Source organism: Lissotriton vulgaris, chromosome 9 (assembly GCF_964263255.1).
Source record: "Lissotriton vulgaris chromosome 9, aLisVul1.2, whole genome shotgun sequence".
Taxonomy (NCBI): domain Eukaryota; kingdom Metazoa; phylum Chordata; class Amphibia; order Caudata; family Salamandridae; genus Lissotriton; species Lissotriton vulgaris.
Window position 1 is genome coordinate 747361729 of NC_141697.1, and position 144179 is coordinate 747505907.

Sequence of the window (144179 nt, forward strand, 5' to 3'; positions counted from 1 at the left end):
AATTAGGATTCGCAAAAAAGAGGTTTGATGCATCTGGGCACAAGAGTATGAATCACAAACATGAGTGGCAGCTGTTCTTTAAGCTCAGCCACTCAAACCCAGATCATTTTGTGTTTCATTGTACTACCTTTGGAATCACGATAGTCATTTTGGGTCCAAAAGAACAAATTGTCATTGTAAGACTGTACACAGTAGTAAGAGTCACTTACGATAAGAGTAGTCACACTAGGATCAGCGTACTCCAATGCAAGCATTAGAGCACGTAGCTCTGTCAATTGGGCAGTACTGTCCCCTAATGTCTGTTTATGCACGACATCGGACTTGAACTCTCCATTCACCATAGTAGCAACCACTATTGCGAAGGCCAAAGAATAGGCGTGCTTTGAAACCGTTGCCTGTTGTGCCAAACCGTCAGTGTAAATGATACGTTGGAAATCCTCCAGCGGGCCCTTGGTCAGAGGAGCCAGATGAACGAATTCATACTGCAAAAACTCCTGTGTCTGCAAAGAGGAATCGAAAATGAACGTGACATCCGGAAATGTCAAGGACGTGGCCTATTGTATCCACCGTGGGTGCAAAGCTTTTCAATTTAGCACACTGGCTTTTGTCACTGCCTCCAAGGCAGGATATGGAGGAACAACCAAAATGTGTTTTCCCTGCGACAGCGTACATTCTTTCAGAATCGCCATTTGTATTGCTGTCAAAACTTTTTCCGCAGTGGAAAAACGGAGCTAAGCCGAAGTGTACAAGTGCAACTTGTAAGCGATAGGGACTGTGTCACCCTCATTAAAAGTCAGGTACGTGAAGCCCACCGCGCTAGGTACGTTTCTTATCACCAGGTTGGTGTGGTTATCACGGGTCAATAAGAATTTAGATTCTAGAAGATCAGCCTGCAAATATTGCTAGATGGCTGTATAAGCCGACAATCAATCAAGACATTTGTAAAGCGCGCTACTCACCTGTAAGGGTCTCAAGGCGCTGAGGGTGGGGGGGGGGGTGCCGCAACTGCTCAAAGAGCCAGGTCTTGAGGTGTTTCCTGAGGGTGAGATGGTCCTGGGTCAGTCGTAAGTGTTTGGGGAGGGAGTTCCAAGTCTTCGCTGCCAGGTAGGAGAATGATCTTCCTCCGGTGGTGGTTCTGCGAATCCGTTGGACGGTGGCGAGGGTGAGGCTGGTGGAGCGGTGCTGGCGGGTGGGGGTGTAGAACGAAAGGCGGCTGTTGAGGTATTCTGGGCCCGTGTTGTGGAGTGCCTTGTGTGCGTGGGTGAGGAGCCTGAATGTGATCCTATTGTTGACGGGGAGCCAGTGGAGGTCTCTCAGGTGGGCGGATATGTGGCTGTGGCCTGGGATGTTGAGGATGAGTCATGCGGAGGCTTTCTGTATGCGCTGGAGACGATTCTGACGTTTGGCCGTGGTTCCTGCGTAAAGGGCGTTCCCGTAGTCCAGTCGGCTGGTGACGAGGGCCTGGGTGACTGTTCTTCTGGTTTCGGTGGGGATCCATCAGAAGATCTTTTGGAGCATGCGCAGGGTATTGAAGCATGAGGATGAAACAGCATTGGCTTGCTTGGTCATCGTGAGGGAGGAGTCCAGGATGAATCCCAGGTTGCGAGCGTGGTTCTTGGGTGTCGGTGCGGTGCCCAGCGCCGTGGGCCACCAGGAGTCGTCCCAGGCTGATGGGTATTGTCCGAGGATGAGGACCTCCGTCTTGTCTGAGTTGAGCTTCAGACGGCTGTGCTTCATCCAGTCCGCTACCTCTTTCATACCTTCCTGAAGGTTGGTTTTGGCCATGGCTGGGTCTTTGGTGAGGGAGAGTATCAGTTGGGTGTCATCGGCGTAGGAGATGATGTTGATGTTGTGTTTGCGTACGATGGTGGCGAGGGGGCTCATGTAGATATTGAAGAGTGTTAGGCTGAGTGAGGATCCTTGGGGTACGCCGCAGATGATCCTGGTGGCCTAGGAGCGGAAGGGGGGGAATCAGACTCTCTGGGTTCTGCGGAGAGGAACGAGGTGATCCATTCCAGGGCCTTTCCTTGGATTCCAGTGTTGTCAAGGAGGTCTATTAGGGTGCTGTGGCAGACGGTGTTGAGGCTGCTGAGAGGTCTAGGAGGATGAGAGCGGCTGTTTCTCCGTTGTCCATCAGGGTTCTGATGTCATCTGTGGCTGCGATGAGGGCGGTCTCCGTGCTGTGGTTGGCTCGGAATCCGGACTGGGAAGGGTTGAGCGAGTTGTTTGCTCGAGGAATGCGGTCAGCTGTTTGTTGACGGTCTTCTCGATGTCTTTGGCGGGAAGGGAAGAAGAGAGATGGGGCGAAAGTTTTTGAGGTCTTTGGAGTCCGCTGTGGGTTTCCTCAGAAGGGCATTGATTTCTGCGTGTGTCCAGCTCTCAGGGAAGGTGGTTGACACAAAGGAGCTGTTTATGACGTTCCGAAGGTGGGGTGCAATGATGGTGTCGGCTTTGTTGAAGATGTGATGGGGGCATGGGTCGGAGGGAGAGCCGGAGTTGATGGAGTTCATGATGTGGATGGTGTCTTCACTGCTGATGGGGGTCCATACGCTGAGGGTGGTGGTGGGGGTCACTGGTTTGGTGTCCGGAGGTGGAGATTGGGGTCCGAAGCTGTCGTGTATATCTGCGATCTTGCAGTGGAAGAACGTGGTGAGGGCGTTGCAGAGGTCTTGTGATGGGGTGATGTCGTTGTTGCTGGCTTTGGGGTTGGAGAGCTCTTTGACGATGCTGATAGCAAGATTTGGAAAAAGTAGGTTGTACCAAAGCGTAAAGAGGCTTGATACATTGGGCATATTTGGGAATGCATGTACGCCCGAAAATCAAAAAGCCCAGTAAAGACTGTAGTTTCTTCAGCGTTTCTAGGAGCGCGCAGCTGTGCACATTTCTCCAAGAAGTGAGGTACAAAACATCGACCTTCATTGTTGAGCTCATAGCCCAGGAAAAACACGGTGTACTCTGCAATGTGTGATTTTGCAAAGTTGAATTTATAGCCAAAGTCCACAAATTGGCAAATTATGCGGTCAAAGCGACACAGATGTAGCCATAATTCGTCGTCTGTGAGATAAATGTCATCCACATACGAACATGGATCAGGGTCAAATCCCTCCAAAAGAGAGACTATGCGGGCGGCAAAGACACCTGGACTGTTCTTATAGCCCATACCCAATCTTCTGAATTGGTGTTGATTGCCACCACTGGTAAAAGCTGTCCACTGACTACTAATAGAGGACAGGTTGTAGGCGAAAAAGCCATTGGATATGTCAAGTGTGGTCTTAAACCTTTTGCGCTCGAGACTATCCACAAGGGCAGAACTGTCAGTATTTTGTACCACGCACGTATGATAATGAGAGTTTAAGTGCCGGTTATCCAATACCAAACAGTACGAGCCATCAGGCTTAGTCACAGTGAAAAGAGGGTTATTCTTAGGAGACACACACATTTCAATCACACCTTGATATTCCAATTGTTAAAGGATTTCTGCTACAGGAGCTTTCGCTTCATGCCTCATGGGGTATTGGTGTTGAGGCTGGGGCATAGATCGCAATGGTATCTCATTTCGGGGGAGAATTTGTCCCAACCACAGTGAGTACGGTACAAAGCCGGTGCAAGCACCTAAGCCCAATCTTCTGCAAAATGCAGCACCTGCTCCTTTGGCACAGTGTGCGCAAAATTAGGGTGGATCACCTCCTCCCCTTGCAGAGCGGCTAAAACAAAAGGTGGGGGCCAGTCAACCTCCGCCAACAAAATGTCATAGGTAGTAGTTAGATTCTCCCAAAATACCCCTTTTACAGTACCTTGTATGTCACCTTCAATTAATAGGATGATTTCAAAAAGTCTTTCAGGGGGAGTCACTCTACTGTCAACTGTATCAACAACAGCAAACGTGTCAGTTGCTGTCACCTTCAGAAGTGGATGCAGCACCTCCCGTACTATTGTAATTTCCGCAGCACTGTCTAACAGCGTCAGAACCCACATCAGGTTCCAAAGCTGTGTTCTCACTATCCTTGGCATATCTTGCTGCTAAAGCAGCAACTTTCTTTTTCTGAAACTGGGGTCTTTGACGGGTAGAGTCGTCCTGCTTTCCTTTACCGTCTTTCTTGCGGGGTTGCTCCTGTTTCGCCCCCCGTCCTCTGCTGCAGTAAAACTTTTTTGTAACTGACGGGGTTTCTTGGCATCGGGGACATCGGGCAAAGCATTATACACTTCAAGCTTACCTCATCTCCCTTAACATTTGAAAGGACGAGATCGGAAACTACGTCAAACACTCCAACGTGTCTCATTCCCAATTCATCAGCCGCCTCCAGTCAATCAATCAAACAATCAATCATTTGTAAAGCGCACTACATAGCCGTGAGGATCTCAAGGCGTTGGGGGGGGGGGGCGCTACTGATCAAACAGCCAGGTCTTGAGTATCCTCCTGTAGGTCAGCACGTCTTGAGTCTGTCGTAGACTCAGTCGGAGGGTGTTTCATGTCTTGGCGGCGAGGTGGGAGAAGGATCTCCCACCGGTGGTTGGTGGTGGTGGTGCGTGGGACGGTGGCGAGTGAGAGGTTGGCGGAGCATAGCTGGCGGTTGGGGATGTAGAAGGAAAGCCGTCTGTTGAGGTAGGCTGGACCGGTCTTGTGGAGTGCCTTGTGTGTGTGGGTGAGGAGCTTGAAGGATATCCTCTTGTTGACAGGGAGCCAGTGCAGGTTTCTCAGGTGGGGGTGATGTGGCCGTGGCCTGGTACGTCAAGGATCAGTCGTGCCAAGGCGTTTTGGATGCATTGTAGTTGTTTGATGAGCTTGGTCGGGGCTCCCGCCTAGAGGGTGTTTCCGTAGTCGAGTCTGCTGCTGACGAGGGCCTGGGTGAGTGTCTTTCTTGTATCTGTCGGGATCCATCTGTAGATCTTGCGGAGCATGCGGAGGGTGTTGAAGCAGGAGGAGGAGACCGCGTTGACTTGCTTGGTCATTGAGAGCGTTGAGTGGAGGATGATTCCCAGGTTGCGTGCATGGTCGGTGGGTGTCAGGGCTGCCTCCAGTGCCGTCGGCCACCAGGGGTCATCTCAGGCTGAAGGGTTGAAGCCGAGGATGAGGACCTCCATCTTGTTCGAGTTCAGCTTCAGACGGCTGGTCTTCATCCAGTCGGCGACGGCCTTCATTCCTTCGTGGAGGTTGGTTTTGGCGGTGATGGGGTCCTTGGTGATGGAAAGGATCAGCTGAGTGTCGTCGGCGTGGGTTATTATGTTGAGGTTGTGCTGTTGGGCTAGGTGTGCGAGCGGGGCCATGTAAATGTTGAACAGCGTTGGGCTGAGGGAGGATCCCTGGGGTATGCCGCAGATGATCTCGGAGGCTTTGGAACAGAATGGGGGAGGCGGACCCTCTGGGCTCTGCCAGAGAGGAAGGAGGTGGTCCAATCCAGAGCCTTGTCTTGCATCCCTGCGGCGTGGATGCGTGCGCATAGTGTGCGGTGGCAGACGGTGTTGAAGGTGGCAGAGAGGTCTAGGAGGATGAGTGCTGTGGTCTGGCCATTGTCCAGTAGGGTCCTGATGTTGTCGGTGGCGGTGATGAGGGCATGTTCATCCTGAACACGCTTAATGACAGAGGGTAGGACAGCCATGGACAGAGTGCCGAAGCACTTAGCATAGACTGCCGCAAAAATCATACCCCATGTGGCACAATCAGTCACTTTCTGCAAACTAATAGTAAGAATCCCGTGTTTTTCAAAAGGAGTTGAGTTAGGAAATACTGCCTCCAGTTGGTCAAATTTCTTTGCAAGCCAGAAAGGCATATCATCCTTATCTTGGGGACGCTTGCCCATAACCGCATTAAGCATAACGGGACTAAGCTTCATCCCACCCGGTCCAACTGGATGCGTCGCAACACCAGGTGCCCTGCCCTGGGGGTTGCGAGAAATGTATTGAACTAAGGCCCTTATAACCACTATAGCAGAGGTATAAAGGGGCCGCAACTCACCAATGGGAACCGTTGCGGCACGGGGTGCGGGGTAAATCCGGACAAGACAGGCCAAGAAGTGCCTGGGATGGACAAAGGACCTAATAGAACCGCCGTTAAAGAGTTGGGGAGGGCGCCATTAAAACCAAATGCGGTGCTGCCAAGCTGAAATCAAGATCTCCTGTGTCCTCTAGGGAGTGTACTCCAAAGGCACTGCTGTGGGAGTGTACACATGGAACGTATTGCTATCGGCATTTACTGCGGGGAATGTAACCCATGAGTAGAAAAGTTCAAACGGGTATGCTGCGTCAGAACTCACCACAAAAACAACTGCCATGCCCTCTAAGGGCACGGCATAAGTCTGCAAATGATTGCGGACCGCCATCCGACTATGCTGGGGTATTTCAACATCAACCATAATGACACAGCATAGAAAAAGACAATACAAAGTAATGTAGCACAACTGGGTAGTAATTCAATAGAAACCGTTTAAATTATCAAGTTTGAAAAGATCTATGTAACTATAGGTAGGCTTATCTATCACCACTGTCAACCGGAAACAATAATGAGGGGGTTGTGGACTGATATAAGCACTACTCGAGTGTCTCAAAACTAGACCACTAAGTTGGGTACGCCATGTTGCAGGGATTCTGCTCCTACACATAACTGTGCACAGAGACCAAGGACCTCAATGAATTGTGGTGGACCAAATAAAATCACCTCAGTGCCTAGAAACCCTAACCAGCTAGCATCAGGGTCACATTAGCTCTTCATCCTATAGCAAAGGAACCAATGATTAGGCAACCCATAACATGTGACTTAGGGTATACTCAGGAATGGTGGGAATCAAGAACACTCTTTCATTATACTCTCATACCAGTCCACAATAGGAGTCAAAAAGAGACACGGGAAAGGTTAGAATATTTATTTTAACAAAGTGCTCTAAGATGCAGTATTTTTGCTAACATGAGCAGACATATGATTAGAAATATTATGATCAGCATTGTTACAATTCCATAAAACACAAAAGGAGAAAACATATTACAAGGATGGTGAAAAAGGTCTTATAGTGCCTAGTATATCACCCTCCCTAGCTAGGAACTATGTTTTATAAAATATAGAAGGTCTCTTAGGCTTGTGTGGGGGTCCCCATTCCTGCAAGATCAGCAGGAGTGTATCACATCAGGATCTGCAAAAGCTCTTTGTCTCGCTGGAAACTGAAAATCTTCTAAGTGTCTGAAATCATGCCTACAGTGTATTATTAAAGGCACTAGAATCTCCGTTGGACTGCAGCTTCATGTATATTATGTCTAAAATGTGAGCCGATCAGCCCAAACAACAGCTACCTTGCTATGATAATCGTGGAGGCTTTAGCACTCACTATGCAGACTAGAGTCACAATGTAGGTCTAGGGAAGCTGAAAACAAGCCTTTCTCATGTGAAATAGTTCATGCAGCCTAACTTACAACAGTTATATGCAATGTCGTTTGCGAAAGCAGCAAAAGGTAAAATGGCGTTTAAACTTCTAATAAGCCTATGCTAACATAGAAATTTGTGCAAACAAGGCTCAGCCCTCACTACAAAAGTTTGTCTTTGATTGGTGTTTGTTTTGAACAAGGTGCGTTGTAGCTTTCTAATTTGCTGTTTTATCTCATTTAGCTCTGTATTTCGCTAAGGTGTCTGTTTTCTTATTTTCTTTTGTGTGGTTCTTAGTGGTATTAGGATAGCAAAAGATTACTGTTGCCATTCATATAGTTTTCGAATGCAATCCATTGTGTCTAGATCTATATTGGATGTTAGCTGTGCTAATGTGTGTTCAAAACTGAGTTTGTTCCATGGTCGATATGTGGATGGTGGTTTGACCATGTGACTGGAGAAATCGTTTGAAACATAACTGTTTCTGAATTTGCAAAGATGATTTCTAAGGTGTGTTCCACAATGTGGGTTTTTTGTGGATGATCTGGTGTACGTTTAGTGTGTCTAGGCCAGTGATGATTAATTTTGGATGGGGCATATTTTGTTTGCCAAACCAAATGTTTAGGTCACGAAGAATGAATAGGTTTGAGTGAAGCGTTATCAGGTTTGAAACTGTGCCTAGATGTGTATCTGGAAATGTTGATTTTGTTATTGAATAAGCTTCTAAAGTGCTTGAATGCCAATGGCGGTATGCAACGCTTACAACGCACGCGTTACCACGACCTACCATTACAACGCGGTCGTAACAACGAAAATTGTTACCACGCATTGCGCTGGGGGGTGCTCAAGGATAGGAAATGATTTAATTTACTATCCCAACACCTTCCCTACTATCCACGGAGACTGGTGTTGGAATAGTAAATTAAATTGTTTAATTTTGCGCCCCCCCAGCGCAATCCGTGGTAACAACTTTCGTTGTTACGACCGCGTTGTAATAGTAGGTCGTGGTAACGCGCGCGCTCTAACGTCATACATCCGCCAATGGCATCTTGAGTATCTTTGTACTAAGCAGGTGGTACATTACTGTGGTTAAACCATTACTGAAGAAGCCTAAACTAAACTTGTTGGAAGTCAGTACATATTTTACATCTGTCTCCTTTCAGCTATTACTATATTATGGAAAACAATTTGTGGCAAGAGGGTTAATCAAATTGCTTGAAGACTTTCAATTACTAGTTGGAACACAGTTGAGATTCAGACCTAAGTAGGCAACAGAGATTGCTCTACTGTCAGCAATCCACCTGATAAGATTGGAGCATGATGAAAGTAACCTAGCAAGCCTAATAATATTTATTTATTTATTTATTTTGTATACTTATAAAGCGCAACCTATCACCCAGAGGGCATCCTGGCGCTTTGAACTTCGGCAGACACACAACTCACTGCTCAGACAATTTTCGGGAACAAATGCGTTTTCAGCGCTTTCCTAAATGGTAGGTAATCCTTGTGGCTTCTCAGAGAGAGAGGAAGGGAGTTCCAAAGTCTGGCCGCCGCAACACTAAATGAGCGGCCACCCATCCTGACTCTCTGGAACCTCGGGACCACCAACAAGTTGGCTGAAGATGAGCGAAGGGGCCGCGAGGCAGCATACCAAGCAAACATGTCACGAAGTGGTATTGGGCCCTGTTGGTGTACGGCCTTGAACACCAAACACGCGGCCTTGTACATCACTCGCAGATGCACCGGGAGCCAGTGCAGGTCTCTTAAAGCCAGAGTGGAAGAGCTAGATCTAGCCCGCGAGAGAGCCAGCTTGGCAGCCATGTTCTGCACCCGTTGTAACTTCCCCACCAGATTTTTTGGGGCCTCCAGAAGCAGCGCATTGCAGTAATCTAAACGACTTAGAATAGTGCTGCGAACTACCTCTGGCCTGGCCTGGGCGGGGAGAAGGGGCAGAACTTTGCGCAACATGCGTAGCAGCATCATGCACGTAGAGATGGTTTTGTTTACGTGCAGGTCAAGCTGTAGGTTCGGGACAAAAATAACCCCCAAGTTGCGGGCTGATACCGCCGCCGCTACTGGTTCCGGGAAGGCAGTGGGCCAAAAGTTCTCTGGAAGAGCCCGTGGAATTCGGTCACTGGAGCAGTGGAGCACCTCCGTCTTAGAGCTGTTAAATTGGAGGGAGTTGGCTCGAAGCCAATCCGCTGTAGCTGCCATACAGCGATGAAAAGTCTCCAGTGAGACCGCGTTATTACCTTCCAGAGAGAAGACCAGCTGGGTGTCATCAGCGTAATTAAAAGCCGAGACACCAAAAGATTTAATAAGCTGGACTAGGGGGCGAAGATACAGATCAAAAAGTATCGGGCTGATGGCCGAGCCCTGTGGGACCCCCTGTCCCACTTTCCGTGACTCAGAGCGGAATGGAGGAAGCGAAACCAGCTGTTGCCGGCTACCCAGATAAGAAGCCAACCAATCTCTTGCGCTCCCTGTGACCCCGCACTCCTCCAGTCTTCTGATGAGGGTTTGATGGCAGACCGTATCGAACGCGGCCGACATGTCGTAATACGTAATCTCTCTGCCACTTTTGATATGGTGAATCATGGAATATCAATAAAGCGGCTGAATTGTGTAGGCATTGGTCGCTGTTAGTGGATTTCAATATTTTCTGCACAATCTGAGAATTATGATACAGTTGTTGACATGTAAATCCAGTTTGCAGTCAGTAGACTGTGGTGTGCCTCATGGCTCTGTTCTCTCCACCATGTTATGTGTACATGAAACCACTCAACATGCATAGAGAAAAGATTGGTTTTATATTATACAGATGACTGTCAGATATTCCTGTTCTTTAAGGGCAAAAAATGAGGAGATAACTAGATTTTATACAATTACTTAGTAGTAGTTAAAACAAATTGATAATTAACAGATTCCTCAGGTTTCATCCTTCTATAATTTAGGTGGTTACTTAGGGCCTTTTTCTGATTACTGTGGTCCTAGGACCCCCGTACTCATGGTGGTGGTCGGACCACCTCCACCACTGTGGGTCCATCAGATGTGTGTGCTGATCCAGGATTCTGTGGCGGTGGTGCAGCACAAATGGAGCAGGAATATGCTGCCCGTGCCGTTGCGCTGCCATAGAGCATTTACTGAGATGTATTTCCACCACCCATGGCAGCGATGCCACCGCTTCTGGACCCAAGGGTGCATGCAGGGGGGTACATCTTGTGCTCCTCTGGAATTGCAGTCTGATTCCTTCACAGTGTGACGTGCACAATTTGGTGAAAGCCATACTTTGCAGGAACGTGCTGCAGATGCTGTCACAGTGGCGGTGTGCTGTTATGCTCTCTGATGAGCCTCACACAGCCACCATTGAGAAACTGCAACAGCACCGCCTGCCTGCCCACCCTGGAATCAAGTCAAAATCCGGCGGGCAGGTGCCACACAGGCTTGCAGGTCCTCCTGTGGGTACAGTGGCGGCAATCCAACAGGAGGACCACCAAACTCGTAATAAGGCCCTCAGTCTTTGGTGTTCATCTTTGTGCCCATCAGAGTTTGGTTTCCCACCCATAGCTAAGGACTAAAGTAAAAGTCTGGAATTTCTTATTGAGAAGGATCTTAGATATCTTCCACAAATCAATTTAGTGTGGACTTTCTGCTTTTTACACCTGAAATTATTAAGAAAAATTCTTCCTTTTACACCGAATGGCAGAATAATAGTAGCCAGTGAAGTGGTGAACTCCTAGTTAGTCTACGCCAGTTCTTGCTAACTAGGAATGGCAGCAAGAATTTAAAACAACTTGAGATGATGTAAAAAAGTTAATATTAGAGCAATCTACAAACTGGATAAGTTTGCCTCATGTTCCAATTCTCAAAGAGACTTACACTGGACAACAGCGGGCCATCCTTATGGGCTGAGCGGACACCCCCCGCCTTTTTCTAGGCAAGAAGAGTGTCCGTCAGGCTGAACAAAGTTCAGCCTGTCACACACTCTTCTTGTTCAGGTCAGGCGGGCAGGAGCTGTACAGTGCTAAATGTGCAGGCTCTCTGCTTCCTGAGCTAAACTTTGCCAGGCTGTGGATTTCACAGGCCTTTGGTCATGAGCTGCTCATCCTGGAAAAAGAACCTCAATGTCCGCCCCCCATCACAAGGGGGAGAGTGGCCAATTGACTCAGGCCTCAGCACTTCATTTTTAATCCATGAAGTGCCCGGGGTTAAGTGTCAATTAGCGACACCTCATCACCGAGTGTGGTGGGGTCAGCAGTTTTACTTATCCAATACCCCTCTATGAAGAGGTTGTGGCTGCGGCCTTCCCTCCCTGGCTGGAGGGAAGGAAGAAGTGCCAGCTCTCCATCGGCCCCTGAGACTTCCCCCTCGGAGAGCTGCAGTTAAGGTATGTTTTTTTGTTTGTCCTGCTCATGCATGTATGTATGAATGTATGTGTATTTGTTAGTGAGTATTTTGAATGGGGGTGTGTGCATGTGTGAATTCATGGTTGTGAATGAGGAGTATGTGTGCGTTTGTGGCCCCCCCACCCCCTCCCTGGTAAAATTACCGCCCACCACTGGCACTAGCTTCTGGTTACCAGTCACAGTCAGTTTAAGGCATTGTGCTTCTGCCATCGGGCAGAGAGTAGAAAAGATTCTTCCTTTCTCAATAGACTGCTGCCTAGAAACAGTATGCTACGATCTGTCATTTCCCAGCTGCTTTATCCTCCCGCAGGGAAAAAATCTAGAATTAACATAAGAGCCTTTTCAGCCAAAACTCTTAAACTCTGGAATGCTCCCCCGGCTATCTTTACTGTCAGAGCAATTTCAAGATTTTCACAAAAGCACTGGACACTTGCTCGTTGAACTAGCTGCACCTGCCAGTGGATCTGTTGTCTCGCCAGTGAGGCTTGAGGCCAAGAAACCCTTGCGCCTTTATTTGCACTATCTATCGCTATCATTCTGGAGACTGTTGCATTAAACAACAAGGTGGTTGAAGAAGGAAGGCCTGCAGGTGGAAGCTCAGCAGGGAGGGCGATTTGAGAGGATTGAGCTAGGAAACACTGCACAGCATGCTACAGATGAATTATATGTGGGGACAATGTGATCCCCATTGTAGTAGTACATTTCCAGTGGCCAAATGTGATGGTAGAATTTCCATCCCAAAGTGTCTCTTTAGCAGGGATAGACTCTTAGGTATCTGGATGGTGCGCATATGATTTACCGTAAGGCATGTTTGAATGTGGAGTATTTTCCACCGATATTGTAGTGGAGAATGTAAATCCCCGATATATGTCAGTTATAAATTTCACTAGCAAGCTCTATATATTTAATTTTGAGGCCTGGCTATTTTTAATTAAGCTTGTTTTAACGTCTGATAAATACAGTGCTTCATTTGGGTATCTGCTGACTAGTGGTGGATAATGAAAGAAAGAAGCAGGAAGTGACATCAGGAATAGCCATCATTTTTATCTGGTCCTAGATTCGACCGCGTAGACATCTGGCTCCAGATAAAGGCTGTGAACCCTAGAACTAATGTGTTTTCCAAATTAGGCACTGGATAAAGATGACCATCTTGTTCAGTGAGCACTTTAAACACGCTTCTCTGCGCGGCAGCACGTTCTTGCGCTTTGACTGGGATTGATTTCCTTTGGTAGGAGCAGTTAACCACAATAAATGCAATTATCTCCCATTTCAGTTTCTTAAATTAAGCCAATAATTCGATTCTTTCTTTACATCCACATAACTTGCTTTTGCTGTTAAATTCACATTTGTTTGCTTGGAGAAGAGGAACACAAACTGCTCATTAGCTGAAGGAGAAGAGTCTCTCTCTTAATCCAATATCAGTTCCACTGAAGCATTAAGGAGAAATGTTCCTTTGCTCTATTTTTAGACGGAGTTGTTTAAACTCAGATTTTGGAAGATATTACAGGGTTGTCAGCCACGTTTGACATTTTGTTTCAAGTTTAATTTGCTTCAGTACAATGTGACAGAAAGCAGAATGAAATGCAGAACGGAGAATAATCCCATTCTGTGTTTTGTATCATTTATTCGTAGTGAATTATCGAAAAAATATGTATTTGAGGTTTAGTTATAAAATAACCTTCAAGAGTTTGATACAGTTATAAAAATGTTGCAGTATTTTCTCAAATAGTTTCTACATTATATATATTCGAAAAGTTCGTTCTGAAATGTTGACATGGTTAGTGGGAACAAATAGTCCTGCGTGGAAAACTGACAAAACAATGGAGGGTGGAACTAGATCAGATAACTTCCATTTTTTTGCTTCCATTTTTTTCACATTCACTGGGGTTGATTGAACTGGGGCATAGGGACAATAAACCACACATCAGATATCTTTATTGGTGACACGGTTTTCGAAATTAGATATTGAGGGGCATATGTTGAAGCCCCTATCGGAACAGGAACGTCACTTTTTATGACATTCCTTCGGCGATAGGGGCCTTGCCTTATGTACAAGGCAGCGTTAAGCACTTAACGTGGGTTAAGGCTGCCTTGTACTTAAGTCCCCTTCCACGCGATGGTTAGCTTGAAAGGGGCGTGCAGTCGGTGTTGTGGTGGGCGTTCCACCGCAACACCTATTGTTATTTGACGCTGCCCCCTATGTACAAGGGTGGCGTACATAGAGGCAGCACCAAAATTAAGACCAGGAAAATAATGGTCTTAAGTTGGCGAAATGAGGAGAAATGCATTATTTCCCCTCGTTTTTGCTATTTTCATGTGTGCTGCAGCACACATGAAAGTTACAAAATGGCATTGTAGGATTAATTATGTGCAGGAAGGGACACCTTCCTATACATTACCAATACTCCCCTGCACACAGACACCCTTGCACTCTGGTGCAAGGGTGCCTGTGTTGGCGCTAAGTTGTTAAACTTAGTGCATTGCAGGGGGAAACGCAAGGCTGCACCGCATTCTTGTAAATATTGTGCAGCCTTGCGCTTCCAAAGTGGCGGAGCGTGTCATTAAGCCAAGGAGGCTAACGACATGTTCCGCCACTTCGTTGTACATATCCCCCTGAGTCTTCAAAATATATGGGGTAGCAGAAGGCATATCATGTGTCCTTTTTGTGTCCTAGGACAGCCTGGAAGCACAATCACCTGGCCGATGTCCTCAGAGGAAGTGATGTCACATGAGAGAGATAGTGTGACAGGATGTGCAAGACTGGCATTAACCAGGAATTATTTTGAGTTTGAAAGCACTATGGGCCATATGTATGAAGCTAATTTTCAGTCGCAAACGCTGTGAATCAGTAAAAATAGCGTTTGCGACTGAAAAGTAGCAATTTCCAATGTATGAAGCCAAAATTGTTCGCAATTCAAGGAATCGCAAATATAGGGATTCCTAAAATTTGCGAGAGCCAGAAATTTGCGAAATCCATAGCGATTCCCAAATCTGCGATTATCCCATTTTGCGATATTCGCAAATCGGGAAATCGCAAATAACGATTTGCAATGGTATGTATCAAAAATTCGCAAATTGCGAATACACGAAATTCGCTTTTTTATAAATCGCAATTACCACCAAGAGGGACCAAGTGGTAACCAGGTGCAAAGTATTTAAGGAAGCCAACAATGCAACACACTCTTTTCCACAATGTCTGGGCTCTACGTGATAGCGAGGAGGCGAAGATTGAGAGCTGTGGCGCAGAGGAGGAAACGGCGGGGGAGGATATTCCTTGCGCGCACCACCATCTACCAGCGCACTGAGGAGGACATCTATACCCACTACAGACTGGAGGAAGACAGCATACTAGATTTAATTGAAGAACTCAGACCCTATCTAGAACATCCCACACGCAGGACACAAGCCATACCCACACACATCCAGGTCCTGTGTTCACTACACCTGCTGGCCTCAGGTAGTTTTCAGGGGGTGATAGCCACAGCAGGAGGGGTGTCACAAAGTGCTCTGTCGCGCTTTTTCCATGCGTTCCTCAATGCCATGACACAGAGGATGCAACACCACACACAATTCCCCAACACCCCACAGGAACTAGCACAGACCAAGCAGGACTTTTACAACATCGCCCAATTCCCACACGTCATAGGATGCATGGATGGGACACATGTTGCAATATCCCCCCCCCCTCAAAGAATGAGTACGTATTCAGGAACCGGAAATGCTACCACTCACTAAATATACAGGTGGTGTGTGATGCCAAAAACATCATCACTGACATAGTGGCAAAGTATCCGGGAAGCACACATGACGCGTTTATCTTCCGTCACAGTGGCCTATACCATAGACTCTCAAGAGGTGATTTTGGCGAGGGATACCTACTAGGTAAATGCTCACATACATAGGGCAAATTGCAACTGACTAGCATGTGCATTCCAGTGACTAACCGTTTACATTTCCAACCACAGGTGACAGTGCTTATGCAGTCCGGGATTTCATCATGACACCCTACCTCAATCCTGCTAATGCTGGGGAGCGGCGCTACAACCGGGCACACATTTCAACAAGAGGCAGCATTGAGAGAACCTTTGGCATTTTGAAGAGCAGATTCTGGTGCATCCACAAAAGTGGAGGAGCACTCCAATATAGCCCCGAAACTTGCTGCAAAATTGTTGTAGCATGTGTCATGCTGCACAATATCGCTACCAGGAAAGGCACACCAGTGGAGTTGAGAGAATCTGAATACTCTGACGTGGAGGGGCCTGGACCTGGACACATGGCAGATGGCATAGCTTGTGCTGCAGCTGGGCGCCAGAGGCAGGATGAGATTACGCGCAACTACTTCTAGGTGAGAAATAATGACACAATGACAACTTCTATCTTTGCAACTGTGTTTTAATAGCTACAGCAACAATGCCACACATCCTTTTAGGCAAGTACATACACTCCCAATGTAATGCACATGTTTAATTCACAGTGCAGCTAAGTAAGTGGAGTGTCTGCAAAGTCAACACTGTAGTTGTCCATATGTGGCCCCTGCTAGTCATTGTTATTTGGCTGCACATTCTAATGGTATGTAGCAGACTTGTTGCTCCTGCCACGACAGCGCCTCTCTACGGTGGGTGGTGGGGTGGTGGAGCTCTGCACTGACTGGGAGTCCTCCTAACTTGGAGTCAGTACTCCAGGGCCTGTGGTACGTAGGGCACGCAGTTCATCCAGAGCAGATGTGGACTTTACAACGACAGTTGCGATGTCCTGTATGCCGTGTGAGAACTCACGCTGTGTTGCAATGGTGCGCCGGGACAGAATATTGGTTGATGAGGCCAGGCGGTTGAATGCGCATGTGTACCGGTCCATGCGGCCCAGCTCTCTGCGCCTAGCAGCGCGTTCGGCACACAACTCCTCACGAAGCACTTGCACAGCACCCCTCATTTCTTCCCGTATGCCCCTGAGCCCTGCTCTCATCTCACGCTGTAACGCCTTCATGTGTTTGGCTTGTAGGTGCTGTACCTGGAGCATGTTCAATTCCAGCCCTGCGAAAACCGAGTCTTCCTGCTGATCAACGGAGCTGCTGGCCGTGCGGGGTCTACACCTGCCTGTGCCCTGTGGACCTTGGCTGTGTTGTGGCCTTGACTCCTGCTGCGAACCTATGGCATCAGACTGCATATTGTTATTGTTGTCCTCATCATCGTCCTCCATGACTGCCAATGGCCTCACAATGTTCCTCCTGGGTCTCTTTGGTGGAATGACAGGGCTGTCCTTCCCATCTGTTTCCTGATCCTGCCCTGCATCTCCAGAGTCTGGAGGTTCTGTCTCTCTTCCACTGCCTGTGGGCTTATTAGTTGCAGGTGCTGTGGATAGAACAGCACACATTAATTTAATTTACTAATTTGAAATGTGGAAATAAAATATTTCACAGTTTAGCCTTACTTTACTTTTGTTATTCCCCTTTCCTGACCTGCACATGTGAAAACTGCCTAGCGTGGCTGCTTCTCACAACATTTATTTTTCATGTGACTACATCTCCCACAATACATTGCTGTGACTGCCTGTGTACTTGCTCTAGCGTGACATTTGGTTCCCCTAATCCCTAGGTTGCTGCAGGGGGGGTGGGGGGGTTGGGGTGTGATGGCATGCATCTTATCCTTACCTGGTCTGGAAGCTGGTTGGTCGGAGCTGTCTAGCAAAGACAAGCCCGCCACACTCTCTGGAGCCAGTGTTCCCTCTACAAGTTCCTCCAGCGGTGTAGATTCAGGTACATTGGAGGTCCCTCCTCCGGTGAGCTGTGACTACTCCAGCCTGGCTGCCAACTTTTCTTTTGAGCACTGGCGCAGGACAAACCAGCGCTTGCGCAGTACCTCCACACTCCTGTATGTAACTACCAGGGCACTGACTTTCGCCTGTATGCCTGCCCAGATGTATCTTTTCCTTGCCTCAGGCACCTTGAGTGAGCTCTTTCCAAACAACAAATCGTGGTTTGGCACCATCTCAGTAATGAGTTTTTCCAGTTCAGCTTCTGAGAAATTCATCTTTCTCTTTCTAGAAGTTTCTCCTTCCTGCTGCTCCTGCTAGGTTGCAGGCAATTCCTTGATCCCAATCTCAGCCATGGCTCCTCAGTAGCAATCCTCACTCTCCCACTCTCTGACAAACAATACCGTTGCAGCATGGGTAGTCAGTCACTTCCTGAATGGTGATGTCATCAAACTGCATCAAGATTGCGATTGTCTGATTTCGGAAAAATCGCAATTTTCCGATTTTTCCCGTTAAGGAATCGCAATAATGCAATTTTTCACTTTTAAGGAATCACAATTGTCTTTCTCGCAAATATTTAGCGATTTTTTCCGAATCGCTAAATATTTGCGATTATGTTGATACATTCTGATTTGCGATTCTGAATCTGCGATTCGGTAACAATCGCATATTCCGAATCGCAAATCGGAATCTTCATACATATGGCCCTATGTGCTTACAAACCCACAGAACTCCCATTGGTAGTATGTTTGCGGCAAGCTTGGCAGGATTATATGTATATGATTGTGAAAGAAAGTTAATTCTTGATTCCTCAAATCACTGTAAGAATACTATAAAGACATGGAAATGATGTATAGATGATATCCTGGTTTTACTGTCTGGAAATTAGAATTCCACCACCACCTTTTTTCCTGGTTGAGTAATATGACCCACATTTAAGATTCTCACATACAGTAAGCAAGGACATTCTTACCTTTTTCAGTGTTACAATTTTTGCTGGAGAAGGTTCCTTATATGCTGATACATATCATAAATATGCAAACAAAAATAACTTGTTATGGTTTGATAGTTTTCATCCACGCCCTTGAGGGAAAACCTTCCGTATGGCCAATTATTGTGCCTTAGAGGAAATTGTATCAGAATTCAGAATTAAAGAGCACAGGGTAAAAATCTATCAAATACATTAAGAATACAAAACTTTTCAAACTGTGCCATACAAACTGCAAAATAAATGGCCAGTAATCAGAATAGAGAGGCACTACTTAACACTGTTTTAAAGAATCCAAGGAAGATAAACTGATCTGTGTAACAACTTATAATATAGCATTTACTTTTGTTAAATGGATCATAATCAAAAACTGGTGCATAGAATACAGGACTGAACACATAAGAATTGCTAAACTTTTCTCACAAACTGGCAAGGCGCCTGAGAGATGCTTTAGTTCAGACTAGACCAAGGTATACTAGAGTTGAACAAGACACCATTCATACTCACTTGGGTCTCCCCAGGCTGACAGGACTTTTTCCATATGACCAGTGCACCTTATGACATCTCACAAGTACAACCCACATAACAGCCCTGAGTCCATCGACATCAAAAAGCATACAAACTGTAATTCTAAACAGGTGATCTACATTACCACCTGCCCGTCTGGTCTCCAATACATAGGGATGACTGTGAGAAAAGTTAAGACCAGAATTTTTGAACATTGAAGTAACCACCACTAAAATGGCAGAGCCTTTTATTATGAAAGGACATACCATCAATCATCTAAAGTGGGCAGTGTTAGAACAACTAAATCATGATACAAAGAATCCTTAACAGACACTCATAAAAAAGAGCAACAATAGACTTATAGGTTGTCAACCCACAAGAAAGGATTAAATTACAATATTCGCTGGGGCAGTGTACTGTAATTTGCATTGTTGTTGATCTATGGAGACATATTAGACAGCTGACTTTAGACATCAAGCTGGACTAGTAGGAGAATGGACAGTGTGGTTAAGAGATAGATACTCTATGAACACTCACCCATTGGTCAGGGATGACACTGCATTGATGTGAATAGTAATTACTCATATCATATTAGTGGGAGAATATCAATTAGCTGATACTGACATTGAGGGTAACACTGTGTCTAAGGAGAAATAAAGACATTAACTAGGCACATTGATGAACAACATGGTATGTTCTCTAACCGATACACTTGATATCCAGTCAGCTGCAACAAGACATGTATGCATGGATGAATGTCATGTTAAGGGTGAGGGTGGAGGGGATTGTTCATTTGGAACATTGGATACTGCCACATGTTTAAGGAAATACAATACTTTCTGCCTTGTTCATATACCTGTATCATATGTGTGGACGGGACTAGCCTAGTGGAGACGAATATTACTGTATATGTCCTTATCTGATATAACCATGGTAATATTGAAAACACCAATGCTATGTCTGTTGACAATCAATGCAGTTTGTAGTAAAAAAAAAATAGACTTCACCTTATCAGCTGTTTTTTTTAGAAAAATCTTAATTTGTTGTTTGAGTCTATTGCATACTCCAATAATATTTAACAGGTTTTTTTTGTCTTGCCAAGGTTCTTGTAAGGAATAAAAAGATACAGAGGATTTGGGTTACCTGTTAGCAATTTTAAAGTACATCCCATACAAATTACAATCAAAGAGGTCCACTGATATGAGGCGTTGAAGCCCATCCTGGTACATCAGGTACCACAGATGAGGACCCGAGGATGAACCATGCCACCTATATCAAAGGTGGGTGATGGTCCTTTTAAACAATTACTTCCCCCCCCGCCAGGAATAAAATTGCATTAGGTTGGCAGAATTTTGAAGAATATGAGTTCTCTCGTTTTGGATTACGTACCTTGCCTGAAGTTAAACAAGCATTAAAAAAGTTGATTGTGTTGGTTTTTTATATTCTGAAAAACCTTTCTACAAGGTTTCACTAGCACAGGAAGCAGAGCTGTCGCACGATTCACTAACACACAACACAGGTAGAGCAGAGGCATCCCAGTGAAGCGAAGCAAAACAATTAACAAGAACAAGAATGGTGGCAACAACAATCCGATTATGCTACCTTCTCACACTGAACAGATCCCACAGGTAGCAGTAGTGTATGCTTCACTGTGCATATAGAGAACAGGCCGAATGTGTGAAGCAGGAGTGGAAACCTTCCCCGTATAAAGTGACCAGTAATGAACAAGAAACCACCAGGACATGCCTCTTTGCAGACGCATCAAACGTTCTTGTTACACACAGTAGAGTTAAAGCACACACAACACGTTTACCCTTTTGCTCTGCACACATCAGTGGTCCAGCATTCTCAACAGCAGTACACATTTCCCTAATCTTTACAGGGCAATAACAGCGCAGCCGCATCCCAGCAAGCTTCCCTTGTAGTGTGGGTGCATGTGATGGTATTTATGTGAAGGCGCATGACCATGTAAAAGAGTTTTAATAGAGTGTGTGATGGTGTGTGAAAGGTCTATTTTGATGGTGTGCCTTGATATTCTTTGTGTGTGTAATGGTTTGAGTTGGTCCTCTCTTGGTCTTAATGCTTAGACTTGAAAGTCCAGTGCTGATGTCCTTTGTTCTTGAATCTAAATATAATTGAACTGAAGCATGTTTTTGATTTCAGTTGTAAAAGCATGTTCAATATGTTTAATAGTCCAAAGATGTCCCCATACAAATATTTTACCGAAGATGTCTGCAACTAGAAATCATGAACTAAATAACGTCTGGCAAAAATATTGTGTCCCAATGGTTATATAGAAAAACATCACCGAGTTGAATTTTTTTTTAAAATCTGCAGCTAATGGGATGATCTTTTTTTAAACGATCTGTAAGCACAACATTCATACAAGAATATATGTTTATCAACGATATTCTGAGATACAAACTCTAAAACCAATGTGAAACCTCATTTAATGATGATGTTTTAATGTAATAAATGGGTTCAAACACTTTTCACATAATGGCGTTGTACCTCGGCATAGCTTTGGCGTTGAAGTTTTCCTGTAATGTCCATGCTAGTTCTACACTTAAAAGACATAGCTTTTTGTGTTATTCTCTTTAGACAGCTTGGCATTGATGCATATGGCGGTCCAAGGGCAGGAGTCTCCCTTTGGGTAGCTAGGTGGGCTGAAGAGGACCATGGTAGATGGAGAGGGTGAGTGGAATATGATGGGGAGCAGACAGCAGATGAGGATGTGGGGCTGTTGAATGGGATTCAGGAAAGGGGACTGAGACGACAAGCCAGAAAACATCCATTATCTGAGGCTGCAAGGCCCATACATTCATGCCCTGTACAGGTGCTGATTGGAGCATTGCCTGGTGTCACAGTACTAGAAATAGAATGATATCTGCTCCAGGAGGAGGTGCTGTGCTGCTTCTTTTAAGCAACAGGGCAGATGTTGTTCTAAGTTGGAGAAGTACTAAATTACATAACTAGTATCAAGATGCTACTATTCCATTCAATGAAAGTTTATCTTGCTTTTATTTTTTATTTTAAAGGTTTTATATAGCGCTGGCTAGACCCGGAGGTATCAGAGCGCTTTACATGAGCATCAGATCATAGTTACAGGTTACATCGTTACAGAGGTTACACAGAGCAATGGGAACACGAGTTTTCCAGTTCAAGAATATGTGATGCAACTATTAGCTTCCTACTATACCTGCCCACACTATTACTGTAACCAACATTGTTCACTATTGTGGGTCTGAAGTGTCAACAAAGACGAATCCTAGAGCAGTACGGATACCACAGGATTAATACAATGACAAAACAGCCACTGAGGAAGATCAATTCATGATAATGTTACTACCTTTATTAGTAACCATGAACACTAAATTGTTGCAGTACTGATTCTTGGGTTCTGCCGTGATATGCCAGGGACACGCTCATGGGCTACTTAGGAAGGGCCTTCCCTGTTTCAAAGAAAGCTATATGAAATTACAGGCAAAAATGCCTAACCCAAGACCTGTCTTCCCAGACACCCCATCCCCAGTTACCCAAGTATAGGCAAAATGTCACCTCACAACGTTCAATGACACTACATAATCATTAGGCCAGGGTACACATTAAATTGCGCGGGTATAATTTGCATATATTCGGGAACTCTGCGTTATGTTTCGAGCACTTTATTTATTTTGAAGACCTTAAAAGCAAGATAATCAAATTTCAATTTTCAATCATCCACATCAAAACAACACATTTAGGGGCAGATTTATGAGTTCTGGCGCATCTCTGCAAATCAGCGGGGATGCGCCCGAACTGATGCGTCACGCAATTCCCTCCTTGCGGCACCACAGATGCGCCGCATTTACAATGTGGCGCACCATGGTGCTAGGAAGGGCAGATGCGTGACGCATCTTGTGGTGTACGGGCGGCGCATTGCTGGAGTAGCGTCGCAATTGCGACGCAACTCCTGCAATGTACAGAGGCCACCCATACATAACATGGTGCGTCACTCCTTACGCCTGCTTCAAGCAGGCGTAAGGATTTGACGCAGCAGCCTCGTAAAACTGACTCAGTGAAATCTTGTAGATTTCACTGCGTCAGTTTTACGGGGCTTTCCTACGAGGGAACGCCCACCCTGCGACAGAACGCCCACATGAAACCTGACGCAGGTTTCATGTGGCGCAGGGCTTTACAACGTGACGATCTGCCTAGATGCGTCACGTTGTAAATAGGTCACAGTGATGCACCACGTTTCCGCGCCGTTGCGTCACGCAACGGCGGCGTAAACGTGGCGCAAGTCCATCATAAATCTGCCCCTAGATATTTACAATTCAGATCGAGCGACATACCGAAAATACATTTGTACAATTTTCATGAAAACCCTCGCATCGCAGGTAAAGCAAAGGGTAAAGTGCTTTGTAAAGTGCATTTGTACAAGAACATTTATGATCTTGCCACTGGGAGTTACTTGTTGTTTTTGGGCACTAAGGTGCTTCTGTTTTATGTATTCGGGCTGGCACACCAGTATGATGGATTAAATATTATAGCAACTTTAGCTTTGTCTAAAGAAAGAAGATTCATACCCCTCTAACCCCTAGCAGCAAAGTGCAACGTCATGAATACAAATGCAATTAAGCGCATTAATAAATATATTTATACCAATACATTAATAAAATCTCCCCAATATTGACTCAATTGCTATTCAAATATAAAAAAGTGCTTTCATATTAAAATTCAAGGGAGCACAAAACGAATGTGATTTTACAATAAAAGCTACTGTAACTGGGACTAAAAATAAGGAAATCGATCCCTTCTGAGCCAAAATAACTGGGTACAACATCAGGACTCCACAAACATATGAAATAGAACATTTCCCACTTCTGCTAGTACTCATTCCAATCAAATTATCCTTACATGTGTCCAAAGTGAGGCCTAGCTAACTAGAACCAGATGACACATGTACTTGAGTCAAGAGGAGGAGAAAGAGGTAAAATATTGTACCGAATGGGCCAAATATATTAAAGATATTTTGCAACTGAAAATACAATGTAAGGTGTGGTGTCCGACTTACAGATTCTCATGTGAACTAAAGTTGGCGGGTTTCCAGGGGGCGACAAAGGGGCATAATCCAGACCTTGCGCTGGCTGATGTGCTTTGGGCATCAGTTTCATCCATTTCGCTACACTCTGGGCAAAGTGTATTACCTTCAGTTGGACCTTTCCACTTAGCAGTCACAGTTGCAAGTGGAAGGGCTCTCAGCCTAAGTCTTATATGAAGGTATTTTTGTGAAAGGTGGGTGGATCTCGTTCGTAAAGGGCTCGAACCAGGGAGTTGATTTAACTCTCAAAATCTGTTTGTCAAAGTGCCAGAATTTATTGTGTGATAGTTTTCTTCTCTGGATTTATCGAAAGGTCAGTCGGGGCCGGGGAGACTAATGCCTGTCTCACCTTCTTTAACCAAGTTAAAAAAAAACACTCCCTTTTGCCTGTCTAAAATATCACTAAGGCCTACCCTGTAAGATTCCAGCTCAGTGATCAGCTAAATCTCAACCAGTACAGAATTGGTTTGAGCCTCAGTTTGGGGAGGATAGATTGCATGTCCCAGTCCAGTTTAAAAACTTATGAGGTACTTTAGGGGAGTTTAAATACCGCACTCACAAATGCTACCCCAATGCATTGATGCTACTATGTCCCCAAAGTTCTGTCCCATAGACTGTGGCCACCACTGCTTGGGCTCTTCCTATTTCCAAAAGTGGTGATACAGGATAAAGGGAGGTATTTTTTGAGAATCTTCAATGTAGCTGCGACCCTATTAGTTAACAAAAGCATTCTCTGTGATCAGACTAACCCAGGAAATACAACTGGATAAGGGGATTTCCAGGTAGTCAAAGTCTAGAACTCTCTCGAGATCCACACCCTCTAAACTTAAAACCAGTGCAGATGAGAAGCCACAAACTTGTTTTTTCTTAGTATTAATGGCCAAGCCATGGTTAATGTAAAATAATTTCAACCTAGCCGATAGGGTCTCGATTTCTTTGGGTGTTTTTGACACTAACAAAGTATCGTTCTGCAAACAATAGGGCTGGTGGTTTTGTGCCCCCCAAAACTTGGGAGTCATTTTCACAGCCCAGGAGAAAGTCTACACAGCCCTTTGTGAAAAGAAGGAATTGTGTTGGGGAAAGAACACATACTTTCTGGACCCTCTTGGAGACTTTTATCTGGTCAGTAACTTCCCATCTGATTTGCAGATAGTTGTCAGTGTGAAGAAGCATTATGACGTCCTGTAGGGGAGGTGTTAACCCCATTTCTATTAGGGTCACACCAGAGTCTATCTCTGTGGACTATTTAAAATGCTGTCAACAAATGCAACATAAAGGCTGCCCATATTGATGTCCCCTATTTTCCATCTTAAGAGCTGGAATATGAACAACTGATCTACTGTGCTCGTCTTGGAAAGCAACCGTGGGGGTGTAACTGGGAGAGGATCTTATTATCTTTGAATGTGTTTGCAGAATATTTTTGAGCTGTAGCGATAGGGTTTATTGGTCGATAACTTAATGGGTCGGATTTAAGACACTTCTTCAAAATAGGAATTATCTCTTTTCCAGGTATGTGGTATTTCAGCACCGGCCATGATAACATTATCAATGCGATTTAAATAATGAGCCCAGATAATGGGCTCTGACTTGAAAAGATTTTCTTGGATCTTGTCTGGCCCAGAAGCTTCACCCGCTTTTCGCAAACTAATAGCACAGTTTGTTTCAACCAGGAAGAAAATACCTGCATCCTTGTCTGGTTCCCACACAGTCGAGGTACTTATCCGTAAAGGGTCAATGTCTACCTATTCAGAAGCCAACATAGTAAAAGTAGGTGAGTCAACAGTGCCATCATTGTAAAGTGCTTGAAAATGGCTAACCTAGTCCTTGGGTAAGATGTTATTCCCCAGTATCATTGTACTCGTTATGGTGGTATTGTGACATTCCGAAAATTATGCTATTACGCCATGTTGGGTAAACAACCCAACTGTTTATGACAAAAAAGTGCACAGGACAATGCGAACAACCAGAATGTGGGTGTGTTTTGTTCATTGCATTTATTCTTTTTTTGTGCAAAATGCATCTTTCCATCAACAATTGACATAAGGATGCATTTTACTCTTAAATATATCACTAAATTATGAACTTGCATTTCACATAGTTACGCTATATTTCCCAAACTTTTACATAATTATGAGAAAGCAAATTCGGTGAATTTCACACACCTCTAATAATTATTATATCCATTATACTCATGCACAAATGACACTTGCAGAGGGATTGCAACTACAACAAGTTGATGAATGGAATGCTTTAATGCTTGAATTAATCTCAGCCACTAACAACTGTGAAGTTATATACTTCATTACAACTCCCTAAATGTGATGGGTATGCCCAGACATGGGTTCCCTCCTCACTGTGCAGCCGGTACCCAGCTGCACCATATGATGAACCCGAGTCAGGACAAAACTGGTTTCAGTTATTTGTGTTCCAGTTCCGCCGTGGTCCGTGCAGGTAACAGCGTTGGGTAGGTGGGGTCGTGTTGTGGGGGGATTTCGAGGGACGATGCAGAGGGAAAAGTAATCATTTATTTAATTTTTCCTCTGCATTGTCCCTCGAAACTCCCCTCCAATGCGGCCCCACTGCCCCACAGCTGTTATCTGCACGTTTCGCTGCTGATCCAGTTCAGGAAAGGCTGGTCCTTCCAGTTCAGGCTGGACTGTTACTATTGGAGCAGGGTTAAGACATTATTATGCTCTTGTGTAGTTTCAAATCTGCAGCTCAAATTCCCCTTGCACTGATAAAGCCTCTAATCCCCAATACAATATTTTCAGTTGAAGGCATAAGCTAACATTCCAACTACAGGCTCCACATATTCACTGGTAGTCTCAGAAATCCATGGTAGCCTCATAGTGCACATATGTAGCTTCAGATACCTTGTTCAGCCTCCCAATGCACTGCTCTAATTGTACAAGTATGGTCTCATGCGTCCAGTGAATGCCTTCAAATACCATGTATGCTCTCAAATGACTAGCAAGGTCTCCATATTGGCAAGCTTAGTTTGAGAAAACCACTGCAGTTTTCCTTACCCATGACACAGATCTCAAATACCATGAGAAGCCTCCTTAGCCAATAAGTAAGTGCAATTTTAATGCATCAGTAAAATACATACAGCTTATTTGAAGCACTAGTTTAGCAAGTGGGAGAAGCCAGGTGCTTGAGAAGATGGTGACATTCTTCTACAGCTCTACAATGGTGATATCTGGGTGCCCTAGTGCAGGCTCAACTGTATAGAGTTTGAGGCTCACTCACCTTGATGAAGAGGATGGGAGGTGAGCAGAGACCATTGGTTAACTCCCAGGAGGGACAGATCATAAGGAGATTATCAATGGGGAAGGGCTGAGGACTGGAGGTGAGCAGAGCCACTCACTCTTCAGGGAGCTGTGATGAACGTAGATCCTGAAAGATGCCTAAGATTCCTCGAAGACAGAGTTGTCTATTGGAGGATGAGTAGGGGCCATCATGGGGTCTGGATGCAGTGGAACCTCAGAGGTGTGGAAGGAAATATTTGTTAGGCCAGCAGGTCCCTCAAAACACAGACCGACCAAAAATGAAAGCAACCACAAAAATAGAACTGTGGGTATTCATCTTGGCCAGACCTCCTCCTATTGAATAACATATGCCTACAGATTAGACCAGGTCAATCTTTAATACAAAGAGAAAGCAAATATGGAAGAAACATTTCTTGGCATTACTGTCATAAATACTTTTAGATGCTATTGCTCACAGAGCACCTCTCCTGACTATTTGATGGACATGCAGTAAAGTGTATCTGGAAGAAAGTACTGTACAAAGGCACAGATAATAGGCAGTCAACACTAATTAACTCTTGGAACACTATCCCCATACAGACCACAAGAGACCTAAGGAATGTACCCAATTGGCAATCCTCTTGGACACTCACTCACATCCTGTGAGACCCTCGCCTCCTTATCCCCATGTGACAGAGGTAAATGGATGTCACTAGAAATATAGTCCTAAAGGGCCAAGTCAACCATGTTAGCTGGAATATACCCCCTGCTTTCATCTATCTGTCAACCAACTGCACACCACAGCTGGCAGAGTCTTGAAGCAACTGAATTGGTGTAAATAACATGGAATTTGGAATGACCTATCACAATGTTTAATAAGGCACATACACTTTTTTTAATTGAGGCAGCTACTGGTAAGGCTTCCAAACCTTCCAACCTACCACTGACCAAGCAGTCACATCACAAGACACTTTTCTGAAAACCTTCCCGAGCTAACCAGTGATGCTTTGGATATCAATTGTCACAGAAGAAGACAACACAATGCAAATGCATACGGAAATCCTCCAGTTTGATATGTCATTCTTCTATGTATGCTTTCAGGGGACAGATGATTGACTTAAAGAAGTGTATTGATAGAAAGCAAACTTTATTGCCTGGTAAAATAATCAGTGGTCATGCAAATGAAAATTGTGGAGCTTTATGACAGGAACTGCTGCAACAACCTTTGTTTCTTTGGGATACCAAAAAATTTGGAAGGTGAAGCCATGACCCCCTTCCTAACCCGCTGCATACAATAAATTACCAATTTAACATTCAAACCCCAATTGCAACTGAAAGGGTTGCCTAGAATTAGCTCTAAGCATCTCTCCTGCAGAGAAGGGCCATGTCAGGTGATTATTTGTTAGACACCAACACACACAGCTCATCATTACAGAAGCAAAGTGCTGGGCACTCTTTACAAATAGCAGCCCTGTCTCTTCATCTCAATCAGTGCACTGCCCAACAAAACAAGAGCTGGAGTTGAGGCCCCAACTAAAGAAACTGGAAGTCTGGTGCAACTCACTAGACCCTGCAACCATGCTGATCACCCTTGGCAATTAAATCTCACGATTGGATTATTCAGGCCAGTTGGAGGGTTTCTGTGACTACATCTATAACTCTGACGTGTAGTAGTAATATTATCTTTATTCGATTTTTACATGGAAAAATCATAAAAGCACATCAATATACAGTAAATTAAAAACGATTTTCCTCTCATTGAGTCCTCAGAATAAAATGATACTATAAAGCACGAGATACGTGAAGCATGTTACTTGATCGCAGCTCACAATAACATTGCCTAGTGACTATACATTTTTGGGATACATACAAGATTCATGTATTAACTTTCTTCAGCCATCGTATGTATGTTAATATTCAGTAAAGTCTTGAGTGCTCAATTTAATTATAATATCTACAATAGAGTGGTACTAAGATTACAGTAAGTATGATAAAATCAACAATGTAAATCTTTTGTGCTAATTACAGTATTCTTATGTTTAAAAAAGCAATCTTTTTGATGCTACCATTTAAAATCTTTAAAAAAAGAAAACATGTGTTCATTGCATTAGAGCGAAACTCACAGTGGGCTGTACAGATTTTGTGAACAAGTAAATTAGCTACACTGGTGGGCTTTTCATTGTATAATGAACATGATACCACCGTCATTACATGCCAAAAATTCCCATTGGTTTTAATCTCATAGAAAATACCTATCCTTGCAGCTTGGTTTATCTTCCTATATGCACAATGACCTATTTCTTAACGTCCATGCTTGTAACGGATATCTAGACAATCTAAAGACTAGGTATTCTGTGCAATCACTTTTTAGAATTCTGGTAATCTCTGATAAGTGGTTAGCCGCCAGAATCCGGCAAATCGGAATTAGCCAGGTTCTTCTGATCTTTTTGTACTTAGGACAGAGAATAGAAAGTGTATTTCTGTTTCTAGTGCAACCTCACATGCCGGACTACTGGGGGAGATATCAACACCATTCCAATTGCTGCCGAAACTATTAATTGGAAGAATACCATACCTACATTTTAGGTATAGTGATTTTGCAAGAGGTGGTTCTATTTGATTTAAAAATTCTTCCTGATGCATTTTGTCTCTGTTGCTAAGGAACCTACTTGTCAATATCCCTGCAGTTTTCCTATGTAACCAACTCTCATCGACTTAGCTCCAGTATCTCCTTTTAAGAAGGTTTAGAGAACTTTTTTGGATACTACCAGGGTTTAACCCCCCCTTGCTCCCACATCTAATTTGAGCAAAACTATCTGTATGGAGTCTAATGATTATTTGCAGGAGATTTGTATGAATCCACAATTTGGTGAGGGCTACTAAGAGGCTTACGAGAGGGACTAAATCCAATGCAGCCCGAAGATCTACAAACACTACATAGAATGGGCCTTTCTTAATTGTCACGTATTTCCACAGAATCAGTAGGAACTGGAGCAACTGATCTATAGTACTTGTTTTCCCTCTAAATCCTGCCTGCAGGGGTCATAATAATTTCCCTGCCCTCGTCCAGTCGTGAATTCTCTCTAAAAATTGCCGACAACATATTTTCTGTGCAATATCAGTTAGGCTGACAGGCCTGTAATTTGCTGCTTCCCTTTTGTCTCCCTTTTTAAATAGGAGGACTACTTTGGCACCCAACCATGAATTTAGAATTTCTTGCCCTTTTAGTATGGTGTTTATAGTGCAATTTAAAATCAGGCCCCATATTTGAGGATCAGAGAGGTAGAGATCCCCCAGAATTTTATCTAGGCCTGGTTCTTTCCCCCATTGCAAAGTTGTAATAGCATCTACAGTTTCTTCTATAGTGAAGGTGAGATAGTCTGTGTCTGTCCTCAGATTAAAGAGCTTGCTTGTTGAGCCACCACTTTCCTTCGATCCTGCGTACAGAATTGAAAAGTGAACTTCCCATGTCTGTGTGAGTATGTAAACATTTTCCTCTGTGCCTAAGCTTCCTGTCCCCTTCAATATCAAGTCCCAAAATGATAAGCTTTTTTTAGTTTGCGCCATGGCTAAAAGATCTTGGCAGAACCCTATGTGCCAGTCCCTGTGTGCCTCATAATGTGCTTTTATGTAGGCCTTCCATTTTATGGATACAATTGTTTTCTGACCAGACTTAATTGCTCCCATCAAGGATTGCCGTGCTTCTTTACAGGACTCATCAAACCATTTATTCTTTTTATTCCTTTATATTTTCTTTCCATTATAGTTTTTATGAAAGAATATATTGATGTTGTTTAGAAGATTTTTAAACATGTCCACCAGGGATTGTTTCTCCAATCGTTGAGTGATCAAAGTTACCAAGAAGTTGGCAACTATAGTATACATTTGCGCCAGGGTCTAAGCGCTGCTCTCTATTGATGGCCATTTGACCCTCTTTTTGTTGTTACTAGGGACAACGCCATTGGATGAATTGGGTTTCATACATGGTTGGTGGAGGCCAAGTACTTCTACTAGTTCCAGGGCAAGAGCATTGTGGTGACTTTTGTGTCTCTCTATTACCCACATGTAAGCCAAATTTGACCATAGTAGTACATCAAGGAAAACATAGTCAAATCTAGTTTTACAATTCACCCTCTTATATGTGTGTTTTAATCTTTGGTCAGAGGTGGAGCGACCATTTTCAGGCTTCAGCCCATGTTTATAAGTGAAAAAAGCTACTTGTAGTGCTACTTTCACATTCTTAAATGTCTTCCTGTGGCTCAGGGATGGAATGCCTAATGTGGCGTCCTCTTCATCAGTAACATTTTTAGTTACTTCAAGGGGGTCAAAAGTTATATTAAGATCTTCTGCAATGGCTATGTAATGTGATGCCCTTTCCTTTATGAGAACTTCATCTAAATATGTGATTGTAGGAGAATGATAGTATTGAGAGGGGAATCTGTTATAGATATTCACTAACAGAAATGACCTGTTATTGATGGTATCTTTGATGATCAGGGCCTTTAGGTTGGAACTGTCTAATTCGAGATTTTTTATACAAACCCCCAAATTGATTTTAATAATGATTATTAGTCCATCTGCCGGACGGCCCTTTTTTGATGGTGTGTCTTCTATACTGTGATTGGTAAATCCCACTCTGTGTATTTTGTCAACGACCCATGTCTCCTGGAAAAGACAAATATCGTAAATATATATTAACTTTCCCCAGTCTTCACAGGCGATCTTAGACCTGAGACCTGCTAAATTCCAAGACAACAGTCTCAGTTTCTTATTATGCTCAATGTTTGACTGATGTTCCCTCTCCTCGCTTATAGTCAAATGAGAAGTTGAGGCATATTGTATATTTGTTTTAACATGAACTAGGGGATGTCCCTCCGTAACATGGATCCTGTTAACCTCCGATGACTGAATTAACTCTTTCTGGATGAGATGAAGGTTGCCTTCCTGTGTTATGGTTGATTTAACACTATTAGGAAACAGTCCCTGAGCTTGTCAAATATGCTTATTCATAGGAACTACTTAAGTCTGAGCCTGTGCATTGGTGTTAATGGTTTTGTGTAGCGATCCCTCCTCCTTTAGATTAATAGGAGGGGCTTTACTTGGGAGAGAGAGCTTGAACCGGATCAATGATCTATTGGGGGGCAGTGTGTGTTAGTCTAAAAAGAGTAAACTCTCTACCAAATCCCGGTCAGCCAAGTCAAGTATGATGTAGTCTAGTTCTTTATTTATGGAACAACTTTTGGCTCTTAATATATCAGATCTTCTTATTGAGCGGTATTGTCTCACCTGCCTTATCCTGTGGGTAACTTTGTTAATTTGTGCATTCCTCGATTCTCCGAGATCATTAGTCAATTTGTGAACATTAATCCTGAACAATCTACCCCTAGCCTCTTTAGAATACTCCCAATTCCTGCCCAGAGTTCCTCCCCTCAAGGGACCACCATTTCCATCAATATGCCCTTATTTTTCATGTAGTGGTTTAAGACTATGTTCCCCTGGCAAAGTCTTTGCATATGTAATTGCTCTTACACCATTATGTTTTTCCCGCGGTCCCTCCTCACTCATCACCGTACCATAGCCTCAGGCTGTACCCTTAGACCATCCCCTTCCATATGAGTTACAATATGTTGTGGTTTTATCAGTGGTCTTCTGTAGTAGTTTTGCATTAGCATTTATCTATTCTGTTCATCCACTCTGTAATGCTTATGATGTCCCTGTCATGACAATAGAATGTTATGGTGTGAATCCCAGGAGGTTGTCAGTTCCTGGAAGCTGTGGAGATGATGAACAGTCAATAAAGTATATGCTCTTACACTTACCTGTCTGGTGTGATCACTACAAATTTGGCAACAAGTTTGACTGTTCCTCTCTCAACCCACGTGTGTAGTGACAGTCTCCTGTGTTCCTTATCTTGTGAGCCATCCAGGAAGCCATCCTGCTGTATTCAGTACGGAGGATCATCTTTCCAAGCATATTGAGATGGCAGAGCATCTTCGCGATCACTTTCCTGTTGCCACATTTGACTCCTTTTCCAAAAACTGTGTACTACTCATTTGGTGAGCAATTTTAATTTCTACGGAACCTTGTTGACCTGCTATCCAGAATGGAACTGAAATTTGTGAGTATCTGTGTTGGGTTTTACTCACGTATGCAGGTGTGACTGTGTTTTCTGCTCACAGAAGATTTGGAGTTCCTGTGTCTGGCTGATGCGGCCTGGTGTGGTTCTCCCTCTGTTCTGCTGGCATTGGAATTGAATGGTCAGGAGATCCTGTCTTCACAGTTGCTTCTGGCAAATGATGACGTCATAGAACCTTTCTCAGGAGTTAGATTAAATAGTCTATGTGTCATCCAAAGAGAGCTAAGGCTCAGCGATCTATGTGGCAAGAGGAGCTTGTTGTTGCCTAGTTACGTTGAGAGCTCAGAAGAACACCGTATTAGTACATTCCAGCGTGTTTGTGTCACCGCGTTTCTACTGAGTAGCGTCAGCACAGTGTCAAGCAACCCTTAGATCTTGTCGTTGCCTGGTTACTTTGAGAGCTCAGGAGAACACCAAATTAGCACATTCCAGCGTGTTTGCGTCATTGCGTTTCTACTGAGTAGTGTCAGTGCAGTAACATCTACACATCTCTCTATTCAGGTTTTCGTTGCTTAGTTATGTGATACCAAGCTCTGCGATGTACTACACGGCATGCACATTATCGCGTGGAAGTAAGCTGTTTCCAAGCTATCTGAACACTCATTCTGGATGTATTCATTTTCTCATCCTGATTCACAGTGAGGATGTTTATGTTTCTCCTAGCACAGCATCCAGTGTGCTTTGTTTCTCGTTGTATTCAGACATACCACGCTCAACTTCGGAAGTGTCCAGTATTTGGGGATTCAAACTAACAGAATCATATGCCCCTTCCAAATTAACACTACCTTACGATGCCATCAGCTAGCATATTACAGCTGTGGCAGTGGGTTCTTTTTTAATCTAAATTTCAGGTCTTATCCTGAAATAAGAAGGGAGGTGTTTTTACAATTGAGTAGTTGGGTGAAGTTTCTATTATTTACACAAACTGTAAAGTGTGTTTTGCACTTCACTTTGACCACGTTTGCACACCTAGAGCCATCATTTTGGTAGGCCCTCTAGTTGTTTTGGAAGCTGTCCTCTATAAATTAAGGCTGTGGCACGGATGGGCACAGCAGGCGTGACATTGGCATACCGAAGGCACATCAAATGCAAACCGTCTGCGCTAGTTCACACCTGGGGTGTAAATGTTTTGAGAGGAAATGGAGAAAGCCTCATGATGAATTAAGCAAACAGGAGTACAGGATGACAACTGTAAATAATCACTGCAAAATTAGAACCAACCAAGCCACCTATTACTCTAACAAAATTTACAAATCCTCTTTTTTGCTTAAATACATTTTTCAGATCTTTCATTCTTTTACAAATCTTAGGTCAAATAGTTCTACTCCAGAAGCAATTGTGGAACATAACAACAATCTGGCTGAGTTCTTTCAAAAAAAGTTCATGTATATCTATTTATCTTTTCCCTGACAGCCAGAAGCTGCCAGAGGTTTTGTCAGAGTAGAGACTGGCGTAGGATCTTGAACACGGTCTGTCTGCCTTTCCTGACATCACAATAGGCCCTTTATCTGAGCTTTTTAGAATGGTTAAGTCTGGCTCATACCTTGACCCAGCTCCCCTTGTCACTTTAGAACAATGAATGGAGGTTATCTTCTCCGTCTTGTTGTAGGTGTTAAATCTATCTCTAAATAGTGTGTTGGTTCCTCTGCAATCAAAACAAGCTGTGGTAAGACCAATCTTAAAAAAAGACAGTCTGGACCCACTGTGTCTGGGAAAGTTTACACATATCTCCTGTTTGCCAGGAGTGGGTAATCTTCTGGAGTGTTGAAGGTAGAACTCAGGAAGCAGTAAGTTAATCAGCAAATAAGTTTATTCAGAATACAGCCCCACACCAGGTCAGTGCGTGGTCAGGAAGATTAAGATAATGTGACGGTTGGCAGTTCCTAGGGATGGAGGTAGAGGTGGAACGTTGGGGAACCAATTGGAAGGGGAGAGGTGACAATGGGTGCTCTCGTGTCAGAGAGATAACCAGGGCACAGGGATGAACAGGGTTAAGATACAACACATCTTCCTCTCTTGAGAGTTTTAAAGGATTAAACCCTCGGCGGTGAAACATACATTCATGCGGGAAGAACAGTGAACATTAATCATATACAAAGTCTTCATAACGTTTTGACTTACGAATGGTTTGACCAAACCTCCCCATGACACGGTGAGGATCAGAAACACAATCGGTGTCAGAGTGAGGATCATTACTGGTTCTGCCAGACCTACCACTGAAGCTGTGACTGTCAGACATGACTTCAGAGTCAGAGTGTGAGTCGCCATGACAACCCCGCGTTGGTATCGGAGTGTGAGGACTGACATCAACAGACCGGTCTGATGAGTGACAATCTGCAAAGTCAGAGACAGGTGGGAGAACATGTGAAGTCTCATTGCTGGGCATGCAACCATGTTCAGAACTAGACATATCATAATCAACCCGCAAATCTTTGCTATGCACATTAGGTTGCATTTGACTTGGAGCTTTGCTTTCAAGATGGCATTTCGCCAATCTACTCATGTGCCACACTTTCCCATCGCTGAGTCTAGCGGCGTTGTTATGAAGTTCATTGATACAAAGAGGAGAGGTGAATCTGATTTCTCCTTTCCTTACTTTTTTTTCCAAACAAACTTTCACCAGATCTCCAACTTCGAATAAGTGTTCTTTTGCACTATGTTTTGAGTCATACCATTCTTTGTAGTATTTTTGCGCCTTGATTATGTTGTTCCTGATGACATCTGGTGACGATTCAAGTTGCTTTGAAACAGGCATCCATCCTAGGTGAATGCTCAGGGACTGTCTGCTTCTCATGTGCACGAAAGGTGCATTACGGGTGCTGGCACAAGGAGAGATCCTGAAAGCCCAGATGAGTTTGAACACTTCTTCTTCCCAGTTAAGGTTGGCATTCCTTGACAACTGTATGTGTCCCTTCAGGATACGGTTGAAGCGTTCTGAAAGATCATCACCTTCTGGATGGTACAATGAAGTAGTGTGGTGGGTCATACAGTTCCTTTCAAGTAATGATTTGAACATCATTGAGCAAAATTGTGGACCATTGTCTGTGAGAATAAATTTGGGTAGACCTTCACTTAGGAACAATTTATCCAGGAAGGATATGATTGTTGAACTGTCTATTTCAGAAACAATTTTAATTTCCGGCCATTTGGAGAAGTGGTCAATGACCACTATGATGTACTTGATCCCTCCATCATGTCCTTCAATTGGTCCAGCAATGTCCAGGCCTAATTTTTCCCAGGCCATTTGGGGAGGGTGAAGTGGAGAAAGGGACACTTTGGATGTCTTGAGAGCTTTATCAGAATCGCTGCATTCGACACAGTTCCTTATGAGGATTTAAATTTGTTTGTCAATACCGGGCCACCAATAATAGGTTCTGACTCTTTGCTTTGTTTTAGTGATGCCAAGGTGACCCATGTGGCAATGTTTTAGGATTTTGTCTCTGAGAGTGATGGGGGCAATGGCCTTTCCGACTCTGTATAACACACCATTTTCAAAGCTGATTTCATTCCTTATTTCCCAATACACCTTAATGTTGTCCTGAAGATTGCGTTTCTCTGGCCAAGAGGTGTTGACGTATTTACATACGTCTTTTAGCGTTGAATCCTGAGACATGTGATTCTCCCATTCTCCTGTAGAGATTCCCTCAAAATTTGTGTTGAAGAGTAGAGCCACTCTTTCATCATCCTCAGGAGCATTCAAATTCTCATTATGTGGCAGGGGTAATCTGCTGAGAAAATCAGCGACTTTGTTCTTGATACCTGGCCAATATTCTGCTATGTAGTTGTAGTCCAATAATTTTATTGACATTTTACTCAGTCGTGGTGAGGCATTTTGCAAACCAGAAGCAGATAAGATTTTGATCAATGGCTTGTGGTCCGTGCGAAGATGTATATTGTATCCCCATATGTAAGCTCTGAAGTGGTTGAGTGCCCATGAACATGCAAGCATCTCACGTTCTATTACAGAGTACTTCTCCTCGGCAGGGGTGAGTGACCTGGAGGCGAAAGCCACAACCCATTCTTGGTTTGATTTATCCTTCTGTGCTAACACTGCACCCAATCCTTTGTTGCTTGCGTCAAATGTGACAAATGTGACATAGATTTCGGCTTTGGGATCAAATCCCTTGAGGAAAGGTGCTTCACCTATTTCTTTTTTGATCGTTTCAAAGGTGTTCTGACATTCTGGGGACCATTAAAATTTTGTTTTATTTTTCAGTAACTGTCTTAGACTGTACATTTTTTCTGAAAAAATCCTTATGAATTTGGAGTAATACTCCGTTAATCCGAGAAAGGCTCTGATGTCCTCTTTACTGGATGGGCAGGGAGCATTAAGAATGGCATCAACTAAGCCTTGTTTTGGTTTGATGCCCTCGTGGCTGATAGTGTGCCCCAAATAAACCACTTTGTCCTGAGAAATTTTACATTTATCTAGTTCAACAGTAAGACCATGCATTTTAAGTTTTTTGAAAACTTGCTTTAAGCGTGTGTCATGTTCCAGTTGATTGCCACCCATGACTAAAATATCGTCCTGGAAGAACCTGATGCCTGCAACGCCTTCCAAGATGGAAGTCATGACCCTTTGGAAAAGCGCTGCGGCAGAGGCTACCCCAAACGGTACCCTAGTGAAACGGTAACAACCAAATGGGTTGATGAATGTGGTGTATTTCTTGCTGTCCACGTGTAGGGGTATCTGGTGATACAGGGATTTCAAATCTATTATGGAGAAAATACACATATCATTAGTGGCATTAAACATTTCACAAATACGTGGTAGGGGATACTGGTCAACAATAATGTTTTTGTTAAGATCCCTAAGGTCAATGCACAGTCTAATTTTCCCATTGGGACGTTTGACCACAACTAAGGGAGAAACCCACTCCGCGGACTCACCCTCCTCAATTATTCCATCTTTGACCAGTCTATTCAACTCTGTTTGAACATCACTCCTTACCGACACAGGTAAGTGTCTTACCTTGTGAATACATGGAACAGCTGGGTCTTTAAGTTCAATTTTATGTTCAAAACTGTTAAGAAGACCTACTTTTCCAGAGAGCACTTCAGGAAAATCTTTATGAATTGTATTCTTGCATGACTCATCAACGGACAAAACAGGGTCAGCGCTGTTTGGGTTGAGGATTATTCCCAGATCGGCTTGATCACTCCAGCCAAGTACTGAAAGCCACTTACCTGCCACCACCGCCGAGAGTCAGATTTGGCCAAGAAAAGCACTCGCCGAGACGACGCCCAAGCCGCCACCGCCAAGAGTCATCAAGGGCATTGAAAACCGCGCCGCCGCTCCGGGAGGACTTCAACTCCCGGCAGGCCTCGCGGCGGCGCGTGAAAGTGACGCGGGACGCGCCGGAAGAGCGCTGAGACACACATAAAGGAGGAGGAGACCCGCGTCGCGGGACGCAAGAGGGACGCCCGGGGCGAAGCCCGGGCAAAGGGCGGGCCCTCTACGGCCCTCATCGGCACAAAACGGCCAGGCTAGGCCACCCCTCTAATATTACATCCTTGTGCATCAGGAAATCATCGTGTGAGTGATCATATCAGCAGTGGTGTTCCAGACGTTGGTTGTCCGCCTTCTTTGTGCCCAGGCTATCCAGACGGGGGTCGGTAAGCAGGCCATACAGCTTCGATCGAATCGCCCAGGAGCCTGGGTTGGGAAGGGGGTCCACGTGAAACGCCACCACACTGACGAATGCGGAAAGGAGTCAGCTGGATATCTGCACAAGTTTGAAGTAAGACATTTTGTTTTAATCTTGGGAGCGACATTTGTCAAACTCTCTGAACAGTGGGTATAAGACTTTCACACACCTTGCAAAATTATGCGCAAAAAAAACCCACACACGGTACCCGAAATACCAAAGAACACCATGGAAAACTACCTTGTCCAAGTGGTTAGCAAAATAAACAGCGAACGCAGACAATCGTTAGGTCTGTCCCAGTCCCCTATTCTTCCTCCTATGAGCCCACCCACTTCCTCGCAAATCAATGAGTCACTGTTGCTAGACTCTACCAACGACTTACATGCACCAGCCTCCCCAGTAACTGTCAACACTGATGTCAGTACAGTGAATGTGGGGGACACTGAACAACAGGCGGTAAATGACTCAGATGCACAGCTAGTCATTGAGGATGAAGAAAATAATGACAAAGAAGATGCGGAGGATGATCCACCGGCCAAGCAGTCCTCAAGGGCAGTTAGAGCCAGTCGTAGATTGCAAAGTAAACGTGGGGGGGCACGTTCTGGAAAAAACAAGACTATATCACCACTAAAGGACAAAAACATTTGCCAGATCAAGGAGGTTAATAATTCGAGGGACTTTTTGGACGAGGACTTAATGTCAAAAATAGCGGAGCTGTTAGAAATAAAAATACAGACAATTGTCAAGCCACTTATTAGCAAGATTGACAAACTTTCTGCAGAGATAAAGAAACTTGGAAGCACTCAAAATGTTTTAGTAGATGCAATAGGTAATGCCTTAAGTAATGTCAACAAAGGCAGTGATCCCCCAGGGAATGATAGTGAATCCAGGGTAACATCAGATGTTATTCCTCCTGGAGTAATTCCTGCAGAAGACCCACAAACTTCTAGCCAAAATGTTAACAACTTACCACTAGAAGCCCCAACTGCCCGACAAATTGATTCAACACATGCTACAGCGCCCACTAGTTTTGATGAAAACCAGACACAATTTGTAGTTGAAGCTGCACCGTTAGTGCTTGTGTTAGCCAATACACCAACCCTATTACCGGACCAAACTGAGTCAGTCTCATCACTTAAAAGTAAGGCATTATATTGGCTCTCAAATAATATGAGGCTAGCACAGGGGGGTGAACAGAGGTTAGCTGATGAAATCAAAACAGCAAGGAGGGTAGGTTGGATAGGAAATAAGCAAAAGAAATGGAAAGGTGACTGTGTGATATTAAATTTCTCGACCGCAGCTGCTCTTCCAGATATCTTGCAAAATATCCTTCCACCACAAAATTGAAGTAGCTCTATAATCCCTCTCACATTACAATTTTTCTATACTGATTCACAAAAAGCCAACAACCAAAAACCCCGGAAGCCTGTTTGGTCAATGCGAGATCATGGTTGGGGAGGGGGTTCATCAGCCCCTGACATGAATTACGCTCCCCAAAGTAGGGCAGGCCCATGGCTACCAAATCACCACAATATTTTTCAAAACATTACCCAAGGGCAAAATTGGAATCAAATGGGCAGACGAGGGCCTGGTATTATAACCAATAACTGTGGGCCTACAGGAAATGTTAAATATAATGGAGGATGGCCAGGCATGCAGCAGAATGTACTGTATCCTAATACCCCAGCACCCATAGGTAATGCTGACTTTAACGGAGGATGGTTGGGCTCTTTTCAGAACCCACCCCCTCCCATTACCCCGGCACCTAGATGGAATGCCCCTGCAAATGGTTGGGGCTTTGGGGCCCCACCCTACAACTGGGGAGTTAGCACGTCAAATAGATTTGCAGCTCTAGCTGGTTTAGCTGACTGCGACTGACTTGAGGGAAGGGCCCTGACAACGCCAAGTAGCATTTACCACACATACCCTAGCTCATGTCCTGAAACCAATTCAAAGCATACTGTACTTAATACAATCTTGCAACAGCCATTACATCTTGTTGAAACAACAACACAACAACTGCTCCCAGAGATACCTAGGGCAACTCCACCTTGTCAGGTAGCAGAAACAGAAGAGGCTTTAGGAAGCATAAAAATCATCTGCTGGAATATAGCAGGTCTGAAAAAAAACGTTTTAGACCCATCCTGGCACGACTACATTTCAAGTGGGGATCTCATTATGTTCCAGGAGACATGGGGGCTCGAAAACTACTATAAGGTGAACTACAGATCTTTTTTTATACCCGCAGTAAACACAAACGGGGGGAGACCCTCTGGCGGGTTAACAATTTGGGTGAAAATCACAGGTGGCCTATCCATTAAGCAAATTGATATTAATAATCCCGACATTTTATTGCTCGAGTTAAAAGATACAAAGGGCCGCTGCACTTACGTGATCAATGTTTACAATAGACCACATCGGTCATGTAAAGAATCAACTATTGTAACCCAGCTGAGCAACCTTGTGTCGGGATTTGATCAAAATGCACAAGTGAATATAGGCGGTGATTTTAACAGAGGTTTTGAACCCATAATTGGTCTAGAAGATATCCACAGGGATGAGGATATGGCAAACAACATTCCCTTAGTAGATACAAATTACAAAGCACCCTGCTCAGTGAGCGCCTTACAAATACTGAACTTGACATTAGAATCAGGCTTACGTGCATGTAATGGGCGGTTGCCCTCAGACTGTCCCAGTAGACCAACGTTTACTAGAGGGGAACACTCCAGCCACTTAGATTATCTACTAGTCTCCCTGAACTTGTGGCCTATGACTATCGATCTATTAGTAGACGACCACACGGAAAGCGACCATTATCCTCTGATTTTATCTATCAAAACCCAGACTTTTAAAACCCCTGATAACAATGCTAATAGTACAATGTCCTTGCCACAAGATCCTCTAGTGGCAAACAACCGCAGATCCCTGAAATGGCCAATAGTACTAGACAATTCCAAAATCATTAGCCAAATTTATAATGTTTTTGTGAGCCACATGTCCTCTCTCTTAGGTAATAGCACGGTCACTAAAAATCTCAGTTTGATAGAATCCCATGAACATTTAACTAACCAACTTGGCGGGATCCTGACCAGGGCAATAAAAAGACCACACAATGCCCAAAAGAACAAACAAACCGGGGCTACCTGGTACAACCAGGACTGCCGGAAAGCCAAGACAGATTTAATTATAGCGGTCAGGGGGGGTTCAACGGACATCGTGAGAACTAAGAGAGCACAGTACAAAAGAATTTTATCAAAGGCCAAGAAAGAATGGGACAAAAGGGTTTGGTCCGATTTACTGGATGCATGTAAATGCAAAGATCAGACCATCTTCTGGAGCCTCATTGCTAGAGGCACCAGGGGAGCGACAGAATGTAAAGATAAATTTTTAGAGGAAAAGATATGGGTCGAGCACTTTACTATGCTATATTCTTGCACAAGCTCAGGTGAAAGTGGAGGATGGGATAGTTTGCAGGCCCCCTTGGTAGCGCATGATGCACCTCTTGTGTTTTTTTTAACAGAAACTATCTCCGCAATTAAGGCAGTTAAGTCAGGGAAAGCACCAGGCCCTGACAGAATACCAGGTGATCTTTGGAAACACGAAAATTACATCTGGGCCCCTTACATCAATTTATTATCTAACGAAATCGCTCAAGGAGCTGCTATTCCGGAAACCTGGAAGGGGGCAGAGATTGTGGCTCTGTTCAAGAAGGGTGATAGGTCAAATCCCTCGCATTACCGACCTATCAGCCTTATTGACATGTTACAAAAAATCTTTGCACGACAGGTTCTTGGTCGGCTTACCTCCTGGATTGAAGAGCACTCTATTTTTACAAAATATCAGGCAGGATTTAGATGTAAGATAAGTACTGTTGACCAGGTTTTTAGATTTTTATGTTTAGTCTGGAAATAAACCATCATAAGGAGTTCCCATATATACGTGGCTTTTGTTGATTTGAAGGCAGCTTTTGATATGGTTCCTAGGGCAGCCGTATGGAAGACATTAAATAAAATGGGTGTCCCTGGAAATATCCTTCAAATTTTAATTAAACTCCATGAGAACAATTATGCACGTGTAAGATGGGGACCGAATGGAGAAGTCACTGAGAAAATAAAAATAGCAAAAGGGGTAAGGCAAGGGTGCGTAATGGCACCTACCTTATTTTCTCTATATGTCAATGACATCCCTGATACTCTTTTGGGCTGCGAGCATGACTCTCCCAAATTGAGTGGGCAAGCCGTTCCGGCACTATTATTCGCAGACGACACAATTTTAATCTCTCAGACACCTAGGGGGCTCCAAAACCTTTTAAACACATTCAGTTTGTATTGTCATGATAAGGAATTAGAAATTAACTCCTCAAAAACAAAATCATGACAATCAACCCCCATAAAGGTTTTAATAAGGTTTTTAAAATAAATAACGAACCTATTGAAGAAGTCCCTAATTTTAAATACCTGGGCATTATTTTAGACAGTGACGTTACATGGAAAACGCAATTGGAGAATTCAAAACTAAGGCTAACCCAAAATCAGGCACCAATCCTAAGGAAACACAAGAACAGCCATTACAAAGCGGTCTCACCAGCTATTGAATTATTCAAATATAAAGTGCAATCTTCTTCACTTTATGGTGCGGACCTTTGGGCTTATGCTTTAAAGGATACCTTCTGAGTGAGGGAAAATTCCTTCATTAGGCAACTCTTAGGGATACCCGGGTCAACCCCAATGACACCCATATTATGGGACCTTAATTTTAGGCGTACTGATGACTATGCTTCTCTTCGCCCGCTACTCTATTGGGTCCGTCTATGGTCCACTGAGGAGCTGGCTGTTTATAGAGAAGCTTTGCAAGAGATATTGGCAATAAAGAATACCACGCCTTTGCCATGGCTAGAGTACGTCAAAAAATGGTTCGGAAAATTAGGGTTAAGCGATTTCTGGCTTGACCCCGATTCCCTTACAAGTAGTTCAAAACACATCTTGAAGCAAAGGTACTGGGACTATATTAGAGACTCAGTCCTTGCAAATCCCAGAACAGGGACTCTAACTTCAAAAAATTTTGAAATTAAAATGAACATGCAACTAGAGCCCTTTATGGACGAAATCCACCCTCCATTGGCTAAAAGCCTATATTTAAAATTCCGCTATGGCATTTTGCTATTAAAAGATAGAACAACAAGCTGGAATTGCAATAAGGGGTTGACTGGGGTTGCGGGCTCTAACATATGTGAGTTATGTGAAATGGGGGTGAAAGAAGATGAGTCCCATGTTTTATTTATATGCCCAGCATACCTTAAAGCAAGGAAAAAATGGCTCAAGCCGATTTGTAATAGGCTAGGCCTTAGACAAACAAAGGTTGGTCTAAGAATATTTAAAGGCGATACTGCACAACCGATTGTGTTTAGCCTAAGTCGTTTTTTCCTATGTGTTGCCTTGATTAGGAAAAAGAAAAATCAGAGAACTTAAATATAAAGGGGCTATTTTACCATGTTATTGACTGTCTGTCAGTATAATGCTGCCTGTCTCATTGTTATGGTGTATATCAATTTTTAAACATAACAGATATTTAACTTATTATTTTATCTTCGTGTATATCTAGTTGGTGCTCCTTATAGAAAGGGGACCGACCAGGAACTAGTCAATCCCGGTGTGGATGACTTTTGCGTATTTTGCACAAATAAGATGTGATGATAAATTTTTTACCCACTGTTGCTATTTACTATGTATTATAATGATGTACCATGATTTTAATGTATTGTATCTTACAAGGTTTTTTAAACCGAATAAAGATTGAAATGAAGGTCCTTTTTTTGCAATGAAGAGTTTACAACAAGCTTTCCTGTTTTTGAACTCGAATTCTAATTCACGTGTTCCTAGAAATTCGATGTTGTTGCCAGTGTAACTTCTAGCAATGATGTTAGACTTCTCAAGCGATGTTCCAATTTTATCAGTGAGCAATTGTTTCCATACATTCTCATTGATGATTGTGAAAGGGGAGCCAGAATCAGCCATTAAGTTTACAGTTACCCCTCCCAATTTCACATTGCACATAGGTTTCTTTTTTTTTAGTGGGTGTAAGCTCCAATACATCATATTCAAAGGAGAACACGTAGTTGATACTATCTGAATCCGAGTACTCCGAATTTTCTTCTGAAGAGTCACTCTCATCCTGAATGTGTCTGACATGTCTGCTTTGCTTAAAGGATACCCTATTGCAGGCCTTGGCAATGTGACCTGTCAAACCACATGACAAGCATTTCTGATGTCTAGCAGGGCACTTTGTGGAATCTGCTAAATGGTTAGGAGAACCACATCGATAGCATTTGAGTTCAGGTGGATGTTTGTATTTACTGCTGTGAATTTTCTCACTTTTGTGCCTAGATATGTAAGGTTCCTTTTTTTTATGATACTCATGTGCAACTTCTTTATTGCTGGCCTTTTGTCTTAGTTTGTTTGCGTTAGAAGAATGAATTGCTTTAACGACAATTGGCTCATCTAAAACTGCTTTGGCACATCTGCCTGTAATTTCAGCTTTTTTAACTAGAGCAACAACTTCTTTTAAGGAAGATTCTCCATTAACCCATAGTTTGTCTTGGATGTTGGGGTTACTCGCATGCATGATGATTTGATCGCGAACAAATTCTTCTTGCAATTGACCAAATCTACAGGTTAAAGCCAGGTTGTTCAAGGCCGCAAAATAATCATCAATGCTCTCATCTTTGCCCTGTTTTCTTCTTGCAAATGTATACCGGTCAACAGCAACACAAACGATAGGTGAAAAATCGCCATCCAAGTCATCTATTGCATGTTGATAAACATCATTTCCTTCTCTTACTTTCTTTTCAATGTTATTATAAGTCTTGACACCCCCGGGATCTAAGCAGTACAATAACACTTTCTTTTTCTTTTCTGGAGTGAAATCCTCATCTTAAACTGTTTCTATATAATTAGTGAAATACTCTCTCCACTCCTTCCATGGCAGGAGCACCTTTGAGAGGTAGGAAAGCTTGGGGTTGCGCAAGATTCAACAAACTAAAGGCACACATTGCTAATAAGCTTAAGGCAGGAGACAAACAAGTCTCTGGTTTTAAAGCGCACGCGAAATTCCAAGTAGCATTTGTTCCTGGTGTAAATTAACACTTGCCTTCAAAGGGTTAATTAGTGAACTTGAGATGCATTGAACCAAGAATGATTGTCTAACTGCACAAATATAAGCTATAATTATAACAAGGATATTTCACAGGCCGGGGGGCATCAGCTTAGTCATCACTGAATGAATTGTGTTGTTGAAAGTACAGACTTTTGTTTTTAGCAATGTAGTTTTGTTGTAACTGTCCTTTCAGAACATGTTTGCGTGAGAAACATACAATTTTGTTTGAATTATATGGGTGTGCACATCAACGTGTATGTGCCTGGTTTTAGAAACGAAGTCATTCAAATTCCGAAGAATATCTCCACAAGATGGGGCCAGATGCTGCGTTCCAGTGACGGGGAACGTGCAGGAGCATGCACAGGAGAACGAGGCTGAGGGGAGTATGTGGCGCGAAAACAGCTGACAGGAAATGTCACTGCACGCTTGAGAGGAAGAAGACGCCTCTCTCCAAATCTAAATAAACAAGAAGAGGAATGTCACTGCGCGCATTGGAAATCACCAGACGCCTCTCCCGGAAACTAAACACAGGCGTAACACGGCGTGCTCAGGCTCTCACCTTCGCCGTAACACGGCCATACCCCGCGGAGCAGCAGCGTGAAGTCACACACACTCGGTACCTCTTCACATGATGCCAGGGCAATGTTCATTGACGGGTCTTTATCCAAAGTTGATTCCGGGTGGAGGTTGTGAAACTCACGCCGGAGGACAGCCGACCCTCAGGGAAATGCAGCAGACGGACGCTTTGAACTCAGGTGTCGCCGCAGAAAGGCTTCAAGGACACTTACACCTCGAACAGGGTGTTACGTCGAGCATTCCACGGAATTCAGGTAGGAAGGCAGTTTCCAGTATTTAATGCTAAATTTCTTTAAATGAAGTAAATCAAATCCGTGGTGAGGGGCTGTGGTTTACCTCGTCGCCACTTGTTGAAGGTAGAACTCAGGAAGCAGTAAGTTAATCAGCAAATAAGTTTATTCAGAATACAGCCCCACACCAGGTCACTGTGTGGTCAGGAAGATTAAGATAATGTGACGGTTGGCAGTTCCTAGGGATGGAGGGAGAGGTGGAACGTTGGGAAACCAATGGGAAGGGGAGAGGTGACAATGTGTGCTCTCGCGTCAGAGAGACAACCAGGGCACACGGGTGAACAGGGTTAAGATACAACATGGAGAATCATGTAAATGGGCCCTATTTTATTTAATATTGATATGTGTCCACTTGCAGAGATAGTATGTTCTTTTGGATTGTCAATTCTTTTGTACACGGATGACAACCAAAATGTTTTATGACCATCCCCTGAGATCACAGTTCAAACCTCCACCAACTGGCCCCCTGTCTAAAGGAGGTGGGTAATTGGATGGCAGACTATTTCCTTAAACCTAATAGTGACAAGACAGAGGTTATGTTCCTGGGTAACAATATCAAGAACCAAACATTGACATCCTGGGCGAATGTCTGAGGAACCTGCCCAGCCCAAAAAGCCCTATAAAGAATCTGACTGTTTGGCTTGACAACACCCTGTCTATCGAGTGAAAAACCAAAAATTTTGCAGCAAGCTGTTTTAGCATTCTCAGAATGCTGAGGAAAGTGAATCTTCTACCCTTTCCTTCAAAGAGAATTGTTATTCAGGCATTGGTGATCTCACACCTGGACTATGGGAGCTCTGGATATCTTGGGTCTCCTTGTTATGTAATGGAAATATGGCAGGTCATTCAAAATGCAGCTTCTCGTTTACTTATGATTATTCAAAGGCACCCATCAGCTAGAAATGCCTTGGTGGATCTTCCCTGACTTCCGGTGGATAAAGGGCTGCAAATTTAAGCTCTATGTGTTGCACATAAAGCCTTTCATAAAAAGGGCTCCTAGCTAGTATATTCATTGGTCACACCCTACACCCTTGCCAGGGCTTTGAGATTAGCAAGCACCCATCACATGTCAGCGCCCATAATTTTCACAACAAGATGGGAAGACGGTCATTTGCTTATTTGCCCTCTAAGTTGTGGAATTCCCGGTCAAGCAGGCTGTGTCAAATGAACCTAGAATCGACCTTCAGAAAGGCCCTGAAAACCTGGCTGTTTGCAGGCTAACTTTTTCATTGTTTTGAACTGCAAGAATATGTTTTCAAATTTTTTTCTGTAATTTTTTATTGGATAAAATGTAAAATGCATAATAACATGAATATATACAAAATACCGTATACCATTATGAACTCACTAAAATTATCATTAATGAGGCTATCATTTAGTTTGAAAGGGAAGAAGGATTACATAAATAATGTTATCAAAAATATAAGGTAAATAACAAAAGAGAAGGATATACTATATGATATATTTCTAAGCTCATATATCTCATTATATATATAACCGTAGGAAAGATTTGTACAGAAAGGAACATGGATATAATTTTAAATATAAAAATGAAAATAAAAAATAAAAAGGGGAACGAAAATTAATCCATGGAGCAAAAAGTACGTAATATGGGTGGAGTATTGGAAAAGATGGAGATTGTTATTGAAGAATCATAAATAGATAAATAAGTAAATACAGAAATAAATGTTTAAATAGGAATAAGTGTAGACTCATTACCCGGAGAGAAAAAAAACAAAGGTGAGAGAAGAAACGATAAAGAAGGACAAAAAATTGAAGAATATATGAGGAAAAAAGAAAGAAGAATAAAAGTGTAAAATATATGTACAACACAAAAAACGAAGGAAGGAAGGGTGGGATAGAAAAAGAGGAAGAAGACACCGAGAAGGAGAGAGAAGAAAGGAGAGAAAAAAGATGAATGAAATATGCAAAGGAAATATTCAGGTATCTCTGATAAAAGGAGCCCAAACTTGTTGGAAATCACCCTCTTGGTCCTGTAATTGATATATTATACATTCATGGGATGCCGTTTGAATCATTATTACCATCCATTCCTGCTGCGAGGGAGGACTGGGTGTTTGTCAGTGTCTTAGGATACAAATTCTGGCAGTAGAAAGTACAGTGTGCAAAAGGCGACATTGCGGACATGTAACGGCAGGAAGACTTTTAAAATCATGCAATAAGATGATGGAAGTGGTGAGGGGAAGATGAAGGGAAAGGATTATACCCTGCAGAGTGTCCCCTATATAAGTCCAACAATACTGCATGGAAGGACATTCATGGAGTATATGCGGAAGGTCACAATTGACTCCAGAGCACCTCCAACATTTAGAGTGTGACAATAAGTTTGCTTTTTGTAATTTTAAAGGTGTCCAGTACCAAACATGCAAAATTTTATAAAGGTAAAATTTCAAACAAACTTCTTGAGTACCTTTGTCAAGGGCATCCAGTATATCCGACCAGACATCTCCTTCAATGGTAATGTGTAGGCGCTCCTGCCATTTCTCTTGAAGAGCTTTAAGAAGTGGTTGTGAATATAAGTGATGAGTTAAAACACCATTCAGACCTGACATCACTCCTTTATGTCGACCCCAAATGAGGAGATAATCTAATTTGGTGAAGAGTTTAATGCCCAAGGTGGAGAGCTTAGACATTGTCTCAGACAGTTCTGTAGCTGCAAGTGTCGTGAAGTCTGGTGTAATGGGAGATCAAACTCTTCACAAGTAAATCAAAGGATTTTAGCTCTCCATTTAATATAACCTGATCGAGTGTCTGAATACCTCTCGATTTCCAACTGGACCAATGAAGCACTTGACCATTTATGCTAGTACCCCAAGGTGGAGCTTTATAGTATAAACAGTGAGCAACTCGTACAAGATGAATAGTTCATTGCCATGCTTGATATGTGGCTTGCATCACAAGGGTGCGGAGGGGAAGATCATGGATTTTGAGTTCCATAAAGAAGATCAAGCCCATCATCTCGATTAAGTAGAGAATGTTCTGTTGTGACCCACTGTGGAGGATCTTTTGTACCTGGAAGTAAATAAACTAATTGCGAGAGGTGCAAGGATATAGAGTAATGTTCTGAAGATGGTAGTCCCAGACCACAATAGGAGCGGCGTGCCATTAATTTGGCAGCAGCTAAACGAGGTCATGTAGACCTCCCAAACAAAAGACCGAATAAGGGCATCCACCCGACATAGGGGTCGATTGTCCGTCCGCCATCCTGTCTGGGGCTGGTACCGTCCACCACAAGGGCGGAGGAACCGTGCCCCCAATTAGGAGGCACCCGCAACAGTGGCGGGTGCATCCCATATTTTTAACATTGCGGCGGGCGGTGCTTAAAGCACCAGCCGCCGCAATGCTAAAAAGGCATGCTGTACGTTTCAAAGCACAACATGACAGACATCGCGGGGTGCCTGCCATGTTGTACTTGGAAACGCAGGGGGTACCATAGGTACCCCCCATGTACACCTTCTACCCCCCACCCCCCTTCACCCTGGGGGCCTGCAACGGGCTCCCAAAGCAAAGACTGTATGCCTTTCCGTGGCGGCATTGCCGCCACGGAAAGGCATACCCCACAGCCCATCCTAATATGGCTGGTGGTGTCTGATAGACACGCCACCATATTAGAGCTTTTCCATCACGGTCTCAAGCCGGTAATATTGCGGAGGGAAATTGAGTGCGGACGGGCACGGATGGATCGCCACCTCCTGCACGGCGGTGGCGATCCATCTGCCATCCTAATCGGCCCCACAGTTTAGATAAGGGAATTACAATCGGAAGCCTTCAAAGTACATAAGTAAAGTGAGGTACATTCATACTCACAGTCTGTACCGTGCCGCAACTAAGGGAGACCATTTAGCAGAATCAGTTTCTATTTGTGTTACCAGGGGTGACAGGTTGTCTGAGATCCTATTTGCCAAACCTCTATTGACCAAAATTCCCAGGTATTTTAATTGTGGTGATTTCTAGCAGAAGGATACCCCTCAATTGATGCTTTTGTGGTATGAAAAGAGAGTAGAAGAGCCTTGCTTTTATCCCAGTTCACTTTGTAACCAGAATGGACTGTAAAGCTGGTAAAGAGTGAAATAGAACATGAGGAGAATCTCATCAGCATATAAGTATAACTTAGAATCCCCTCCTGCTATGGGTATGCCCTGAATTTGTGCTGAGTGGCAATAAGTGCGGTAAGAGGTTCTATTGCTAGTAAGAATAAAAGAGGGGAAAGGGGACAACCTTGGCGGGTACCCCTTCGGATTGGAAAAGGGTCTGAAAGAAATCCACCACAATTGACCTGAGCTACTGGATTGTCATAGAGAAGACAAACTTTAGAAATAAACTGATCGCCTAGGCCAAAACGTTTCATGGATGCAAAAAGATATCTCAAGTCAATATGGTTGAATGCTTTCTCTGCATCCAATCAGAGGGCAATAACATCTTCCGTCACCTCTTTTGCAGTCCATAAAGTGTGAGCCAATGTTCAAAGGTAATTCCTAAAAGAGCGACCTGGGACAAAACAAACTTGTGAATGGGTGTATAAGAGAAGGGATAACTTTGCGGAGTCGTGCTGCTGGAATACTTACAAGAATTTTAACATCTCCATTTATTCATGAAATGGGTTGATAGCTACTACAGGCAAGCAGATCTTTGCCTGGTTTGGGGATAACCACAATCAATGCTCTGTTAGAAATAAGACCAAGTGCATCTGTTTGAACTGCTTCATGAAGGCAGAAAATAAAGTATCCACTGTTTTCATTCCAGTCCATTTATAAAACTCCGCTGGAAAGACATCCTCTCCTGGAGATTTATGATAAGGTAATTTGGCGATGGCTGGAGCGATTTCTTCGTTGGTAATGTCACCACCAAGGAAGACCCTATCCTCATCTGTGAGGCAAGGGAGGTCAATGTCTGCAAGATATTTAACTAATTGGTACTCAGTTAATGATGTTTCAGGGGTGTAAAGTTGCTTTTAAAAGAATGCAAAAGTGTCTACAATTTCTTGCAGTTCAGTGAGAATCTCACCCGTTTCTGTATGTAGTGCAGGAATAGCCATGGCTGCCTCATGTTGTTTTAGCTGTGCTGCAAGTAATTAGCCTGTTTTCTCCCCTTGTTCATAATTTCTACCCTTCAGGTGTTAAAGAGCGTTCTCAGTTTTGGAAGTGTATACGTTTTTAAGCGTCATCTTAGCAAGTTCTAGTTTGCGGTAGTTGGCTATTGAGAGCTGAGATGAGTATAGATGTGTATAAGAGGTAATTTGGGTCTCTTGTTTGGTACAAAGAAGGGATGCTGACTTATTGGGCTTGGCTGCATCTCTCATTAATTGACCACAAATAGTTGCCTTGGCAGCTGTCTAGACGGTTCTGCAGGAGGTAACTGATGATTTATTAATAGCCAAATAATCAGAGAGATGAGAACGTAAGAGGGTTTTACCTTTGGGGGGACAATATCTTTGGATATTCATGCTCCATGGCTTAAGCCCTGGAGAGGTTAGACCTATTTCTAGAGTAAGAAGAACAGGAGCATGGTCTGATATTGCAGCTTCTAAGATGTGGGATTCAGTAGTGTTTGTAACCGCTGATTGCGAAATAAGACAATAATCTATCCTGGAATGGGTGCTGTGGGTAGAAGAGAGTAAGGTGTACCCCCTGATCAGAGGGACGAAAAAGGCGCCAATGATCCACTAATCTGTGTTTAAAGTTATGTCTCCCATTAAAGGCCTATATCCCTCATTAAATCTATCCGGGGGCCTGTTCTATCAATTACAGCATCATAGGCAAAATTCCAGTCACTGCCAATGACATATCTAGATGCACCAATTTTTACCAATAAACGATTCAAACTGAGAAAAAAAGAATGTTTGGCTTATGTTGGAGCATATCCTGAACACACACAAAGGATCCTATCTCCTATTTTAAACTTTGCAAAAATATATCTGCCTTCTAGATCAATCCAAGTTTTGACAATCATAACGGGTAAGGCTTTTGAAGTAGAATAGCCACTCTACATTTCCATGGATGACTCTCATTAGAAAGAGGTTGTGTCATCAATCCACAATGAATTACTTTTCCTACCCTATCTCATCACAATTTAGAAGATTGTAAAGCATCTAAACAAGTTTCTTGCAGAAGAGCAATATCGGCTCTTTTCATTTGCAGATAGGAGAGTACTTTCTTGCGCTTAATGCAATTTCGGAACATTCCACGAAATAATACATAATGGATGAGAAGCAGAGGAAATGTTCACTGCCTTGTTTGTGTTAGAAGATGGGGATGCTAAATTCTGGGGAAGATGGAAGAATAAAGAGAAAAATATATTATATAAACAAAAAACTGTTCTGAAAAGACAGAGGTATAGTGAGAAAAGTAGATAGAAATAAGAAATGCGAGAAGAGTCAGTATTGGAAAAAAGAGTGGATGAAAATAGTAAAGCGCAAGTCCCAGGCAGGAAGGGAGAATAAATATGAGTCACTTGTTATTATACAGCAAAAAAACAGAAAGCAAAAAGAAGAAGCTATAGGACACTAGAGGGACTGAAAAAAAAATAGAGAGAGAAAGAAATAAAAAGAGAAAAAGGTAGGAACCCCACACACAGACAAATTGAATAGAAAGAACATAGGTATGCCACACTGTTAACAATAATAAGTGAGCTTGAAAATTACAAAAGTGAGAAAATATTAAAATATAGCCATTGCAAAAAGTAAGAGAAATATATAAGTAACATAAGAGTTTGATATGAGAGAAAAGGAAGAAATAAGAAGAGAGGGATAGTAGAAAGAATGGAGTCAATTTCATATAGGAGTGTAAGAATGTCAAATGTAGAATACAAACAGATAATCTTTGCATAACATGGTAATAGTAATTAAATATTACATAGTTCCATTATTAAATATAATGACAATTAAATGATGCAATAATTGAATACCAACACTATTATATACTATCATAGTTAATTAGTTAAATTCTAAAATATCAAAATAATATATTAGGTAAATAATTGTATGAATATTTATTAAATAGAAAAAGGAAAGGGGGAGAAAAGGTGTAAGGGGGAATCAAATGAGAAAATAACATTATATCTAAGCTTTCAGGTAATGTGCACTGAAGGAATCTCAAGGAATAAAGAAGAACATTTATATTGTGTAAAATGTAGCCTATATGGAGAACAATTAAGGTGATTTTATACAACATTAATAACAAGTAAATGTTAATCTATGTAAATATTATTATAAAGGAATACTATGATAGTTAAATGTTATAATAATCAAATATCATAAATACTTGTTAGAAGGAAAGAGGAAAGAAAGTATGTAAAACGGAAAATAAATGGAAACATTATGAAGAGTATAATATATAACATTTAGGCAGTAATTCAAGTATACAGTCAAATTCTTAATTTATACCATTTAAAATTTAGAAACTTGAAAAATGCAATCAAATGAAAGATTCCAAAACACTATAAGAACAATTAAACCTTAAGATGTATATATGTTAGAAGATGGGGGAAGGAAGGGAGGGTTCAAAAATGGAAATAGAATGTAAGAGGGACATTATACATCAAGTAATGCATAACAGAATAGGTAGATATTCAGGTACTCATCGAGTCGTGCCTCTGTAGGCAGTACGGTAGATCGCTTCCATTTTTCTTCTATTTACTCTCCATTAATAATAAGTTAGATAATGAGTCAAAGTTCAGGAGACATCCTCTTCAGGTGATGGAGGGGACTTAAGAGGAGGGTGTGACTTGTCGCTGTCTCTTCCTGTATAAGAGAAGCAACTGCATGAAGCACCTGAGCTCGATCTCCAAGAGAACGCGCATGTCTATCTGCATCTCTTGACCTACTTTGGGAACGACCTGGGTTACGTCGAATTTCATCAGAAGATTTCTTGGAGATCAGTGAGGAAATTGGATAATTGAGTTAAGGTATAGACACAGCACATTCCATACTTTGAGGAGTAATGTTGTCTAAGAAATGTCAGAGATCCTCTGAATTAAAGAAGTCTATGGATGTGCATCCTTATGCAAAAACAACTTAGTAATCCGTAGATGTGCTGGTTCAAAAAGCCCATATTTGATGTCTAGTTGACTCAAGCGAGGTTGAAAAGAAAGAAAGACTTTGCAACATTTTATTGTTTCTCATGAACATCCGCTGTCACTCGAATCCCATGACCCTCAAATATATATGGACCATGTGTATGAACAGCAGTGAATAATTGGCGAGCCTGCCCGTGTCTCAGAAAGCAAATAATAAGTATATGTGGTTGTATGTTTTTCCTTCCTTTGAAAGGACCAATGTGATGTGCTCTCTGCATCTCTAATGGCAGGTCGAAGGTAAGACCTGTAATCTTTAAGAGAGCTATTCTGAGTAAGGATTTAGTATCTGATCATTCTACTCCTTCCGAAAAACCAAAGAAATGCACATTATCTCAATGATTTCTATCCTTCAAATCTATCATTTTGCTCCTAAGGAAAATAAGTTATTGGTCTCGGTCTGGTATAATATTAAGGTGATTCTCAACGCCAACAACCAGTTCAGAGAGACCATCAAACCGTCTTTTGAATCCAGCAATGTCTGCGTGTATGAATTTAGACTCAGCCGCATGAGCAGAATTAGACGTTTCTGTTCCTTCCAAGGGTCTTCCAACAGCAGTTATTTCTTGGAGTATCCGCTCCATAATAGAGTCTGATGCAGATGTCATTATAAGGTTAGATGATTTTTGAGTCGAGGGGGTAGCATTCCAAACTTCTGAGGCAGAGCGGCCCTGACTTAAGATTTCAGAATAAGAGGGTTGTTTTGCAGATTTACCAGTCACTTTTCCAGAAGGCATTCCAAGCTGTTGCTGTGTAAGGTCTTTTAGCAGGTAATTAATTTCTTAGCAGGTAAAAGTCACAAAAAGAGGCCTCCTTCAATAGAAATCAGAGCAGCTTATATTATCCTCAGAAATACGTATGACTTCAGCCATATCTAGGCTAGAGAATTAAATGATAGAGGGTGACTCTTCAGTAGTATTGGCCGTTGAAAGGTAGTGGGGAATAGCCTCTGGAGAAAGTCAGGCTATATTTTGAATTCTTCTTACTCAGTATGGCTGACTTTGTAGTTGGGTATATATGGCATTGATGGATGGGTCATCAGTAAGAGTAAGTATCTCTTGTTGTAGCTGCTAGGGTAACACTTTATGGCCATGGGTCTAATCTGTTCTGACTAAAACAGAAGAAATAGAAAGACCAAGGAAGCTGTGTTTTGTTTACTATCACCAATAGGGTTATTATAAAGACTGAAGAAATGGCGCACAACTCTTTTGCCTCAGATCAGTGCTGTCTTCTCTTCCTGTCTTAGGGTATTGGTAAATTCAAAACCACAATGAGCAGTGTTAAACTATAGAGGACGTCTTCAGGTAAATATCACAGCAGGCCACTTATGGAAGGGACAGTAAAAGACGGTTGAGGACCAACCCACTTGTTGGGAAAAGAGGTTAGTAGTGTAACAGTATTGTTTGAGAAAAGTCTCACAAGGACAGTTAAAAGCAGCAGACGGAAACTCATTTCAACTGTGGAATGATCCAATTACTGAAAAGTCTCACAAGGCACACAAGCCAGTCAGGTTTGTAAGTATAGACTACTAACAAAGAATTTAAACCAGGAGGATGAAACAGAGTGACCAGCATTCAATAGTCAGTACTTCATCTAGGCATCTGGAAATATTCTATAGTAGTAATAATAATAGTAGGTTGCCGAGTATCACCACATGTAAGCCAGGAGACATCATAGGTAGGCGTATAGATAAGATGAGGCTCTGGTTAGAAAAGGTATAAGTAGCAATTCGATGGACCTCAGAAGCTCCCATTGTGAAAAGTGCAGACTCCGAAATCATTAGTTGTCATGTATTAGCAGGCCAAACAGTTCTCTGACTATATAATTCATGCAGGAGCACAAATAATGGACTCAGGTACCGTTGTGGGTCTGTATAAACACTGACAAATATATCTCAAACCGCCAATGGGAGTAATAAAGAATGCCCTGATCATCAATAAGGCTCATCAATATTTGGTCTCACCTGAGGGTTGCAGCATGTATTGTAGTGCACGTTTTTCTCTGACCTACAGTTAGAGAGCCAAAATGTTGAAAATAGTGAGCAATGCCAGGCCTCAAAGGTTGGATAATTCGCCACATCCGCTATGTCATTCAAGAGGTTGCATAACTAGTCTCCAGAGAAGCCGGAGCCAGTAGGTGGTTCATCTATGGGCCAGAGCAGTCAAGTATGTGAGAGGAGACACCTCCTCTCTTCAGTGAACACTCTCACAAGGCAAATCACAGCTATGCTGGCGTGTCATGAAATGCCATTTTACGCTCCCAGGGACGCTCGCAGCTCAACACCAGAGAAGCTCATCCGAGGGCATTCGCCATTGACGGGTACAACAGCTAGTAGGTCCCAGTTGCCTCCTAATCCAATATCAGGGCTCAAGTCAGAAAAAAGTTGCAAAAAAGCCCTCACACCACTGTCCGGGACTCCCCACAGCATGGAGCTCCGGAATCAAGCTGCCATCGTGATTCGTGGCCAAACCATGCGCCCCCGTTTTCAAATTTGGAGAAAAAGAGGGGAATGTTTCTCATAAGATGTAATAGCTTGGGAAAGTACAGCATTTTCATTAGATTACATCTGCCCACCAATGTTAAATGTAGATTATCCAGCTTCTTCAACATATGTTTAGTTTTTTCTGCTACTGGTGTTAAATTATCACTTACAATAGCGTCTAGATCAGCCCTAATTGTAACCCCCAGATAGACTGCACTCTCCGCTATTCTGCTATTAGACAATATGATATGCTAATTGATAACAATTTGCATTTTTGCTTTTCTCAAGGAATACTCTGAGAATGCCACAATGATTGCTGTTTCTTCTGTAGCTTTTATAGCTAGCTCAGGGTTAGATGTGACTACTGCCATGTCATTGTCATACGCCAAGACTTTAGTACTATATCCTTGTGCTATCACCGGGGGTATACTTGAGTTTAATTCCAGTTATTTTAGAAAGGGGTCTATATATATTGGAAAAAGCAATGGGGAGCATGGACACTCTTGCAGCACCCCCCTTGTAATGCTCAATTGTCTGGATAATTCCCCATTGATGCTCAATCTGACTACTGGGTTTACTTATAGTGCTTTGACTGGTCTGATGAAGTTTGGGCCTATCCCCTTTCCCTGCATTTTGGTCCACAGAAAGTGCAGAGAGACCCTATGAAAAACATTTTCTGCATCAAGCAAAATTACCTCATAGGGTCTCCTGACACCTGTCTTACGTCGCGTATTGTTATAATGCTTCTGATGTGATCAATAGTACCCCTCCTGGGGATGGATCTGTGCTGCCTTTCAATAACCATTTTATCAAAAACTCTGGATAATCGGGAATCCAGATTCTTTGAGCAGAAATCTTATAAAATTCAGAGGGCATTAAATCTGGTCCGGCAGCTTTCCCTTCAGACAAACTCAATAGTGCCACAAGCATCTCCTTCCAAGTCAAAAGCGCTTTAAGATATTCTTTCTCCTCTTCTGTCAATAGAGCCGCAAGCTTCAGATTTACATAACAATTGATTAGTTCTTGCCTTCGGAAATCTAAACTCTCAGAGTCCTCAGAGTACAAAGATTGATAATATATCTGAAAGGCCTCTTGAATCTCTTTGGGATCAGAGACTGCACCCAATTCGGGATCTCTAATATTCGTGATCTCATTGTGTATATATTCCTGCTGTGTTCGTGTTGCCAGTTGATGCCCTATTTTCTCACAATTCTCATATATCTTTTTCGGTGGGCTGCGATTCTATCCGTAAATTTCTTCACAAGAATTTCACTAACTGCAACTTTTGCTATTGCTACCTCGATTTGACACTACGAGCTTTCTTCTGCTTGTGCTAGCCTCAAATAGCTGTCTTGCATCATGCGTTTTCCAGTTTCCCCTTTATTTATGGAAAATTTACGGCTTTCCCCCAAATACTGGCTTTCATAGAGTCCCAGATATTGACTAAGGAAGCTGTTCCTACATTTACCTTCAAGAACCCTGGTATCCACTCTCTCATGTGCTTCCTATATTTATCATCAAGGAAAACAGCTCTCTGAAAAGTCCATACCAGGGTATTTTTGCGTCATTTCCATCAGTTCCAGTACCAACAGGTTATGGTCAGATAAACATCTGGTGTATCTGTCTATTTTGCACTTTTGCTGCAATGCTGATGACACACAAAAATAATCTAATCAGGCGTGTTTAAAGTGAGGAAAGGAAAACAATGTAAAACCATGTTCTAATGGCCCCACCTTGGCCCATACATCTATCAACCCATGTCTTCCACATATGTTTGATATTGCTTGAAATGTTCTAGGTTACCTCTCTTCATGCTTTAATTTAGACTTCCACTTGATTGGTAGGTTAACATTAAAATCCCCACATAGAATAATGGGTAGTAGCCAGTGTGCTAACTCATTGGCCAGCCAAATAATGACCCCTGGGTTGTCCACTATCGACCCATATACTGAGCAGAGTGTGAACGTGCCAGACCCCAAGATACTACACTTAGTGATTACCCACCTCCCCACAGAATCCGAGCGTGTTTGAAGAGGCTGTAAGCTATTATATCGGGCTGATATAGCGACACTGCATGTACGTGATCCTTGGGTTGTCCCCCTGCAAGACTATAGCCCAAGTTCTTTAACAGGCCAATCCTTGACTCTTCTACGTGGGTTTCTTGCAAGCAGACTATGTCTGCCTTTAAAACTTGCAGCCCTTGATGAACCCTTTTCCATTTTTTGGCATCATTTAGCCCACAAATATTTAAAGTGGCATTTCGAAGTTTCCCAACAACTGTCATCAGAACAGCCATAGTATATTTTGCCCATGTTGAGCCCTGTACCACATGTAACAGACATACTCCTTGAGCTGCCAAGAATACCCAGTACCCCAAAACCAAATGTCATCCAATTGTGTAAACCCTCTGTCAACACTCCCACACCTCCCCCTCAAACTGAGCAATCGAGGGTAGCCAAAAAGATGAGTGCTTACCCCACTACCCCAGCCGCCCCCTCTCCAAAACCGTTGAATAAAAGCCTCTTTTTCCTTTTAGCCTTAACCAGCACTTATTTCAGGTAATACATTGAAAATCACCCCCTAAAGGTCATTTAGCTTTGCTATTGCTGATCCCCTGTTCTAACTCTGACAAACACTCTTGAGCTTGTATCTCTGGGGTAAAGCTCTGAATTTGTTCTCTAAAAATAATCTTTAACCTGTCCGGGTTTAAGAGATAGGCATCCGCCCTAATTTTATGAAAAGCGTTAATTAACTGCTAGAGACGCCATTTTTGCTCTACTGTAGCATGTGCAAAATACCAACCCTTCAAATGACTTTTTGGCATTTGGGCGGGCCTTATCATAAATACATTGCTTTAACAAGAAATTGCCAAAATAAACTAGCAGTGTCCTAGGCCTTCGAGTCTCACTTTGTGGTTGCTTTATTGCCATTGATGGTAATTTGTGGCTGCCCTGGATTTCTGAGTCCCAATCCCAATTAATTTGATCCAGGAAGGCTCTTTTCAATAAATTGACCATATAGTCCCTGGGGTTGCCGTCATCTACCCCTTCTGTAATCCCCAGAAAATGTAAGTTATTCTGCCGTTGGTGGTTCTCCTGGTCATCCATTGTATGGCATCAGCCAAGGCTTCACCCTGTGACATGTTTTGTGCTTTCAGGGCTTCCACCTCTACTTCCAAGGACTCTGTTCAGCCTTCTACTGTAGTTAGACAATTCGCATCCCCCTTGCAGTTTCTTGGAGGCAACTCTTGCACATCGGCTTTCATTCTGATTCTCCTCTTGCATTTGTTTGAGAGTTAAAAAAAATGGTTATGAATGACGGTTCTTGCCTTGCCACAACCATTCTATGTCGCTATTACCAGTGTCACTTAGTACCGGCTCTAGAAATGATGAATGAGCATTAGAGTAATCCCATTGCAATTGCTGCTTACTGCTCTCAGAAGCGCTCTAATTTTTTTCCCCTTTGCTTTCTTCTTTGAGGTCCTCTTCCTTTGCATCATCTGAAAATCATCCAAAGATGTGCTACTGGTCGAGTCCAAAACACTCTCACCATGTGAAGATGAACTCTCTTGCTTTGAGGAATCCGATCCATCCGTCAATGAAAAGAACTCCCTCCCCGGCCATTCATGGGATAGAGCTCCCAGCTGCCTATAACTTAATTTCCCTTACCCCACCAGCATAGCTTCTTCAGGTTGAGCTATTTTTGTAGTGTTCTTCTCTTCCTCTGCTTGAGCTACACCTGGTTCTTCAGGGATTATGGCAGCATCCAGTTTCTCCCTGGTTATTTCCTGCATCAGCTCTTAGAGGGTCAATTCCATTGTCATCAGTATTCTGGTTACCTTGCCCCTTACATGTTCCTTCAGGGGATTCTTTTGATTTCTCCTCCCCCAGTTTAGGGTCATTTTTGCCTGACTGCAGTGGGAGCTCATCATTCTTTCTATCCACTATCCACTCCTGCCATGGGGGTAAGGGGGGGCGCAAACAAAGAAACAATTGTAGGTTAAGAGGACCCACCTTCCTGCAGTCCTATGCTCTAGAGTGTCTTCCCACTGCTTCAGATCCTTCCCTGCTTCCGGAGACACTCCGGAGTTTACTCCCCCTCTTGAGACTATGATATGCCCTGATCCAGCAGTCCGCGGTTTTGAAGATTTTCCTCCATGCCCCGCCATGGCTGTTTCCCAGCCTGCTCTTCCACTTCAGCTCGGCTGTCCTCCAATATTAACGCTGGCCGTTAACAAAACTGCATAAATGCAATGCAGAAACTGGTTTCCCCTGCAATCGAACAACTCTGTGTCTCCACACCGCAGGAGCCCCGACCTCTAGCTGACACAGATTGCAAATCCAAGGACCAATAGTAAAGTGAGGCAGCATGGACATGGCAGGTAAGCTAAGCGAACGTCATGTTTGCCCCTCGGCTCATCCTAATTTGTGATTCTTGTTCCAGAAAGTATTCCAACACAATGTTTCTAAAGCCTCAGGTATGAGGAGGCTACCTTGTGATGAACAAACATAATGAGTTCCTCTCGATACTGACTGGACAGTTCTGCTTCCAAAGATTCTAGCCTCAATAAGTGCATCATTTATGCCCCATAAACTGAGATAACTTCCTGCACATCATGCACAGCTTTTGTTCATGTAGAAACTCCCATCATTGGATAAGGATGATCAAAATTCTGGCAAGATAGGCTGGTCTTCAATCTGACCATGCACATTTAGGACATTTTTTGAGCTGTGTATACAGTTGCACTGTCTGTGTCTGGAGATTGTATTATTGGTAAAAGCCCAACCTTCCTCAGTGAGAGACGGTATTCTGGGAGATCAGAGCTTGAATTCCAGCCCAAAGAAGAAGTGGCATTTCTTCATTCTTCAATCTGCACTGAATAGGCGATATGACAAAATGCAGTTAAATCAGCTTTGAGGAGCACAGCATTAGGTAAAGGAAGATCCATGTCCTCAGCCACTTTGAAACTTTCTGGTAGGCTGGGACGTGTTGATGGGTAGTAGTGATTTTACACACATTGGTAGGGCAGTTGGGTTATAAGTTTGCAGCTTTGTTTGTTTATGCCTACAGCTGACACAGCTTGTTTTCCAGCAGCTACTTCATTGGTACAGTCTTGAAAAAGCACCATGACAGTGTCATGTGTGCTGGATGTTCCAGACAAAGAAGAGCTGTCTTCAAAATTAAAATTATCAAGACCAGCAATTGTAAATCCGTTCTTTAAAAAGTGACTCGGAAGTGGTGTGCTGTCAGATTCACAAGATTTTAAAGAATGAGTTGCTAACAAGTTCCTGCTCCATACTATGTCATTATAACTTATTGATACACCATTTCTGTTCATTGAAGTGATTAGCTCTCTTCGTTTGCTCTTGTTATAGATTGCATCGTCAGTCCTCATGTGTAGCAGAGTTTTATTTTTCCTTAAAATAATTCGTAAAACATGATTTGGAAAAGACAACACATTTGCACAACATAAGCCTGTCGGTTCAAGGTATTGTCTTCGACTTTTTCGCTTATGTTTTGAAAGTCATTATAAATGTTGTTGGCTTCTGTTTCGAGCTCAAGAACTTTAGTTTGCAACAGTTTTGCTTTCCTGCTATTAAACAATGATATAAAAAATGTTAAGACAAAATCAGGCTTCTTATTGTATCGCAAGATTTGCAGAGCTCTGGGGTATCACAAAATTTGTCATTAAGTCTAAAATCTAAATCTTTAAGGATGTTTCTTAAAATGGTTCATGCTGATGCTACTGCATCCTGTGATCATTCCTTTTATTAGCCAGACAAAAATGAATTATGTCACTGTACATTCTCACTAGACAAAATCTAAATGTAATTATTATGGATCAATAATGTTTCATCAAGTTTGACCAATATTTCTCTAATCTCATGGAATGTGAACCTGCAGAAAGCACTCAAAAGTGGCTTTAAAACTGCATTTGGTTTTTCAAAGACTGCAAACTTAGCTGAAGGCTGGCAGTTACGTTGCTGCTGGGAGCTCATTGTAGATTCATATTTTCAAATGTATGCACGCCTGCAGTTCGGATGGGCATACAGATCCATGGCAAATACATTCACCTGGCTGTTTAGAACAGAAAACGTAGCTAAAAACTTCTTCTTGGAAGAAACTTGTTGCAGATAAAAACATGTTTGCCCTTTGAGACTCACATACTCTGTACTTTGTTTTGCAAACAAACCATTTGGCCCTTGTTATAGCCAAATCACAGATAACACATTTAAGAGTCTCTGCTTTCTGATCTGTTCTTGGAGGTGCATGACGGGTAGCCATCAATCTACTCACTAGTTAGGCATTGGGTTTTCAAAATGTTTGTTGCTGCCATTTTAATCTTGCATGTAATCATCTTTACACATTGTGCATTCAGCGTATAATAGATATTTTGCAAACAATGTTTTTAAACACTACACCATTCTCTATTGTCCAAATGATGCTTTGTTCTCAAGGTTCTTTTTTATGCGGTTTTAGCATAGGAAACTCTTTCCCAAGGTTTAACCTTTTGGGACCACAATGCAAATTTCATGAGAACTGAACCTTGATTAAAGTGGCACTATCCAAACATTACATGTCACATGACCATCCGAGATGAGAAGTGCATCTTATGAATCTTTGTAATAGAGCAGAAAAATTTGATTGTAAATTGTACTATTCATTTTTTAATCTGATTGGATGGGATTTCTAGGACTTTGTACATTCACATCAACTGTATGAACCTTATTTTATTTCACCATATACAATGAACCTTACCCAAAGGGTGACAGTCTCACTCTCCACTAATCTTGATAATATGTCACACTGTCAATCCAATCCCAGATTTATGACTTATTAACTTAGCTGGACTACACTCTCTTCTGCAATTTCATGGTTTGCTGTTTTTTCTTACCTTCATGCTTACATTTGTCAAATCACTAACTGACTGCCACTGCTCCTATTCCTGAATCATGGTCAATATCGGTCATAGTCCCTATTTTTTGAAAAGGGGACCCTTCTCTACCCAGTTGTTACAGACCTATCTCTCTAATAGACACTACTCTAAAAATATTGGACAGAGTTTTATACAAACGCATAAATGACTGGGCACAAGAAAAAGCAATCCCAGCCACTATGGCTTTAAACCAAAAGTGGGCAGTATAGAGCAGTGCCTAAATGTCAAATTAATCAAAGGACTGTATACACTAGTAAAAGGCTCCCCTTTGTACCTAGCTTTTATGGACCTATCATCAGCATTTGATTGTGTTATCCAGTCCAAGCTATGGTCTACTTTAATTTCCCTTGGCCTAGATGAAGCACAAGTACACTTGTTAGCGTATTTGCACAGAGGAATGAAAGCTAGACTAAGGATTAACATCAATGGTGAGGACTCAAACGACGTCAGTATTGTGAGAGGTGTGAGACAAGGTTGTGTTTTAGCCCCGCTTTTATTTATTTTATATATAAATGATCTCCACTGCATTTTAACTACTGTTACCACTGATGTTCCCTTGATTCGAAGGTCACAATTGCCTGCTTTGATGTACGAATATGACACTGTGTTGATGGCCCATACACCAAAGGCCCATGCTCTTTTAGTGAGCTATTTTGTTAAATTTATGACATCATTATACTTACAGATGATTTTTACTAAATGTTTCATAGTGTCCTGTGGCCCTAACAAATATAACACACCTTCCTGAAGGCAGGCAAACACACATTATTAAGCACAAGCACTTTTACCTTCGTAGACATGACTTTTAATGGTAGTGGCTCTTGGAAAACACATATAGTTAATAGTGGGAACAAATTGTCTAGAGCTGTAGGTTCACTATTCAGCCTGCCACGCGCTAAGAAAGGGAATGTTTGAATTCCCTTACTGCAGATCTATAGATCACAGTGTCTGCCATCTGTGACCTATTGGGGCTGTGGTATGCGATACTGAATGGTGCCTCTCAGTATAACTAGAGGAAAATAGATTCTGCAGAAAGATGCTGACAGCCCGATCTCTAGCTCTAGTTTTACTTGCTACAATGAGCTAGGTCCCCCCTTTGTTGAAGAATATATCAGCGCATGTCCGCTGCTTTTCTGGTATGCCATTTGGCAAAATACAGAGGGAGCACTCACAAAACATAGCACAAAAGATTGCCTCGCATGCGATAATGGTAGGAAAATCCCCTGGGTAAAGTGCATTGAATCCTGTTAGCGCATGATTGGTCTCAAACAACTATTTGAAAACCCTAAGGGCCCTTGTTTCATCACTACGAAACAGCTGCAGGTGTGTTGGTACCAACATGTGCAGGAGGAGAGAATAAAGAGGGAGTCTGCAAAACCAAGAGTATCGGGCTATCTAAGTAGGAATCATGGTCGGGTTAGCTCATCTCAAAGTTACTTTTCTGGCCATACGAATGATTGGGAGCACAGTTTACTCTTCTACTTTAGAGAAGGCACCATAATATACTCCCTGAACTTCCCATTAGGCTTTCAAGCTAACTTAGACACCCGTCCCTGCCTCTGTCATGGGAAACCCGGCCAACTGATGCTGCACTTTCCATTTTTTGTAGTTTCTATTTTATATAAACCAAAACTATCCTGCTCCCTCTGATCATGAAGCGACAAGCTAGTAATTTCAGAGAATCTAATGATGTACTACTCCGATTGGATGATGAGGCCATTAATTGTGTCACCTTGTTTGCACGTAAGTCAATGTCTGCATTAGAATTTTAGCTTGTCTATGAGTCTATAGCTGTATTTTAAAATCTGTTGCCCTATGTTTGATACAAACTTTTATTATATTTATTTTCTTTTTATAACAACGACGAATCAGTTTCTAAAGTGTATAATGCATATTGTGCTATTTTTATCTTACATTTTATTTTATTTTTACCATGTACTTTTATGGTTTAATACAATTAAACCTAATAAAGAATTTATTGATTGATTGACTAACTGACTCTTTGCTATTTGTTTGCTTTCTGTAATGCCTTTAATTTTCCAATAAACCTTTCCATTATAATACTTGCTAGTCTTTAATGTGAAGCCTAATGGGCTTTACATTTAATCCTCAAATTGTATTTGATATTTGATTCACATGATGCCCAAGACCAGCCGTGAAGCAACAAAAACGTATGGGAATACCACTGCTCCCTGTTCATCAGTAGCGCTATAGGTTGAAAACTTGGAAAAATCTATACATCCGTAACTCTTTCAAATCTTGATGCCCGATATCTACCTAAACTCAACCCACCTGTTACATTTCTTATCTAGCGTAAGTACATTATTTACATGTATATTAGTGTATTTCTTTAAGGCATGAGACTTGTCATGTTTCTGTATTAGTTCAAAGGGGGACAGGGTGTCACTTTGACACCCTGTTGCACTCCTGTTTCTGGCTTGTGTGCCATGTGACACACATACATGCACTGCATGTATGTGTGCCACATGGCACATGTGTACATGCACAGATGTGCATGTACACAGAAATTCGTAATTTACCACCCAATAGTATTGGGTGGTAAATAACAAATGTTTAAGGGCTTGTGGCACTGTAAACTGTGCCACCTACATATTGAATTACAGAATAAGTATATTTACTGATTCGGTATTTTACCGAATCTGTAAATTTATCGGATCGGTAAATATACCGATTCTGTAATTTTTTACCCCCCTACATTTCAATACCCAAATACCGGTCGGTAACGGCCGATTTCAGCCGTATAGACCGGTATTTGGGCTCCTACATCTGGCCCCTAGTCTCCTTATGCAGTGAAAAAGATATGGTGAGTATTACTAGTCACGATTGTGTTGTAAAATAAGATGTAAACGAAGACGTGGAGTTTTGGAGTCATAAGTATCACAAAGTTTTCTGTGATGATTTGGGCAAGCTAAAGAATTTTGCGCATAAAATTTTTTTACTAAACAATGCAGTTCCTGTTAAACAAAAATTGAGAGGTGTACCTCTTAATGTTAGAGATGAGTTGAAGGAGATGTTGAATGATCTTCTTAAGGACAACATAATAGAACCTATTGAGTCCTCGGAATGGGTTTCTCCCATTGTACTCGTACAAAAACCTGATCAAAAATTACGCGTGTGTATTGATTTAAGAGCGTTAAATGCTAATATCATAATTGACTGCCACCCTCTTCCTAACATTAATGAGCTTGTTTCCTTGTTTGAAGGTGCGCAGATCTTTTCCACCCTTGATCTCAGATCAACATACCATCAAATTGAGCTGGCTGAGGAGTCAAAGAAATATACCGCATTTATCACACCTATGGGGCTCTTCCAGTATAAAAGAATGCCATTTGGGCTGGCCTCAGTTGCCTCTGTTTTTCAATGAGTGATGTTCCAAATTTTTAACCTCATAGATGCTAATAAACATTCCTCCCCAGTGCTGCGCTGTCCATTGGAACTAGTGCTGAATGGACGTCCAATGGTCGTGCGCAGCACTGGGGAGGTAGTACTGCCGTCGGCCAATGCACCGAGGCAGCACTTAAGGGGTTAAAGACTTGGATTCAAAGGCTTCCAAGATGATATTTTAATTTTTTCAAAAAATGTACGAGAACATGTGTCCACTTAGATCAGGTATGCAAAATATTGGAGAATAGTGGACTCACTTTAAAGGCACATAAGTGTAGGTTGTTTTGTAAATCAGTTGAATATTTGGGACATACGTTGTCAGGTGAGGGTTTAGTTCCAAAGAAATCTAATGTAGATGCATTCTTAAAGCTCCAGCTCCAGTCAACGGGGAACAGTTACTTCAGGAATGTGCGAGTTTTACTTTAAATTTGTAGAAAATTTCGCAACCAGAATGGAACCATTAAGAAAATTATTAAGGCAAAAAGCTATGTTTGATTGGAAGGATGAACAGGATAAGGCTTTTGTGGATATCAAACATGATATTGTAAAAGCTCCTACCTTGAAACTGTTTAGAATGGGGTACAAGTGTATTATTACTACTGATGCCAGCTTATATGGTCTCGGTTGTGTTCTGTCCCAACGAGATGGTAATGCTGAGTGGAATGTTGCTTTTTCATCTAGAACACTTAATGAAACTGAGCCAGGTATGCGGTTATTGAGAGTTGCTTGCATGTGTGTGGGCGGTAGAACATTTTAGAATTTATGTTTGGGGCAGCAATTTTGTCCTTAGAACGGATCATAAGGGAAGGAGACAGTGGCAGTGTCTCCAACCCGCTTGGCGTTTTGACCTGACCTGGGCAGTAAATACTTGATAGCGCTTTTTTAAAATTCTGTGATACTGTGTTTATAAATTGTGCTTTTTAAAATTCATTTCCCCCTGCATCACACGCCATTACTGATTACCGGAGGCGCCTCCCTGACACTCCTTGTGGGGATCTGCAGGCACTTCCGGTTGGCCGGCACGAAGAGCGGTTAGCACTCTAGTGATTGACTTCCTCTGGGCTATTTAGGCGGAGCAGGATCGCATTTCGCTGTGGGGAGGAGACAGTGGCAGTGTCTCCAACCCGCTTGGCGTTTTGACCTGACCTGGGCAGTAAATACTTGATAGCGCTTTTTTAAAATTCTGTGACACTGTGTTTATAAATTGTGCTTTTTAAAATTCATTTCCCCCTGCACCACACGCCATTACTGATTACCAGAACCGCCTCCCTGACACTCCTTGTGGGGATCTGCAGGCACTTCCGGTTGGCCGGCACGAAGAGCGGTTAGCGCTCTGGCGCTCTAGTGATTGACTTCCTCTGGGCTATTTAGGCGGAGCAGGATCGCATTTCGCGGTGGGAAGGAGACAGTGGCAGTGTCTCCAACCCGCTTGGCGTTTTGACCTGACCTGGGCAGTAAATACTTGATAGCGCTTTTTTAAAATTCTGTGATACTGTGTTTATAAATTGTGCTTTTTAAAATTCATTTCCCCCTGCACCACACGCCATTACTGATTACCGGAGCCGCCTCCCTGACACTCCTTGTGGGGATCTGCAGGCACTTCCGGTTGGCCGGCACGAAGAGCGGTTAGCGCTCTAGTGATTGACTTCCTCTGGGCTATTTAGCCCTCGCAGTTCCTTGAGCGCACAGCGATCGCGCGCAGCCCCGCCGAAGACCCGCCAAAGAGCTGCCCGTCTGCGCCCATCCGCGACAGGACGCGGCGTAGGGGCTAGGGCCCATGTGTTATGGACCCTACTATTGCAGGTACTCGTTCTATTTCCTATTCCGCTAGTTCCTTGCACCAGCTACAACCCACGAGCATCTGTGCTACACGACTATCCTGCAAGCCACTTGAGGGTTGCTTTTCATGTCGACAATGTCGCTATCAATCAATTGTATCAAAAGACAGCTCCTATGACAATGCAACCACATTAGCATCCCCCTTAGAACTTAAGTGTCTTCTCCTCAATGTAGGGTCCCTTCCAAAACACCAACATCAGATCTGGGATCTGATTTTTTCCAAGCAACCTGATATATGTTTCCTTACCAAAACGTGGATGAAACCCCATACTACAACTGCAATAACACTAGGGGTCCCAGCAGGTTATAAAATCCTACATGTGGATAGGCCAATTAAAACCGGAGGTGGATTAGCTATCATATTCAAAGACACCTTTAAGATAGCAATGTTAGAACAAAGTTCCACCCCTCTTCTAGAAATCATGATATTCAAAATTAACCTAGCAAGTAATATCTCATGGAAGGGCGCATTAATATATCGCCCACCGGGACAGAAACCAGATTTTGCTCTGTCTCTTCTGGAATTACTGGCCCCCCATGTAAGAGCTAAGGAGGACTTCTTTCTCCTTGGGGATTTCAATATACATATGGACAACCCTGAAGACCCCGAATCAATACAATTAACAGCAGATCTGTCCAATCTCGGTTTAGAGATAAAGAATAGTGGGGCAACTCACATAGCGGGTCATACTCTTGACTCTATATTTTCCAACTGCACTAAAATCAGGTGCTTCCCTGCCACAGAAATCTACTGGACAGACCACTTTTTGATTGAATTCTATCTGGCAGGACCTACCAAACGACAATCCAGAACTCCACCTCCTCCTATTTTTCGTCGCCAATGGCACAAAATATCAGTTGAAAATCTGCGTGAACACTGGCGTGAACACTGGCATCAACCTCAGTTTGCCGAAGCAGACTCAGCTGAAGCGGCACTGGAAAAGTACAATAACTCTCTTAAGTTAGCCATTGATACCCTTGCCCCGCTAAAACTCCATAAACAGTACCCTCCTACTAAACAAGAAAAGTGGTATACCCTCGACCTTAGGAAAGAAAAACAAAAATGCAGGAGGCTAGAAAGAGCGTGGAGGAAATCTAAAGGTGAGCTGGAAAGGAAAATGTTTTTAGAAGCTCAGTCAAAGTACTATAAAAATATAAAACTTGCAAGGAAAAACAATCTATCCCTACAACTAGATGAGGCGGGAAACTGTCCGAGGGAAATATTCAAAATCCTGCTTAGTTTTGTAAAGCCGTCAGCTAGTGAGAGTCCTGACGATGCCTCACAAACACTGTGCGATGAGATCTCCATGTTTTTTGAGGACAAAATAAATTTGATTTACAATAAAATCATTGCTTCACAAGGCACAGTAACCGGGCCCTCCCCCTCATGTGTACTCCCCGCACATACTAAGAACACCTTTCTTACTATTCCACCAGTCAGTGATCTAGATCTTCCACTCCTCATTAACCACATGAAAACTGACTCCCCAAATGATTACCTTACTGCTAAAATGGTGGCCCCTTTGATTTTCATCCTGGGTCCCTCCATCCAGTCAGTTATGAACACCTCACTGACGAAAGGACAAGTCCCGAGGGAATGGAAGATAGCGGTGGTAAACCCTATAAGGAAGAAGGCGGCTGCCCCCTGGACAGATCTTTCCAACCTCCGGCCCATCTCCCTCCTACCCTACATCGGTAAAATGACAGAGAAGCACGTAAACACCCACCTATCGAATCACCTTGAAGCAGCAGAAGGCCTGGACCCTTCTCAATCTGGGTTCAGGCCAAACCACAGCACCGAATCGGCCCTACTAGAAGTGACCAATAACATCAGGTTGACACTGGATAGTGGAGGGTCTATGATTTTGGTGCTGTTGGATTTGTCTGCTGCTTTCGATACGGTGTCTCACAAACTGCTTCTCGACCATTTGAGGGATGTAGGGCTGGGAGGGACGGCCCTGTCTTGGGTGGAAAGCTTCCTTTCCGGCCGCTCTCAAGAAGTCAGGCTGGGCTCCCACAAATCCATCTCCAGGGAGCTCACCAGGGGTGTGCCACAGGGCTCATGCCTTAGCCCCACATTATTTAATGTGTATGTGGCCCCCCTGGCCGACTTAGTAAGGCCATATGGGTTTACCCCGATATCCTACACTGACGACACCCAGCTGCTGTTCCCCTTCAAAAAATGTACACCTACCCTGCAAAAATCTTTTGCAGATGGCATGAGGGCCGTGTCAAGATGGATGGCTGAGAATTGCCTTCAATGCAATGTGGGCAAAACGGAAGTTTTATTGTATGGGGAGGCGGCCACACTATGGTCCGGGGAGTGGTGGCCCACAGAACTAGGACCAGTTCCTGTCCCAAAGCAGACTGTCAAAAACTTGGGGGTGTTATTCGATCAAGCCTTGACTTTTAAACATCATGTCAACCAAGTTGCTGGCACTTGCTTTAGAGCCATCGGACTATTGAAAAGTGTGTTTCCCTATATACCTGATAGTCACAGGAAAACCCTAGTCCAGGCACTAGTGATCAGTAGATTGGACTACTGCAATGGCCTTCTATTGTCAACTAATGAAGGCCAATTAAACAAACTACAAGTAGTCCAAAATACGGCGGCAAGGTTAGTCCTCAATGTTCCACCTAGAACTCCCTCCCGTCCTCTACTGGCCAAACTTCACTGGTTGCCAGTGCGGCAACGCACAAAGTTTAAAATTTTGTGCACCATTCATAGATGCCTGACAGGAAAGGGCCCCAAATATCTGACAAAAGCTTTTCAACTCTATGTCCCAGGCCGATCACTGCGATCGAGCAATCTCCATTTACTAAAGGTCCCTAAAATAAATAAGTCTCGTCAGGGAGGTCGTGCTCTGGCACATACAGGGCCCGTTCTCTGGAATTCCCTTCCCCTTAAACTCAAGACCATCACCAACCATTTATCCTTTCGTAAAACCCTCAAGACCCACCCTTTTACTATTAATTAATCAGCGCATGACTCACTATCTTTGTAAATGACCAGGCATAGGACAAATCTCCTTATCCATCACAAGCGCAGAGATATCCCTTTGGGGATTTAGTCAGGCGCTATAAAAGCACATAAAATAAATAAAATAAATAAAATACACATATTGTCAGTTGGTGGAGGCTGGAACTCTACAGCGAGAATTGCACATCTGGCATCTGAATTACAAGAGTACAATTTTATTGTGGAGTATATTCCTGGAAAGAAGAATGTGACTGCAGATTTCTTGTCACGTCTTCCTTGCGAAGAATGTAGGGACAAAGTAAATATAGTTAAAGATGTTGATTTTGTGTTGAGAATTGCTGATGTAATTCCGATCCAATATCAGGATATCACTGAACTGAAGTGGAAAGAGTCTCAAGATGCAGATGATATGTATGTTCATCTCAAGAAATATGTGCTGGAAGGCTGGCCTAGCAAAAATAGTGTTAGATCAGATTTATACCATTTTTTCATGTTGCTGATGAATTATTGTGTGAAGGTGATTTTCTGTTTTAATCTGGAAAATGCATTCCACCCTATGGTGTGCGAGAATTGATTTTAAAATTGGCACACAAAACACATCCTGGAATTTCTGCAATGAAGCGTTTGATAAGATCGTGTTTTTGGTGGCCAGGGATGGACAGATTCATAGATCGTACTGTCAGGGAATGTAATGAATGTTGTGATGGTGATAAAATGTTAGGAGTTCATATTCCTCCGCTCAAACCTTTTAAATGGCCTCAAGTTCCATGGAATAGGATTGCTTTTGATATCTCTGGTCCTTTTTCTATTTTACACGAAACCTCACATTTTGCCCTTGTCATCATTGACTATCACTCGAAATGGCCTGAGGTCAAATTTGTTGCTAAGGCTGCTACGAATGCAGTTATTAGTTTTTTTAGAGAGGTTTTTGCACAGGAGGGATGTCCTGCTACTTTGATTTCGGATAATGGAGTACAATTAGTTTCTGCAGAGATGGAGAATTTCTTGAAGGATTGTCAGATTAAACATATTCGCACATCACTTTATGAACCCCAAGAGAACGGCCAGGTTGAGCACTTTAACCGGGTGCAGAAAAGTTTCGTAGCTGATGAAGTTAAGGAAAAAGGTGATTGGTTGAATGTCATTAGAGACAAATTATGGACTTATCGCATTACTCCACATACTACTACAGAGATTAGTCCTTTTAAATTACTTAGGGGAAGAGACCCAGCTTCAGTTATTTGCCCTTGGTGGTTTAAGGAAAAGTGTAAGAACGTAGTAGAGAACAAAGTTGATATTCAGGAAATTGCCAATAAAGTTGTTTGTAAGCAGGACAAAGCCACTTCATGGTACAATAACAGGTGGAAGACAAGAGAACATAATTTTGAAGTTGGTGAATGGGTCACGATTCTGAAACCTTTTCTTGTTGGTAAGGGAGTGAGTAAATATGGTAGACCTATTCAAATTAAAAAGGAGTTCAGGAATACTGTTGTTACCCAAGATGGTAAGGTTTGGAATTAAAGGAAAGTAGCTTACTGTCCTATACAAAATATCAACCAATCCCAGGAAACCCCTACGCATGAACCAAAATGTGATTCTGTGGCATCAAGAATCAAAAATAATGTACGGGTCAGAAATAGGCCCATTTATTTGCAAGATTTTGTGTAACTTATTGTGTTTATGTAATTCTTCTTTGTTTTATTTTAATGGGGGAGATGTGTTACATTTCTTATCTAGTGTAAGTACATTATTTACATGTGTATTAGTGTATTTCTTTAAGGCATGAGAATTGTTATGTTTCTGTATTAGTTCTTGATTCTAAACAGAGCTTTGCTAATGTAGCATTCTGTACTTGGAAGGCAGTTGTATCCTGATGCTATCCTGTCAGGAGCTATGCTGTGCTGATCTTCAATACACCTTCTAAAACCTTTTGGATTGAATTCTTACACCATCCTAAAAGCAGTTCCTGCTATTTTCAGCAGAAACAAACATTGTCAAATACAGCCCAGGCTTTCTGAAATGGAGCCAGACAGCCTTTTTTCGGCCACCTGACACTCAAATTAATATTCATATTTTATGACTGACAGCTGCCACTCCGTGACTCACAGCTGGATGCATTGGTGGAGCAAACAACACTCAAGAAGCTACATTTAAACATGACAGCTTCTGTCTCTTTAGGGGAGTGGGGTTGCCAGGTTGGCGCTCTACAATTGTAAATGCAAATATTGAGGTCTGCTGTCACTCAGAGAATCCATTACTGCATTCACAGGTGTTTAGAGGGATTTACAAATAGAATCTCATTGACATTATTTAAAAGTGAGTATGTGAATCCCACTGACTGGCCTTTTTGCACAATAATGGATACGTACATCAATTATATGGCACAATTGATATTCTGATATCCGGCCCTGCATATTTTGCAATACTTTAACGTTTTAAACGCAGCTTCAGCAACAATAGGGCCATCTTTATTTTCATGTAGACTGTGAACTTCAAGGGGTTGCCTTTGGGGTGGATAGAATAATAATATTTGAACAAGGAGTTTAGAAGCAGAAAGGAGAGGAGAACTAGAAAATATTAGCACTAATGTATTATTATTTTACAACAATAATCAAACTGAAAGCAGTGGCACCTTTTAGTTTATTATAGGCAACAGAAAATTCTAGAAGTCTCTCAAAAAAGCAACAAACAGAAATACATTCTAAAGGACACAGTGCCATACCCGAGAATAAGAGATATTCGTCAATTTTTGAAGGTCCATATTATTAATATTTTAATGTTAATTCCCCACTACCCTCTATGTGGACATCCGCTGTCCTCTCAAATCTGATAAAACATACCCATGCCTAGAATGTTTGTTTATTGTTATAAGTTAATAAAAACCGTCACAATATATTACAATTAATACAAAATGAATGTGTTTGTTTTAAAATACATTGCCTTTGTACATGATCCCTGCATATTTTATTATAATTAATGTAAGTTAATGACAGGTTTAAATTTAAATACTTTTTAAAAGAATCAATTTTCTAAGAAGCGTTACTTGAAGAATACGGGATAGTATAGTGTTCTTCTTCGCGGCATGTTGTTATGTTGTTATGACATTTCCTTTCATTGTAACTGATCATAATAATCTCGATTGTTGTAAAGTGGCATATGCATAGGTATAAAATTAAATACTAATTTTATGTGTAAAATGGCAGAGCATCAATAGCAATAATAATGTATTTTGCTGACAGACAGCTGTTAGTTTAGACATTTTCTTATCCTGATGTAAGGTCCTTGGAATTCTGTTTGATTGCTTTATCGTGTGATTGTAAAAACTTCAAAAGTTTACAATTTAGCTAAGGTTCTGTGGAGTTGAGGCTCCTAATAATAGCTGTTCTGAATGGACGAATCCCCCTCTCGTTAAATAGGTGCTTTAGAAGAATAAGGTATACATTATTTAGTAAGGGACATATGCAACCCAAATGCAATGGATGGCAATTCCCCTAAGTGTATAGCCAATACTATTTCTTGAGATATGTCGGATAGGTTAGATGTAGATAAGCTGCTGGTTGCATTGTGACATATGTTTGAATTGTCATCCAGGCATGGGATCGCCGTGAGAATATGTTTTTATTTTCGACTAGCGAATGAGTTTTAACTGCTTTATTGATAGCATGACAAATAGTCAAATGTGATCCCATAAGTGCTAAAACATATTGTATTATTACCCACATCCACTACAGGGAAGGCAGGCTAAGATCTCAATAAAAGACTCATCCAATATGATTCTGGATCACATTCATATCCATGGTCCTCTCTGCCTCAGGCTTACCTCAATATATGCAGCGCTCTTTCTAAATTCATTGGATAACCAGAGGAAAAACATATTTTTTTTGTCTAACTATCTTGATTCCCCGGAAGATTTGGAAGTAGTGTTTTGTATGTGACTATCAGGCCTGATCAACAAACCTTTTTCAGTGATGCAATCTACCTTATTCTTAGAAATTCAGGAGAAAAGCGCAATTACTGGCGCAAAAAGGAAAAAAGTTGAAGTCGTGATGTAGTCTCCTATATTTACTTTTCACATTTATGCAAATTCATGACATGTTTTTTTCATTCTTTCTTACTAGGGTGCGCTCACGTAAGCACAAACTTGTTTACTGTGTGTGCATTGAATGCAAAGTGCTGCTTATTCTTGTGGCTTGATTTCGATGTTGCATTTGTTTTGATCTGTGGAACTTGAACTGATCTGGGTTCTAATGAAACTGGTAGCCCCTTATTTTATTTTCTGCATGTGTATTTATTTATCTCTAAATAGATAACTTTATTTGACACATGTCCATTTTACTACATATTAGTTGCATACATAGGGCCTTATTACGATGTGAGGCGAACATAACACCGTAGCGGTCTGGAACTGCCAGACAATGGGTCTGTGGTTCAGACATCACAATTTAGATGCAGACAACGCATACTGTTACCACGCATACCTTTACAACACGGTATTTACAACGAATACCGTTACAACGCATAGCGCTTAGAGGTGCTGGATAGTGGTAAGTATAATTTTATATTCCAACTCCAGTCCCCGTGGACACTAGGGAAGGTGTTGGATATAAAATTATACTTATTCCCTATCCTAGAGCGCCCCCCAGCGCAATGCGTTGTAATGGTATGGGTGGTAATGCCTGCGTTCTAATGGTAGAGCGTTGTAAAACTTCCGTTGTAAACGTTGTATACCGGTCTTTCCACACTGGTTACCCCACAAACACCACTGATACGCAACACGGACATTCCACTGGCTGCCACGAGTTCAGCTTTTAAGGCATGGCAGGAAGCTAATTGAAAATGAGTTGGGGATCTGTTTGACACCAATGACCTTATGGACTTTCTTACACGTGCCTTACTGACACAGCGCAATGGCAATATCCGATGGTAGCACACTGGGTGACTCAACCTTGGATTCGCCCACATGCTAGTAGAGTACAGCATTGACAGCATTTGAGAAGTGGATTCTCACTCACTGCGCAGATAAAACATTACTCTCAGATCTTTATGCCTTTTTGGTTACACCTCTTAGTCCCCTCATTTCACCTGTACAAGCAAGATGCGAGGGAGAATGGGCGGCCCCTTTACAGAGAGTGGAGTGATATTTTACAAAAAACACAAACTTCCGCCCTTAACACCACTAGTAAAGAAATGCTCCTGAAGATCTCCCATTATTGGTACCTCACCCCAGCCAGGATCGCCATCTGGGACCCTATGGGAGGCAGGCAATCAGGGCGTCATTGAGGACATCAGGGCATACTCACACACCTCTTATGGCAATGCCAGGAGTCTTTTTGGGTGCTGGTCTTGGATGTGGCAAAAGTTATATTTGTGCCAGATATAACTAGATTCCCGAGCTATATACTCCTGGGTCTCCCAAACACCCACACCTACCCGCTGCAGTCTACTTGAGGCAGCATGATCACCCTAGCACTTGGGGTGACAAAACAGATACACTTCGCAAGATGGGATACAGAAGCAGTGCCTTCACACTTAGATTGGCTACACAATTTATGGGATATACTGGGGATGGAAATCTGACACCAGTTGCTACACATCAACTTCCCTGCTTTGACAAGATGTGGCAAACCTGCCTACAGTACCTGTCTGGTGAGTTCCATGAGCTGCCTTGCCTCCGATATCTAAGGATACTGTGCTTAACCACCAAAGTGATATCTACAGAGCACTAGAGCATCTACGCCCTTGTTGGAAGTCATAGACCCAGGCGCAAAGCCTCATGCCTCCCCCTCCCAGTCTTGATTCCCTCTATTGTCTATTTTTCTGTTCTTTCCTATTGTTACACAATGCATGCCTGCTGTCCATTAGTGAAACAATACCAGTCGATGGATGTAGGTGGGTTTTTGTGTATCATTTCTAGGGATGGGCGGAATTTGCGTAAGCGCATTACGTAAATCTCCGCAAAGCGGTAAAAAATCTCTGCGAACATGCAGAAATTCCGCGAACACCCGGAATTGCTGGTTCGCAATGCTTTTTTACTGTTCGCGATCACTGTTTGCGTGCTCGGGGGCATATATCCTGCAAACACACATTATGAGAACACGTACAAGCAAAAAATTTCGGGAATTCGCACAACACGGAATTCTGGGCAATTTGGTGTTCTCCGTGGAACGCAAAATTACACAAATTCCGCGAGTGGAACGGAATTTACCGCCCAGGCCTAATCATTTCTTTCTATATAAAATCAAAAAAATAGATCTAAATCCAAAATAGGTGCCATTCTCTTTAACTAGTTTCATGTCAGTCAGTCAGTTAATCCACTTTATTAGATTACTTAAAATCATAAAAGTTCAAAAACAGAACACAGACATAAGCAATATTACAAGTCTTTAGACATAACAATTAATATACATAGACAATATGTCAATTCATTATAAAACACTATCAATTAATCAGACCCCTTAACCTAAAAATAGCAGTAGACCTCAAGCGATGACTTAAAATGAGCTCATCCTTAGATTTTTCTTATTCTGAATCCTCACTGCTGCTATTGAAAACAATGCAATTTTAAAAATATCACCAGGGTTACATAGAGATTGTAGAAAAACTAGCGCTGGTCTAACCTGGAAAAAATCCCTTCCACTCAGGATAGGTAATAAAAATCTCATGTGAATATTGGAGTAAAAGTCACAGAACATCATAGAATGTAATGTGTCCTGCGGCGAGAAATTATCACATTGGCAAGGTTCAGCATCATCAGGATTACACCATCCCTGATAATCCCCAATGTTAGATGGATCAGATTAAAACGGAGCCTAGTTATGAGCCAGCGATGATATGGCTTGTTGACAATTAACAGGTAGGGTTCAATGTTAATAGATGTTTTAACAAGTAATGGGCCCTAACTAAGGGTTTGCATAGCTCCTGTTCTTCTCGCCCCATCTACAAGAAGTTCTTAAAATTCAGTTTTACCCACAAAAAGTCCTCCTTTCGAATCTAATCCAGTTCCTCATAAAGCTCTGGCCGACCTAGTTTTGATAACATACTTTTAACGTACGCCAACCATTTCATTTTTACGGACTTATCCAGCGCAATACAGTCTTGTAAAACCATGTGATGTGACAGTGCTCTTCGCAGAGGCATGGGGACCTCTGTGATTCGCTTTTTTCGTCTACTGATGTTGTGTTTCCGCTGATAGCGCTTAGATACCCCTGGGTGATATAGCGCTTTACAAGCTCATAATAACATAACATAACATTTATTTTATTTGAATTTCTTCTATAGCGCAGGAATCAATCCCGTAAGGGTATCTCCGCGCTTTGCCAGCTATAGGGTTTTCAGGTAGTGCATCCTAAGAAGTTAAATGGACAGAAATGCTTCTTGATAGAGAAGGGTTTTTAATGACTTTCTGAAGGACAAGCGGTTGGTGGTCATTCTTATATCGGTGGGAAGTTTGTTCCACAGAGCAGGTCCAACTGAGGAGAAAGCTCGGTCTCCTTGTCTAGATTTCTTTGTGGCAGGGGGTTTTAGAAGGGCTTGGTTGCTTGAGCGGAGAGACCTACTGGGCTGATACAGCTCCAGGGATTGAGACAGATATTTAGGACTTGCTCCATAAAGGCATTTGTGAACCGTGCAGCAGATTTTGAAGTTGATGCGCTGTCGTATGGGAAGCCAATGCAGTTCTTTTAGCAAGGGCTTAGAGGGAGTCCTGGCTGGTGCACTCATGACCAGTCTTGCTGCTGTATTCTGGACTACCTGCAAACGACCTACTGCATCTGCGTTTGCTAATGTCAGCAGGCCGTTACAGTAGTCCAGGCGACTGGCCACCAAGGCCTGTACAAGTGTCTTCCTATAGGTGGCAGGAGGATACGGGAAGACACGTCTAAGTAGGCCAATGGTGTGGAAACACAACCCTGCGATGTAGTTGGTGTGTTCCTTCAGGGTCAGCTTTTGGTCCAACTTCACCCCAAGGTTCTTTACATGAGGTTTGGGTGTAGGTACTGGGCCAAGATCTATTGGCCACCAGTCAGGGGACCAAAGGATGCTTGCCTTGCCAAAGAGCATGACCTCTGTTTTTGTCACGTTACATTGGAGGCAGTTCACTGCCATCCAATGTGACACCGCCCTCATACCCTCAGCAAAGTTCTCCTTGACTTTGGGGCCAAGGGAGCTGAAAGGGTAGAGGAGCTGGGTGTCGTCAGCGTAGGAAACCGGCATGAACCCATATTTACGCACAATCTCAGCAAGGGGGGCCACATATACATTGAACAATGTAGGGCTAAGGCATGAGCCCTGTGGCACCCCCTTCGTGAGCACCCTTGAGATGGAACGAAAGGGGCCCAGGCTGATAGATTGCGATCTCCCGGAGAGGAAACTCTCCAACCATGATAGTGCTAGGCTTCCAATTCCTACTCCCTGCAACCGGCTGAGAAGGATGTTAAGGGACACGGTATCAAAGGCTGCGGACAGGTCCAACAGCACTAGAATCATGGAACCACCTCTATCCTGTGACATTTTGATCTGATCTGTCACAGAGAGAAGGGCCGATTCAGTGCTGTGGTTGGGCCTGAACCCAGATTGAGATTGGTCCAGGCCCCCTGTCGCCTCGATGAAGCTGGAGAGGGTGGTATTGACGTGTTTCTCTGCCAATTTGCTGATGAAAGGAAGGAGAGAAATCGGGCGGAGGTTGGAGAGTTCTGACCAGGGCAAGGTGGAATTTTTACGTATAGGGTTCACTACCGCTTCCTTCCAGGCTAGTGGAAGTTGACCCTTGGCAAAGGAGAGATTAAGCAATGTCTGAATAGGGGGTCCTAATATCTCGTTTAGAGGGGAGATTAATTTGGCGGGTATCAGGTCAGTAGGAGAGCCAGTCTTTATTTGATTGATAAGAGTAGTCAGGTCCTTGATGGTTATTTCTGGTATTACATGAAGAGTTTTTCCAGAGGTCAGCATTGGGGAAATTTCAGGGGCCTCGGTTTCCAAGGGATCTGAAACTCCAGTGATTTTTTTGTATATCCCTTCTATTTTGTCCTCAAAGAACTGAGATATTTCATCAAATAGAGCTTGGGTGAAGGTATCTGGGCTCTCACACACTTCAGGGTTGGTGAAGGTCTGAATGATTTTAAATAGCTCTCTTGTGGAGTTGCCCGCCTCAGCAATTTGGGTGGTGAGGCTTATTTTTCTTGCTTTTTTTATATTTTTATAATAGGAGGTCATAGCCTCCAAGTATCGGTTCTTATCTTCCCCATTGCCTTTCCGTCTCCAAAGTTTCTCCAATTTCCTACATCCCTGCTTTTCTGTTTTAAGGGCCTCAGTATACCATGCTTCCCTTTTAGCTATGGTAGGTTTTTTCACATTTTTCTGAGGGGCCAGAGTGTCAATGGCTGTCATCAGTGTGGAGTTAAACTTGGAGAGAGCAGTATCGATGTTGTCAGAATTGGAGAGTATAGGCTGTTCCCATGTTTGTGTAAGTTTAGCAGGAGTGATTTTATGCCATGGTCTACGTTTAGTGGGCTGAGTGGCCGGGCGATTTATGGGATTTGATAAGTGTGGTATAGAAAAATCTATCATTTTATGGTCAGACCAAGAAATGTGCTTAGGGGGATGGCAGTGGACGTTGGGATGGGTAGTAAGGATCAAGTCCAGAGTGTGACCACCCGAGTGAGTAGGTCCACTATTTCTCGGATGTAGACCTAGGAGAGCAAGGTCTGCCAAAAATACATTAGTATCCGGATGATCATCAGTATCAATGTGAAAATTAAAATCTCCAAGTAAAATGAAGTTCCCGTTAGCTTTCATGTGGGGGGCTAACAATTCAGTAAGGGCAAGGGAGAACCCATCATTGGGTCCAGGCGGGCGATAGACTAGTGCTCCCTTCCAATGTACCTTGGGACTGATTTTTAGATGAAAAATTAGTACTTCCATGGTAGGTAGCATCACTTGTTCTAAGAATCTGATATTCAGAGTGTCTTTATATATGATAGCAATCCCGCCTCCTACCTTCACAGGGCGCTCTTGACGAAGAATTTTATATCCCATGGGTATCCCTAAGGTGATAGCGGGGATAGTGTGGGGTTTCAGCCATGTCTCAGTTAGGAAACATATCTCAGGCTGAATGCTGTGAATGGTGTCCCATAGTTGTATATATTCAGGGTTAATTCGGGATTCAACCAAGTTTTGAGCCAGCAAAGCAACAGGGCTGTACTCAAAATGTCGGTAACCTAGCCCTAACTCCTGATGTATAGCATACAATGGAGTTGATTGTGGGACAGACAAAAGGCTCCTTAAAAATTTGTTTTCAGCTATCTGTATGCCAGCCTGATCTTTATAGCCCCATATAGAGGATCCATAGGCCTCAATAGCCTAACACTTGGCCTTGTAAACCTTTAGGATAGCCTCTCTCGGGCTGGTCCCCAGACGCCGTGCAAATCCTAAAAGGGATGAGGAAGCTCATATAACTGCATTCTTTTTGACTTTTTGTTGTTGAACCGAGGATGACCTGTCATCAAAAAGGGTTCCCAAAGAAGAGAAGGAAGACACAGAGGAAATCTCCACACCATTAGAGTAAAATGTCTTTCTGGGTTTGTGTCCTACTGTCATATTGTGTGACTTTCCATTATTCACAATCAAATTCAGTGAGCGCATGAACACCCAAAAGCATCTACGGCAGTATGGGCTAAAAGAACTGCGTCGTCTGTATAGAGGAGAACAGGGATGGGACACTCTCCCAATCACAGAATATCCAATGCAGCCTCTACAAGCGATTTGTCTAGATCATTTACATAAATAGTAAAAAGTAGGGGTGCCGAAATGCATCCCTGCCATACCCCCCTGCCCGAATTAAAAGATCTAGTACAATCGCCAGCTTGGGATATCCTAACAGACGCTGTGATGTCTTGGTGGAGGTTAGCTAAAAAATAACTAAACAGGGGTCAAGTCCCTTTTCCAATAAAATATTCCAGAGATTTGACCTATTAACCACGTCAAAAGCACTGGATAAAACCATAAAAGCCATTGTAAAAACAACCCTCCTTGTCCATAGTGTATTTGCCTAATAAAAGATGCAAATTGAAACACTGGTCCATAGTACTCCTCCCACTTCTAAATCCATATTGCATATTAGACAAAATCCCCCTCTCATTTACCCAATCTATGATTTTAGATAAAATGACCTTTCCTAAAATTTTCACAGAGGGGTCGATAAGTGATATCGGCCTGTAACACCGGGGTTCCCTCGCTGCCCCCTTTTAAAAATAGGAATGATAATAGATTTTGACCAGGAGGCCGGGAAGCCTGCTGTGCCCATGGCACTGAAGACATTAGCAAGGATTTTTGCCCAGAATTGAGGGTCACTTTTATAGAGACCTGTGGGAACATCACCTGGGCCCGGTGCTTTGTTACTAGCAGTATTCCTTATGGCTTTCTCAATTTCGCCCTCGCTAAACTCAATCGGGGTGCTGGCCTGATGTAAGTAGGACCACGGGGTGCAATCCACAGCCCTCCCTGACTCATAGATCACCTCAAAATAAGGGAGCCACTGGGCTTCTGTGATGTTACAATTGTGAGCTTCATTATCCTCCCCTGAAAAAAATGGGGTGCTGATGATGGCCCAGAACTTAGAACTATCCCTTAACACCTCCACAGACAATAAGGAGTTCCATGCCTCTTCCTTAATCTAATATTTTCGTCTGTGAAGGATTAGATTGTACTCCTTCCTCCATCTGACTATCAGATCCCGGGGTTGTTTTTTCAGGGCAAGGGATAATGAGCAATGAGCATGTGAGCATTTCTCATCAAACCACTTCGAGCCACATTTAGGTCTCAATTTGGTTTGTATGGTTAAGTCAGAGCCTATCTGACTACAGATGCCTTTGAAAGCTCTAAGAACCGTGTCCTTAGAGCTTAACCATACCCATGCTCATGACGAGCTCAGCTCGTAATGAGCCACGGTGCTCCAATGCTCTCATGGCCCGTGGAACGCTCGCACGCTGGGTTAATTCCCCTGCATTGCTGAGCGTTCCATTAAACGGGTGTGGTCGTGACGAGCTCAGCTCGTCATGAGCACCGGAGCACCGTGGCTCATGAAGAGCTGAGCTCGTCATGAGCACCGGGGTGCTGTGCGCACCCCCGCCCCCCAGCAAAGCAGGAGAATAGCCTCAGCAGCCAAGGGGTTAAGAGGTCAGACCAGACAATAATGCCATCTGAGCATTTCTCCCACAGTCATATAAGAATTTGTCTGGGGTTATATTGGCCCATCTAAGCCTCTTCCCCTGATCACAGGGTAGTACCTTGTTCGGCGCCCAATTCTTGCCTCCCTTACCCAGAATGCCACAGGTAGTGTCCAGGTTTAAAATAACCGGGTTATGATCGCTCCAAGGGGATTCCTAAGCGTTGTAATACTTGATCTCATTCAATAACATAGGGGACATGAAAATGAAATCTATAATGGAATTTCTAGCCTTTTTCTAGTTTCATGTCAGTTGATCATTGTGTTGCACATTTTCCCAAACTACATATTTCCGCTATCAGTCTCAATATATCCATAAGAAAGAAATGGGGTTAGTTGCAAAATATCAGCTGCAACCAATAAACATGCATAGGTCCTAATGCACAAGTCTAAAATGTGACTGAAATTGCTATTCTCCAAGGGTGCATTAGGAAAATGTAATCTAGATTCTCTCACTAACACCCGGCGAAAGTGGCTCTCTTCATATCCCTAATCTCAAATACATTTATTTTGTTTTAAAGCACTTGTAAAGGCTGAATCTACTACCCCACTGATTTATCCACCTAACATAAAGGGATCCATGCTACTGGAATCAAGCTAGTCTGGCTGAGGAGGGTTGAAACCCCAAAACCAGTCCTAGGATTCTTGTTTCTGGTCCAGAGAGGACCTGGCCTGGCAGATCGGGCTGGACTGTTATAACGAGCAGGGTCAAAACTGATTTGTATATAGCTGGGTTTAACCTGGAATGACATGGGGAACAAAAGATGATATTGGGGTGCATGTTTGACATTGTTCAGCATTCTGTCGATCAATGGTTCTTTTTGCATTTCTCACCCCAAGTGGGATGGGTATGCCAGACATGGGTCCCGTGCTCTCCATGCCACTGGAGTCAAGCTAGCCTGGCTGATAAGGGGTGAAACTCCAAAACTGGTCCCAGGATGCTTGTTTCCGGTCCAGGGAGGACCTGGCCTGGCAGTTTGAGTGGCCAGAACTACAAGTCCCACAATGCAAAGGAAAAAACCTAGACTGCAGCAGCACATCATGCAAGGATACCTGAACCCTAGCAAACCTAACTGTGAGAATGCAGGCCCCTTTGCACCATGAGGTTAGTGTGTGTAACCTGGGCCATGCAGCCAAATATGGACAGTAAAGCAATGGAATGGAATGAAGTTGCCAGAGGATTAACTCCTCATCTCTGAGCAAGTTCAGGATTGGAGTATGTGAAGGATCACCAAGTAGGATCTTGTGAACAGCCTTGTATATAGTCAGTAGTATGAAACTACTTTGCACACAGCTGTCCCAATTTGCATGGTGAGAGCACACAAGTGTCGCCCGCCATGTGAGAGACCACCCCTCCTCCTGTCATTGACATATGTATACTTGGGGTGGGGGTGAATGCAAGTGATGCATACCAGAGGGCCATGAGTTGGCAGAATAGATGTTGTGTGAGCTCAGTGGGCCCCTGGGTTGTTTAGACAAAATATATAGTTGCAAATATCAGCAGACAAGAATATCGGGTTTAAAATATTGTGACATGGAAATATCAATTTCAAGAATATTGATGTTAAAAATATTGATATGAAGGTACGTAATATATATTTTTTAAATATAGAAGTCATTAATATTGTTTGCAAAAACATAGGGTCCGATTACGATGAAGTCGGAAAAGGTTTCGAATGGCATTCAGTTTTAACGAACCTGTGTCGTAAGCCATGTTTCTGACTGACTCAGAAACATTTCTGATTGACTGATTGTGGTATAAGGTAACCGGTCTGTCATTCAGAATAGGTTCCGACCAGCATTCGGAGAGTCCAAGTCGGTCGGAGCGGAAACATACAACTCAATGGACCGTGTTTTCGACCGACCATTTACGATGTTGGATTCCAAAAGCCTTTCCGAATTGGTTTGTTTGACATGGATCGGATGTTGGAAAATGACTATGGGGGCCCGTAGCAGGCCAATAGGGGGTACCCATGGTTCCCTTCTTTCCAGCCATGCACAGTGTCGCAGGCACCATGGGGTGCCCCCCACAAGGTGCAAGGTTTTCCTCAACAACTCCATTTTTCAACGCAGCCTGTGTTGTATGTCGTAACACAGGCTCCCATTGAAGTCAATGGGAGTCCAACCGCCTTACTGTTGTAGTGATTGGTGTGGGAATAGTAAATGTATCCCTTCACACTCCAACAGTTTTACTACTGTCATAACGGCTGGAATGCATACAGCAAATATTACTGTTCCGCAATCTAACACTTTTACTACTGTTACATTTATTGGAGGGAGATTTTAAAATTTTAGCCAGTTTATTATTTTTGTGTTTTGTGATGGGAAGTTGTATTTTTTATATATTAATTTGAATAGTTTGCTTACTTTGTATAAATTGTATTGGAATAAGTATTTGTATTACATTTTATAGATTCCTATTTATTTTATGCTGTTAAATTTATATTATGTGTCTGTTTATTTAAAATTAAAATATTTTTAATTATTAATATTTTGAATGTGCAAAGTAATTTTCGCTACATTTAAAGAATTTTCAGTTGTTTAATTTTGTATTTAATTATAACTTTTTGTTTTTTTAAAGATTTATGATAATTGTATATGTACATATATATATATTTATTTGTTTTTACATTATTTTCAAATTATAATATAAATTATAATTATTAGTTTAATAACTTTTTTGTAAGTAGATATATGTAAATATATTTAATTTTTCCATATGTGTGTTTAACTTTTTTTTAATAAGTGTATTTGTTAAATTTTTTAAGATATATAATAAATATTTTTGAATTTTTTAAGATAAATGTCACTATATAATAATTTTAATATTACTATTATATTTTATATTTCTTTGAAAATCGATATTTTATACAACTGCAGTAATGACATAGATATATTTTTCCTATATTTTAGTTCCTGCCATTAGTGTAGTATGTCGATATTTTTGACATCTATATTTAGGTCAACATATTTTTGTATGGGGATATTTTGAGTTTCAATATTTTGCTAGTGTACTGGGCCCCTGGCAGTGTAGTGCAATGCAGGTGTGGCTGAGCACATTGAACTAGCACTGGGTCTGAAAGGGAAGCCATTGCACAGCATGTGAATTGTGTACTGCAAGGTAGGATGAGTGATAGTAATGCACTGCTGTGTCTGATAGTGTCACACTTGTTTCGCAGCTGTGAAGGGATGCCGTAGCAGAGGGTATTGCTATACTACAGCCTACATGTAATGTGGACGAGGCTGAAGATGTAGCAGGTGTTAGGAGGGAGCCGCAAAAGCAAATGTCTGCCTATGCCGCAAATGTAAAAGCAGGAGGATGCGAAAAAAGGAATTGTGAAACGACACAATGAGATCGGTTTTCACAATGATGGGCAGGTTTTTTGGATAGTTGCATGGTGAGGTGTGAGGATCTGGTTGGTTGGCCAACTAGGGCAGGTGCATGTCAGAGAATATCATTACTACAAGCATGTGGGGTACAGCTTGACCCATAGCTCTCAAATACAGGCAGCCACATTGGTCAATTGCATATGGTAACTTAGAGCCTCATTAGGAAGGTGACCTATTCTGAAATGGGACAGACTACTGGAAGTCGTTTATCCTGCTAGCCCAATTAGGATACGACCGCCACCACGAGGGATGCAACGTCTTTTTTTTGTATTGCTGTGGGTGCTGCGGGCTGAAGCACAGGCCGCAATACAAAACATGGGCATCCTCCATATCCCGACACTACGTGGCAGGTATTATGCGGTAGCTGGCACTTAGTGCAGGGACATGTGGTGCCCCACAAAACACAAAACTGAGGGCCAGGGGTGAAGGGGGGCTCACTGCACACCCCAATGTCCCTTTCTGCTGGCCTTCTCATGGTGGGTAAACCACTATGAAACAGCCAGCGGAGAGGGACATCATAATCCAATGGAGGCGCCTGGCAGGCACCGCCACCTCTGTAGGGATTGCGGCTCCCTCTGATGCACAGGTGGGCTCGAGGAACTCGTCAGATGCTACGGTCATCTTTCAGACAGCCAACCATCTGACCGCGATTGTAATATGGTGGGCAGTAAACATGATTATTATGGTGGTGGGACAGCCACCGACAAGCTGCCAGTGGTGGTCCTACCATAATCATAATCACGCCCTTATGTTAGTGGTGTTGGTATCACATGAGAGTCAATGTATGTGCTCTGGGTGCCATCAGTGTGTGACAGAAAGTTTAGTTCCTGGGTCTAAATGAGGCTTGCAAGATGAGATATGTACAGGTACAAGTGAGCTGGGCTGAGTTAAGCAATGTGTGATACTCTGCCGAAAACCAACTCTGCCAAAGACAAAATGGAGTGAGCATCACTGGTAGCAATTTTCCAACTTTGCCTGGTCCTATCCCCCTAACGGGTTGGTATACACTGCCTACTGTTCCAAACTACGGAGACCACAATGTATATTATGAAATTATATGAATATTCACAAATAATTAAACCATTGTAAGTATATGTCCTTAAACATTACCACAGTATAGTAAGGTAGTTTGCTGTTTAGAGTTGTGTGGATGTGTGTTAAATATGAGCCCTTGGCCACATCAATACACAATGTGCAGCACAACCAGGGAGATTGGCATGGTATACTGTGTGAAAGGCAAACTGCAGGATCAAAGTAAATACATGACCAAACCTACATCACATTCCCCAGAGCAGTGGCATGAGTAGTGACAATAGAGGGAATGCAGGCACCCTGGTGACTTGCTGCAATATACACAGCAGCAGTTTCAATAAGTAAAATTCTTATTAGTATCTCCATCATAAAAAGAAGGCTAATCATCAAGGCAGATGTGGCCCATACCTCAGCCCAGCTTCCCAGGCAGGGCAGCCCAGCAAGCTGTGTAACTGTATTGCAATATGTGGTATGACACAAAAAGGTACCTTTATCACAGTGTGTCGTGTGAACAATGTAAAGATATTGCCATCTGAAAGGCAACTAAAGTGCAACTTGTCCTCATTTATTACGAGTAACATATGCGCTACACATCAATCGTTAACTTAAAATGAATGAGAATAAATTATGTATGTCAGCAACCTTACTCATTTAAATATCTAGGATAGATCACCATTAACATATTTTCATTTCATTGTAGATGAAGAAATAACACTTCCTGACGAGAACCCTATCCTGGATGACAAACCTGTTGGTGATGACATCCTGCCTTCCATGTACAATGAAAGCTTCCAGCAACTCCTTGACTCCATTGGAACACCTTCTCCGGTCACAACAAGGGATGACACCATCGCTGGGTCTTTGTAAGAACCGCCTACCACAGGACACAATGCATCTGCCGGCCCTTGCCCAGCTCTAGACTCCGAGGAGCCCCAAGTTATCTTTCAGTGGTGAGCTGTAGGAGTCCAGCAGCAGCTGGGAAATGAGGTGCAGGTGGGGATGAAAATCATCATGGGCACCCTAGAGGGAGTAAGGAGATGACTCAGTCTCAATAAGGACACCTCTAAGGCCGACAAAGACACCTACCATTTGCTCCATAAAATGGAATAGTCCCTGTTTGACATTGTTGGTGTCAAGAATCAGATGCAACAACAAGAGCTCTGCCAATGCAACACTAGTCGCCTTGCTGAGGGCCATTCGCATCATCCTCCAATCTATGGGGTGCAAACAGGACTCCCATATTGCAACTATGGGTGCCTTCCACAGTGATGTTGTTGCATGTTTGACAATACATCAGGCCCTTGTCAGCACTGTGCTGCCTTACTTGCCTGCACAGAGAAATTCTGCCGGGGGCTGGAGTGCCACATCTTCTGCCTCAGATGTGTGTTTGTGTGTGTCTCTGATGTGTCCAGCATAAACACCACCACCCTCAGGGGATGCACAACACTCATCACAGGAGGAATATGGGTACTTCACCAATTTCTGGCAGCCAAGTGCCCAGTAACATTTGTTTGTGCCTCTTGGCCAGTTTCTTATTGGACCTGTGTTTATCATTATGCTACCTCCTTTGTCACTTGGTACTGTCCCCTTTTGAGTGCCCACCCGTTTATCTGATCCATTTATGGACTGCTGATGAGGACATCACTTGATCTAGAACAATATTGGTGTTGTTACCTCAAGAACTTCAAATTTGTAAATGCCTATGCACACATCTGTAAATAAATGCACTCCTATGAACCAGCGTGTTGTATGGCTGTTGCATATAGGACTAAATATGCCATGGTGGATGTGTACATAAAAAAGCCACTTCTTAGCATCGCAAGAAAATAATGCCACAGTCACTATCAACTGATATGGTTGTACATGCCAAAGAATCTTGTTTATCCATTGCCATGGCATTATGCAGAAAAGTCTCATTTAACTATTGGACATCATGGTGTGACAATAAGCACCAGTTACTTGACTGGCACACGGTTAAAAGTCTTAATAATCACACAAATTCCTACCTGCACAAAATGGGTCCTGTGAGGCATGTGAGCCACTATCAGTTTCACATATCCACATATATCTTGCTCAGTGATCATGAGCACAGGATCAAGCACATATGATATCCTCACTGCTTACTTTGATGATATCCTATACCTACTATAAATATGCATGCACTGACATTATGCAGATACTCATGACCAGACTCCTTCTGGTTTAGTATCATACCTATGCCACTCAAGGATGTAGAAGCTCGGTGCAGCACATTGGCGCCAGGATGCATGAAAAGCATGTAATAAGTAGTTGTGGTCTTATGGTAATTGATAAATGGTGTTGAAAGGCACACTGGAATATGTAGGGTATTTTTGTTTCTCTGCCCCTGAGAGATCTCACAAGCATTGAGCATGAGTGTAATGAGGTTCCGTGACAATTGTAAGTGGTGTTTTCGACTCGCTCGAATATGGTCGAGCTTGGTATCTATGAACCGCAAATCACGAGTTTAGTGGGAGTACGCGTTTTCGCTATGCTAACCTAAACCGTTCGTCTGTTTCGTGGGTTTCTTCATCTGAACCCACGGGTTCCATTTTAGATACGGCATCCATTTTGTTTCTTGCCCTCAAGTAGCCAGCGAAAGGACACTGTCCGTTTCGTGACCCTGGGATTCCCAAACTCTTGCGGAAGACACGTGTTCCTTTGAGGGTGTCTTTATGACGAGGGGGATGACACTGCAAGGCAGATGGCCCCGCTCGAGGCTCATCTTGCCGGGCCGGTCTATTGTCTCAGTTGTGCATTCATTAGGCACGTCTCCTTTGATCCCTGCAATCGTGTTTCCGATATCACCCCCTTACACTCTTTTCAATCTGTTGACTATCTTTGTCTTCCTTTGCACCTGTTTCTGACTCTTCCTTAACTCGTTTACAGCCGGAATAGAATGCACTCATGGTGGGAAGATGTACTTTTACAGTTGGGAACCGGTGATGCTACTGTAATTATGTTCCGGACCCTGAAGACATGAAAGCGACCCCCTATGAAATTTACTGTGGGAACTGGGTTGTAACCTTTTGTTTGTTGTTCTATGACGAAAAACTGTATAAAAGGAGCGATCCACAGATACAATTTGAAGCAGTCTCCTAGAACCTACATGCTATGTACTTCTTGTGACTTCTGTGTTCCCTGCAGTAAATAAACCTCGAATCTTTGATGCCGAAGGAAGTGTCCCGTGTCTCTGTCATTTGTACGCCGGAACAGGTAACCCACGAAGGTTTCAGGTGTTGTCCCCTGGCACCGCTGGGTCTTAGAAAAACCCAGTCCTTCAGTTGGCGCCCCACGTGGGGCGGCATCAGCGGTACCGGTCCAAAGCCCGACGATCGTGAGGAACTTCGTGTGAAATCTCCGAGGGAAGGTGCACCCCGCTTCATCAATCCTGTTGTCGAAACAAGTGGCCCGAAGACTTTTCCCGCGAAGATCCCCGCCTCCTGACGGCTGCGACGGACTGATGCCCTGACTGTCGAACTGTTTTGGCGCCTGGCGTAGACCTTGGTACAGCGAGACGATTGACGGGCCTTCCTGGTGACGCCATTGTTCTTTGAGTTAAGTATTTGTGGGTCGCTCCCAGAATCCTTAGTTGTTGTGGGTGCTTAGTTGTTGCATGGTTCCATTGCATTTGTGGTTCTTCGTATTTTGTTCTTAGTTGTTCTATTTGACGACTGCAGTCGCCAAAAACCGAGGGTTTTTGCATTTTGCGGGGACATTGTAATCCAATAACCCTTGAAGTTTGTTAAACTCGGTTAGTGTGCACGATGCCTGGCCGTAGTACTTTGTTTAGCTGCTGTAGAGGTTGTGGTGCGGATTCCCGATTGGAGGACTCATGTCCGATACCTCCAGTTGGAACTCCAATCTATGAATTATATAGTCGCCATGGTGTGGGTCCTATCACATTTAATGATTGTTGGGTCCGCTACACTAAAGATGACGGTGTCCTTAGTTGGCCACCTCACTGTAGTTTTGAGACCCCTATTTTGGATAATCTTGAAGCTAAATTGTTTCAAAAGAAAGCAAGGCCGGCCATGTTTGATTCCTTTCGGTTATGGCGTAAAGAAGCCAAGCAGAAAGAAATCAAACAGCTTAAACGTAATAAGAGAGAAGGTATCGTTACAACGATGAGAAATGCAGAGCAGTTTCAGCGGGACAAAGAAGAGAAGGAAAAGGAAATTTTTGATAGATTACAACGTATGACAGTGGATAAATGTTATCCCGCTTTACCGACGGGTACTGAGAAGAAGGGAGAGGAACAGTAGAGGACCCTTTGTTGTCCTATCTACTGAAGTCGCCACCTCCATATGCACAGGATACTACAGCTCCTGTGGTTCCCCCTGTTCCTCAACCTGTTGTTCCGGCAGCTGTTAATCAGCCTGTCGCTGGTCCTGTCTTTGCGAATTCTTCTTTCCCTATTCCTCTACTGTCTACTGTCCCTACTGCTCCACAGTCTATACCTTCTCAAACTGTTGTTCCCGCTACTTCTGCTCTTGTGGCTACTCCTACTGCTCCTGCTGCTCCTGTGTTTAGCTCTCATGTTGTTGCTCCTGTACTTTACTCCTCTTCTCCATCTGTTCGAAGACGCATTCCTAATACTGTTGCTAGTCTTTACTCTCCTTTTGGACCGCTTCTTGGGTCTGATGATTGTGATGTTCCCCAACGACGAAGTCAGCTTCCTGGCGGTAGGGAACGTGATACGCTAATTAAAACGGCGCAAAACTGGATTAGGTATCCCATTAAAAATCCTCCGCGCATAGTTGTTGAGACTTTCTCTCAATTTAATGAGCCAACACAGAGATTTGTGTTTGATGAAATGTGCAAATTCTTACGTGAAGCGATATCAAATGATGAGGTAAACGAGGTACCGGTTACCGTAACTGACCTTCAGCTTCAGTTTTCGAGTGGTATGATTGTGGGTAGCAATGTTCGACGTGCTATAGAACATCTTTTATCTTTTCGTCCCACTGTGATACCTCGTGCATTGTTTAAAGATGAATCTGAGGAATGGATGGCAACGCCTGGTCAGTATCCCATGCGTGAAGTTCCACCAGTGTGGATGCCAGGTGATGCTGCTCAAGTTCCTCCCATTTTGCCAAACTTCCAGAGAGTGTGGATACACCTCCCATGGAAGCGATCTGAAGTTTTGCAGGTGAAGCAAACTTTGCCTGACCCCCGCAAAAAATCCTGCAGGATATTATAAGGAGTTGTCCCAACTTGTGGATGCTACTATTATGAACCTTGCCGACATTGATATGTTGTTTGGTAACATGGTTTCGCCACCGGTTTGGGCAAAAATTCGTCAAGAAAATCACGCAGCCGAGTTAGGCGGTGATTGGGCTGCTCTTGTGGCGGCTGATGTGCGACAAGTTGGTGGGGCTAAGCCTGAACAGCTCATTACTGATCTTCCCCAAAGAATAATTACCCTTATGAAGATACTTATGCCAGCAATGAAAGTTAATTGGGATAAACTGTCTGCGTGTAAGCAAAAGAAGGACGAGAGTGTCTCCGATTTCTTTACGAGATTTGAGGAGGCATTCATCGATCACAGTGGTCAAGATATGAGCACTGAGGGAGGTCAGAGGTTGTTTGTGGATAAATTCGTATCGAATTTGTTGCCTGAACTTAGCAACAAATTAAAAAATTCAGAGAGTTCGTGGGCCGTTTCTACCTCTGCTCAGATATTGGCTACGGCTCAATATTATGAAAATAGAGAGAAGGAGGAAAATGATCGTGCAGATAAAAAGACGAAAGACCTCAAAACAAAAGTTCTGTTACAACAAGCGTATCCTCCGCGCTCAAATCAAAATGATTCTCAACAGCGGAATAGATCGCAATCGCAGTCCGCTAGGTCGCAGTCGCGAAATGACTCTTCTTCGCAGAGATCTATGCTTGGGTACAATCAATGTGCCTATTGTAGAGGTGAGGGTCATTTGAAATTAGATTGTCTGGTGCTGCGCGATCGAAATAATGGTAATTCATCTAGAGGAGGTCGTAGTGGTCCTCAACAGGCTTCGCGAGGTAGAGGTCGTGGTGTTACTCAGAATCAAAATGAGCGTTCTAATAACTCCTCTGATTCCAATAATTGTTTTGATCAGCGTGGTTCATCATCAGGTAGATCCGCCCAGTACCATGTGGACGATTTTTATGTCGAGCAGGGTACCGAAGACGGTAATTACTAGGACAGCCATAGACAAAGAGAGGGAGTAGTATCAGTTCCGGTTGATCAGAAAGGGCCTTACGTCGCAGTTGCCACATCGGGCGTAGTTGAGCCTTTTCTGTTGGACACTGGTGCAGCGAAAAGTTCTATCATGCATTCGAAACTCCCTGGCGCACCTTTGTCTGGCTTAACGAATGTTTCCGTTGGATTCTCTGGCGCCCCTGTTAGCAATCCGGTTTCTCGCCCTTTGCCCCTTACAATTGGGCCTCGTGAGCTGAAAGCTCCTTTGATTTTGACTACTGGTTGTGGTGAAAATCTTTTGGGTTTGGATTTGCTGAAACGGTTATATGCGACCCTGTACTGTTCTCCTGCGGGAGTGGAGCTTACATTGGGTCAGAGAGTGATCTCTCCTATGTACTTGTCAACTGATAAGCTCCCACCGGAATTGAGTTCTCTTCCTGCATCTTTGTGGGCAACAGGTCCCAATGACGTGGGCCTGCTTGACATCTCCCCTTATGTTGTCCAATTGAAATTGAACGTGCGATTACCACGTATTCCCCAGTATCGTATCTCCCTTCATGGTGAGCGAGCGTTGTTAGCGATCATCTATGATTTGATCGAGAAAGATGTTATCGAGGAGACTTGGGGAAACGTGTGTAATAGTCCTGTGTTACCTATTCTGAAACGCACTGATCCATCTAAACCTCCTGTTTATCGTTTTGTCATTGATTTACGGGAGGTGAACAAAATTGTGATTCCTCAGTTCCCTGTGGTGCCTGACATTACGGCTTTACTGACACTGATTCCAGCATCTGCTTCTTGGTTCTCAGTGATCGATCTGAAGAATGCTTTCTTTAGCATTCCGATTGCTGGGGAAAGCAGGGACCTATTCGGTTTCTCGTTAGGTGGTCGCAGCTTTAGGTTTAAACGCGCTCCTCAGGGCTACTGTGAGAGTCCATCGATATACAGCCAAGCCCTGAAGAGTCAACTTGATGCGTTTGTGTTACCGGCTGGTGCAGCCTTGATCCAATATGTTGATGACTTATTGGTGGCTGCGGACACACGAGAGATTTGCAAGACTGCTACGGTGTCTCTGTTACAGCATCTTTGTGACTTACATCACAAGGTGTCACCTTTTAAGCTGCAATATTGTTGCCAAGAAGTAACCTATCTAGGTCACTTATTGTCAAAGGAGGGAAGAAGGTTGACCCCAGAGAGAATTGCAGCGATCGCTCGAATGACTGTGCCAACAACTCAGAGAGATGTGCGTGCCTTTCTAGGTATCACGTCGTACTGCAGGCAATGGATTCCAAATTTTTCATAGCTAGCGAAACCATTGGTAGCCCTCACGTGCAAGGATGTTCCAACTCCTTTGCCATGGACGGAAGAATGCCAGAAGAGTTTTTGTGAATTGCGGGATGCGTTGTGTTTGGCCCCTGTGTTAGGTACTCCTGACTACAGCAAGCCGTTACACTATACGTTCAAGAGAGAGAAGGTTGTGCGTTGAGTGTTTTGACGCAACAATTTGGCGGTAAGCAGCGTCCATGTGCATATTTTTCCTCGACCTTGGACCCAGTAGCTAGAGCATTGCCGAGTTGTCTAAGAGCGACTGCGGCAGCTGCGGTGTCCATCCGACAATCTGCAGGATTGGTCATGGATAATATGCTAACGGTGATGGTTCCGCATGCAGTGGACACTCTCTTGAATCGTACGAAAACCCAACACTTGACGAGCGCAAGGTTGTCCGGTTATGAGTTGACGCTTTTGGCAAGTCACATCCAAATAAAGTGCTGTAATGTCCTAAACCCGGCGACGTTGTTGCCAACCAATATGGAATCAAACGAGGTACCACCACATGATTGTTATTTGCGAACTGAGGAAGACACGAAGGGTCGTGTTGACCTAAAAAACACTCCATTGGAAGATCCCGATGGTACTTTGTATGTGGACGGTTCATGTTTTAAGTTGCCGAATGGTGATGTGACGACTGCGTATGCTGTGGTAGCATTGAGTACGGTTGTAGAAACTGCGAGATTGAATCAGAATTCTGCGCAGGCGGCAGAGTTGATTGCGTTGACGAGAGCGTGTGTTTTGTCGAAGGGAAAGCGAGTGAATGTATTTACTGATAGTCAGTATGCGTTTGGTGTCGCGCATAGTTTTGGTCGATTGTGGCGAGAGAGAGGCTTTATGACATCGCATGGCACAAAGATCCAACACGGACAGCTCGTGAACGATCTTTTAGACGCACTTACATTGCCCAAACAGGTGGCGATTATTAAATGTAGTGCGCACCGTAAGGTGACGGACGATGTTGGTCGTGGCAATGCGTTTGCTGATGAGATTGCTAAAGAGACTGCTAGAAACCTTGCAACCAGAATGTATGTGACGAGTTCGGTAAGGTGGCCTGCAGAAACTGGTATGTGTGAGGATACTGTTGAAAGTGTGAAAGCGATTCAGAATGAGGCCACCGAAACTGAAAAGACCAAGTGGAAGGAGAGCAAAGGAAAGTTGGATGCGAATGGATGTTGGATTGATTTGTCGGAGAATCAAAGATGGATGTTGCCGGATGCATATGTGCTAGCTGTTGTGACTATGGCGCATGGCTTGTCACATATTAGCGCGAAAGGTATCTGTAAGTTGTTGTCCCCTGTATGGAAGAATGATGGTATTGCTAAGTGTGCTGAGAGATTGGTCAAGAATTGCATGGTATGTATGATGTACAATCCTGGCAAGGGCACTCCTACACCCCCTGGCCATTTTACTCCTCCTACATGTCCCTTTGAGGTAATCCAGCTGGACTTCATCCATATGGAGCGATGTAATAACCTGAAGTACGTTTTAGTTGTGGTTTGCGCATTCTCCCGATGGATCGAAGCCTATCCTCTCAAAGACAATATGGGGAGACACTCACCATATTGCCGCCACCGCCGAGAGTTATAAGGGTGCAGAGAAGGCTCCAGGAGTTACCGCCGCCACCCCCAAGAGTCCAAGGGCACCGGACTCCGTGCCGCCGCTCCGGGAGACTACAAATCCCGGCAGGCCTCGCGGCGGCGCGTGGAGAGTGACGCGGGTCGCGCCCTGAGAGCGCCAAACCGAATAAAAGAAGGAGAACCCCGGCAGAGCGGGGGAGACACTCACCATATTGCCGCCACCGTCGAGAGTCATAAGGGTGCAGAGAAGGCTCCAGGAGTTACCGCCGCCACCGCCAAGAGTCCAAGGGCACCGGCCTCCGCGCCGCCGCTCCGGGAGACTACAAATCCCGGCAGGCCTCGCGGCGGCGCGTGGAGAGTGACGCGGGTCGCGCCCTGAGAGCGCCAAACCGAATAAAGGAAGGAGAACCCCCGCGTCGCGGGACGCCCGGGGCTAGGCCCGGGCAAAGGGCGGGCCCTCTACGGCCCTCATCAGCAGGAGGAGGCAGGGGCAGGGCCAGAAACGCTGCAGGAGTCTCCTTTGAGATTAACCTCCAAGTAAGTCTTGCTCGTACAAGACCCTATTTACATTCTCATTTGTGTGTCACCTAATATTATTAACAGTCTAAACTATGTCTAAAAAACTTGTTGGAGTTCAGCAAAACAAGATCAATAATTACCTTGTTCAGACTGTTCAGAAGATCAATATGCAAAGGAGGGAGTCACTGGGGCTGAGTCTATCTCCTGATTTACTTTGCCCGTCCCCATCTACATCTATTTCTACTTTGTCTGATGAAATCATTATGCAGGATGCTCACAGTGCAGCCTCTATTGTTGATATTATATCCCAAGTTATACCTGGAACTCCGGAGGATGCAACCCCGGCTTCTGAGGGCTTGCCCGTCGAGGGCAATACAGACAACAACATTGATAATGACCTTGAGCAAGATACACAGTCACAGGTCTCCGTCCTAGACCAATCTCCCATAGGACATGCTGGCAGACCTAAACGACAATGCACAAAGAATCCTCCAAAGCGGGGTGGGTTACGCTCCGGGACAAAACGGAAGAGGGCAACCACCCCAAAACGTAAACAAGTGATTCATGTTGAGGATCATCCTATCTGCTCCTCTGAGGAAGCTTTATTTGATAAAATTGCTGATCTTATTGAGATTAAAATCAACACTATTGTCAAACCTCTCATATCCAAGATTGACAAACTGCAAGCAGAGGTTAAGAAGCTGGGTGCCCTCCAAAACACAGTTGCAAGTGGCATTGAAAAAATTACCACAATAGTTACTCATCCGGGTAATAATTCAAGAGGAGCTGAAGCAGGAAGTGATATGGGTGTTGGAGATGGAATAGAACTGCTTGGGGAGAACCCACTGCCACCAACCTTAACTGTTATAAATGAGGGTCCCATACCAGCATGTTCTTCAACAGACCCAATTCCCTTGGTTAACATTCCTCCTGCACAAATACAAGCACAAGCTCAAACTTTTTCTACGGACCCCTTGCAATTCATTGTTGAGGCCACACCCGTGGTCTTGGTCCTCGCAAATGTCCCCCCGTTGGAAGGGGGCATAGCGGAAAGTTCTAATTCACTCTGCAGCAAAGCCCTACATTGGTTAACTAGCAATATGCGGCTAGCACCAGGGGGAAAGCATCATCTTGCAAGTGTGATAAAATCAGCAACCAGGGTTCCTTGGCTGGGAAATCGGCCAAAAAAACTAAAAGGGGACTGTGTGGCGGTGATCTTTTCAAATCCGGACGTTCTTCCTAATATCCTTGCAAATATCTTTGCTCCCCAACGAAGAAGAGGCACTGTGGTCCCCCTTACCTTGAAATTCTTTTACGGGGAACAGCAGAACGTATCCTTCCCAAGGACCCCTGCTCCAGGGTGGGATACCAACTGGGATTCTCACTTCAGATGGGGTCAAGATTTAAGGAACAATGCATCAGTTCACCGTCATCAACCTCTAATGTTTAACCCTGCTACACAGCCATTAGAACTATTTAACCGCTTTGCGCCACTATCTTTTATGGACCAAAACGACTGACTTTTGCCAGGCCGAGACAATGATGTGGAGGGACCTCAGCCTGCTCCTGGTCCGTCAGCTCACTTTCCTGCAGGCGCTAGGGTCTGCAGAATTATGAGCTGGAATATCGCCGGGCTTAGAGCTAAACTTAAAGACAAGAACTGGTTGGACATAATTAGGAACTACGATATTCTTGCTTTTCAGGAAACTTGGGAAACATCAGATTGTTTGGCCTTAGATGGCTATTCTCATTTTTATGTACCTGCAGATCCCAGCAAAGCAGGAAGAGCAAGGGGAGGGTTGGCTGTATATATTTCACTTGATGTCCAAGGGAAACCCAGGTACATTAAGTCTAAATCTAAAAACTGTTTAATGGTTGAATTGACCTCATCAAACTCCCATCCTATTTTACTTGTAAATTTTTATAATTCCCCAGCCAGTCCATTTCCTGCCGAGCATTTGGTATCCCTAGAGGATCTCTTATCCATTTACACTGTAAACAGTTCCCATGGGTATGAGGTGATCCTCATGGGAGATTTTAACATTCATCCTTGCCAGGCGGGTTGTCAAAGGGAACCAGAGGAATCTTTTTTATGCTCCCCCACGCCGCATTTTGAACACACACCTAGCGGTGAGGCTCTGGAATTGCTCTTGGCTACCTTTAACCTTCATGAATCATGTACCTGTTCTAATGATCTGAGGTTGCCGACATACGAGGGCAAGGATCGAGGCACAATTATAGATTATATTTTCATATCTTTCAGAGTTCTGCTTGAAGTACTTGTCTATAAAGTAGAAACTTCTGTTTTTAGCGATCACAATCCTGTGATTTTAGAGGTTTTAGCTCAGGGAGTCTTGGGAAACAGGAAGTCTGACACTTTGTGTGCAACAGACCTTGTGTTGAGAGATCAAAATCGGAGGCTCAAATGGGACCAAGTTACTCCAATAACTTTTTCACAAGAAACACTGGCCAAGGTCGAAGGAGAAGTTGCCCTTTGTTTAGATAATAAAAACCCTAGTGCTACTATGGTTGAAGCCTTCAGTGTTATCTGTCATCAAGTCAAAACAGATCTGACTGTAAAGGCAAAGTCCAAAAATCCAAAGGGCCCCAAATGGTTTGATACAAACTGTTCCAAGGCTCATTCAACTCTACTTAAAGCCTTAAAGAACAAACCTAGAGACAGAGTGTTGATAGCGTCATTAAGGAAACAATACAACCTAGCTATCAGAAAGAGGAAATCTGAGATAAAAGACGAAGCCTGGAATAATTTGTTACTGCCTGAGACACAGAAAGACAGTGCTAAATTTTGGGCAGTAATAAATCACCCATATTTTGTAGGATTAGATAATCAAAGAGCTGACTGCATTATCCCAGATGAACAGTGGGTGACACATTTTAGTAATATTTATAGTCACATTTATACAACTATGGATTGTGTATTACCTCTTTTTCAATCGTCAAATCACATCTCTCCTTTCACCCAGGAGGAGGTGAAAAAAGCAATTAACGATACACTCTGCAAAAAGGCACCATGACCAGATGGGGTCCCCGCAGACTTCTTTAAGAGCGCTCCTGAATTTAGCTCAAAGATTCTAACTAATATTTTTAATGCTACAAGGGAATTTACCTTTCCCTCTAGCTGGGCAAACTCGACCATAGTGCCAATTTTTAAAAAAGGACAGAGGACAGATCCGGCCTGTTACAGGCCAATTTCCCCTATTGACTCGAGTGTAAACATTTTGGGGAGAGTCCTCTTAGGTAGACTGACCCTGATTTTAGAAAGCAAGGGCATTTTATCCAATGCACAATATGGCTTTAGAGCCAAAAGAGGATGTCTAGATCAGTGCCTTAACTTAGAATTGATTTTAAATAAATACGTGATCGCCAAGGAGGGGTCATTATACATGGCCTTCATGGACCTCTCATCAGCTTTTGACCTGGTCAACAGGGCAAAGCTGTGGAGGATCCTCCTGGCCATGGGTCTTGACCCCCCTTTGGTTGAATACCTGGCTGAGCTACACAAGGACCTAATGACCTCAGTCAGAGTAACTAGGGAAGGAAGATGCACTTGTCACTTTAAGTCAGAGAGGGGGGTTAGGCAAGGGTGTATACTTGCCCCCCTCCTCTTTACTTTATATATCAATGACCTTGAGGCAGTAATGATAACGTCCCATAGTGACATTCCACGTGCAGGTGAGACAAAGATACCTGTCCTCCTGTACGCGGATGATGCCGTCCTTTTGGCACGCTCCGGAGTTGCGCTAAACAAACTTCTCGCATCTTTTGGAGCTTTTATGTCATCACTGGACATGAAAATTAATACAGATAAATCACATGTAATGATTGCTGGAGCCGCAGGCAGGAAAAGAAAGTCGCTAACATTTTTCTGTGCGGGGAAGGAGGTCAAGAGAGTCCCTTCTTTCCCATATTTAGGAGTGACTTTTGACGAAAGGGGCACTTGGGGCCCCCAGCTTTTGGCCAAAAGCAGCGCTGTCGCTAGAGCGGCCGCAGGGCTGCTAGGTTTTGCTAAAAAACTGGGCGCCCGCCCCATGGAAAGTATCATCAAAGTTTATCAAGCAAAATGTCTGTCAGTTGCCCAGTATGGTTCTGTTATCTGGGGATATACTAGTTCCGCTAAAATACAGAATGTAGAAAACAAATTCTTGAGATCTTTGCTTTCTGTTCCCCAATCAACCTCGACCTTTGCATTGCATACAGAGTTAGGCCTGGGCTATATTTCTGATATTTTAAAATTAGCCCCAGTGATTGGTTGGATAAAAACATGGCTTAACCAGGAGCTTACTCTAAACCACACCATTTTAAAAGATTGTTTAGCCCTGGATAGAGCCCTCAACATTCCATGGGTAAGATATGTGAAAACGCAGCTTACTCTAGCAGGTCCCCCGGAGCTCTTCTCTTCTCCAGATGGAATAACTTATGAAGACCTAAAATCAGTTAAAAACACTTTGACAAATTTATATGTCATGGAGAGGGAAGATGTAGAGCTAAAAAAAACCTATGGTAAGGAAACACTGTATGCTCTCCTCTGCTCCAGGAATGGAACCTTATCTCCTTTTGGTAACAAACTCTTATCATTGTTTTCTCTTAACGAGATTCCGTTTTGATCTAATTCATTTCGTACTGGGTAACTTTATAATTTGGTCTAGACCTGATGATGCTGAACCATGCAACTGTGACCATTTTTCAACACAGGATACGATGCATTTTATCATGTTCTGCGGACATTACACTGAGATCAGGAAAAGATATCTGCTCCCTATTTTACGTATCCAGGGCTTTATCCAGGTTAAACCAGCCCTGCTGTTCTTGCAACTTCTCCCTAATGTTAAAGTAGCCTTTTCTGTCGCTAGTTTTCTAGTTGCAGGTGCACGTTTAAACAAGCATCGCATAAGGCACAGGCACTTTATCTCTGAAAAATGAATTTCCTCTTTTCTCATTTATCTGAATGAGTTGTGTTTTAATAAGTCCTTCTTCTTATCACTTTTTAAATATTTATGTATGTCTCATTGTAGATTTAGTGTTTTTAATATAATGATTGTATGTTTTAAATTTGTTAAACTTTGTGCTTTGATGAAATTATGATATGTAATTCTGCTCGTTCTTTTATGATTTTCAAGAATCGAATAAAGATAATTGACTGACTGACTGACAATACTGCCCTGTCCACAGCGAAAGTCCTACTGAAGGAATACTTTCCTCGGTATGGAATGCCATGGATTGTATGGTCTGATAACGGAAGTGAGTTTGTGGGGAGTGTGATGAAGAGTGTGTGTAAGGGCCTTGGAATTACACAAAAATTCCACAGCGCCAATCATCCCCAGTCAGCAGGTTTGGTTGAGGGGTACAATGGTACTCTAAAAATTAAAACTCGCAAAGATTCAGGCTACGACTGGTCTGTCGTGGCCCGACGCTTTGCCTCTGGCTCTTTTGTCGACTAGGGTGACTGTGCACTCTGGAGTAGGGCTCAGCCCATATGAGATTGTGTTCGGCCGTCCTGCAAATATTTGGGGGGTTCCTAGACCCAGGTCATTCGCAAATCTTGAATATCCAATGCTAATTGACTATCTTCATGATCTGACTGCTAAACTGAGGTTAATTCATCAACAGGTCTTTGAAGCACTGCCGGCACAGACGGAGGGTCCTGGCCACCGGCTCCAACCGGGAGACTGGGTGGTGACAAGAAATTTTGGCCGGAAGCGAAACCTCAAACCGAGGTTTGTGGGACCCTTCCAGGTGCTACTCGCCACGAGAACTGCAGTTGGTCTCGAGGGCCGCAAAAATTGGGTGCACGCCACCCATACAAAGAAGGTACCAATACCTTTACCAGCGGACTCGTGGGTGAGGACTGGCATCGCCGCATCAGAGACAGAAGCTCTGCCGAACTTTGTGCCGTTCAGTGACGCTCAGCCTGTGGGAGATACTTCAGTGCAGCCAGATAACTTTGTTGAACCTTTGCCATTGGAGAATTCAAGACCTGAACTATCGTCTGACCGACAGGACTCTGTTCCACAATCTGATCAATTATTTGAAGAGCAGACTTGTCCTGGAAGAAGCAGATATTTTCTTCGTTCCAATACCAGAGACTAATAAATTATTTTTGCTTTTCCTTTTTTTAAATTCACGTTACCCCCATTATCATCCTGAACATTTTTTGAACAATTGTGGTATCTATTCATTTCTGAGTTCTTTTCCACGTGTGTGTTTTTCCACAGCTAGGAGATTTTGTATATATTGTTTGATTAAAAGAACCTTACATCCGGGTTGACCGTAGGGCCGTGCGGGTACTTCCTTCTGTTTAGTAAGTTCCTGACACTAGGTCGGAGGCCGTCAATTCCTAGGAACTCCTGGGGATTGGCAATTGCTACACAGAACGAAGTGCGTCAAGAACATTGCGGACGGTTTTTAGAGGATGGCATTCTCAAAGTTGTCGGAAGTGGAGAAGACTCTTGCGCAAAGATCCATATCGCATAGGGTTGTACGTACCAAATGCTTTCTGTTTCAGGTGTTCCTACTGTTCCTAACTGTTTCCATGTTACTGGTGGGTGGGGTATATTATGGAATACAATCGTTATTGCCTTCTGCCTCACCTACCCTTTCCTCTGAACCGAAACCTACTTCCACTGTTTCTCCTCATTCTTTTCACCTCTTACCCCAACACGAGCAGGTTAGACGTGCGGAATTCATGAACACCTCCTTCGTCCAGCTTCTTCATCAACATCAGTTGGTAATGAATACTACCAACTGTTGGGTGTGTGGTTTAATGCCACATACCACGGATAGGGGGATTCCGTACTTGGTCCTTCCTTACAGTTCCCAGGGTTCAGCTCGAGCATTCCAAACAATGTTTCGTAGCGCACTAGATTCCTACCCCCATCGAGAGCCACGCACTGCAGATCATGGTCCTGGCCCGTACCACAAGCCTTTGGCAAGAGCGATTGCCGACTTAGATAGAGATATTTTTGATGCATCACTTATTCCAGAGGAGGAGGTGCGAGCATACAAGGATCTGAGTGAGGCTGAATATAGCATGTCAGTGGGTGATAGACAGCTTAAAAGCTCGTCTCCGATCTGGATCGTACCCCATCTCGGTAATTTCTGTCTGAAAGGTCTTGGCCGAAGCCCGCAAGCTAAGCTTGGGAGGAGTGCCTAAACTGAAACGTATGTTTTACCGACGGCCTCTTCCCCTGTTCTTTTGACTGCCAAGGGTACATACTTTGTCTGTTACGACTGCGCATATACATGGTTGCCTCGTGATTTCTCAGGCACATGTTAAATTAGCGAATCTGTTGCCGCCGACCTTTACTGTTGGGTCGGATTATCACAAGACCAGAGTTGTGAGAGGCGTGATTAGCGAAGAGGACACTGCCGGTCAAGAAGCAGGAGACTTCTTTAAGGGTTTCTTGCTGTTTTGGGGACCTATGATCAATAGTAGGAACCTGAGACAGTTGACTCGAGTGGTGGAATCGACTGCTAATATCACTGCGAGTGCCCTTGGTAACATTACAGCAGAGCTTCAGGCTGACAGGCTTATGACGTTACAAAACCGTATGGTTTTAGACGTTGTCCTTGCAGATAGAGGTGGAGTATGTAAGGTGATCCATTCGAGTTGCTGCATTTTCATTCCTGATAACGCTCCAACTGTCTATCAAGCCATCTCGAAGTTGTTTAAGATCTCCGAGTCCATACACGTGGACATAGGTGATTGGACGCTACTAGGGTGGTTTTGGGGCCTGATGTCGACGTGGGGTTGGAAAATTCTGATGATCATTGGGGTTATTGTAGCATTTCTGTTCACGTGTTGTCTTTGTGTACAGTGTGGTCCTGCCTTATGTGGCCTCTGTGCTACGACGTGTATAAGACGGCCACCTGTTACCAAGGAAGCACTGATGGATAGAATAATGTTGCAGCAACATCTGGATGATCTGATGAATATCGAGATTGATTCCGATATCGACTAGTGCTTGCCTACATGAGGGCAAAAGGAGCGTCTGAGGTTCCGTGACAATTGTAAGTGGTGTTTTGCGACTCGCTCGAATATGGTCGAGCTTGGTATCTATGAACCGCAAATGACGAGTTTAGTGGGTGTACGCGTTTTCGCTATGCTAACCTAAACCGTTCGTCTGTTTCGTGGGTTTCTTCATCTGAACCCACGGGTTCAATTTTAGATACGGCATCCATTTTGTTTCTTTCCCTCAAGTAGCCAGCGAAAGGACACTGTCTGTTTCGTGACCCTGGGATTCCCAAACTCTTGCGGAAGACACGTGTTCCTTTGAGGGTGTCTTTATGACGAGGGGGATGACACTGCAAGGCAGATGGCCCCGCTCGAGGCTTATCTTGCCGGGCCTGTCTATTGTCTCAGTTGTGCATTCATTAGGCACGTCTCCTTTGATCCCTGCAATTGTGTTTCCAATATCACCCCCTTACACTCTTTTCAATCTGTTGACTATCTTTGTCTTCCTTTGCACCTGTTTCTGACTCTTCCTTAACTCGTTTACAGCCGGAATGGAATACACTCATGGTGGGAAGATGTACTTTTACCGTTGGGAACCGGTGATGCTACTGTAATTATGTTCCGGACCCTGAAGACATGAAAGCGACCCCCTATGAAATTTACTGTGCGAACTGGGTTGTAACCTTTTGTTTGTTGTTCTATGACGAAAAACTGTATAAAAGGAGCGATCCACAGATACAATTTGAAGCAGTCTCCTAGAACCTACATGCTATGTACTTCTTGTGACTTCTGTGATCCCTGCAGTAAATAAACCTCGAATCTTTGACGCCGAAGGAAGTGTCCCGTGTCTCTGTCATTTGTACGCCGGAACAGGTAACCCACGAAGGTTTCAGGTGTTGTCCCCTGGCACCGCTGGGTCTTAGAAAAACCCAGTCCTTCAGTAACCACACATTACAGCAATTGTACAATATGAACACATCACTAATTAGGAGCCAGAGCACAGACCCAGGAACAAAGCTACACATCCCCAGGATAAGAGGAAATGTGAAAACTATGGTTTTCTAACTTATCAGGTAGTTGTACAAAGTCACATTCATGAAGTGCCACACTTAGCAAGTATTCAATTCCAACAATGAATGAGGATATCCAGGCAGGTGTGGGTCACATAAATGAGAACTAACCAGCTAACATCAATTACCTACTAGTCCAATGGTGTACGGGTGAGTGCGTAAGTAGCAGGCACCAGTGTGTGTACCAGCACAGCCGTGATTGGGTAAGCTAAGTGACATAGCCATCCCTACAATACATGCAGCATCTCTAACATACACAATGGAACAATAGGTGACTATCTGTATTGGGCTGTGCAACAAGTCGCATGAAGAGGACCACTCACAGTGCCTAAAGAATGGTGAAGAGTATTGAAGTGTTGAAGGGGAATCGTGAGGCACACTGACTCTCCACTGACTGCCAAGCCATGTCTTCCCTGGACCGGAATCAAGCATCTCCGTGCTCCCCATTTCACTGGAATCAAGCTATTCTGGCTGATGAAGGCTGATAGACAGAAACCGGTCCTAGGATGCTTGATTCCAGTCCAGGGAAGACATGGCTTGGCAGTTCGGGCTGGAATGTTTCCATGAGGCTCAGGGTCAAGACTGATTTGCATATGGCCATGTCTGAACTGGGGTGGTGTGGTGAGCAAAATAACGATGGTTTAAACCCAGGTCTATGACTGCGGGTGAATATTTTGCCATTGTTCAACATTCCTTCCATTATTTGTTGTTTTTGCATTTGTCACCCCGAGTGGGATGGGTATGCTTAGACGTGAGTCCTGTGCTCTCCATGCCACTGCAATCAAGCTATCCTGGCTGATGAAGGCTGATAGCCAGAAACTGGTCCTAGGATGCTTGATACTGGTCCAGGGAAGACATGGCTTGGCAGTTTGGGCTGGACTGTTGCCACGAGGCACAGGATCAAGACTGATTTGCATAGGGCCATGTCTTGGGTGGTGTACTGAGCAAAATAACAATTGATTAAACCCAGATCTGTTTTCGACAAAAAACAACCTAGGCAACTGGTGTTTTAAGACATACCACAATATAATGTATATAAGGACAATTGGCTACAGATTATTACAAAAATACTTGTTTTATTATAAGTTTTTAAACATTTAAGAAAACCAATGACACAAATGTAATTAAAAATGACAAATGAGCAAAATTTGAATCATATATCATACAATATCAATAGAATTCATACATTCAAAACATTTTATATAAACAAAGGTTTAAAAAGATTAAAAATCTAAGTGGCAGAATGGGTCTCTACGCGCGTTTCGGCGAACCAGCGCCTTCTTCTGGAGTAGCCACATAAACTAAGCAATAGTGATAATACAGCTAAAGTTGATAGCGTTTCAATTTGTTGCCCGAATATTTTCTTTGTTGATTGAGTGTTACAGGCGCTGATTAGATGCAGCCTATCAAAGTAATTCCCGCCAACCGGAGACTTGTCGCAAGCTGGTTATATGGACTTTGATAGTTTGGTCTGGTCTTCTTTTTTATATTCAAAAATCCATATATCAGATTATTTTTAGGTTATATATTGTTACTGCAGGATTAAGGAAGGTACTCCAAGGATCATGGGTACTGAATATGAGGCGATTGTTTAAAAGATCTCCCTGCCCGAAATATTCGGCAGAGCTCCGTATGTCGGTTGTTTTAAAAGGTCTCCCTGCCAGAAGATATTCGGCAGAGCTCCATATGTCCGGCGGCGGGACATCAAGGAAAGCGACTCGGACGTAGGCTGGATTCATCAAGCCTACGATCGAGTCGCTTTCCTTGACGTCCCGCCGCCGGACATATGGAGCTCTGCCGAATATCTTCTGGCAGGGAGACCTTTTAAAACAACCGACATACGGAGCTCTGCCGAATATTTTGGGCAGGGAGATCTTTTAAACAATCGCCTCATATTCAGTACCCATGATCCTTGGAGTACCTTCCTTAATCCTGCAGTAACAATATATGACCTAAGATAATCTGATATATGGATTTTTGAATATAAAAAAGAAGACCAGACCAAACTATCAAAGTCCATATAACCAGCTTGCGACAAGTCTCCGGTTGGCGGGAATTACTTTGATAGGCTGCATCTAATCAGCACCTGTAACACTCAATCAACAAAGAAAATATCCGGGCAACAAATTGAAACGCTATCAACTTTAGCTGTATTATCACTATTTCTTATTTTATGTGGCTACTCCAGAAGAAGGCGCTGGTTCGCCGAAACGCGCGTAGAGACCCATTCTGCCACTTAGATTTTTAATCTTTTTAAACCTTTGTTTATATAAAATGTTTTAAATGTATGAATTCTATTGATATTGTATGATATATGATTCAAATTTTGTTCATTTGTCATTTTTAATTACATTTGTGTCATTGGTTTTCTTAAATGTTTAAAAACTTATAATAAAACAAGTATTTTTGTAATAATCTGTAGCCAATTGTCCTTATATACATTATATTGTTGTATGTCTTAAAACACCAGTTGCCTAGGTTGTTTTTTGTCGAAAGCTTTGTTTTCCCTGACCTAGGAACCATTGTATCAACACTTTCAGGGGGTCCTTGTTAAATACACGTCATAAACCCAGATCTGTGACTGGGGTGAATGCTTTGCCATTGTGCAACATTCTGTCCATCATTTGTTGTTTTTGCACATGTAAATGTGGTGATCATGGCTCATCAAACTAAGTGTAAGTGGATAAGGTGATACAGTCCAGGCACTGTGGCTCTGCTATGCATACCCCATCTGGAGAAACACAGTGATGCATACATTGCTGGCTTAACTTACTCTCTGTCATTTAGTCAATAAATGGATAAGGGGTTGTCATGATTGATCTGTAGACCACGACTGGGCATTGTTAGAAATATTTACCCTTAGGCAATTGTACAGAAATGTAATATGTATCTTCTGCTTGACACTTACAGGGAAAATCAAGGTGAGTAATGCTAATTGATGGGAGCTGAGTGTTACTTCCCACCACACATCACAATGTAACATTTCACATAGCTCACACCGAGACATCAAAATAATCCATACACATACTTATAACACATACTGGTGGAGTTGGTGTCCCGGAAGGAGCCCACATCTACCCTTGTAAATGGTAGATGTCTTCCTCGGACACATGAATGAGGACATTCATTTTCAGATATTGCTTTCACATGTGTTTACATTTGTAGCTTGCAAACTATGCTACCACAAGATGTTTGATTTTCACAACAGCCTAAGCACACATGTCAATATGACCAGATTATTGCATGCAGCTAGTTCGATTGTAGGCCTGAGCTGGCCCGATGGCGATGTACCCATCATGACACGCCTGAAGCATGCCTCAGGGATGTGATGCATTTAGGAAGGCTCGACAGCATCATGTCAGACTCCAGTCTCAGTGCTGACTAGTATTAACCTATACATCCAACTTGGTGTGAGACTGCATGCCTTGTCAGCATGAATAATGTTCTTTTTTAATGTGAAAAACACAGTCCTGCACGTGTAGATGTTTAGAAGGCATAGTAATCTGTGTGCATGTGCAGCACAAAGCAATAGACATTGATGATTACACATAAAAGCTGTTGGAAAATAGATCTCCAGCTCAGCCTTTAACAGTGGGTGTCCTCAGAATTTGCAAGCATCCCCATGTCATTTCTGTATGTGACCTAAGGGAAAGCTCATAAATCTTGGTATGTTCAGTTATAAGTAAAACCCACAACCATTGAGTAGCTTCTACTGGCAGGTTATGGAATTGACCCATTGAACCTATGCAACCCCCAAAACACTAAGGGCTAGATGTACGACTTGCAAAATAGCGCCCCACAAATTGCGACTCATTTGCGACTCACAATTTGTGAGGTGCTATTTGGCCTATACAACAGTGTGTTTAACACTATTTGCAATTCCTAATGGGGTCACAAATTGCCAGGCTCATGAATATTAATGAGCCTTGCACAATTTGTGAGCCATTTGGGAATGACAGGCCCTCCCAGGGATGGGTGCCTCCTCGGAAAACAGGATGCATTTTTATTTTTTTAAATGAAACGTTTTCGTTTAATTATTTAGGGGCAGTTAGGGGTCCTTGGGACCACTGCCTGCCCTTAAAAATATTTTTTGTTACAGTCACAAAGTGGAACTGCATTACCACCCAATGAAGAGGGTGGTAATTTGCGAGTGTTTTGCAACTGTAATTGCAGTCGCAAAACATTCGTACATGGTGTTGTAGTTGCTATTAGGAAGGGAACGCCCTATCCTAATAGCGACTCACAATTCCTAAATAGCAATAGCAAGTCGCAAATTGCGACTCGCTATTTAGAAATTGTACATAGACCTTTCACATTTTGTATGTGCAAATGGGTCGCAAACCCGTTTGCGCATGCAAAATAGTGTTGTACATCTGGCCTTAACTCCCAACAATAGGGGAGAAGATGTGGCCTAACAGCTAGGGCGGCTGACCTCAAATCGAGGGTACTGGGTCTCGAGTCTTGACAATGATGCTCGACATCCTGTGATTCTGGGCAAATCTCCCCGTGCCTAACAAAAATGAATGTTTCCTTGTTTAATGCAACTGGTGCTCATGTAAAGCGCTCTGATACCTGATGGCTTTGGGTCACATTTATGCTGTATAAAACTCCAGAAAAAGAAATACAATGACAAATATTAATACAATGTAAAGAAGAAGAGAGGGGCTCTTAATCACCCAGAGGGAAATGGAGCGCCAATGTACTGTAAAGTAAAACAAAAGAGTTTTCCCACTGGGGAATATTGTAACCTGTTCCTAGATCAGGATTCAAACTTACAAACATAAATCACACCATTCATTTTGTGGAACTGAAAAACACTTACCAAGAAGGAACATATACAAACAAGTTATAAAAAGGGTACAATTTATTAAAAATATTTTGGTTACAAAACTTATCAACAAATCATCAATTAAAAACATATGTTGCACTAAGATACACAAAAATATAAAAACACAATTGGGGCCACCTAACGTGGACGTGGAGAAATTATACTAGAGAGACACTACTATCTGTCTTTGTCATTTCATTTCGGACATCTAGTTTGTCAACAATGGAAGGAGTGTTATTCCATTGAACCAGAATTGTTGTTGACAACGCCGAATATGAATTAAGATTTAGCGTTGACGCGTTTCGGAAGCTTCAACTTGATAAAGGCTTCCTTCCTCAGGACAATTTATATTTCTATTCTCCACAACGTGAATGAGTTAAACCTAATGCACAAAAAATACAATACAATGCAACTGTTATACCAACATGTAGTGTTTTATGAATCACATACAGAACTTTTTGCTTTGGTTTTTTTCGCCGCTAATTTTGCCCCCTACATTTTTCTATTCCCCTTACTCAGGTTTACTCAAGGATGTTCATACTAATGCAAACCACTCTGGGGGGTATTGGTCCTATCATTTATAAATATTTCTTAGTTAGTGTTATAAGGCAACACCCCCAACCTTTTATTTATCATATAACACTCATTTGTTCTTTTTGGGTGACCATAGGTGTTTCAACATTTTTTACCACTAACTCCTTAGGAGAAGTTTCTAGTAAACTAATAAACACTAGCATAACCATGTTTTGTCAAAATGTCTCTCTCCTTTTTTTAAAAAAAACTAACAGTGCACATTTTTCAACACAAAATTAACAATATCTAAAAACCCTATATATTGCAAATATGTCTTAAATTACCTTTAACATTGCTAAAATACATTGTACTCAAATGTAACCTTCTGGTTAGTGTTGTCCACATACTCTTGTCCCATACACAACCACACACGAATATCTTTCATACCGATAAGTTTATGAGCACTAACCCAAGTGATTATTTTGCTCGTGGGATACTACCAAAAGTGTAGCTCTTTGTCGCCTGTGAAGTCATCAAGCTTTTATCCTCCAATCTGTAATTTGGAGGAGTATAATGTTAGGTAAGGCATGCCAAAATGGTGATGTTTTTATAATTAGGCATCTGGTGCGCGCTTTTTTATTTCCTTACATTTATTTACTGGTGCTCGTATTTTGCAGCTTGTCTGTTCGGAAAATAAGCCAAAAACAGAACTGGCACAAACCTGCATAAATTACAGGGATAAAATTGATACGTTTTCCCATTATAATATTGCTGCGTTGGTAATAAATTGCAGCGAAAGTCTACTAAAGGTATTGTCAAATTTACTTCATAACAATGTACCTTTTTGTCTGCGCCAATCGGCGTGCTTGAATTTAATGGTTCCCCTCCGGTATCAGTCGTTTTTGTACTGCAAGAGATATGTTTTTCTGTATTATTTTCTGAAATGGAATGGGCTTCTAACTGAATAGTGGCTCCTAAGCCTTGGTTTTATTTATCCATTCTTACCTAAAAAACGGGCCTCGTCTCCGTTAGGGGGGTTCTGTTTTGCACCCGGGTAGTTTTACACGTGGCTATACAAAAATACAAAAAGTACATGTGCTTTAGGTTTTATATACTTTTGTAATATTTTTTCATATTTTTAACCGATCATCAATCTGCTTACTATGTTGACTGCATGAAGAAGACCGGTTTAAAAAGCACCCAATTTTAAATTGTCACTCTCGCTAAATTACCCTACGGTGGTTCCTAAACCTTAGTTTTACTAAGTCATTCTTACCTAAAAAATGGGCATCGTCTCCATGAAGGGGGTTCTGTTTTGCAGCCGGGTAATTTTACGTGTGGTTGCATAAAGATACAAAAAAGTGCATGTGCTTAGATTTTGTATATTTAAGCCATCGTCGATTTGCTTATTCTATTAGTTACACGAAGGGGACCGGTTTAAAAGGCACCCCTTTTGAAATGTTACTTTCGCTATATTACCTAAAGTTCATCTCTTACCTGTTCTTCGCACACGACCTGTTTCCCCGGGACTGCTGTTCTGTGGCGTCTAAACGATCACCGCGTATGTTGTGAGAGTATCGACTGCTCTCAATGCGGTGGTCGCTTTTAAAACTCGTCATCGGGTCACGTGGTTGTGGTAAAAACCCATGTGACTCGTGAGAGTGTTATACAGAAAACGCGAGCTCCTCTGTTTTTTTACTTTATTTAGGTTGACAACGATCAGAATTTAACCTATATTGCTATGCCGACGGGACTGATATAATTTCACAGCGATTCCTAACTTGCAAAAATAAGGGTGTCCCCGCAATTACTGGTTGCTAAGTTTTTATATTGTATAAACACGGGGTCTTCAGTATCTTTATTTCAGTTGGCATCGACTAAGCTTTATTTGTTATTATTTAATTTAATTATAACGCACGGTCTTCAGTTCTTTTACTTTTTTTAGTTCTTATTTCGGTTGACATAGACAAAACTTTATGTTGTTGTTACTGCGTCGCAGAGACCAGTTACTCGGTTTTTATTATATTTGTTTAACAACAAGGCTAGGATATTTATTTTAACTGACGGTGCTGGTTTAGATCTGTTTATGGGTCAGAGGTTATCATCTAGAGGGGATTGATATATCAGTTTATGGTACTATTCTCATCCAGTCTTCTTTCGTGTTGAGTCCATGGTTGACCGTATCTAGAGTGGAAATGTACCACTGCTCCCTATTCTTGCGTTTTGTCTCCAGATTCCCTCCTCTTTTTGAGGCAGTTATTTTTTCGATGACAAACCATGAAAACTCTGTATGTTTGTGCTGCAGTTGTTTAAAATGATCCACCATGGGCGCGTTCTCTTTGTTAGTTTTCAAGGCGGATCTGTGTTCCAATAAGCGCAGTCTTATCTCCCTGCCAGTCTCTCCTACATAAGCTAGCTTGCAGGGGCACAGAATTATATAGACAAGGTTGCTGCTTCTGCAATTGTTTAAGGTTTTTGAATTAATAGTGTAATTGTTGTAAGTCAAGGATTTCCCTATGATACAATTTTCACATATAGAGCAATTGCTGCACTTATAGTTTCCCACAGCTTTGTTGCCATTCAATGTCAATTGGTTGTTTGGGTTCTGTTCCCTGTAGGTGTGGACCAAGTTTTGACGGATATTTTCATTCCGTCTAAAAGCAAATATTGATTTGGCCAGTTTCACTTCCTTACCATCATTTAAAATGTGCCAACTCGAGTGAATCACATTTTTCAGCTTGTTGCTGATGTTTGAAAATTGACTGACAAAGACTAATTTTGAGTCATTCAGCGTTTTTTTTGCTCGAGTGGGGTCTGGATGTATCATTGTATCACGATCATAAAATCGTGCCCTTTTGCACGAGTTTCTAATTAATTTTTTGGGGTAACCCCTCTCATGTAATTTTTCACTTAGTTTATTGGCATGTTTAGCATAATCTTCTAGAGTGGAACAATTTCTTCTAAGGCGAAGAAATTGTCCGAATGGGACATTATCTCTTTGTGAGCGGGGATGGTAACTACTATAATGTAATAGGGTTTTTTTGTCTGTGGGTTTAGAGTAAAGTTCTACTTCTAATTTGTCCTCCTTGTGTTTTATAGTGATGTCTAAAAAGTTTACGGCCTCTCGATCATACACTGCTGAGAAGCGGAGGTTTTTATCTCCCAAGTTTAACCACTCGAGAAATTGTTCCAGGATGTCGATCTCTCCTTCCCAAATGAAGAAGATGTCGTCAATGAAGCGTCGCCATAATAAGATGTTTTCAAAAAAAGGCGACGCTTCATTGAACACATGTCTTTCCTCGAACTTGGCAACATATAAACATGCCAAGCTCGGCGCGCAGGTGGCTCCCATGCTGGTGCCCTTGCGTTGCAAAAACAACTCATCCTGAAATAAAAAGATATTACTTTTCAGGACCAGAGTTATGCATTGCATTATGAATTCCAAGTTGGCACCCCTTAGGTCTGCACTTTTTAGTATTTCCTCCACCACATTGATGGTATCGTTTTGCGGTATATTTGTGTACAATGCCTCTATGTCGAGGGTCACCATGATCTGAGTTTTGGGATTGTACACTTGGCCTTCCACTATTGAAATCATGTGTGCTGAGTCTCGCACATAAGAATCCTGACTTAGTACAAGTGGCTTTAAAAAAACATCGGCATATTGACTCAGGGGTTCAAGGCGTGAGCCTATGCAGCTCACGATAGGTCTCATGGGGGGATTTTTTTTGCTTTTATGAATTTTAGGGAGGCCATATATCGCTGGTATTCTGGCCTCCTTGCTGTATAGGAATTCAAACTCTGATTTACAATTCCAATTATTGTCATCAGCATTTTTTACTGTCTCATAAACTTTTTTGTTCAAAGATTCTAAGGTGGCAAATGGAACTCTTTGATAATGGTCTGTGACTTCCAAGAGGGCTAACATTTTTTTATTATAGTCCTCCGTATTAAATACAACTACACCACCACCTTTATCGGCGGGTTTAATGGTTAGCTGTAAGTTATTTTTTAAACCTATCATTGCCATTCTGTGATCCTTGGACATGTTGTTCTTGTCTGGAAATGTGTGTTCTAAGATCTTTTTTATTTTAGATTCCACTACTCTTTCGAACACTTCCACATTTTTACCCACCTGTGAAATGGCGGGTGTAAAGGTTGATTTCTGTTTGAGTCCTGACACATTGTTAGGGGGGTTGTAATCTCTCTCCTCAAAGAATTCTCTTAATCTAATTTTACGAAAAAATGCTCTAAGGTCTTTTTCTAGGTTAAATTTGTTTACATTTGCTGTTGGGGCAAAGGTAAAGCCCTTTTCTAAAACTTCTACTTCAACCTTATTCAGAGAATAATCTGAGAGGTTGATTATTGGAAATTTGTTAGAGTTGTTTATCCCTATTGGCGATATCGCTGACTTCTTGTGTTGGGATATTGCTGAGGGGCCTGGTTGTGCTGATAATTCGTTCTGTAGCCACCTCTCGTGGTTTGGTACGGTTTCTTTTGAAACTGTCCCCTGTATGGGTATGTTTTCCCACCTCTCCTCTGGCGGTTCTCTAAAAAACGGTTACCTCCGTTTTGTTCATTATTGTAGCCCCCGTTTTCCTGCATTAATCCTTCATCTTCGCTGCCAGAACCAGAGGATTCGGAAAATGTAACTCCTTTTTTTGCTCCTCTATTGTATATTGGTCGATTATCAACATTCCTCTCCTCTCTTGGTTGTTGGAAATAATCTTTGTTAATGTATGGGTATACCAGTTCTATACTATACTTGTTGACATCTTTCTTAAGTTTGATGTTCTTCTTGTTTAACAAATAATCTTTGTATCCATCCATTTCTGCGTTTATTTCTTCCAACCTTTTTTTTGCATCATCTACTGCCGACATTTCTTGCAGGGCCTGTTCTAATTTTTCTATCTCCTTCCGTTCCAATATTACCCTCTCTTGTGCGGTTTCAATAATTAAAAGGATCCAATCCCTACTGCATCTGTTCGCAATGTGGGTCCATGTCTCTAAGAACTTTATGTTGTCTGTGAAGAGACCTGGTTCATTGCGGACTTGCAGTCCCATAGGTATCACTCCTGTTCTGGCATATTGTATTAAGAACTCAGCATGGAGTTCAGTTCTTACTGCCTTTTTTTTGAGGTTCAGTATGTTACCCCATTTATCATTATTGCCAGTAACAACCACGATTTTATTAGTGTTGTTAGTTGAAGAACCAACTATTTTTGTGAATTGGTCCTCCGTAAATGCAAAAGTCTTGAACGGATCCATTCTAAGATTTCACAAGATAAATATAAGTTTAGTCGCTAAAAAGCGATCAGAGATATCTCTCCAGCACTAGGCTGTACTGAAACAGTGTAAAGAAGAAGAGAGGGGCTCTTAATCACCCAGAGGGAAATGGAGCGCCAATGTACTGTAAAGTAAAACAAAAGAGTTTTCCCACTGGGGAATATTGTAACCTGTTCCTAGATCAGGATTCAAACTTACAAACATAAATCACACCATTCATTTTGTGGAACTGAAAAACACTTACCAAGAAGGAACATATACAAACAAGTTATAAAAAGGGTACAATTTATTAAAAATATTTTGGTTACAAAACTTATCAACAAATCATCAATTAAAAACATATGTTGCACTAAGATACACAAAAATATAAAAACACAATTGGGGCCACCTAACGTGGACGTGGAGAAATTATACTAGAGAGACACTACTATCTGTCTTTGTCATTTCATTTCGGACATCTAGTTTGTCAACAATGGAAGGAGTGTTATTCCATTGAACCAGAATTGTTGTTGACAACGCCGAATATGAATTAAGATTTAGCGTCGACGCGTTTCGGAAGCTTCAACTTGATAAAGGCTTCCTTCCTCAGGACAATTTATATTTCTATTCTCCACAACGTGAATGAGTTAAACCTAATGCACAAAAAATACAATACAATGCAACTGTTATACCGACATGTAGTGTTTTATGAATCACATACAGAACTTTTTGCTTTGGTTTTTTTCGCCGCTAATTTTGCCCCCTACATTTTTCTATTCCCCTTACTCAGGTTTACTCAAGGATGTTCATACTAATGCAAACCACTCTGGGGGGTATTGGTCCTATCATTTATAAATATTTCTTAGTTAGTGTTATAAGGCAACACCCCCAACCTTTTATTTATCATAAAACACTCATTTGTTCTTTTTGGGTGACCATAGGTGTTTCAACATTTTTTACCACTAACTCCTTAGGAGAAGTTTCTAGTAAACTAATAAACACTAGCATAACCATGTTTTGTCAAAATGTCTCTCTCCTTTTTTTTAAAAAAACTAACAGTGCACATTTTTCAACACAAAATTAACAATATCTAAAAACCCTATATATTGCAAAGATGTCTTAAATTACCTTTAACATTGCTAAAATACATTGTACTCAAATGTAACCTTCTGGTTAGTGTTGTCCACATGCTCTTGTCCCATACACAACCACACACGAATATCTTTCATACCGATAAGTTTATGAGCACTAACCCAAGTGATTATTTTGCTCGTGGGATACTACCAAAAGTGTAGCTCTTTGTCGCCTGTGAAGTCATCAAGCTTTTATCCTCCAATCTGTAATTTGGAGGAGTATAATGTTAGGTAAGGCATGCCAAAATGGTGATGTTTTTATAATTAGGCATCTGGTGCGCGCTTTTTTATTTCCTTACATTTATTTACTGGTGCTCGTATTTTGCAGCTTGTCTGTTCGGAAAATAAGCCAAAAACAGAACTGGCACAAACCTGCGTAAATTACAGGGATAAAATTGATACGTTTTCCCATTATAATATTGCTGCGTTGGTAATAAATTGGAGCGAAAGTCTACTAAAGGTATTGTCAAATTTACTTCATAACAATGTACCTTTTTGTCTGCGCCAATCGGCGTGCTTGAATTTAATGGTTCCCCTCCGGTATCAGTCGTTTTTGTACTGCAAGAGATATGTTTTTCTGTATTATTTTCTGAAATGGAATGGGCTTCTAACTGAATAGTGGCTCCTAAGCCTTGGTTTTATTTATCCATTCTTACCTAAAAAACGGGCCTCGTCTCCGTTAGGGGGGTTCTGTTTTGCACCCGGACTCAACACGAAAGAAGACTGGATGAGAATAGTACCATAAACTGATATATCAATCCCCTCTAGATGATAACCTCTGACCCATAAACAGATCTAAACCAGCACCGTCAGTTAAAATAAATATCCTAGCCTTGTTGTTAAACAAATATAATAAAAACCGAGTAACTGGTCTCTGCGACGCAGTAACAACAACATAAAGTTTTGTCTATGTCAACCGAAATAAGAACTAAAAAAAGTAAAAGAACAGAAGACCGTGCATTATAATTAAATTAAATAATAACAAATAAAGCTTAGTCGATGCCAACTGAAATAAAGATACTGAAGACCCCGTGTTTATACAATATAAAAACTTAGCAACCAGTAATTGCGGGGACACCCTTATTTTTGCAAGTTAGGAATCGCTGTGAAATTATATCAGTCCCGTCGGCATAGCAATATAGGTTAAATTCTGAGAGTTGTCAACCTAAATAAAGTAAAAAAACAGAGGAGCTCGCGTTTTCTGTATAACACTCTCACGAGTCACATGGGTTTTTACCACAACCACGTGACCCGATGACGAGTTTTAAAAGCGACCACCGCATTGAGAGCAGTCGATACTCTCACAACATACGCGGTGATCGTTTAGACGCCACAGAACAGCAGTCCCGGGGAAACAGGTCGTGTGCGAAGAACAGGTAACAGATGAACTTTAGGTAATATAGCGAAAGTAACATTTCAAACGGGGTGCCTTTTAAACCGGTCCCCTTCGTGTAACTAATAGAATAAGCAAATCGACGATGGCTTAAATATACAAAATCTAAGCACATGCACTTTTTTGTATCTTTATGCAACCACGCGTAAAATTACCCGGCTGCAAAACAGAACCCCCTTCATGGAGACGATGCCCGTTTTTTAGGTAAGAATGACTTAGTAAAACTAAGGTTTAGGAACCACCGTAGGGTAATTTAGCGAGAGTGACAATTTAAAATTGGGTGCTTTTTAAACCGGTCTTCTTCATGCAGTCAACATAGTAAGCAGATTGACGATCGGTTAAAAATATCAAAAAATATTACAAAAGTATATAAAACCTAAAGCACATGTACTTTTTGTATTTTTGTATAGCCACGTGTAAAACTACCCGGGTGCAAAACAGAACCCCCCTAACGGAGACGAGGCCCGTTTTTTAGGTAAGAATGGATAAATAAAACCAAGGCTTAGGAGCCACTATTCAGTTAGAAGCCCATTCCATTTCAGAAAATAATACAGAAAAACATATCTCTTGCAGTACAAAAACGACTGATACCGGAGGGGAACCATTAAATTCAAGCACGCCGATTGGCGCAGACAAAAAGGTACATTGTTATGAAGTAAATTTGACAATACCTTTAGTAGACTTTCGCTGCAATTTATTACCAACGCAGCAATATTATAATGGGAAAACGTATCAATTTTATCCCTGTAATTTACGCAGGTTTGTGCCAGTTCTGTTTTTGGTTTATTTTCCGAACAGACAAGCTGCAAAATACGAGCACCAGTAAATAAATGTAAGGAAATAAAAAAGCGCGCACCAGATGCCTAATTATAAAAACATCACCATTTTGGCATGCCTTACCTAACATTATACTCCTCCAAATTACAGATTGGAGGATAAAAGCTTGATGACTTCACAGGCGACAAAGAGCTACACTTTTGATAGTATCCCACGAGCAAAATAATCACTTGGGTTAGTGCTCATAAACTTATCGGTATGAAAGATATTCGTGTGTGGTTGTGTATGGGACAAGAGCATGTGGACAACACTAACCAGAAGGTTACATTTGAGTACAATGTATTTTAGCAATGTTAAAGGTAATTTAAGACATCTTTGCAATATATAGGGTTTTTAGATATTGTTAATTTTGTGTTGAAAAATGTGCACTGTTAGTTTTTTTAAAAAAAAGGAGAGAGACATTTTGACAAAACATGGTTATGCTAGTGTTTATTAGTTTACTAGAAACTTCTCCTAAGGAGTTAGTGGTAAAAAATGTTGAAACACCTATGGTCACCCAAAAAGAACAAATGAGTGTTTTATGATAAATAAAAGGTTGGGGGTGTTGCCTTATAACACTAACTAAGAAATATTTATAAATGATAGGACCAATACCCCCCAGAGTGGTTTGCATTAGTATGAACATCCTTGAGTAAACCTGAGTAAGGGGAATAGAAAAATGTAGGGGGCAAAATTAGCGGCGAAAAAAACCAAAGCAAAAAGTTCTGTATGTGATTCATAAAACACTACATGTCGGTATAACAGTTGCATTGTATTGTATTTTTTGTGCATTAGGTTTAACTCATTCACGTTGTGGAGAATAGAAATATAAATTGTCCTGAGGAAGGAAGCCTTTATCAAGTTGAAGCTTCCGAAACGCGTCGACGCTAAATCTTAATTCATATTCGGCGTTGTCAACAACAATTCTGGTTCAATGGAATAACACTCCTTCCATTGTTGACAAACTAGATGTCCGAAATGAAATGACAAAGACAGATAGTAGTGTCTCTCTAGTATAATTTCTCCACGTCCACGTTAGGTGGCCCCAATTGTGTTTTTATATTTTTGTGTATCTTAGTGCAACATATGTTTTTAATTGATGATTTGTTGATAAGTTTTGTAACCAAAATATTTTTAATAAATTGTACCCTTTTTATAACTTGTTTGTATATGTTCCTTCTTGGTAAGTGTTTTTCAGTTCCACAAAATGAATGGTGTGATTTATGTTTGTAAGTTTGAATCCTGATCTAGGAACAGGTTACAATATTCCCCAGTGGGAAAACTCTTTTGTTTTACTTTACAGTACATTGGCGCTCCATTTCCCTCTGGGTGATTAAGAGCCCCTCTCTTCTTCTTTACACTGTTTCAGTACAGCCTAGTGCTGGAGAGATATCTCTGATCGCTTTTTAGCGACTAAACTTATATTTATCTTGTGAAATCTTAGAATGGATCCGTTCAAGACTTTTGCATTTACGGAGGACCAATTCACAAAAATAGTTGGTTCTTCAACTAACAACACTAATAAAATCGTGGTTGTTACTGGCAATAATGATAAATGGGGTAACATACTGAACCTCAAAAAAAAGGCAGTAAGAACTGAACTCCATGCTGAGTTCTTAATACAATATGCCAGAACAGGAGTGATACCTATGGGACTGCAAGTCCGCAATGAACCAGGTCTCTTCACAGACAACATAAAGTTCTTAGAGACATGGACCCACATTGCGAACAGATGCAGTAGGGATTGGATCCTTTTAATTATTGAAACCGCACAAGAGAGGGTAATATTGGAACGGAAGGAGATAGAAAAATTAGAACAGGCCCTGCAAGAAATGTCGGCAGTAGATGATGCAAAAAAAAGGTTGGAAGAAATAAACGCAGAAATGGATGGATACAAAGATTATTTGTTAAACAAGAAGAACATCAAACTTAAGAAAGATGTCAACAAGTATAGTATAGAACTGGTATACCCATACATTAACAAAGATTATTTCCAACAAGCAAGAGAGGAGAGGAATGTTGATAATCGACCAATATACAATAGAGGAGCAAAAAAAGGAGTTACATTTTCCGAATCCTCTGGTTCTGGCAGCGAAGATGAAGGATTAATGCAGGAAAACGGGGGCTACAATAATGACCAAAACGGAGGTAACCGTTTTTTAGAGAACCGCCAGAGGAGAGGTGGGAAAACATACCCATACAGGGGACAGTTTCAAAAGAAACCGTACCAAACCACGAGAGGTGGCTACAGAACGAATTATCAGCACAACCAGGCCCCTCAGGAATATCCCAACACAAGAAGTCAGCGATATCGCCAATAGGGATAAACAACTCTAACAAATTTCCAATAATCAACCTCTCAGATTATTCTCTGAATAAGGTTGAAGTAGAAGTTTTAGAAAAGGGCTTTACCTTTGCCCCAACAGCAAATGTAAACAAATTTAACCTAGAAAAAGACCTTAGAGCATTTTTTCGTAAAATTAGATTAAGAGAATTCTTTGAGGAGAGAGATTACAACCCCCCTAACAATGTGTCAGGACTCAAACAGAAATCAACCTTTACACCCGCCATTTCACAGGTGGGTAAAAATGTGGAAGTGTTCGAAAGAGTAGTGGAATCTAAAATAAAAAAGATCTTAGAACACACATTTCCAGACAAGAACAACATGTCCAAGGATCACAGAATGGCAATGATAGGTTTAAAAAATAACTTACAGCTAACCATTAAACCCGCCGATAAAGGCGGTGGTGTAGTTGTATTTAATACGGAGGACTATAATAAAAAAATGTTAGCCCTCTTGGAAGTCACAGACCATTATCAAAGAGTTCCATTTGCCACCTTAGAATCTTTGAACAAAAAAGTTTATGAGACAGTAAAAAATGCTTATGACAATAATTGGATTTGTAAATCAGAGTTTGAATTCCTATACAGCAAGGAGGCCAGAATACCAGCGATATATGGCCTCCCTAAAATTCATAAAAGCGAAGAAAATCCCCCCATGAGACCTATCGTGAGCTGCATAGGCTCACGCCTTGAACCCCTGAGTCAATATGCCGATGTTTTTTTAAAGCCACTTGTACTAAGTCAGGATTCTTATGTGCGAGACTCAGCACACATGATTTCAATAGTGGAAGGCCAAGTGTACAATCCCAAAACTCAGATCATGGTGACCCTCGACATAGAGGCATTGTACACAAATATACCGCAAAACGATACCATCAATGTGGTGGAGGAAATACTAAAAAGTGCAGACCTAAGGGGAGCCAACTTGGAATTCATAATGCAATGCATAACTCTGGTCCTGAAAAGTAATATCTTTTTATTTCAGGATGAGTTGTTTTTGCAACGCAAGGGCACCAGCATGGGAGCCACCTGCGCGCCGAGCTTGGCATGTTTATATGTTGCCAAGTTCGAGGAAAGACATGTGTTCAATGAAGCGTCGCCTTTTTTTGAAAACATCTTATTATGGCGACGCTTCATTGATGACATCTTCTTCATTTGGGAAGGAGAGATCGACATCCTGGAACAATTTCTCGAGTGGTTAAACTTGGGAGATAAAAACCTCCGCTTCTCAGCAGTGTATGATCGAGAGGCCGTAAACTTTTTAGACATCACTATAAAACACAAGGAGGACAAATTAGAAGTAGAACTTTACTCTAAACCCACAGACAAAAAAACCCTATTACATTATAGTAGTTACCATCCCCGCTCACAAAGAGATAATGTCCCATTCGGACAATTTCTTCGCCTTAGAAGAAATTGTTCCACTCTAGAAGATTATGCTAAACATGCCAATAAACTAAGTGAAAAATTACATGAGAGGGGTTACCCAAAAAAAATAATTAGAAACTCGTGCAAAAGGGCACGATTTTATGATCGTGATACAATGATACATCCAGACCCCACTCGAGCAAAAAAACCGCTGAATGACTCAAAATTAGTCTTTGTCAGTCAATTTTCAAACATCAGCAACAAGCTGAAAAATGTGATTCACTCGAGTTGGCACATTTTAAATGATGGTAAGGAAGTGAAACTGGCCAAACCAATATTTGCTTTTAGACAGAATGAAAATATCCGTCAAAACTTGGTCCACACCTACAGGGAACAGAACCCAAACAACCAATTGACATTGAATGGCAACAAAGCTGAGGGAAACTATAAGTGCAGCAATTGCTCTATATGTGAAAATTGTATCATAGGGAAATCCTTGACTTACAACAATTACACTATTAATTCAAAAACCTTAAACAATTGCAGAAGCAGCAACCTTGTCTATATAATTCTGTGCCCCTGCAAGCTAGCTTATGTAGGAGAGACTGGCAGGGAGATAAGACTGCGCTTATTGGAACACAGATCCGCCTTGAAAACTAACAAAGAGAACGCGCCCATGGTGGATCATTTTAAACAACTGCAGCACAAACATACAGAGTTTTCATGGTTTGTCATCGAAAAAATAACTGCCTCAAAAAGAGGAGGGAATCTGGAGACAAAACGCAAGAATAGGGAGCAGTGGTACATTTCCACTCTAGATACGGTCAACCATGGACTCAACACGAAAGAAGACTGGATGAGAATAGTACCATAAACTGATATATCAATCCCCTCTAGATGATAACCTCTGACCCATAAACAGATCTAAACCAGCACTGTCAGTTAAAATAAATATCCTAGCCTTGTTGTTAAACAAATATAATAAAAACCGAGTAACTGGTCTCTGCGACGCAGTAACAACAACATAAAGTTTTGTCTATGTCAACCGAAATAAGAACTAAAAAAAGTAAAAGAACTGAAGACCGTGCGTTATAATTAAATTAAATAATAACAAATAAAGCTTAGTCGATGCCAACTGAAATAAAGATACTGAAGACCCCGTGTTTATACAATATAAAAACTTAGCAACCAGTAATTGCGGGGACACCCTTATTTTTGCAAGTTAGGAATCGCTGTGAAATTATATCAGTCCCGTCGGCATAGCAATATAGGTTAAATTCTGATCGTTGTCAACCTAAATAAAGTAAAAAAACAGAGGAGCTCGCGTTTTCTGTATAACACTCTCACGAGTCACATGGGTTTTTACCACAACCACGTGACCCGATGACGAGTTTTAAAAGCGACCACCGCATTGAGAGCAGTCGATACTCTCACAACATACGCGGTGATCGTTTAGACGCCACAGAACAGCAGTCCCGGGGAAACAGGTTGTGTGCGAAGAACAGGTAAGAGATTAACTTTAGGTAATATAGCGAAAGTGACATTTCAAACGGGGTGCCTTTTAAACCGGTCCCCTTCGTGTAACTAATAGAATAAGCAAATCGACGATGGCTTAAATATACAAAATCTAAGCACATGCACTTTTTTGTATCTTTATGCAACCACGCGTAAAATTACCCGGCTGCAAAACAGAACCCCCTTCATGGAGACGATGCCCGTTTTTTAGGTAAGAATGACTTAGTAAAACTAAGGTTTAGGAACCACCGTAGGGTAATTTAGCGAGAGTGACAATTTAAAATTGGGTGCTTTTTAAACCGGTCTTCTTCATGCAGTCAACATAGTAAGCAGATTGACGATCGGTTAAAAATATCAAAAAATATTACAAAAGTATATAAAACCTAAAGCACATGTACTTTTTGTATTTTTGTATAGCCACGTGTAAAACTACCCGGGTGCAAAACAGAACCCCCCTAACGGAGACGAGGCCCGTTTTTTAAGTAAGAATGGATAAATAAAACCAAGGCTTAGGAGCCACTATTCAGTTAGAAGCCCATTCCATTTCAGAAAATAATACAGAAAAACATATCTCTTGCAGTACAAAAACGACTGATACCGGAGGGGAACCATTAAATTCAAGCACGCCGATTGGCGCAGACAAAAAGGTACATTGTTATGAAGTAAATTTGACAATACCTTTAGTAGACTTTCGCTGCAATTTATTACCAACGCAGCAATATTATAATGGGAAAACGTATCAATTTTATCCCTGTAATTTACGCAGGTTTGTGCCAGTTCTGTTTTTGGCTTATTTTCCGAACAGACAAGCTGCAAAATACGAGCACCAGTAAATAAATGTAAGGAAATAAAAAAGCGCGCACCAGATGCCTAATTATAAAAACATCACCATTTTGGCATGCCTTACCTAACATTATACTCCTCCAAATTACAGATTGGAGGATAAAAGCTTGATGACTTCACAGGCGACAAAGAGCTACACTTTTGGTAGTATCCCACGAGCAAAATAATCACTTGGGTTAGTGCTCATAAACTTATCGGTATGAAAGATATTCGTGTGTGGTTGTGTATGGGACAAGAGCATGTGGACAACACTAACCAGAAGGTTACATTTGAGTACAATGTATTTTAGCAATGTTAAAGGTAATTTAAGACATCTTTGCAATACATAGGGTTTTTAGATATTGTTAATTTTGTGTTGAAAAATGTGCACTGTTAGTTTTTTTTTAAAAAAGGAGAGAGACATTTTGACAAAACATGGTTATGCTAGTGTTTATTAGTTTACTAGAAACTTCTCCTAAGGAGTTAGTGGTAAAAAATGTTGAAACACCTATGGTCACCCAAAAAGAACAAATGAGTGTTTTATGATAAATAAAAGGTTGGGGGTGTTGCCTTATAACACTAACTAAGAAATATTTATAAATGATAGGACCAATACCCCCCAGAGTGGTTTGCATTAGTATGAACATCCTTGAGTAAACCTGAGTAAGGGGAATAGAAAAATGTAGGGGGCAAAATTAGCGGCGAAAAAAACCAAAGCAAAAAGTTCTGTATGTGATTCATAAAACACTACATGTCGGTATAACAGTTGCATTGTATTGTATTTTTTGTGCATTAGGTTTAACTCATTCACGTTGTGGAGAATAGAAATATAAATTGTCCTGAGGAAGGAAGCCTTTATCAAGTTGAAGCTTCCGAAACGCGTCGACGCTAAATCTTAATTCATATTCGGCGTTGTCAACAACAATTCTGGTTCAATGGAATAACACTCCTTCCATTGTTGACAAACTAGATGTCCGAAATGAAATGACAAAGACTGATAGTAGTGTCTCTCTAGTATAATTTCTCCACGTCCACGTTAGGTGGCCCCAATTGTGTTTTTATATTTTTGTGTATCTTAGTGCAACATATGTTTTTAATTGATGATTTGTTGATAAGTTTTGTAACCAAAATATTTTTAATAAATTGTACCCTTTTTATAACTTGTTTGTATATGTTCCTTCTTGGTAAGTGTTTTTCAGTTCCACAAAATGAATGGTGTGATTTATGTTTGTAAGTTTGAATCCTGATCTAGGAACAGGTTACAATATTCCCCAGTGGGAAAATATTAACCCCTTCCATGCTGGGCCGATTTTTCTCGTGTGCTAGGCTTATTGAAGAATCAATGGCTTTATGACGGCCCCCAGCCGTCATGAGCACACGAGCACTGTAATGCATGACGGATGGGGGCCGTCATCAGCATGGAAGGGGTTAATACAAGACAAAATATGTATGACAGAGAGACAAAACAGGGACAAAGCACACATTGACAAGACAAAAACACTAGAAACTTGCCAGACACCTTCAAGCACTTCAACACCAAGCTAAGCACAGACTAACAGAGAGTAAGATTAAGTGAACATAACTTCACAATTTCTAGTTTGCAGACTGCTACACCCAGTATATTACTTCCTGGGTGTATCCCACCCGTTATCGAAAAATACATAGCTTTTTGTGACACATCGGTACTGAAATTGCCATTACATGATTAACCACAGCACATAAGCTCCAATGTATTTTTTTCAATGCATTGGCCTCGATGCATGGTTTACGACCAGCACAGTAGGTGCATTGGACTGCACAAATGTGTTGATGCTTCTGTTCTCACCCACACAACTGGCCTATTGTCTGGGGTACACTGTGGGGAATTGTGCAATGTTGGAAACACACCTTGGGCTCACTTTCCTTGCGCCTCTTTTCTTACAGACAGGTTAAATATGTCCTGATATGTTTTTTCAGTGGTCATAGTGTGCCTATGTGAAAGATTTTACCTCATTAGTGGTAACATATTGAGTGACATAATATTTTAATGTAAAACAAGTATTTATTGTAATTCATAGAGTCATTTAGATGTTTGTCTTCCTTTTGAGGTTTGCAGAAGGCGTGGGTGAATGTAGGTAGCTGCGGTGTATGCACAATTATCTCAAATATATTTCTTTATAATGCCTATATGCAACACTGTTGAATTCCCTATTGTTAGAAATGGGGGTCTCCAGCTGGCAGAGGTAGGTATCTTTGTCCAAATAGGGACCCTTGCTTCTAGTCCGGTTAAGGGGGATGCACTCCCAAAATAACCCCTCCTCACCCACTTGGTTGCTTGGCACGAGCAGACAGGCTTATCTCAGAGACAGTAAGTAAAGCATTTGTGAACACATACAGTAATACAGTGAAAACACTACACATAAACACCAAATGCGATGCAGTGTGCGCAACAAAATTCATTTTATTTATTTATATGTTTACTTATGTGTACTCTGAAGTAATCCATAGTTTACTAACCCCACATCACCGCCCGGCAGCACTCCCACCACCGACCGCTACTGCATCTGAAACACACTTTGCTGCAGCAGAGTAGAGTAAGACTGCAATCCATGCAACACTGTACTGTTCAAGTACATGTGGACAGGAATGATCACTTGTGTGGTGGGTAGGTGGCATGCCTGGCCTGTCTCTTTAATGCAGTCCACTGCATCACATTGCTTCTCTGTATCGTTGGTTTGAATAGTGGGACCTATCGCTCCATGTTTCCCAATTGGTCTGAAAACGTTATTGTTACGTGTTGAGGCCTAATTCAAGTTGATGAGATGTGAGTGAGTTGATGTTTACAGTGACTGTGACATAAAATGGCCAAAACATAGGAAGAGTACACACATTTAATTTCATTTTTAAACAGTTCTGATCATATCTAAGATGTTGTCCTTCCAGTAAGCAGAAATTCCCACAAAGAAATTCAGCACGGTGTGTTTTCGTCAACTGTAGCCAGCCTTTGTGTGTTAAATCTCTCCTCCATCCTCATACTCATCCTCCTACTCCATTGGTTCCTGATCCTAATGATCCAAAATCCTTGGGACATTTGCCTGTACTCATATGCTGTGTAGGATGGCACATACAAGGATGACCTTGCACACCACAGGGGGTGACTACAGCATTCTCCGCCCTGATATGTCCAAGCATTGGAAGTGGGACCTCAGCACACCAAGCATATGTTCTACAAAGTTCCTGGTCGTGGCCAATGCGTGATTATAGTGCCATCCGGATCAGTCTGAAGATGTGCAGTTGGGGTCATGACCCATGGCTGCAGACCATATCCTAAATCAGCTGAAATTAGAAAATAATAGTAATGTCAATGACTATGCTGGTTGTTACAGCCAAATTCCTGTATATGTCTGTTATGTGTTCTGTGTGACTGATACACATTTATTCCAGTATTTGACAATATGTTACATATATACTTGCCTATTCTATTACACATGTCGATTGCCAGTTGCATGTTCATAGCAATTGATATGAATGCCCAATACTTTGGACACTTCTACATGCAGACATTCATGTTTGGACAGTAGCTTGCAGTAAGAGCTATTTTGATTAGGCACATTAACAACTCTATGTTAGGTGCACTCATTGCATGTGCAAAGTGACAAAATATTGCATATTCAAAAGATCCTGTACAATTATTACCTATAAGCCTTGAAGAGGTAATTGTTGCCCTGGGAAAATCCGTTAATGCAAAGGCACCAGGCCCGATGGGGTACCTATAGATATTTTCGAGTCATATGTCATATTATGTGCCTTAATCCTGATGCAAGTCTGCAATGCCGCTGTAAAATACAACATCATTTAATACATCATCATTCTTTAGCTCATTCCAACACCATGTTGCATATGGCCATGTCTGCACTGGGGTGGTGGAGTGAGCTAATGAATGGTGATGGATTAAACCCAGATCAGTTGACTGGAGGTGAGTGTTTGATTTGCTCAAACGCTCCGTCCATCATCCCCTTTGGTATCTCTTTGTTTGCCCTAAGTTGGCAGGTTATGCCCAGACATGGGTCTCCTGCTCACTTTGCCACTGGATTCAAGATAGCCTGGCGTTTGAGGGTTATGAACCCGAACCGGTCCCAGGATGCTTGTTTCCGGTCCAGGGAAGACATGGCTTGGGAGTTCGGGCTGGACTGTTCCCATGAGGCACAGGGTCAGACTGATTTGCATATGGCCATGTCTGAACTGGGGTGGTGGAGTGAGCTAAATAATGGTGATGGATTAAACCCAGATCAGTTGACTGGGGTGAGTGTTTGATTTGCTCAAACGCTCCATCCATCATCCCCTTTGGTATCACTTTGTTCGCCCTAAGTTGGCAGGGTATGCCCAGACGTGGGTCCCTTGCTCACTATGCCACTGGATTCAAGATAGCCTAGCTGATGAGGGTTATGAACCCGAAACCGGTCCCAGGATGCTTGTTTCCGGTCCAGGGAAGACATGGCTTGGCAGTTCGGGCTGGACTGTTCCCATGAGGCACAGGGTCAAACTGATTTGCATATGGCCATGTCTGAACTGAGGTGGTGGAGTGAGCTAAAGGATGATGATGGATTAAACCCAGATCAGTTGACTGGGGGTGAGTGTTTGATTTGCTCAGAAACCGGTCCCCGGAAGCTTGATTCCTTCCCAGTATAAGAATTGGCTTGGTAGTTTGGTTTGCCCTGTTCCCATCATGCACTGGGACAGGAACAGACTAATTTGCATGTAGCCAGGTTCTGAGCTGGGATGGTGCAGTGAGCTAAAAAACGGTGATGGATCAAGCCCTGATCTTTGGACTGGGTAAGAGTGGTCTGCTTAATTCAGACACTCTGTTCATCACCACCCCCTTTTCTGAATCATTTTGTCCACCATAAGCCTGGAAGGGTATACTCAGATGTGAGTCCCTTGCTCATTGCACCATCAGGATTCAAGCAAGCCGGGCTGATGGCGGCTGAAATGCCAGAAACCGGTCCTCAGAAGCTTGATTCCTTCCCAGTATAAGAATTGGCTTGGTAGTTTGGTTTGCCCTGTTCCCATCATGCACTGGGACAGGAACAGACTAATTTGCATGTAGCCAGGTTCTGAGCTGGGATGGTGCAGTGAGCTAAAAATCGGTGATGGATCAAGCCCTGATCTTTGGACTGGGCAAGAGTGGTCTGCTTAATTCAGACACTCTGTTCATCACCACCCCCTTTTCTGAATCATTTTGTCCACCATAAGCCTGGAAGGGTATACTCAGATGTGAGTCCCTTGCTCATTGCACCATCAGGATTCAAGCAAGCCGGGCCGATGACGGCTGAAATGCCAGAAACCGGTCCCCGGAAGCTTGATTCCTTCCCAGTATAAGAATTGGCTTGGTAGTTTGGTTTGCCCTGTTCCCATCATGCACTGGGACAGGAACAGACTAATTTGCATGTAGCCAGGTTCTGAGCTGGGATGGTGCAGTGAGCTAAAAAACGGTGATGGATCAAGCCCTGATCTTTGAACTGGGTAAGAGTGGTCTGCTTAATTCAGACACTCTGTTCATCACCACCCCCTTTTCTGAATCATTTTGTCCACCATAAGCGTGGAAGGGTATACTCAGATGTGAGTCCCTTGCTCATTGCACCATCAGGATTCAAGCAAGCCGGGCCGATGATGGCTGAAATGCCAGAAACCGGTCCCCGGAAGCTTGATTCCTTCCCAGTATAAGAATTGGCTTGGTAGTTTGGTTTGCCCTGTTCCCATCATGCACTGGGACAGGAACAGACTAATTTGCATGTAGCCAGGTTCTGAGCTGGGATGGTGCAGTGAGCTAAAAAACGGTGATGGATCAAGCCCTGATCTTTGGACTGGGAAAGAGTGGTCTGCTTAATTCAGACACTCTGTTCATTACCACCCCCTTTTCTGAATCAAACGCTCTGTCCATCATTTCCTTTGGTATCGCTTTAAATTTAAGCTAGACATCTGTGTTCACACAATGTTGTAACTTTCTGGTAATACAAAAACTTGGTTCCCTTGCCATTATTTTTTATTCTTCATTTTAAAAACCTTGATATTATAAAAGTGCTTAGGGCAGTGTAAATGTGCCAAATAAATGCAAACAGATGCCATATGCTAAAAACATATAACATCTAAAAAAGAAGTTATAAATAATCTAATTTAGTGTAAAAACCTCCACTACCAGTGAAAAACTTAAAAAGAGGGAATTGTGGCTGGCTATTGAAAACCTTGGTGGTATTTCATCAGGTTTACGACTAAACTAATTGCATCTTTTTTTATTTTGAATAAATACTCGATAGCTCTTCCCATGATATAAGACTGTATATATGCAAACTTTCCCATACAATAGACAGGTGTGCAAGTCATCAGTAGCATTGAGCCCTGTAGGATGCTTAGTATCTAAATTTAAAATGTACTGCATCTCTAAGTTTCGAAGGGCTTTCTCTCTGTTCCCTCCTCTTTTGTTTGGGGGGAACACTGTCTAGCAAAACATATTTAAGATCCTTACAATCACGGTCATGTACTTCATTAAAATGTTGGACTACTGTGTAGGACTGATATTTATTTTTGATGGCCCATAAGTGCTGGAGCACCCTTTTGTGCCCGTGCAAGATTGTGCTCCCTACATATCTTAAATTGCAGGGGCACTCCAGCACATACACCACATGATCAGATTAGCATGTCAGGGACTTTTCTATGCTTATGTCCTGTGCACTAAATGGTGTCTTGTATGTAGTTTTGTTAACTCCGTACTGACAGGCCTTACATACCTTGCATTTAAAAGAGCCCTTTCTTTGGCTATGCTAATTCCCCTTCTGTTGGTCTCCTGGGCTCCTGGGTCATTCTGGGTCCTGGGTCATTCTGTACCAGGGTGTTCAATTGTAACTGAATGCTGGCATGTTTGGCAAAAGATGGCCAATAATGGGTTCCCCCAGCACTAGAGGCCAATTTTTCCTTATTATTTTTCATATAGACTTCTCTTGTCTATTATATTGAAGGATAAACCTGAAGGGCTCTACATCCTGTCTCATGGAATTGTCAGCCCTATTCCTTTTCTGAAGGAACAGTTCTATGGGGACTCTGTTGCTTTCTGTGATAGCTGCTTGCACACATTTAATGGTATACCACCTCTCTAAAAATGTCCTCTTGCTACTAGCCTGGGCATATTTTAGGTCATTCTCACAGCTGTAAATTCTCTTCAAGCAGAGCTTTTCCCCGTAGGGAATGCTCTGTATTAGATGGTGAGGGTGTGCGCTGCTGGCGTGGAGCACAGCTTTCCCCGCGGTGGAGCTTTGTTTCCAATTTACCATTAGAGATAAATACCTCTGCATCAAGGAGATTAACACTGCTACTACTTATTGCAGCTATAAATTGCAAGTTTAGCTGGTTGGTATTTAACTTTCCGGTTAAACCTTCAGCTTCTGACTTGGTTCCCTTCCAAACTATGAAAAGGTTGTCTGTAAACCTCCACCATGCCTTGACATTGCTATTGACACGTTCACTGTGCTCTTTGAATAGGACCAGCTCCTCCCACCATCCCATGTGGAGACAGGCATAACTAGGGGAGAAGCTGGCCCCCATCGCAACACCCCGAGTTATTGAAACAGGGCGTTTTGAAACATGAAAACATTATTACATGAGCAAAATTCAACAATGTCAATTAGCATAGTATTGTGGTGGTATAGTCTGCTCCTCTTCTTCCGAGGTAGTAGCGAAGGGTTTTGAGACCATCCATAAGTTTGATTGAAGTATAGAGGGATATTACGTCCATATAAATAAGCAGATAGTCATCTTTCCAATTGAAATGCATCATTTTAGCAACAAAGTCTCCTGTGTCTCCAATATAGGACGTTCATTGTTTGGCATGCTCCTTTAAATAAAAATCCACATATTTTGAGATGTTTCCCAACAGACTTTTTCGGGCCGATATAATGGGACTTCCTGGAGGCTGTACGGAATTTTTATGTATTTTAAGGATGAAATACATGATCGGTGTAACTGGATTCTTATTCTTGTTTAAAGGTAAATTCGTCTGATGATAGCAGTCCTGCATTTTACCAGGTTATCAGTTTTCCTTTATAGTCATAGTTGGTTTTTCTCAACTTGGTGATGTCACTCTGGCAATAACAACTGGTATCAGTTAGTTGGTTCAAGGCCTCCTGAGTGTAGTCTTTGATGTTCCAAAGGACTAAATTGCTTCCCTTATCTGCATTGCGGACCACTATCTCAGAGTTGTTTTGCAATGTGGCCATGAGATGACAATATTGTAACTCCTGCTGGTTTATCCTGCGTGTTCTGGTGTTTAATACATGGTGATTGAGGGATTTAATACTTGTAACCACCTGGTCGTGAAAAATATCTATGGAGTTTTTTAACATGATGGGATTAAAGGTTGACCGTGGTTTAAAGGTCGTTTTGATGATGATTGGGCCCACAGAATTTCTGGTGTTTTCCACATTTACTATGGTGGGACTTGAGACGTTATTTTCATTTGCCAAGTCCTGCATGTCTCGCAGAGTTGCCAAATCAGAGCTGTATTTTTTTTTTTATTCTGACGGGAGTTTTTTAGATGTTTATCTTGTCCTTCCTCTAAGTTTGAACTCTTCTGGGTTTGGAAATATTGTTTGAGTTTTCATTTGCGTATTCCCCTGCAGACATCCATTGTTGTGGCTGCATAATCAAAGGAGCTTTCCGGACAGAAAGATAGACTGAGCTTGAGCAATTGTTGTTCTGCTTTATTTAGGACCACCTCCAGCAGGTTTATGACTGTGGGAGTCTCACTGCTGGAGTCAGTTATTGCTGTCTCCAGTTCCTTCTCGTTTGTAGCTTCTGTTGTCCTTTGTTGTTCGGCTGTTCGTTCGGCTGCCCTCCTTCTTTCCCTGCACTTGATTGTCCGGGTCTTTGTTGTTTGTTTGTTTGATTCCTGGGGCGTAGAGATAGTAGCCTTTGGCGACTTCATCCGTGAGTGATATTTGTACTGGAACCTGCATCATTGCCTGTCTGCGAGATTCCATTTTGGTTTCACTCTCGACGGCAGAGCTTAAATCAGAGTTAGAAGTACCTCCATATCCTGCTCTTTCCTCCATTCTGGTTTGTTTGGCCGTTTGATTGTCTCCATACTTCGATGTTTTCATTGCATCAAATTTCTTTGCGAAAGTAAAATTACGTCCATTTTCATAATCTGACCGGTCCCCGTGGAACTTATACACTTTCCTTTCCCTGATTTTGTCCTACTCTCTCTTTAATAATTTAGTTATTTCTTCTCGTAGTCTTGTGGCATCATCTGTTTGAGTCATTGCGCTGATTTCATCATTAATTTTCTCTATTTTCTACTGCAGTTTTAACCTATCCTTTTCAGCATATTTAACTAATATGATCAGCAGTCTTCATGAGGATGCAAGGTTAGTTTCTGCCCATTGCTTCATCATGCCTCTATCAGGTGTCTCGTAACAAGGGGTGATTAAAATTCTCAAACCTCTAGGTATTCTTCCTACATCGAGATAACGTTGTAAAGATTTTGCCTCCCAAATTTGCTTTGCTCATTTCCCATAGCTTTCTCCAATTATTTAAAATGCTCTCTTAAGTTTAATTTGTGAGGCCCTTGTTTTGCTTTATGGGCCATTGAGTCCATTGCGTGAGCTTTGTCATCATCAAACATATTGGCTGCCACCTCCTCCTGATCTCTGAGCACGTCGGCTGACATTAGGATTGTAGCAGGAGCAAGTTGCTTGTTGATTTATTGAATATTTCTGGTAAGTGACCGAGTTCGTGCACACCTCACTTATCGTATTCCTGCTAACCTCTTGACCCAGCCTCTGAATTTTTATAGCCTCCCCTCACACTCTACTCGCTGGAGCCGGCCTCGTGCAATAACTCACTGTTCACAACTTCTTTATTAGAAAGAAAGGCCACTTTATTAAGACAGGTGCAAAATAAAATCATATTCCAAAAACATCTTGCCATTCATTTTAATAAACCAAATCCCCCAACTTAGCTTAGCATCCCTATGAACACCAACAAAGTTAACCCAACCAAGCCCAGAAGGAACTGACTCCTGTTGATACCCCCCTCATTTCCTTTTACTGAGTACCCCACCTCCCCCTTGAGGATGGACGAACCCGCTCCAGGCTGCCGACCCCCCAGTAAAATCTGCAAGACCAGGAAAACCGAACAGAGTTTTCCTGCCCCACCAAGGAGAACCTTCAGGCCCGTCTGGTAGAGCACCACAAATTTTCCTTACATATTTGGGCAATCAAATCATGTAATTCCAGCAAATAAAATACTTGCCCCATCTGTGACAGGTGGACCCCATCCGCTCGGAAGAGATGTCCCTCGGTACTCTGTATATTAGGGTAAGATAAAATGCTAACCTCCATGCCCCCACAGAAAATTTGCATTGCTCTATTAAGTTTATTCTCGCCTTTTCCAGAGCTGCATGATTTCTTGCTCCTCTCCAATACAGCCACGGTATGGATTCTGTCCAAACCACCGTGGTGCTCACCCACGTTTCTTTGATAACAGACAGATCCAATTTCATTAATTTGATCAGAGTCAGGCCAGATAAGTCTACAAGATCTTTCTCGCTGAGGTGAATGACCAGCAAATCCGGAGGTCCCCCCTTTGAACACAGCAGAGACAACAATGGAAACAAACCCCCCAACACATTTCCCCCTTTCCATTCCATATCACCTCATGGTTAACACTTGTGAGTCCATGCGATCTCCCACAAATTTGTTGCTCAGCATAAACCGCAGCCCATTTAACAAAGGAGTGTCCTACTATCCAAGTTGTCCTTTTACCTTGTACAAGCCTTTGAAACGGACCTAGATTGAGAAACAGAGACTAACAAAGGAAAAAGAAAGCACAGAAATTACTTCCTAACATATTTTTTGCAGCATTTAGACTTCCATCTCCCAATTCTACGTATTTCTGACCAAAACCACCCCTATCTTGTGGCTTCCATTGCTGCTCCAATGCGGAAAGAGTGCGTCCCAAAAAACTCAGTGGATTTTCCCCCAAACTAAGTAACACCTTCCTAAAAACTGCCAGCAACTGGGCAATTTAAATCAGACTCCCCTGTGCATGACAAAATATGTCCCCAGGTGTAAAAAAAGAAGAGGCCTGGAAAACCTCCCATTCCCTGACCGGACAACAAAAATTCAATCCACTACTACCCAAGAAAACCCATTTTCCCCTACCCAATTGGTCAGTCTTAGAAGCCCTCAATCAAAGTCTCAGCCTGTCGCCATCAACAAAAACCTCATTACTGTTTATGCCTGCCCTGGTCCTTAAACCCAGTAACTCAGAAGCCCTGAATGTTCCAAAACAACCACAAAAAACCTAACCTAAACTTCCCACACTCAAACTCGTCATAACAGCAAGAGAACAACTGAAGCAACATACTTTGCAGCAAACCAAAAGTCACTGGCTGCCGCAGCTGTTTACAACCAGCCTGCTCCCTACCCAACCCCTTAAGAATCTTTTTTACTAAACCCCCCCCCCCCACTGGATCCCTCCCCCATTTTAGCTGCGCATAAAAAGAAATGCCAGCCAAATAGCTGGAAATAGTTGTGTGGGAAAGACCTTTATCAATCAGGTGCAAAACTAAACTGTTCCTCAAACAACCCTCATGTGTAGTAAACCTGTTAAAATAACTCAAGAACTCGTTCCAGGCTTGTAGATAACTTCTTCTTGTAGAGTCTTCCATTGACAATTCTCAGTCCCCCCCCAAGCCCAGACGCACTGTGGGATCTGAGTTTTGTTGATCTCAGCCCCAGTATCCAGCCTGCGGAATTCCTCCCACTGAAAAGGAGACAGAGCGTCTGCTATACAATTATTGACTCCTGGAATATGTCTTGCTTTGAAAATAATATTCAGCTGCAAACACCTGAGCATGAAAGCATGAAGCAACCTCAACACTCTCAAGTCCTTGGCCCTTTGCTTTTTAATCAACTCAACCACCGCTAAGTTATCAACATTGAACAAAACTGTTCTGTTCTGGAAATCCTCGCCCAAGACGTATAATGCAACTAGCAGAAACAACTCCAAAAAGGCGATGCTGCGACTCTGACACTGCCAATGCAATGGCCAACTCTCTGCGTACCACCACCCCTCCCAGAATATGCCAAAGCCTTTAGCACCAGAAGCTTCAGTGTAAATCTGAACCTGCCAAATCATATCTTCGTCCGCAAAAAACAAAGATACTCCATTGAAATCCTTGAGAAATGTTAGCCATATGTACAGATCCGCCCTGATGGCGGACGAAATGCACACTCTATGGTGTGGGAGATAGGCCCCAGAAAAAGACATCCCAAGCCTCCTACAGAATGTCCTTCGATCTCTAACCACCCTACAGGCGAAATTCGGGAATCCCAACAATTTCTGTACCTTCCTGAGCTCCAGTTTACACTCCTCCAGCACTGATGACAAAAAGGCTGAAAATACCTTCACCTATTCCGCTGGCAATCTCGCTACCATTTCCAAAGTGCCTATTTCTATCTCCAAAAAAGTCAGTGTTGTACTAGGCCTTTCAGTTTTGGCATGTGCCAATGGCAAGCCAAGCTCCTGAGCCATGTCTTGGAAAGTTTGGAACGCCTTTTGACACTGCCCTGTATTCTGAACACCAATGAACAAAAAATCATCCAAATAGTGACAAACGAGCTCATGGCCACTGATGTAAGTACTGCAAGTACTGTAAAAAAAGTGCTGAAGGTTTCAAAGAATGCACAGGATACCGAACACCCCATGGGCAGAACTTTATCCACATAGAACTCTCCCTGGAAATGCATACCCAGCAGACCAAAGTCAGAAGGATGAATGGGTAAAAGACGGAATGCTGACTGGATATCACTTTTTGCCAAGTGTGCCTCCCTTCCCGCTGATCTCACCAACCTCAATGCATCATCCACCGAGGCGTAAGACACACTAGAATCTTTAGGCGATATAAAGTCATTAATAGATGCGCCCTCGGGCCAAGACAGGTGGTGTATCAAATGGAACTCCCCAGCTTTCTTTTTTGGCACCACCTCCAGTGGAGAAACAATCAAGTCAGGCATTGGAAAATGAACAAAAGAACAGCAACTCTGCCTGCATCAATTTCAGCTCGCAACATCATCTGCATTACCTGAGGGAATTCTTTAGCAGACTTCAAGTTGTCCAACCACCGGCTCTGGCGGGGACCGTGATAACCGATCTAAAAACCCACCATGAAATCCCAAAACAATCTATGTGCCGCGTCAGTGTATGTATTTGCTGCCAACCACCGCTCCAAAACCTCCACCCTAATAGGTGTATGAGCCCTTTGGAACAAACTGAAAAAACTGGCCTCTTCCCTTCTGCCCCAGCCCTTGATCACCAAATCTCTGTCCTGGGAAATATTGAGTGAGAGGATGTCTGCCTCCACATTGGGAGCACTCATGTTTGTACCTACAGAACTGCCTATTGCAAAATCGTCTGTTGTAATTCCAACATGCCCCAAAAACTGCTGCCTGACCTCTGCCACCAACCTCTGCCCCAGACTGGGCGGGACGATATTGAAAGGGCCGGTAAGATACTGGCAACCCAATTGCTGTGTGTGTAGTAGCAGGTGGCTGCGAAGACGCCATCGATTTCAGCCATAACTCCAAGTCCACATCACCGCAAGGACGATCATGAAAGAGGTTCACGCGAGCTCTGAATTCCTCATCATATGAGAGCCATGCATAACTGTTAGGATTTGTGCACAACAAAGAGCATGTCCCCTCTCATTGCACTAGTGGTCTCTGTAATAGCTCTCTTTAAACATACTACTGAAAGCCTTTCTTGTTATCTCAGCCCCTCCCTAAGACTTCTGTGTATGTTGCTCAATGTATTTACAAGTTTGGACATTGCTGTCTTATTTGCACATTGGACCTTGCTTTTACCAAGGCTTATTTTGAAAACATTGGACCTTGCTTTTACCAAGGCTTATTGAGAACACTCCTCCCTAGGCCATGTGTTACTTCAACTCATTAGCATAATAACTGACTCTCTGCACACCTGCTTTTGAGAACCACACCCAGTTCTTTGAACCACACCCAGCTTTTCAAACCACACCCAGCCCTGTCTATAAAAGGCAGCCCCTGAGCCTCACCCAGTGCTTGTGCTCGTCTACCTCCCACTTACCTGAGAACAGATTCTTTCTGCGCTGGCACTCCTGCTCTCTCCAGACCTTCATTGACTTCAACGGGCGTGGCTTCTGGCTCTTCCTTCTTCTGGTTTCTGGCTACTTCTTTCCTCAGCCCCTCTTCTGTCCACTGCAATCGACCTGCAAAAGAGAAAGCGGTCAAGGTTAGACTGATCAGTATCCCTTTTCAGCAACAAGTAAGTGCAAAACCTTTTATTACCTGAAAGAACTTTATCAGCTATTTCTGGATTCATGTAAAGACAATTTGGAACAAGATATCTCCCACAAACTTTGTGGTTCAAACCCTTTGTTACAAGAATACTTTGTGGAACTTTGTGAAATAAACATTGTTTTACATGGAACTTTTTTAAGAATTGAACAGAGGAAACCATTGACAGCAAGGCAAACAGTAAATCAAGGACTTGCACAAATTACCTGCTGTATTTTGATGTAAAAGTACAGTATTTGTTTTATAAAAAGTCTGGAAATGTGTGAAAAGTGAGTTTGCTATTAAGAATTTAGGCTTTAGTTATATTAAGGTGAATGTTAGACGTTGGTAATTCTGATAATGATATTCGTTTGATTTTACAGAAGTTTTACAGTAATAGTAAGAACATTCCAGAACAGTAACACATTCCAAACCTGGAAGCTTAAGACCAGGATCCAAGAGGTACTTTTAGAAGAGAATTTCTAATAAGATTAAGGTTTAGTCAGGAACACCTTTAGGGATAGGTTGCACTTTTCTGTTCTTTGTTTATGTTTTATTAGGCACCAATTTCTACAGAAGTCAGAGAGGGCTGCAGATTTTAGCAGCTCTTCTACAGTGGAAACGCAGGAACGGTGTTGTCTCTCTTTTTTTTATTTTATCCACTTCCCCCTTCCCTTGAGCTTCTGGTTCTTAGTGCACTGTTTTAAAACTAGTGTGCTGGAACAAGCAGTTTCGGGGTGGGTCGGACTGTCTTCAACCTCCATCAGAACTGAACAGAAACTCAGGTGAGCTGGGCTTTGACAATAACCCCCATAATAACTCTGAGCTTTTCTGATAATATCCATATACTTGAACATGGCTACCGCTCTATCCTGGTGTTGTTCATATTAAACACTAGCGTAGATAAGAAAGGCAGTAGTCCAGTTCTCAATCGTTTTGGAGACCCTAGGACGACAGGCTAACTCCCACTCCTCCTCCTTGGACCCTTCCTTGGCCTGAATATCACAATGTAACATTTTAAAAACATCTACAAATTCATGACGCCAAATTCTGTTCTTGGTCTTGTCTGACAAATGAGAGCCTAAAGGCATACCAATCCCCATGTAAGGCAATTATTTATGTATGTTCTTATCCTCCTCTACAACCTCCTTTTTGTCTGTTTCCCCCATGGGACCCTGGCCAACTTTGTATGTGGCCCCACCCACCTTCGCCCCTTCCTTTGAATGCCCCGAAGGCAGCGACCCATCAGGAACTTTATCCACAACCATCTCTTCCCCAATACCAATCGACCTGGTAGACTTATTAGCTGTAAGCCCTTGTTGCCAAACAGACCACCATCCTGCCTTACCTTTTGGCAACTGTGATGCTCGCCAGTGAAAAGCCATTGGGTCATCCTGACGAGAATTGACCATTGAGAATTCCCGTACATTTGCTTGGTCCGCACTTGACGTCTGCAAAAGACTAAAAACACTGGTTTTCCCCAAAACACCCCTCTTCTCCTTCATAACCGGAGCCAAAACATTTGTACCATCATCCCCACAGTCCCCATCTCTTACTTCGCCCTCTTCCAGGTCATCACTGTCAGCATCAAAACCCAATGTTTCTCCACAGCCAACATACTCCCCACTGCCACTGGGCATTTCCCCATCGCCAACCCCAC